The sequence below is a fragment of the Pongo abelii genome, chromosome 6, assembly GCF_028885655.2.
Source record: "Pongo abelii isolate AG06213 chromosome 6, NHGRI_mPonAbe1-v2.0_pri, whole genome shotgun sequence".
NCBI lineage: Eukaryota > Metazoa > Chordata > Mammalia > Primates > Hominidae > Pongo > Pongo abelii.
The window spans coordinates 104019901-104141796 of record NC_071991.2 but is presented as its reverse complement, the minus strand read 5'-3'; the positions used below and the strand labels follow the sequence as shown (position 1 = coordinate 104141796).

General features: G+C 39.1%; 1 protein-coding gene and 1 long non-coding RNA gene across 3 annotated transcripts; one reads left to right on the top strand and one right to left on the bottom strand.

Annotated features, from left to right (window-relative positions):
• Positions 1–1307: 1307 nt before the first annotated feature.
• PRKAR2B (protein kinase cAMP-dependent type II regulatory subunit beta) lies at positions 1308–116985 on the bottom strand. Of its 2 annotated transcripts, XM_024250355.3 has the most exons (11): positions 116441–116985; positions 91276–91311; positions 39068–39120; positions 32803–32886; positions 20334–20440; positions 14843–14996; positions 10190–10291; positions 7966–8040; positions 4151–4216; positions 3876–4014; positions 1308–1770 (listed from the first exon to the last, which is right to left on the bottom strand). In XM_024250355.3, exons 1-11 carry the CDS (start codon positions 116745–116747, stop codon positions 1637–1639), a joined length of 1257 nt encoding a protein of 418 aa, XP_024106123.1. In that variant the 5' UTR covers positions 116748–116985; the 3' UTR covers positions 1308–1636. The 2 variants fall into 2 exon arrangements, with proteins under 2 accessions (XP_024106123.1, XP_054416599.1); XM_054560624.2 differs by lacking the exon at positions 32803–32886 and having other exon boundaries at positions 116441–116831.
• Positions 52275–71064, top strand: LOC129060679 (uncharacterized). Its single transcript, XR_008527584.1, has 2 exons — positions 52275–52364; positions 70841–71064. It is a non-coding gene; the product is annotated as an uncharacterized LOC129060679 (long non-coding RNA).
• Positions 116986–121896: the final 4911 nt, after the last annotated feature.

The following is a 121896-nucleotide window of genomic DNA, read 5'->3' as shown; positions in this document are numbered from 1 at the left end:
CATCTTCATGTAGAGAGCTCTCTTTTCCTACAAGAAGGTTTTGCAAAAATGTTAAACAGTGTTCTAAAAATGTGGCTGAAGTTATACTTTACATACTTTAACTTCTTATATATACATTATCCAATTAACATTCTAACCACATTTTCATATACAAGTGGGACCATAAACATTCTCTAATAAGACTACACTAGCACAGAGTAATTTTACCCATGTATATATATCCATTTGAAGCCTGTTTCCCAAAATGAAATCACTCATTTAAAAGCAAACAACTGGTTAGAATTAATGTCTCTAGACACTGGGTCATGGGGCCTAGAAATCACGTAAGAGTATATTGCTTTGGTTGAATATAATTAAATTCATCTTATGTGGCAGCATACTGAGCATAACAATGAACAATGAAAATCTAGTACATCTGAGTTCATTCTGCACTAATTTCAACTATGAGTCTACATTAAAGCAATGGCAAGGCCTAATGGTATATATGGTAAGGGCAGAAATTCATTTTGTCTTTATATAGGGTTATGCTCATAAAAATTTGTTTCTATTCCTCTAGAGGATGTTTTTAAGAATTAAAAAAAAAAAAACCCATATTGACTGCTGATCAATGAGACTGTATGTTGGCAACCATCCTAAGGAAGAACAGAAACCCAAGGGAACAGATGTCTACATAGGACTGTATTATGCAGGCCTAGTGAAGAACAAAGAAATAAACTGTGGGCATGCTGATAAGGATCCCAAATTATTTTTGGGATAGGAGAGATTTTTTAGGTGTAAAATCTTAAAGAATACAAAAAATGTCGGATCTTAAGTTTAAATCACTTTTTAAAAAAACAAAACTTTGTGACATTAAATGTCAAGATCAAATTTTTAAAGATATAGAATACAGAGAATTACAAAATAAAAGCAGATATATGCTTGATGAGGGAAAAATGCGTTAATGATCTCTCATCTAAAACACTGTTTTCCTTATTATCGTAACGAATAAATTGCCTGTCCATAAAACCACTGGAATATGTAGGTTACTGACATTATGCCAACGAAGTCAAAATGTACTTTATTGCAAAAATATAAAAAGTTTTAAAACTGCATATGATATTTTATACCATTTCACCAATAGGCCAAGGCCAGCACATAACTTATCAAGCTAGAAAACTTTAAAACAAAAATCATTAAAATTTTACTGTGTATAATGAGTTATAAAAAAAAAAAGTGATGCCATGCTGTGTAGCATGTTTAATTGCCAAGTGCCCTCTTACATGGGGATAGTCACTAATATGGTATCAGTCTGAATAAGTAAACACATATAGCCTATGATAACATCCTTTAATTATCTTCTTAAACACAGATACTTTCTATATATTACAATCATTTTAATAAACCTTTCGGTCATAATTTTGTGGAGTACAAAGTCATTTTATCAGTATGTTGATTTTTTTCTGAACTACTCTTTAGAAAGTGATGTTAAAGCCTATTGACTATTAAATCACTACTGTTTATTGATACGTTGTAAATGTAAAAAAAGGAAAAAACCTGAAATCACAGAAAATGCTTGGCATCTACACAAACACATTCTCAGTGGACTAACCACTACTGTGTAATTTTGTCACTACAGGTCTTGCTCCATACTTTTGCTTCATGCAGTGGGTTCAACAATATCCATGTTTGTTCCAAACAGGGCAACTAATTGTTCTTCATAGGTAGCGATGTTCCTTTTCATAATTTCCATGCAAGGTCCCAGAAGCCTTTCAAATGCTTGCACATCCATTGCTAAGAAAAGAGAAGATTTTTTTTAAATAACATTCTTTGCAAATCTGCAGAATTTCTAAGTCATTTACGGTATCGACTCCATATATATCAATAATGCAATGATATTTTAGGTAAATACTATAAAATACAAGAAAAAGCATAATGATAAAAATGTTCCGCTTGAAAAAGGAAGCAGCCAGGGCCACACTCTTGGGCCACACTCTGCAGTCCCTCGGCAATATGATGAGCAATGCTAAGTTGGTGGGAGGTTCCTGGTCCAAGGTGAGAAAAGAATGAGGGACTATCATGGAAAGACCTTAGAATTTTAAAAAATAAATGTGCTGTCTCCACCTTAGCAATGTGAACTCCTCAAAGGTGGCACAAGAGTGTTTTCTATCTTGTGTTCCCTTCTCAGGGTTTAAAATGCCATGTTGTTAAGGCCAAGTGTTAACCTTTTGTAAGTTTTGCTGCCATACTATGTCTATGCAATCCAAAAATGGCAGCTGACATAATGCTTTTGTTTACTTCTATAAGTACATGCTAGAAATCACTTTGCTTGCTTGTCTCCTGGATTTTAAAACTGGATTTATAATATATAGATAGAAAATATGATCATACACTATACATAAAAGTACAAATTAAAATATATCTTCTTTGCCTTTTAAATTAGCAAAGACAAAAAAGGCAATGTTTACAAGAATAGGGTGAATGGGCATTATGGCACTGCTAGTAGCATGTAAATTAGTACAAATAAAAGTAATCTGGCAATATGTGTCAAAAGTTAATTTTTTAAAAACCCACTCCTGAAAACCATTTCTAAGGAAAACTCCTATAATACAGAAAACTCTTCTATGCACAAAAAATTGCTCCCCACCAAAAAGCTGGAGCCAAAACCTTCAAAGTATTTACCACTAAGGAATGATTAATTTATCATGTATATATTTACCGAAAAGAATTTTAAAATTTGGTGTAATAAAATAAGAACATTCCTAAGCTATAATGAACTTTAAAAGTTGTTTGGAAAACTGTTTAACAACTGGAAGCCCACACAAATAAAAAGGACAAGAAGGAATTATAATAGCAGAAATCACTGAGTGGCGGTGGTATGTTTTTTCCTACATTTTCTGTATTTCTCAGGTTTTCTTTGATGTGAGTATAATAATCTATTATTGAAAAAAAATTAACAGACTTTCACTCACCTCACCTTTACTCTTTCATAACAGACTTTCACTCACTCACCTTTACTCTTTCTAATAGACTTTCACTCACTCACCTTTACTCTTTCTAATAGTCCTACTTAGGGAAATTACCTGTCAGTTTCTAATCATCTTCTCTTCCGTCCAAATTTAACACTTGATTAATATTATACTTATTTAAAACCTTTTAAAGAATGACTTCTCTAAGAAGTTAATTCAAAGGATCCTTGCAAATCTTAAAAGCATTAAACTAAGTTTATTCTATTGAATTATGGATGAAAAGCAGAGAGGGTAATAACTGTGGGATCAATTTTCTTAAAATACCCTCCATATTGCCACCTTCTGAACTGTATTTTCTTATCAAAGTAAGTGATTTCTCAGATATACAGTCTCAGATATATACAGATGTCTGCACCTGAAGACGACATTTCCGCCAAGCTACTCTGGTAAAATAGTAATAACAACTGAACAGCAAAGAACATTTGACTGTGCTTTGACAAACCTGAACCTTTGTGTCCCAATACTGTAATGAGTAAGGATTCTCACAACATCTTAGCATTCCCCGCAGATCTTAATAACGGACTTTATAAAAATAGTACACCTTAGCCTTCTCTTTTGAGGAACACAGCACATGTTGCTTATTTGAGAGATTCCATATAAAACGTGGTACTTGGAACTCTTATTTTAATGACTAATATGGGATGTTATTTCATATATACACAAAAGAGCAAAATGTATCTGGATGTAAAAATTTCAAAGAAAAAATGGCTTCCACAAATTGATTTTATGAGGCAATGAGTCCTAATCTTGTTACCTTTTGTGGGGACCACAAAACCTGTGAACCCAATAAAATGATTCACTCAACATGAATACATAAAATGCAGACATAAGTTCAACCAGCAGAAGCACGCCCACTGGTGCAATCCCTACCTAAACATTTGACAGTCCCAATGGCGTGCGCAGAAGCTGCTCGAGGTTTGTTAGTTACCAGGGCAAGCTCTCCAAAGTACTGTCCCCGCGAGCATCGAGCGATTTCTACTGCACCATTCTCTTCCACTTCTGATTTACCCTGACAAGGCAATTAAAAAGATGAGCTTTTCCTCAGCTTATGAAAAATAAAATCAACCTCAGTCTAAACATCAAAAAGTAGATCTGTTGTGTTCCTTGCTAACAGTATGTGGGTTCTGAGGACTTAGAATGCTTACCTTTCTTTTCATAGTAATTTTCACTTCTCCAGATTCTACAATGAAAAAAGAATCAGCCGAATCTCCCTATCAGAACAAATAACAAAAATAGATGGTGAAAATGCAAATTAATTGACAACAATCTTGTTACCTTTCATATCCCTAAAATTGATCCAACCCCAAAGTACAGATATTCACCTGAAAAGTGAAATCCTATGGGAACAAGCTATCTCGGTTTCTAAATCAAGAGGTTTTTTTTTTGAGACGCAGTCTCTCTCTGTTGCCCAGACTGGAATGCAGTGGCGCGATCTCTGCTCACTGCAAGCTCCGCCTCCCGGGTTCACGCCATTCTCCTGCCTCAACCTCCTGAGTGGCTGGGACTACAGGCGTCTGCCACCATGCCCGGCTAATTTATTTGTATTTTTAGTAGAGACGGTGTTTCAACGTGTTAGCCAGGATGGTCTCAATCTCCTGACCTCGTGATCCGCCAGCCTCGGCTTCCCAAAATGCTGGGACTACAGGCATGAGCCACCACACCCAGCCCTAAATCAAGAGGTTCTGATGGACAATTATGTAGTAATGATTTCATTTGTAAAATTATTTGAAATAATACTTTCTTTTTTCCCCCTCAAGATGGAGTCTCGCTCTGTCACCCAGGCTGGAGTACAGTGGTGCAATCTCGGCTCACTGCAGCCTCCACCTCCTGGATTCAGGCGACTCTCCCACCTCACCCTCCCAAGTAGCTGGGATTACAGGCGTGTGCTACCACACCCAGCTAATTTTTTTTCCTTTTTTTAAAATTTTATTTTAAATCAGGGATACATGTGGAGAACATGCAGGTTTGTTACACAGGTATACATGTGCCATGGAGGTTTGCTATACCTATCAACCTGTCATTTGGTTTTAAGCCCGGCATGCATTAGGTTTCTGTCCTAATACTCTCCCTACCTTCACTCCCCACCCCCTGACAGGCCCCGGTGTGTGATGTTCCCCTCCCTGTGTCCATGTGTTCTCATTGTTCAACTCCCACTTATGAGTGAGAACATTCGGTGTTTAGTTTTCTACTCCTGTGTTAGTCTGCTAAGAATGATGGCTTCCAGCTTCATCCATGTCCTGCAAAGGACATTATCTCATTCTTTTATATGGCTGCATAGTACTCCATGGTATATATGTACCACGTTTTCTTTATCCAGTCTATCACTGGTGGGCATTTGGGTTGGTTCCATGTCTTTGTTATTGTAAATAGTGCTGCAGTAAACATATGTGTGCATGTGTCTTTACAGCAGAATGATTTATATTCCTTTGGGTATATACCCAGTAATGGGTTTTCTGGGTCAAATGGTATTTCTGCCATCAAAAAGTGGGCACAGGATATGAACGGACACTTCTCAAAAGAAGATATTTATGCAGCCAAAAAAAAATGAAAAAAAGATCATTACTGATCATTAGAGAAATGCAAATCAAAACCATAATGAGATACCATCTCACGCCAGTCAGAATGGCAATTATTAAAAAGTCAAGCAACGATAGATGCTGGTGAGGCTGTGGAGAAACAGGAATGCTTTTGCACTGTTGGTAGGAATGCAGATTGGTTCAACCATTTTGGAGGACAGTGTGGCAATTCCTCAGGGATCTAGAACCCGTATTTATTTATTTTTTTGTATTTTTATTAGAGATGGGGTTTCACCATGTTGGCCAGGCTGGTCTCGAACTCCTGACCTTGATGTGATCTACCTGCCTCAGCTTCCCAAAGTGCTGGGATTACAGGCGTGAGCCACTGTGCCTGGCCTTGAAATAATATATTCTCTACCACTGTATTTCTGCTAAAAACCAAGAAAATGTGACAACACTGGGGTAAGAATTTCACCCAAATTTCAGCCTAGATAACAGCATACATAGTTGGAAATGGCAATACTGCTGTGTATGCCAGCAGTGTCCCCTTAGTTGGCAGAAACATGTCTGCGGATCCTGTGATCCTGAGGAAGTGCCGAGACGTGCACCCTGCATCATCCTAACATTGCAAGCATTGGTGTGATGACCCAAAATAACCCATCAACTTGAAAGGGCAGAAAGCACCCAGATGGAGCCGGAAGCAGCAGATGTGGGCCTTGACATTTTCACTACAGTCAACTGAGGACCAAACTCTGACATGCTAGCCTACTGACATTCCATTTCAAGGCTTTGGAAGGACTTCTAAAAGAAAAGTGTTGCTATTTCTACCCATATACCTATTCTTTCTTGCTTTTGTTTCTTAATGAACTCTGCCTTGATCTCCAATGATGCAGTCTGAATTAAACAATACAATATGGAAGATAATAATACAGACACTGACTTTTCTAAGCCTCTCAAAGTGATTCTGGAGAAACTTAAAATATTTCAAAACTCCTTAATACAAATTCAAGAAGTTTAGCATCTGATTCTATCACAAAAATAAATGTTGAATTTAGATTTTTAGAATATAGTGCATATATATGTATATTTATAAATGCTTAAAAGACAACAAATATGTAAGAATATCCTTAACAAACCCTAAGTATAGCATATCTCCTTTCCCTTATTCTTGTATCAGGTTTTCATAAAAGCTTCATATTAAGTTTTCGAGTGTTCTGAATCATAATAGGTCTATTAACTGCTGAGTAATTTTTAACTATTTTTAAAGCATGCTCTAAGTGTATGTAAAACTGGTGAAAACTGAATATGGTCTGTGAATTATGCCAACGTCATTTTCCTAGTTTTTATATTGTTATTAATAGTGATGCAAGATGCATTAGGAGAAACTGGGTGAAGAGTACATGGGACCTCTCAAAACTATTTTTGCAACTTCCTGTGAATCTATAATTATTTCAAAATAAAACCTTTAAAAATCATTTAAAACATGCTCTTTGCTTTGTTATTTACCAGTTTATATAGTAGAACTTTAACCCTGCTTGACTCCATTTCTTCCCAATCCCTGAATGCTCTCACACACACATACACACACACACACACACACACACACACACACACACACTCAGCAATGGGAGAGGGGTGTTGATTGAAAGATTTACTTAAGTATTTGTCTTCTAAAACAATTCTTTTTCTCAATCTCAAAGACCTTGAATCTTGTTTCCCATATAAAGGAAGAGACTGCATTTCAGATAAAGAGCACAAAACAGTCTAAGGCTGTGATACAAAAATTACAGAAACTATTAAAAATCCATTTTAATCATTTGCTTAGTGCTTCAAAAATATAACTAGGAAACAAGATACTATCATCTGCATGCCTTACCTGTGAACTTCAACAGTCTTCACAAATTCTACTTTTGGTAGCCCTACTCCAACCCAGGTATCTAATATTATTGGTTCCAGCTGGGATCTTAGAAAAGTATTAGGGATTAAATAACATGTTGACCCACATGTAGTCTTGGAAGCCAAAACAGTATATGTTGCAGTGTGTTCCTTTCTTGGTGAATTTTATCAAGGAGCAGCCTCAGGAATTTTCATCATGAACTGATCATGCAAAACTCTGTAGAATTTTCCAGTGTACTTCCTGGGTCCTCATTAATGTCATGGAACATTCACCTGTTTTTTCCTCTTATAAATGACTACAATGATGCAGAAAACCATTTGATGGTTTAATACATATTCATTAGGAGTTAATTACATAAACAAAAATATTCAATAGAGTAATGACTATAAATGAAACCATTTTTAATAGGTCATTTGGTAGAAGTAATATTTATTTAACCCATCACTGCATACTAATTTTAGAAACATGAAAAGTTTATCAAGATCTACCACTACACGAACCTTTTGGAATATAACCCTAAACTGAATTACATTTCAAAATATCATACCTGAGCAATGATTTGTTCTCCATCGTTGTATACTTTGGTGCCTATCACATCTACTACTTTCAGGCGTTCAGAAAACTACAAAGAAAGAAAGACAATATTAAATAGAAACAAATTAACTGGGTAAGCTTATCTATTTCAGAAGTAAAAAACTGGTAGCCTACAGGCCAAATAAATCGAGCAGTGTGTAGGTTGTATATGTGTTTGTTGCACTAATTACCAGCCAGCATTTTAAAATAATTTTTCATAAAAATTGGATCTCCAGCTTCTCTTGAAAAATCAGCATCACATAGCCCATATTTCCACAGGGCAACAATAAAACTATGGTGGGATAGCAGCTGTTTCTTTAATGAAATACATGTTCTCCAATCTGCCAAAGTCCCTTCCTGGCTTAGTTTTCTTCTCTGTGTTACCTGCCTAGCTCTGAAGGCACCAGATTTCCAATCCCTGACCTACTTTTATTTAAAGAAATAAGCTGCTGGAAAAGATCAGCTGTCTACCACGCACTGTGTGATGTGGACAAAATTTCTACCAGGTGCAAGCTGATAATCCAACAGAGACATTCAAAAGGAGAAGCACTGCTGTTTTGACACTTGCCATTTTATAAGATGTTGTGGGTACATATACATGCCTGTCTTTAATTACTCTCAAAATACTTCAAATATGACAGTGAAGAAATAGAAAAGCATTTAATTTAATGATGAAGTATGGAAAATGAAGTTGAATTTTTAGGGTAACAACAACCTACTCTCTAAGTCTCTACCTTCAAAGATAAAAACCTAAGAGCTGGTCTCATTGAGAAGACATCTGGGCTGAGAAATGAAGGAGCCCTGCAGCTGTGTAGGGAGACATTCCAGACAGACGGCAAGTACGAAGACCCCAAAGTGGGTATGGGACAGGTGTGTTTGAGGAGTGGCAAGAAGCTGATGTGTCAACAGAGAGATGATGAGTGTGGAGCAGTAGGAAATGAGGTTGGGGAAAATGGGTGGGGGAATGGGACAGACTGTGCAGAGCCTTAGAGGCCATGTGAGGAGGAGCTTAAACAGAGCAGTGCCACAACCAGGGATTTTAAAAGATTATTCTGCAATTAACCAGGCAAGAGGTGATAGGTGATGGTGGTTCAGATGAGTCAGTGCTAACTCGAAGGTTTCTGGCCTGAGACACTGGAAGGATATGTTGCCATCTGCGGGGAAAGAGAAAAGGAGTAGATTTGGGACATATTAGGTTTGAGATGTCTATTAGACATCTGAGAGGAGATCTTACATTTGCAGTTGGATAAGTAAGTCTGACCTTCAAGGGAGGGGCCTTGCCCAGTGATATCAATTTTAAGAAGCATCAATATATGGACAGTACAGATGATCCCTGACTTACAATGGCTCGATTAATGATTTTTCAACCTTACAGTTGTTTGAAAGCGACAGAAACTATATTTCAAATTTTGAGTTTCGATCTTCTCCCAGGCTAGCGATATGCAGTACAATGCCAGGCAGAGAGCCATGACACCCAAGCCAGCCTCACCACAATGAGGTGAACAACCCATGCTCTCCAGTGCACTGTGCTGCCAGGTGACTGTTCCCAGCTGTAGGCTGATGTGAGTGTCCTAAGCATGTTTCAGGTAGGCTAGGCTGAGCTAGAATGTTCCGTAGTTTAGGTGTATTAAATACATTTTCTATTTATGATATTTTCAACTCACAATGGGGGTAAGGTAACCCCATAGTAAGTCAAGGGACATCTGTATTTAAAGCTATGGGATTCGACATGTTCACCAAGTGAGTAAGCGTATCCTGAAAAGAGAAGAGGCCAAGGACAGAGGCCTGGAATGCCAGTTTTAAGAGGAGAAGAAAAGAGGAATAAAAAGCAAAGATGACTGAGAAGAAGAGGCCAGAGAGGACATTCTATATCTAGAACGCCTCACTGTAAAGTTACAACTAGTGGCTCTTGTCTACATCTATGTGATTGTAGTAAGTCTGCTATTAGATAAAGACCACATATAAATTTGCTATAGATGCTGGGTAGGAATGTATTACTCTCAAATAACAAAACAAATGAAATTATAGATAGCAGAAGAAACAATGAGTTATAAAAATTAGCACTACCATTTAGTCTTTTCAAATAAAAACATCGATAGATTTTTTTATTCAAAGAAATTTTTCTATAGAACTAAATATTCCTAGCAAAACAGAAACTTTTAAAGCAAAATAAAATAAAAGCATAAACATATACTTACCTCCAAAGATTTAAGGAATGGCAGTGACTCAATAAAGCTTTCATACATTTTTCTCTTTTTGGCATTGTTTTTCACAATTATTCTCCTGAAGGTTACCCTGTCCTACAGGCAGAACAGTTAAAGGATAAATTTTATGGGGGTAAAGCTATACAAATAGTTTTATTTTATTCCCTACGAGAAACAATGATTGAAGACTCTGAAATAAAAGATTAACATCATTATACTTTTAATGCAACTCATTTCATATTTTTATTTCATCAAGCACAAAATATAATACAGAACCACACAAAATACTGTTTTCATTTTTTTTTTTAAAGGAAGCATCTGTTGACTTTTATACATAACAGAAATCTGACCAACATGTTGGGCTCTGCCCACAAGGAGGTGCTGTCACAGCATTTTTAAAAATGTATACTAGCACTCTGTTCTTTTACTCTGTGTTATGTACTCTACGTTCTTTTTCATATCCACATTATGTCAAAATTTTCTTCTTAAAAATGTGGAGGTATGCCCAAAGAAATTATAAATGCTTAAAGTGATGGCTACTCCATTTACCCTGATGTGATCATTATACATTGTATGCTGGTATCAAAATAGCTTATGTACCCTGTAAATATATACACATAATATGTACTCATAAAAAAATTTTTTTTTAATGTGAAGGCACAGAGAAACTACAAGTATGTTTTTGAGTAAGATCTAATTCCAGTGTTTACCATGTTCACAGTCTAAAATGTTCCTGTTTATACTATCATGCCCTCAAAGATACAGAACTCCATTGAAGAACTAGTAAAAATTTTTAGAATACAGCTCAAAAAATTACTTTCCTAAAAATTTTATTTTAAATAATTTCTCATAAAATATTTTAATTCTTTAATAAAAGCCTCAATAATTATGTTAGCTTAGCATTCATTAATAAACAATTATACCATTTTAATAAAGTAAAAATTGGGATATATTATTTAATAAATTACTATGCCAACATTTTAATATGTTTTTACTTTTATTTTTAATTTTTCTGGGTACATAGTAGGTGTATATTTATGGGGAACGTGAGATGTTTTGATACAGGCATGCAACATGAAATATGCACATCATAGAGAATGGGGTATATGCCCCCTCAAGCATCTATCCTTTGAGTTACAAAAAATCCAGTTACATTTATTTTAAAATATACAATTTTATTATTGACTATGGTCACCCTATTGTGCTACCAAATACTAGGTCTTATTCATTCTTTCTTATGCCAACATAATAAGGCTGAATTTAAATGAACTAGTGCAATGGAGACAAATGCCAGTATAGATGAAAGTCGCTAGGTGTGACGGACTGCAACTGAATGTTTCTATCACTCTAAAATCCCTCTGTTGAAATCCTAATCACCCAGGATAGTATTAGGTGGTGGAGCCTTTGGGAAGACGGTTAGGTCATGAGGGTGGAGCCCTCATGAATGGGATTAATGTCCTTATAAAAGAGATCCCAATGAGCTCCCTTGCCCCTTCCACCATGTGAGAACACAAGTAGAAGATGCTGTCTGCTAAACAGGAAAACAACCCCTCACCAGACACCGAATCTTCTGGTGCCTTGATCTTGGACTTCTCAGCGTCCAGATCATGAGAAATAAATGTTTGTTGCTAAAGCCACCCATTCTATAACAGTCTGTCATAGCAGCCCAAAAGGACTAAGACACTAGGAAATTAAACATCTTGTTTCCCAATTTGGTATTGGCTGTAATTTGGACTTGTTTTACTCCTAATACTTTTTTTAAAAGAAAATTTTACAAGATAATTAGCACAAATATTGAAATTATTTCCAAGCCTGGCTCTGCATCAGAATAAGCTATAGTATTAAAAAAGATTTCTCAGACACCAGACCTTAATGACTCAAGATCTCTGCATGTAGGGCTCAATAATCTGTATTTCATAAATGCTCCCAAAGTGATTCTGATATATAATCAGGTTTGCAAATCAGGTATAACACCATTTTATGGACAGCGTTTATTGCAAAACAGAGAAGACTCAAAATAGCTTAATGATTTAGAAACTAATCATAATCAGTTATATCTCTCAGAAAGAATTTTCCATTAGTAACCTCTCTTCACACCCACTGTGACATATAAAGTCCAGAATTTCAAATACTTTCTTCCTGAAGCCATTTCAAAAATCACCTTTCCAAATCATCCGTACAGTCACGTAGATCATGTTAGCCCTAAGGCTAATAGTGACCAAATATTATTTACAGAGTGAGACTACTCTACAATGGACTTTTCTCTCAGGCTTTTTTCGCTTATCTTTACACACCTGTATTTATAAGGCAGACCTCCAGTCTGTTGACCTTAAAAGAAAAATTTATTTTCAACTCGACTCTCCCTGAGAAGGAGTTATTATAGTTAGTCAACTCACCCTTAAAAAGTAAGCTTGAAATACTAAGTAATTATGTTAATTATTCTAACTTTTTTAGAAAGCTATTATATGTCAGGAGGATTATCATAAACTGCCCATTTTTATAAAATTTAATAACATGTATAGACTACTAAAAATCTCTGAAAATGCTTAATCCTATCTTAGGAACTTAAGTAGTATGTGCACTAGGAAATTCTGGGTCTTTTATACCCCATTAAGGTTTCTACAAGGGCTAAAAACTATCAGTATTCAAAGAGGCCAACCTATAAAATAGTTGATCTTATTCTGAAGATGTGCAAGGAGGCAGTTTCCTTACTGTGTGACAATATGACAATCTGAATCTGCATGGCAACCCCACTGGAATGACTACATTTGAAAAGTAAACCTTCCTGAATAAAACAGGTCACGGCAGATGCTAGATTTATCCCACCACTTTAATGACAGGCAAACAAACACTTCTGTGGGTGAAGGACTGTCCTGGTTTGAAGTTTTTTCTTTGCTGGCTTTGGGTATTCAAATCGCTGACAGTTCTTAAAACACTTCAGATGATGAGTTTCCTTTTGTCTGAGACAATTCAGCTTTTCTTCTAAACCTTAAAAAAGTGACTCATCACATTTTTAAATAAGTATATAATAACTGGTTCCAATTAAAAGAAATGTAAAATGTCTTGTCTCTTTGATCAAGAGATTTTTTTATCAGCTGAATTGACTTCAGAGTCAAATGCTGAACTGTGACTAAATAATGTGTGACTTCCATAATGCTATATACAGTAGTCCTTGGAAATGAGACTGTTAACAGACTTCATATTTACTTCAACCTCTTCTCTTTCCACAAAAGGATTTGAGAGAAATAACCCAATAAATGCATGTCAAAACTAGTGGGTGGGCTATTTTCAACAAGTTTAAAAGAAAATACATATACTGTAAACATTTCCCTAAATCGATGCTGTTTGAAGTTTGGCCTGACATCAGGCAGTACTGCCATCTCCTGGGAGCTGATGAGAAATGCAAAAATCACAGGCCTCACCTCAGAACTACTGAATCAGAATCTGCATTTTAACTGGATTCCTAGGTGATTTGTAAGCATATTAAAGTTTGAGAATGACTACCTTAAATACAGTCCTTCAGAAGCAGCTTTAATAGTGCCTAATAATTTGCATCCTATCATATGTGAAAATATTGCCCGAATATATCTTTAAACCAGCTTTTAAGTCTGGCGGGAATACCACATTAAGAAATATATTTAAAAGTACTAATGCTCAGGTCCCAGTGCTGAAGATTCTGATCAATTTGCCTGTGATGAGGTCTAGGTAAGAGGACTTTTTTTTTTTTTTTTTTTTTTGAGACGGAGTCTCACTCTGTCGCCCAGGCTGGAGTGCAGTGGTGCAACCTCAGCTCACCGCAAGCTCTGCCTCCTGGGTTCATGCCATTCTCCTGCCTCAGCCTCCTGAGTAGCTGGGACTACAGGTGCCCGCCACCGCGCCTGGCTAATTTTTTGTATTTTTTAGTAGAGACGGGCTTTCACCGTGGTCTCAATCTCCTGACCTCGTGATCCGCCCGCCTCGGCCTCCCAAAGTGCTGGGATTACAGGCTTGAGCCACCGCATCAGGCTAGGTAAGAGGATTTTTAAAAAATACTCCAGGTAATTCTGATGTGGGGCACATGAGCACAGCCACCAAGCATTTTTTCCCTACACATCTGCTTTTAAATGCAGAGTAGTTACCAATCAATTTATAGCACCAAGAGCATCCTTTTATACTGGTTTCTCAAACTCCAAATTTCTGATGCAGTAGGTCAGAATCAGTGGGTGGGGCCTCAGAATGGGCATTTCTAAAAAGTTCCCAAGTGATACAGCTGCCAGTGTTCAGGGGACCACACTCTGGGAGCCACAACTTTATCAGATTATAATACTTACCTCAGAAAGCTATCTGAGAAAAAGTACCGAAGGCTGTGTTTGTATGGCTGGTTATTTTCTAAGAGTGGGTAAGACAGGAGCATTCTGAATCTGAGTGTCTTTCCTGGGCCACCAGGTCCCAAGCTCCTGACTGGACTGGAGGAGTGGGGGCAATGACATGAGGATCTGACTTAGTGCAGTCTTAGTGCCCTACAGAGTTCAGCATTCAGTGGCTGCTTAATAAATTACCTGATGACTGATGATCTTTAAATTAAAATACTACATGTGGCAATTTGTAACACTGTCATAGCAATTGCTACAAATCATAACATTCAGGTCAAATAAATATTTCACTCACCAAACCCCACAGAGCACCAGGAGAGGTAGCAGTGATTGTAGCTGCTCTGGGTGTATTGTACATTAAGGCCAGTTCGCCGAAACTCCCACGATTATCATAGTTACCAACACATCTTCCAACACCATCACATTTCACATAAATATCAAATGTGCCTCTGTTGGACATATGTATATTGGAGGTTAATTCAAATAAAATCTCATTAAAATAAAACATTATTTCAGAAAAGAGCCCTGTGAAATAAAAATCTTATTTCCAGCCTGTTTATCCCCTCTGATGACAATAAAGGGCAATCGATCTGTGCCATCTGTTCCAGACCATGTGCCTGCTGGGAAAAATGGGACTAAACAATAAAAATTTGGAATAACGAATGATAAAACTATAACTAAAGACTACAACCAAATAGTATATGCGTAAAAAACCATCTGGAGAGGCCGGGCCTCATGCCTGTAATCACAGCACTTTGGGAGGCTGAGGCGGGCGGATCACCTGAGGTTAGGAGTTTGAGACCAGCCTGGCCAACATGGTGAAACCCTGTCTCTACTAAAAACACAAAATATTAGCCGGGTGTGATGGTGGGATCCCATAATCTCAGCTATTCGGGAGGCTGAGGAAGGAGAATCGCTTGAACCTGGGAGACGGAGGTTGCAGTGAGCCAAGATTGTGCCATTGCACTCCAGCCTGGGCGACAAGAGCAAAACTCCATCTCAAAAAACAAACAAACAAACAAACAAATCATCTGAAGAGGCTGGGTGTGGTGGCTTACTTACACCTGTAATTCCAGCAATCTGGAAGTCCAAGGTAGGAGGATCACTTGAGCCTAGGAGTTCAAGACCAGCCTGGGCAACATAGCAAGATCCCATCTCTATAAAAAATTAACCTTAAAAAAAAGAAAGAAAATCATCTGAAGAAACATTTATCAAACCACTGACTGTAGTTACCTAAGAGCATAAGAATAGTGAGGGATTCTAGGCACATTGGCTATCTAATTTAAGAGTTTCTGTTTGTAACATTAACATATTATTACTTTTGTGATCAGAAGAAAATAACTTTTTAAAAAGAATCTAGCTATAGCAATTTGGTTAGCCACTACTCTACAAAACTTACTAGGGTCCTTTATAATCTACGGCAGAGGTTGGCAAACTATAGCCCACAAACTGGCTGCTTTTGTAAATAAAGTTTCACTGCAATATAAACACTCTTGTTTGTTTATGTGTTATCTATGGCTGGTTTTATGCTACAACTGCAGAGTTGAGTAGTTACAACAGAGAACATATTGGCCTGCAAAGCCAAAAATATTTACTCTCTGGCCCTTTACTTTAGATCAACCCCCATTCTAAAGTTAAAAAGTAGAAATTCAGACTAGATATCTAACTCTGGTCTTTTTATAGGTTTTTGGTGCTTATCTTTTAACTGGGGTTCTTTTTCTAGGCAAATAAGGTTCAGTTTGCATGTCACTGCACTTCATATTACCCAGACTCTATATTCACATAAACTGCATTCTTCGTGTGGATGACTGACTTTCCACATACTGTATTTTATCAGAGAACATGCTTTCAAGGCTTGCACCTGTGAAAAAATTCTTTGGCTTTATTCTGTTGACTAAACCCTAACAAGGACAAAGGGTGGGGATGTGCTGCTAAAAAAAAAAAAAAAAAAAAAAAAGTGGCTTTTAACATTAGAAAATTATTATGGGCCAGGCCTGGTACCTCATGCCTGTAATTCCAATGATTTTGGAGGCCAAGGTGGGAGGATCATTTGAAGCCAGGAGTTCAAAACCAGCCTGGGCAACATAGCAAGACTCTGTCTCTACAAAAAACCAAAAAATTAGTCAAGTATGGTGGCACATGCCTGTACTCCTAGCTACTTGGAAGGCTGCAGCAAGAGGATCGCTTGGGCCCAGGAGTTCAAGGCTGCAGTGAGCTGTGACTGCACCACTGCATTCCAGCCTAGGCAAGAAAGTGAGACACTCTCCCTGCCCCTCCAAAAAAGAAAGAAAAGGATTATTAATAATAAAGAAGCAATAACAGCAGAAACATGGTAGACAGTAGATATTATTAATAAGGAAGAAAATAATTGGTTTTCATGGCCAGGCACAGTGGCTCACGCCTGTAATACCAGCACTTTGGGAGGCCGAGGTGGGCAGATCACAAGGTCAGGAGTTTGAGACCAGCTTGGCCAACATGGTGAAACCCGGTCTCTACTAAAAATACAAAAAAATTAGCCGGGTGTGGTGGCAGTCACCTGTAATCCCAGCTACTCGGTCGGGAGGGTGAGGCAGAAGAATCGCTTGAACCCAGGAGGGCAGAGGGTGCAGTGAGCTGAGATGGTGCCACTGCACTCCAGCCTGGGCAACAAGAGCAAGACTCCATCTCAAAAATAAATAAATAAATAAATAAGAAAAGAATTGGTTTTCAATGTAATTCATGGATAGAATGACTGTTTCAAGAGAAACTACTAGAATTTGTCCCATGGATAATCATTTTTCAAGTACAGGTTGAGTTTCCCTCATCCAAAATTCTTGGGAACAGAAGTGTTATAGATTTTAGGTATTTTCAGATTTTAGAATATTTGCATATATAGAATGAGGTATCTTGGGATTGAGACCCAAGTCTAAATAAAAAATTAATTTATGTTTCATATATACCTTATACACACAGCCTGAGGATAATTTTATTTAATATTTTAAGTAATTTTGTGCATGAAACCAAATTTATGTACACTGAACCATCAGAAAGCAAAGGTGTCATTATCTCAGCCACCTATGCGGACAATCTGTGGTTGTTCAGCATTACCATCATTCCTGACTCTGAATTTATATGCTACCAGGAAGCCATCATTTTTTACTTGTATTCACACATAAGTACTTAACAGTAAAAAATACAACATACCATTAATACAGTAAAAACTAATGTGTTTGGGGCAACTAAGCAGCACAGTAGCATCCCCAGAATACCTGCACCGGCTGCCAAACAAGAGCAACCACAAACAATGGCAGGCTTGCAGTCTCCACCTACAATGCTATATTCTGATTAAAGTTACTGTACATCGTACACTAACCTCTTCGGGGATGCTGAATAAGCTGTTGTGTGCCTGCATTTTGACTGTAAACCATCACATGAGGTCAGGTGTGGAATTTCCACTTGTGCCATCATGTTGACTCTCAAAATGCTTTGGAGTTTGGAGCATTTCAGATTTTCAGACTAGCAATGCTGTATAGATTAAACTCATTGATTTACACTATTTATACTTTTGCACCGAAACTGTTCTCTACACTCGCTACTTTGAATAGGGTAAAACAAAGCCAATGTGCTGAGGAGAAGTAAAATGAGCTACCAGTCCAGTTGAAATCACATCAGTCTAAAGTCTGTTAAAATACCGCAGGCTAGGCCAGGCACACTGACTTACACCTGTAATCCCACCACTTTGGGAAGCCAAGGCAGGTGGATCACCTGAATTCAGGAGTTCAAGACCAGCCCGACCAACATGGTGATACCTCGTCTGTACGGAAAATACAAAAATTAGCTAAGTGTGGTGGCGGGTACCTGTAGTCCCAGCTACTCTGCAGGCTGAGACAGGAGAATCGCTCGAAACTGGGAGACAGAGGTTGCAGTGGGCCGAGATCGCACCACTGCACTCCAGCCTGGGCAACACAGAGCAAGACTGTTTAAAAAAAAGAAAAACAAAAACCTTGGACTGTTTTTTCACACAGATTTCTTCTCTGATAATATAAGGCCTCCGGCAGGCAAGAATCCCCAGAAAGAGCATGAACAGGACAGGAGACCTGGCTGTGGAGTTGGCTCTATGCCAGTCATTTGGGTGATCTGAACCAAGTGCTGTCACTTCTGTGTGCCTGCATGTTTTCATCTACCAAATGGGTGACTAGGATCTAACTGAAAAGGGAATAAACTATATACAAATGTAAGGCAGTTTTGAAAGTCAAAAATCCCCACTAAATGATTAAGATCGTAGAGGGTCAGGGTTTCTCATACACCTCTACAATTAAACACACTTAGGTGCATTTCCGAGGTGTTTCACTGATGAAAACTATTAATGATATAAAAATCATTACTTTGATTCACATATAGATAACTGGTTTATTCTATTCTAAAATCCTGGCTAGTGCTTCAGCCACAGGTCACCAGGCATTAGGGATGAGGGAATGGAAGAATCAGTGAAAACTCTTGATTTAAACAGCATGCGTGACTGACGCATGAAAGACACCACCCACAGAGCCAAAATAACAAAATGAGGCTTCAGGAGACCAAAGAGGTCATTTTCACCAAGACCTCTGAGGTGAACACAACCCGGCCCAGAGAGCAAACGTAACCCAGTAAGTCAGGCTGGGAGAGGACATGCGTTCCATACACAAGGGGAGGGGTCAGGGATGCCAATTGTCTCATGAACATTTATCATTGTTTTAGAAAAGTGAAGAAATAAGGACTCAGCTCAGGCTGCTCTGCTGTTAGATTTCAGGATTCATCTATTGCATAAGGCACATTATTCTATGATGAGGTAAAGCACAACTTAGATTTCCTGAAAACAGATTTTCAACATAAATGCAAGACTTCTTTAAATAATTATAGAGTTTTTTTTAAGACAAATATAATAATATACAATTCTTGGAAGGATGCACAAACTACTTACTATACAGACTGGATGATGTTAAAGCAGTAGGAAGAAAGACTTTTCACCTTATGCCCCTGTGAAATATTTGCATTTTCTATTTTTATTTATTTATTATTATTATTATTATTATTTGAGACGGAGTTTCACTCTTGTTGCCCAGGCTGTAGTGCAAATGGCGCAATATCGGCTCACTGCAACCTCCACCTGCCGGATTCAAGCAATTCTCCTGCCTCAGCCTCCCAAGTAGGTGGGATTACAGGTGTGCGCCACCACACCTGGCTAATTTTTCTTGTATTTAGTAGAGACGGGGTTTCACCATGTTGGTCAGGCTGGTCTTGAACTCCTGACCTCAAGTGATCCACTGGCCTCGGCTACCCAAAGTCCTGAGATTGCAGGCCTGAGCCACCACACTCCGCCAATTTTGAATTTTTTAAACCATGAGCATGTTTTACATAGTTTATAAAAAAAACCTTTTAAGAAATACCAATTGAGGTCTACTGTGAATTAACATCTTAGATGCTATATTATACTGCTGTTCTCACTGAATAGGCATCTAGTACATACTAATACTATTACACACTACCTCTCAATTAGAATTTAGCAAATGAAGATGCTCACGTTAAATGACTGACATTTACAGATTAGACTAACCAAAAGTCATCAGTTTCTCTATAAACTATGCCTCTTTTCATGATCCACTGTGGTTTCACTGCATGTACTCACAACAGGTTTACAGTGCCTATTATGTAGTAATAAGAGTAGTGGCAATAACAACTATCCTATAACTGTCAGTTGCCGTAATAATGGTTGAGATTTTACACAAAAGGTTCTTTAAATTTCAGTAACAATGTTGGGCAAAACTTACCTATCAATTACATAAAAGTTGTCACCATCGTCACCTTGATCAATTACATGCTCCCCATCTTTGACCAGTTTTTCAAACATGGCATCTAATACTTGAGACATCTGCTCCTATTTTTAAAAAAGATGGGATATAATCTTTATGTTTATCTAGAACATGTTTTCTTAAGTAACCACAGTTATATTTCTGTGAACAAGTCCAAAGAAATGGAAATATCATAACTACCATTAAATGTTGTCAGAAAAATACACAGTAGTCTTTCTTACCACATACAAATAAGATGATTATATACTCTCATATTCGGTATTTGAATGAAAGTAATTATAATTAGTCTATTTTAGAATATTTGCAACTATCACCACTTTATAAAATGAAAATTTAACCACCAAACCACCATATACCTTGTGAAATATAATCTTAGCAACTAAAAAGGATCAGGTTAGTAAGGAATTATTTCAAATTTCTTTTAAAGATACCCATTTTTAAAAACTTCCTTATTTTAGTCATCACTAAAATTTGTGTACAGATAACCTAAATACTTGGTGAATTTAGATCCTGATTCCAATCTTCTTTTTGGTTTAGCATCAAAATCAAAACAGAACAAAACAGAAAAACAACAAAGTAAACCAAAAATGACTGTGGCAAATATTCTGTCACTATTCACAGTCATTAAGGTTGGCTTCAAGCTGCATCCACTGAGCTCACTAGGGCAGATTTGTCAGAAACATCAAAAATATTATTCAACAACTAATTAAACTACGTAAAATTTTTATTCTGTCAAAATGTGATTGACAAGACACAAGGATAAACTTCAAACTGATGAGAATAAACTAGGAGGTGAAAGAAATCTTTAATCAGAACAAATACAGGAATAATTCAACAAACTTTGAAAAGACAGAATAAATGGATATGAGGAAATAATACAATACAATGGAAAAGTCTAAAGACTTAGAGGGTTATTTGTTCTGCTACTTATTAGCTCTAAGCCCTTGGTCAGGTCACTCCTTATGGGCATACAAAAAAGGTATAATGCTAACTGCCCATGCCAAAATCAATTACTATTATACATAAATTAAGGAGTTGAAGATAGATTCAAAGGGAAAAAAGATGCAAGTGGAAAACACAGGTTGAAGAAACAAGATATTCTGGATAAAGAGGATAACAGACCACATGTGATTCTCTCCCTTTTGAGAGCGCACGAAAATGTTGCAAGGCATATGAAGATATGAATCTACAATAGTATAGAGTACAGGAACGGACAACTGAAGGATGAGGGAGTTTCAGGGCAAAGGTAAGTAACATGTGGCAGAGAGAGCTGCTCCAAGTAGCACAGGTTAGAATGCAGTGTGGAGGGGCCAACATGCCTTGCGGAGCACCAAGAGGCTCCAAAGTGGGTAACATCTGGTTCTGCCAGCATGGGACTGAGACACAAAGCTAAAGACAAGCGGACTGATTTAAAGTCCTGCAGAGATTAGTTGACACCTTCCTTCAAAATCCCTCTACCCTAATACAGAATACCTAGCAGCCAAATGTGGACCCTCAACTCTTCCCAGACAAAAGATTAGAGAGAAACTAAACAATTTAGAACTAGAACAGATACTGTGAACACTGGTGCCCTAGAACAAAAACCTTCATTTGGTAGGACTTAAGGGTTCCCCAATGTAACAGCTGGCTCCCTGTCAGCTCAAGCTAAACAGTGCACTGGTTGACAGGCCTGCCCTACTTACTCAGAGCTCTAAATCAGCTTTATGTTGCTCCCCTGGTAGCCTACAAGACTAAGATAAACAGCAAAATGACAACACATGAGATAGATATTTCAGGAACTGTAGAGAGCTTTTGCAGAGACATTTAAGATGATATTATATCCATGAGACCAAAAAAAAATAGGATAGTTAGGAAAAGAGCAAATCAGAGAAAAATGGGTAGCTTGGAAATTAAAAATATGATTGTCATTTTTTTTCTTTAAAATAGATTCTTTTTGGCAGGGTGCAGTGGCTCATGGCTGTAATCCCAGCACTTTGGGAGGCCAAGGCAGGCAGATTGCTTCAGCCGAGGAGTTTGAGACCAGCCTGGGCAACACAGAAAAACCCCGTTTCTACCAAAAAAAAAAAGCTGGGCATGGTGGTTGCACACTTGTCGTCTCAGCTACTCAGGAAGCTGAGGTCAGAGGACTGCTTGAGCCTGGGAGGTTGAGGCTTCAGTGAGTCGTGATCGCACCACTGCACTCCAGCCTGGGCAACAGAGTGAGACTCTGTCTCAAAAAAAATGAGTAGTCTCAGCTACTCAGGAGAGGCCAAGATTGGAGGATTGCTTGAGCCTGGGAGGTTGAGGCTGCAGTGAGCCATGACTGTTCCACTGCACTCCAGCCTGGGCAACAGAATGAGACTCTGTCTCAAAAATAAAAAATAAAATAGAATTTTTTAGAGCAGTTTTAAGCTTGCAGGAACATTAATCAGAAAGTACAGACATACTCCACATATCCTCCACCCCAACACATGACACAGACTCCCCCACAATAAACATCCTCCACCAGAGTGGCACATTTGTTACAACTGATGAATCTATACTGACATCATTATCATACAAAGTCCATAGTTTATATTAGGGTTTGCTATTGGTGTTGTACATTCTATGGGTTTGACAAATGTATAAAGACATGTATCCACCATTACAATTTTTTTAAAGGTAAATAAAAGAGTAAGAAGATAAATTAAAAACAAACACCTCAAAAAAAGCCAATAAAGAGATGAAAAGAAACAAGTGCCAGAGACAGTAACAGAGAAAACAAAAAGGAGGAAATATAAACAACACAGGATGAATTTTCTAGACCCAAAGGACACAGGTTTTCAGACCAAAAGGGCACACTCAAGTGCCCAGCACAATCAATGACCACAAATCCCCACACTAGGATGAAATAATGTATTTTTAGAACACTAAAGATAAAAGATCTGCAAAGCTTCCAGAAAAGAGAAAGGGGGATTCTTAAAAACATGAAAAGTTACTCAACTTCTCTCAAAATGAAGAGAAATCCAAATTAAAATCAAAATGAGATGCCACTTTTCACTCACCAGATTCAAAAAGATACAAATGTTAGAATATCACACTGTGTTGGAGACCGTGTGGGAAAAGAGGCATTCTCACACAGACTTCCGGTGAGAAGGTAAAATGGAACAAACTCTAAAAAAGCAATTTGTCAAAATTTAATAAAATTTCAGATATGCATAATCTTCCACCTCACTGTTCCTTTTCTAGGAAGTTATTATATAGATATTTATAAAATGCATCACCATTTTTCTTTGCATCACAATAGCAGAAGACTGGAAACAAACTAATAGTTTATCAACAGGGCACTGGATAAATAAGCTGTCATATATCCATTCACCAAATAGCTTTGCTGCTGTAGGCATGTAGGGATTTTCAGACATCTGTCTTTCAAAGGAGTCACTGGCAGTGCGAGAACACTCAAAGAAGGGTAATCAAGAAATGTGAAAACCTGCAATGGGGGAATTTCAGGAAACAAGGCATTTAGGTGACAGAAAAGAAGACCTATATGAGAATACACCAGTTATCTTCTGTTCAAACCATGACATCAGTAGTTCTAGAGGCCATAACTGGGACTGTTGGGTGGAAGTTTCATGGAGGTTTTGGCAGAATATAAAGACCTGCCTAGGAATGAGAGCTGTCTAGCAGGGACAAGGGCTGCCTTGCAAATAATTTTGCCTTTTCCAGAACGTTAAATAGTTGGAATCACGCAGCACATAGCCTTTCCACATGGGCTTCTTTCACTTAGTATTATGCATTTAAGGTTCTTCCATGTCTTTTCATAACTAGATCACTCATTTTGTCCACTGTCTAGATGTACCACAGTTTATTTATCCATTCACATACTGAACAACATCTTGGTTGCTTCCAAGTTTTGGCAGTTTTGAATAAAGCTGCTACAAATACCTGTATACAGGTTTCTGTGTGGACCTAAGTTTTCAACTCCTTTGGGTAAATACCAAGGAGCATGACTACTGGAGAGGATGGTAAGAGTATGTTTAGTTGTAAGAGACACCACTAAACAATCTTCTAAAGTGGCTGTACCATTTTGCATTCTCATCAGCAAGGAGTTCTTGAACCACCTATGTTCACCAGCATTTGGTGTTGTCAGTGTTCCGAATTTTGGCTATTCTAATAGATGTGTAGTAGTATCTCATTGTTGTTTTAAGTTGCATTTCCCTGATGACATGTGATGTGGAGCATCTTTTCATATGCTTGTGTGCCATTTGTATATCTTCTTCAGTGAGGTGTCTGTTAACATCTTTGGTCCGTTTTTTTAATCTGATGGTTTACTACTGTTGAGTTCTTTGTATATTTGGGATAACAGTCCTTTATCAGCTGTGTCTTTTGCAAATATTTCCTCCCAATCTGAGCCTGTCTTTTCATTCTGCTCACAGTGTCTTTTGCAGCAAAGAAATTTTTAATTTTAATGAAGTCCAGCTTATCAATCCTCTCTTTCATGGATGTGCCTTTGGTGTTACATCTAAAAAGTTATCACCAAATCCAAGGTCATCTAGATTTTCTCCCATGCTACCGCCTAGGAATTTTATAGTTTTGTGTTTTACATTTAGATCTGTGATCTATTTTGAGTTAATTTTTGTGAAAAATATAATGTCCATTTCTAGATTCTTTTTCAGATGTCTAGTTTTTCCAGCACCATTTGTTGAAAAGGCTATCTTTACTTCACTGTGTTGCCTTTTCTCCTTTGTCAAAGATCAGTTAACTGCATTTAAGTGGGGCTGTTACTGGATTCTCCGTTCTGTTCCACTGATTAATTTGTACATTCTTTTGCAAACACTATACTGTCTTGATTACTGTCACTTTATACTAAGTCTTGAAGTCAGTTAGTATTAGTACTTTAACTTTGTTCTTTTCCTTCAATATTGTGTTAGCTCTCCTAAGTCTTTTGCCTCTCCAAACTTTAGGATCAGTTTGTTGGGACTGCACTGAATCTACAGATCAACTTGGGAAAAACTGACATCTTGACAATACTGGGTCTTCCTATCCATGAACATGGAAATCTCTTCATTTATTAAATTCTTCCTTGATTTCCTTCATAATTTGATAGTTTTCCTCACATAGATCTTATACACATTTTTGTTAGATTTACATCTAAATATTTCATTTTGGGGGGATGTTACTATAAATGGTATTGTATTTTTAATTTCAAATTCCACTTGTTCACTGCTGATATAAAGGAAAGTGATTAACTTTTGTATATTAACCTTGTATCCTGCAACCTTGTTATAATCACTTACTAGCTCTGGAAGCCTTTCTCATTTTCTACTTAGATAATCATGTCATCTGTGAACAAAGACAGGTATATTTCTTCCTTCTCAATACATTTTACTACACTTTCTTGTCTTATCGCATTAGCCAGGACTTTCAGCACTATGTTGAAAAGGAGTGGTGAGAGGAAACTACAAATTTGTTAAGGTGAAATTCACATAACATAAAATTAACCACTTTATTTTCCTTTTTTAAAATTGTAACTATCCTGGTGGGGAAGAAGTGGTATTTCATTGTGGTTTTGATTTGTATTTCTCTAATGACTAACCATGTTGAGAATTTTTTGATTGCCAGTCATTTGTATATTCAAGCACTTTGCCCATTTCTAAAGTGGAATTTTTGTCTTTTTATTGTTGAGTTGTGTTAATTATATATTTTGGATACTAGATCTTTATTAGATATATGATTGGCAAATAATTTTCTCTTCTGCAGACTGTCTTCACTTTTTAAAATAATGTCCCTTTGATGTACAAAAGTGTTACATCTGTGTGAAGTCCTATTTATCTCTTTTTTCTTTTCTGCTTATGCTTTTGGTGTCTAAGAGTCCAATGCTAAATCTAAGACCATAAAGACTTACTCCCATGTTTTCTTCCAAGAGTTTTATAGTTTAAGCTCTTATATCTTTGGTTTTTGATCCCTTCTGAATTAATTCTTGTATATGCAAAGGAGTCTAGCTTTGTTCTTTTGTGTGTGGATATCCAGTGATTCAGCACCATTTGTTGAAGAAACTATTCTTTTTCTATTGAATGGTCTTAACACTCTTGTGGGAAAATCAATTGGCCATAAGTATATACGTTTATTTCTAGATTCTCAATTCTACTCAATTGTTCTATATGTCTACCCGAGCCCAGTATATTGTTTTGATTACCATAGCTTTTCAGTAAGTTGTAAAATTAGGAAATGTGAATCCTGCAACTTTGTTCTTCTTTTTAAATATTGTTTTGATTACTTGGAATCTGCTGTTCTATGTACAATTATAACATAGTGGCAACAGCAAAACATTAATGTGTTATCATGATTTAGCTTTATAATACATAAAAGCTACTAGTTTAAACTTGTATAAACAACACTGATGAAAATATTTTTTAAAAAGAATATGGAACCTCTATAAATACTGATATATTGTTAAATTTGAAAAGAACAGGGCAGGCCAGGCACGGTGGCTCACACCTATAATCCTAGCACTTTGGGAGGCTGAGGCAGGCAGATCACTTGAGGCCAGAGTTCCAGACCAGCCTGGCTAACATAGTGAAACTCCATGTCTACTAAAAATACAAAAATTAGCTGGCCATGGTGGTGCACACCTGTAGTCCCAGCTACTCGGAAGGCTGAAGTACGAGAATCACTTGAACCCAGGAGGTGGAGGTTGCAGTGAGCCACGATCATGCCACTACACTCCAGCCTGGGCAACAGAGCGAGACTCTTAAAAAAAAAAAAAAAAAAAAAAAAAAAAAAGAACAGGGCATAACAGTGTGTCTATTCTGCTGCCACCAAAATTTGAAAAAGAATATACTTGTATGTGCATTGCATGACCCTGGAAAAATATACAAGATAGTACTAAAAGAACATAGTTCCTGAGAAACTGGGTTTCTGAGAGGCAGAGGTGAAAAGGAGATTTCCTTTCACTGACTACTACTTTTGTTCTTTTTGAATGTTTGTCAATTTTACATGTATACTGTTTTTAATTAACTAAAAAACTCTAATTAAACTGAGAACATAATTTTACATCTTCATATGGGCTAAGAAAAACTTTTGGAAGAATGATGGTGATGGGTTTGCAGGAAGTGGTTTTCATCCCCTCCTTGGGTCCTTGTGTGAGCTCTGGCATCTTTTTGTGGAACAGCAGCCAAGGTTGAAGATGAAGCCAAGGTAGCAGTGAAACAGACCTTTCTTGATGTAGTGCTAATTGGCCCCACAGGGACCATTCTACCCAAATGAGTTCATCAACTCAGGCAACATATGGTCACCTATCAAAATTCTAAAGGTTGATTAAATGATTTACTAATATATTGTTTTGCTTGCTATTTATATTTTGACTTTTTTAAGGCAGGTAGAGGGTGAACATTAGCTTTATTGATCAGTTCTGACTCTAAATGTCAAATGGGGAAAAAAGATGAAATAAATTGCTATAGTAACTATTTTGTGATGCTGGAATTAGCTGCATTTGAAAACATTAAAAAACTGAAGAATTCATACACGGATATATGAAAAAGCAATTCCTGATAAAATACAGACAGGTGTCTGTTCTAGTCAATCAAAATGTAATTTCCCCATAATTATGCACAGAGTGAAAAGAACTTAGGAAATATTTAATACGCAGAGGCTTATCATGACGACTGACAACTACTGTAGGAAATCCACATCTAATTCTCCTACAGAATGCCAATTCAAGACTGAGCTCAGTAAAGGCCTCTGACTCACTTAAGAAATAACAATTTACTCTTCATTAATGAAAGAGCCTATCATATAGCCTTAGAAAATTATTTCAGTTAGCCTCAAATTAGAAATATTTCAGGAGGAAAATGGCCTACTGAGTGGCGCATTAAAATATTCATGAAAAGAATATCTTCAAAGAGATTAATAATTACAAATGCTGTGCTCAACATATGAATATACAGCTCTCCAAGGAAAAATTTTCTGAAGTCTAGGAAGTGCAAGATTTTCAAGCTAAATAATGACTTCGGGAAATTCAAATGAAATAGTAAACACAAAGCCAAGATCATTCTTCTTGCTAATTACTAATTAGTTTCCCCTTCCTCCTTCAAGTTTTCCCATTTCAGGAAAAGGTAGCAACTTCACAGTCACTCAAGCTAGACATTGGGAGCCATCCTAGATTCTTTCCTTCAGTCCCCAACTAAATCAACCACCCAGTACCAAGTTCTGTTAATCCTTTCTTGTGAAACCATTCTTTTCTGTCTGTCCCTTTCCCCCTTCCCTAGAGTTCAGGCCCTTTTCTTTTCCCTAGATCATGACCTCGTTTTCTTACTGGGCTCCACTCTTTTGTTCTTGTCTGCTTCCCCTGTTTTTCTCCCCTCTTAACTCCATCCTCGACATTACCACCAAAATGACCTTAGATAAATCTGATAGTTACATTCTCTGACTAAAACTCTTCAGCTGTGCCCACTGCCTACAAGGCAGTCCAGTGCCACAGCACAGCATTCGAGAAAGAATGGGCCTTCCTGATAACAGCATCCACATCTTAGCTCCATCACTCCCATCACTAGATGGCGGCCATCCATCACTGGACGGTTGCCACTTTAGGCTCTAGTGATAACACTCGGTACTTTTCCTCACCTGGTGATTCCCTCCTCATTTTCAGAGGGCACAGCTCAGTGACCTCTCCAGCTTTCTGAACCGTTAGGGTAAGCTAATAGACAGACATCTTCTCACCGTGCCCTGACCATATTACAGCAATATATCATGTTTTCCCAACACGCTTTGCAGATGTGTTTGTACCCTCATTAAATTATAAATTCCAAAAGGACAACAACCATCTCTAAATATCTTTGTGGCCTCCAACACCTTAAACAGGTCTTGAAACATAGTGAGTAGTCAAGAAATTAAAATGAAAGGAGCTGCATGACAAGCAGATTATATGAACTGAATATGTAATTCCATTAAAACACATTTGGGTTATTGTAAATAATGTGTATCATAAAAAACTAGAAAGCTATTTTACAACACGAGCTTAAACTAAAACCTCCAATCTGCCATGTTTTGGGCTAAATGTCTTATTCCAGGTAGTAATTTGCTGGGAAAAATAAATTTTACTTACTTATATCCTATATCATCTCTGGAAGGATTTAAATAGTAACGGAGTCATTCAAGGTGGTCTGAGCTCAAAATTCAAAAAAAAGGTCTTCTGAAAACTACTATGTATATACATTTGCTTCTTCTCTATAAAACATTCGATCATGACAATTCAGAAACTGTAAAATACATATTGACCTTCAGCAAAGCAGTGAAAAAAAGTCTAAAAAAACTCTTATGTTTACAAAATAATCACACTAAGCAAAGATGCTCCTTGCCAGACTATATTAGCAAAAGCTTTCTTAAATATTAATAATTTTAAATGCAACCAAAATTTTCACAATGCTTTTAAAGAGCTAAAGTTGAAATGGCAAGGAAGATCAATTTAATTTAGAAGACAGAACAGAAGAGACAACATCCCAGGAAAGCATAATTAGCAACGATTTCATTTATGCTTGTGTGTCACTTAACCCTACAGACACCAGAATTTCACGACTTAGTCCCCGCTGAAGCATGAAAATACTGGTTCATCGAATAGGAAAGCATGCAAACATAACACATGTAACAGCAACCAAATACTGAACTTGAACATTTTCACATCTAGCTCTAGTCCTTGGTATTCAAAGTATGTTGTGGGCCAAGAACATCAACATTACCGGGGAGCTTGTGAGAAATGCAGACTTTTCAGGCTCCACTCCAGACCACGAGAATCCAAATCTGCATTTTAACAAGATCCCCTGATGATACATCAGCATATTAAAGCTTGAGAGCACTGTTTTTGGTGACCTCTGAAATTCTCCCATGTAAAGTTCTAGTCAAAAAATACAGAATTCTTGAATAAAGCCTACCTCTAAGTGTAAAACTAAGGATTAATTTTACCACTGCCTTCTGTGTGCCTCTGCAGCAAAAGAGTTAAATACTACATTGGTCCTTGCCTTAGAGAACATTTGATCCACAGGCTAGCTTTGATATTAACTCAGGGTACTGAACCAGGTCTTTGCTTCCTCAGCACTAACTCCCACTGCTGGTAAGTGATGGTACTCAGCAAACGTGGATTGAATAACCCGAGCAAAGAAACTTGAATGGACAAGGATATATCAGGGCCACTCCGAACTACTGAATTCATACCATGAGACTGTAACTACATTCAAGGGTTTGGCATAATTTTTTTTTATTTTTTATTTATTTATTTTTTGAGATGGAGTCTTGCTCTGTCGCCCAGGCTGGAGTGCAGTGGCGTGATCTCAGGTCACTGCAAACTCCGCCTCCTCCCAGGTTCATGCCATTCTCCTGCCTCAGCCTCCCGAGTAGCCGGGACTACAGGCGCCCGCCACCACGCCTGGCTAATTTTTTTGTATTTTTTTAGTAGACACGGTGTTTCACCGTGTTAGCCAGGATGGGCTCGATCTCCTGACCTTGTGATTCACCCACCTTGGCCTCCCAAAGTGCTGGGATTACAGGCGTGAGCCACCACGCCCGGCCTGGCATAACTTTTAACAAGACTTGAGTTAGATATTACTTAAACACCATCATTTTATTACAAATCTATCCAAAACTATTATTTAGGATTAAATATGTATACTTAGATAACTATAAAAGTGTCAGAGGTGCATGAACCCGAGTAACTCCATCTTGAATAGGAGCTGGGTAAAATGAGGCTGAAACCTACTGGGCTGCATTCCCAGATGGTTAAGGCATTCTAAGTCACAGGATGAGAATGAAGGTCAGCACAAGATACAGGCCATAAAGATCTTGCTGATAAAACAGGTTGCAGTCAAGAAGTCGGCCAAAACCCACCAAAACCAAGATGGTGACAAGAGTGACCTCTGGTCATCCTCACTGCCACACTCCCACCAGAACTATGACAGTTTACAAATGCCATGGCAACGTCAGGAAGTTACCCTATATGGTCTAAAAAGGGGAGGCATGAATAATCCACCCCTTGTTTAGCATATTATCAAGAAATAACCATAAAAATGGGCAACCAGCAGCTCTCAGGGCTGCTCTGTCTATGGAGTAGCCATTGTTTTATTCCTTCACTTTCTTAATAAACTTGTTTTCACTTTACAGACTCACCCTGAATTCATTTTTGCACGAGATCCAAGAACCCCCTCTTGGGGTCTGGATGAGGACCTCTTTCCTGTAACAAAAGGATAACTTAAAGCATTCTTGTCTCAGTCCCATGTTTTCTTTTGAGAGCCTAGTGCGCATAGACAGCCATGAGCCATCTGCTACTTACAGAGCGATGCAAAGATACAAAAGACAGTTCCTGCCCTCAGACAATGGACAGATGAAGTGACTGATGGATCCTGGGTCTGGTCAAATTTAGGCCTAACAAAGCCAGTAATGGAGCCTCACAGATGGACATACAAACTTGTAATGTGTGGGCCTAACATAAATCTCCAAAGTCACACAATGTACTGTGTTCTGGAAGACATAATATAAACATAAATTACACTAGAAACAAGAGATTTTTAAAATATTTCAGAGTGTAAATATGACGCAGTATAGAACTGGTATGATGCAGTACATGAATCTTTATAAAAACGTCCTTCTTAAGAAGATCTCATTTTAAAAAGAGCAGGTATTGAGTTAATGCTTCTCCTCTAGGAAATAACCAAAAACTCGAAGATGTTGAGTTTGGCCAAACAAGAAAGTCGAGGTAAGTTACAAAAGTTGACTCTATTTTCACATTTGGAATATGGCAGCAGAGGTTCGCTCCTAAATGACTATATAGCAACGACTAAGTATAATCTGAGATGAAGGAAGCAGAATATGTACATCACAGTGCAAGACAAAGTCTGAACAGCACGCACACTCATACCAAGAGTGGGTATTCTAGAAATACCAAACCCAAAAATTAGAGATTTCCAAATCCTTATAAAGGACCAAAAAAAAAAAAAAACCTCACCTTGAAGCCAAGTGAAATGTTACTTTTAATCTGTATAATACAGAGTTTATACACATTCAAATATAATTACTATTACTGGCTGTAAAGAGAAACAATCCTCCATGGGCCCTGAGCATCCCTGCATATTCCTGATGGGTACGAAGAGGGCAAGTTCCTACCATCTTTTTACCTGGGCCATTTCTCAGGGCTGTTTTTGTAGCCCTGAGATAATATCTTGAGAGATGAGATAATATCTTTCACAGGACAAACACCTCAGGCTTCTTTATTTCTTGCTCCAACAGCAGTATATTCCCCCAAACTCAATATTCCTCTCCTGCAGTTCAACCTACTGTGCGCTCAAGCATCTGCAAGGGGGCCTTTACCATCACCCCAGGGTGATGTCAGCTTACAAAGAGGGCAAAACTCAAGACCCTGCACAGTTCTTGACACTGTCACTGGGGAAAAAAACAAAGCCATTTCTATTATTAAGATTTATCTTACCGGATCCAGATTCTTAAACAGCAGGATGTCTTTGCAAGCCTCTTGCAACCTATTTCTTTGATCATCAGTTTTTGGATGTATAATCTAAAAGGACATCAGATTTAAAAAACAAAGACATTAGCCAATACCATCTCACTCAAAGAGATTTAAAAAACTAACAAAAATCAGAACCAACATTAGAAAGAAGAACTGTTAGCGCTCAAGTTTGCTTCAGGTTGGTGCTGAGATTCACTTTTGGTGACTGGTAACTTATGAGCCTACCAAGTAGGGGAACATAATTCACCTTGTTGGGGGGAGGTTGGTATCCATTCATCAATATAGCACTGAAATGTTTTTCAAAAGCATATTTTCCCCTAGGTTAGCAAGTTCATTATGTACAGAACTGTGACTGGCTAGGAAGACTCCAAAGCTCCCAGCCAGTGGGGACCCATACAAAAGGACAACAGGTGCCAGCAGCTACACTGAAAATTTGGACTGCTGTCATTCTGTTTCTACTGAGTTTAATACTCTTTCAGGATGTAGTTTTCTTCTGAATCTTGATAAGGTCCCTGGAAAGAAGTAAAATGTTTAAATGTATATGGCATTAGATGCCGAATATATTTTTACACATGTGGTATGTACCTGCCCCACAGCGAGCAAGTGATTTTTAGAAGGGAGCAAGCAATCACGCACTGACACTCTAAGAGAATATGTGTTCCAGGGAAAAAGAGTCCAAGGAGGCTGGCTGGTGCACTGATTTCAGAAGGAACTCAAGGAAACTAGTATGCTATATTCTCACTAAACTCATATTCTAGAGTGTGAAGAGTGGCAGAATGCTGTGTGTGTTAAGTGTGGCTTGCCATCTCTCGAGTCCCTTTTCACTAGCAGGAGGCTCAACTGACTTGGACCAAAAGGTCCACTCTTTTGTGAACATGAGCAGTTTGTGACTATAAAATGAGTTAGAGGGGGAAGGGGTAGTTCTAAAAGCAGCAGACATGGAGTTGGTTTCCTGAAGACCTACACACCACCCTTTCGTGTTCCAATGCTCACTCAAAGAGTGACCACGAGAGCTGATGGGCAGGTGCCTTGCCTCTTCAGGCAGCCTGCCCTACCATCAGAGCATCAGAGCTCACAGAATCAGGCAGCAGTGGAGTTTATAGCCACAAACATCAAAACTCACAATGGGAAATTTAAATCAGCATTTCAAACCACATCAGATGGCTAAAAATTAATGAAAATTATAAGCCTGAAAAGAATTGGGGAAACTTATAGTATTGATATACTATTTATATGTAAACTATTGATATGTATACCATTTATTTGCATTATGTATAGACTACGTGAAAGAACTACTAGCTAGTGAGAGAAAGGGTCACTGCACTTTCCCCTCTAAGGGTAAGGTAGATGTAAACCTTTGTTTACTATCTGCCCAATATTCATCTCAAACTAGATTCTAAGATGACACACAAACACAGACAAAGTAGATCCCGGAGACTTCTCATTCACTGCTGCACAAGAAACCTTTAAAATTTAGGTATTAACCAAACCGCACCAACCAAACTTCACTTCCTCCTACTTCAAATAAGGAAGGCTAACACACTAAAACAAAACAGAAAGTCATTTCTCACTTCACAAAATCCATCTAGAACTTCAAACCAAAGCAACCGAGATGTCTGCCTGCTGAGAAGCTCTGTTCTCAGAAAGGAAACGGGGGAGAGTGCATCAGGCATCCGTATCGTGTGCCCGCTTCACTCTGGTCAATTTTAAGTCTTTCTCTCCACCCCATTCAATTCCTATACGCCTTCACACAGAAATCCAGCTTTTTCCTCTTCTCTCTTCTTCCTCCTACCTCTCTTACCAATGATGATTTTTTTTTTTTTTTTTTTGAGACAGAGTCTCGCTCTGCTGCCCAGGCTGGATTGTAGTGGTGCGATCTCAGCTCACTGCAATCTCCGCCTCCTGGGTTCACGCCATTCTCCTGCCTCAGCCTCCTGAGTAGCTAGGACTACAGGCGCCTGCCACCACGCCTGGCTTTTTTTTTTTTTTTTTGTATTTTGTATTTTTAGTAGAGACGGGGTTTCACCGTGTTAGCCAGGATGGTCTTGATCTCCTGACCTCGTGATTTGCCCAGCTCAGCCTCCCAAAGTACTGGGATTACAGGCATGAGCCAGCGCGCCTGGACTCTTTTTTTTTTTTTTTTAAGACAGAGTCTTGCTCTGTCACCCAGGCTAAAGTGCAGTGGTGCACTCGGTTCCCTGCAACCTTTGCCTCCTGGGTTCAAGCGACTCTCCTGCCTCAGCCTCCTGAGTAGCTGGGATTACAAGTGCCTGCCACTGCGCCCAGCTGATTTTTGTATTTTTATTAGAGACAGGGTTTCACCATCTTGGCCAGGCTGGTCTCGAACTCCTGACCTCATGATCCACCCACCCTGGCCTCCCAAAGTGCTAAGATTACAGGCATGAGCCGCTGCACCTGGCCCAATGATCATTTCTAAGTAGTCTTTTTTTTCTCAGCGCCACCTCCATCACTATGGTCTACTGTTCTCCTGTTTCCCTTTTCCCTCACCCTGCCATTACTCCTCAGCACTCAGAGTCCAATCTCTGTAATTAACCTCATCAGTAAAATCCCTCTTCACTGGGGAAAGTAAACAGTAAGAAAGCGGATGTGGTCTCTGACACTCCGGCTCCTCTGTACTGCAGCCACCTGCTCTGAAGATGCTCTCCTACATTTTTCCTCTGGGACTTAGCATGATCCCACCTAAGGGATCTGTCTCTGGATCACTGAGGCCTCAGCAATACACCCAAAGTGTGATTTTATTGTACTAGAGGCCACTTTGGTTTTCATTAAAATTCATTCCTGATTTCAGATAAAAATTTTGTTTGTTAAACAAACATAGCATAAATACATGCCAGGTACTATTTTAAGGGCTTTACTAATATTAACTCATTTTATCCTAGTGACAGATCCCATGCAGCAGGTTAAGAAATTTAGAGTTAAGGAAATCAAGTTGCCCAAATCACTTGTCCAGTGTCATCCAGTCCACAAGGTGCAGAGCCAGGATTCATGCCAGCCAGGCCAGCTACAGTCTATATTCTAAACCAGGGATCAGCAAACTACACCTGCAGGCAAAGCTGTTTTTGTATGTATGGCTTCTAGGCTAAGAATAATTTTACATTTTTTAATGACTGGGGGAAAAAAATCAAACAAATGATAATATTTCCTGGCACATAAAATCTATATTAACTTCAAATTCAAGTGTCATAAAGTTTTAATGTAACACAACAGACATGCCTTTCATGGATGTACTACCTACAGACGCTTTCAAGCTACTATAGCAGAACTGAGTAGTTGCAAAGGAGACCCCATGACTCCCCAAAGCCTAAAATATTTACTCTCTGAAAATAGTGCATTTTTCAGTTAAAAAAAAAACTTTACCAAAAAAAGTCTGCCAACTTCTGCTCTAAATTTCTGCTGCCTTTCCATTAAAAAAAAAAAAAAAGAAAACCAGTTAATAAGTAAGGTTTTAACTTAGACATTTTCTTTAAAGAACACTGTATATGGAGTCGGGCACAGTGGCTCACACCGGTAATCGTAACAGTTTGGGAGGCCAAGGTGGGTGGATCACTTGAGGCCAGGAGTTCAAGACCAGCCTGGCCAACAGGGCGAAACGCCATCTCTACTAAAAATACAAAAATTAGCCAGGTATGTGGTGGTGCATGCCTGTAGCCCCAGCTACTCAGGAGGCTGAGGCATGAGAATCACTTGAACCCAGAGGCCTGGGGGCTGTGTTTTGATTCCTACACTGTTTCACTGTTTCTTTAGCACTTCATGTTTTTTAACTTTTCATTAATTTATTCACTTGTCTGCTTCTGCCACTAGACTGTAAACTCCAAGAGGGCAGAGGCTTGTCCATTTGCTCACCACTTTTACACCTAGCACCAGGTCAGATATACAGGTGGAACTCCAAAAAATTTTTGTGGAGAAACATAAGAAATACTCTACCCTTAAGTTTATTAGCTCTTCTCTACCAGTTTCTACATGCTAGATCTAGACAACCCTTACATTTTCATTTATTAAAGGCATTCCAACTAAAATCTGTTATTTTCCGAAATGAGTCTAAAGTATTTACATTTTCTTTGAATTCATATCAGATGATAAATTTCTGTTTATACTACAGACTTAATGATTCGGCGAGTCTCAGAAGTCATACAAAATGTCCAAATGAAATGTAATTTTATCACAATACAGAATACATTTTCCTCATAAGATATTTCCCAATATCCTTCTAGATCTAAATAATTTTGAAATCTGTAATAATCATTCCCAAGCATGTGGTGTGGTTTGCTTCATAGTTTTTGAGACCAAAATAAGTATAGTTTTTAGTAACACATTTAGAGGAGAGAATACTCAACCTAATTGATAACCTAAAAGTACTTTGCTATAATCAAACATATAACACATTAACAAAAAAACTATTAAATATAACTTTAAAAGGTGTTACAGGGGACAGCTCTTAGGGTAAATACCCAACCCACAAAGATTCCTCCTCCTCTAGTAACTGCCCTTATTTACAGAAGTGGTTCCCAAGTAGGTTGGACTTTTTGACCCTGGCCCTACCCTGGGCCAAAGCTAGGTCCATCAGAAACTCTTGGGAAATTGGAATTTTGAACTGAGAGACACAGTAATAGAGATGGGTAGCTGAACCCGTTTCAAAGACACTATGCTAAGTCTTACACTCTTGCTCTTGATGGACCCCAGAGGTGGGCTGGCTCCTGCCTGCCAGGCCTACAGCTTGGCCTTTGAACACTTTCTGCAGTTCAATATGATCTCCAAGCATTTGTCTGATAATCTCTCCCCAGTGTTTTCTTTTTCACATTTGTCTCAATAGGGTGAGGTTTTACACAGTCAAATGAATCTTAACTGGTATAGCCTCCCCAACAAAACTATTAGAAATTAGCTGGAGTGAACCTGCCAAAACACTTTATTTACCTCATGAATTAAATGGCAGCTAAAATTCAAGGCCTAACAGCTTTTGAATCAATGAGATACTGCATATTGTTTTTAAACTGTATTGCAAATGTTCATTAATTTAGGTTTTTATTAATTTAAACCAGCTCATCTCGATTGCTCTGATCTCAATTACTAAATTTTATCATACTCATTTATACACACAAATAAAGAAGCATGTTGTCTTCATTGCCGCCTGGTATTGTTTCTGCTAGATACATAAAGTATACGGTAGGCAAGATCTCGTTTTTCAGACTATACAGAGGGGTAACAGCACATCACAGATTAGTAAAAATACCTTAATCCTAAAACAACATCATTTCCAGGCTAGGATTTATAAACTTCATGAAAATAACTGAAGTTCTAATAGTGAGAAATGAGCTTCCACAACCCTGGTAGTGGGAATCCCCATGGGTCCAGGAATAAAATGGGATTTCAAGATCTTCCACGTTGTAAGCCTCCTGATACCACTGGATTTTACGTAAGTTTCAAGGAGCTTAATGATGTAATGACTTAGGGACGTAGTATCTGCTTCTCCACATGAAACCTCAATCTTACTTAAGTACTTTTCAGAGCTACAAAAATAAGTTTTTGTTTATACTGTTTAAGGCCAAAGAAACAAGAGGCACTTTTGCAACATACGTACTCAAAAAAAGGGGAGGAGGGTGGTGCAGAAATTATTACTTTCCATTTCCAGGCATAGTCATCTCTTAGTTTACTTTTTACTAAATAAATAATAGAACTGAGCTGAAAGACATAGCTTAAAAACTGCTGAAATCACAGCGGACAAATTCTTACAAAAACATTAGGGCCTGCAAGAAGTCAGCTGCTGAGCAAACTATGAAGACTCACAGATTTAAAAAATAATCCTAACTGCTGTATTGACACACTGGATGTGATTTTCCCGTGATTTGTTTGTTTCAGAGTAAGTTTCTGTTGTTATAAATTAATAGGAGTAGAAGGTCTTTCCCAGTATTTTTGTTTACTAGAAACACTGTCTAAGAAAAATAATATTATCACTATGAGAAAGACAGCTGAAAACATTTTTCATCACCAGGATATATTTTGTAAAGAGAAATACTCTTTGGATAAAAATAATTCTGCAAGACTCACAGCAGGAGTAGGCTATTGGAAATGAGACTAGGAAAAGAAATAGTCAAAATAATTCCATTATGTCTCCTGTTAAACTTACATGCCTGTTAAATCTTTTCTATGATTATTTTCCTTATATATGACAAGGGCATCAATTTAAAATTCATTCATTCAGTAAATTACATACCCTGGACTCTGCATCATCTTCTTCTTCATCAGGATTATAAGCTTCCGCACATACTATAAAAACAAAAATGAACATCTTAAAGATTGTTTCATCAAAAACCATACTACAATGAGTACATCATTAACACTTAATGAACAAAAGAGTACCACGGTATAAAAAACCATTAATTCACCTCAACCAGGGGAAGCAGTCTACCCCCCAAAACTGATTTCATATTGCAATTTATAATTTACTTAAAAATAAAGCTGTATTTTATTTAGGGCACTGACACTTTCTTTTTTATTTCTCTTATTTAGAGAAACATAGCTTAAACCCTTTCATTTTCATTTCCAAGGCATAATATCTAAACATTACCTAAAGGAACAGAAACAAAAGAAAAGGCTGTCTGCCATGAAATGATGAATTTAATCATATAGTTGTGACTAACTTTCACAAATTATCCATAATCTAAATGTTATGGAACAAATATTAACATTTTGCGTATTTCAGGGACAAATATTAACATTTTGGATATTTCCTTCCAGTCTTTTTTCTGGGTTGAGTTTACATTGCATACGCAACTTAAAAACCTACTTTTTTCATTTAACACTATAAGAATTTTGCATGTCATTAGAAACACTGTGTAAATACTGCATTTAAGGATTGCAGATTATCATACGTTGTAAATAACTACTTCTCTAATACTGAACTTTAGCTGGCTTATATTAAAACAACTTTGCAATAAACACCTTCATGCATCAATATTTGTCTACATTTCAGATTATGCTGTAGGCATTATTCCCAAAGTTATTTGTGGGGGCTAAATGGTATGACTATTTTTAGGGCACATTTATCACCATGTTTCTTTCTATAAGGATTGTACCTATCGATTGTCCTACAAAAAATATGTAATAAGACTCCCCTAACTGTACAACAGAATTGGATGCTACTGCTTAAAATCTTTGTCAATTTAAATAAATAATTTAAAAATTTTAAAAAAATTATTAAATAGTTCGAATTTAATAATTTTTTAAAAATTTTTAAATTATTTCAATTGACAAAGATTTTAAGCAATAGCAAATGTTTATAGGATGATTGTATTTCCTCCTTTGTCCTTATCTATAGGAAATATTTGGTTTTCTTTTTGACTTAAATTAGTTTTTTCATACCACTTTATCTGTCATATTACTCACAATCATTTTATCCAATTTGCTTTTCAATTGTAACTACAAAGCTTTTATAGATTATGCATATTTATTTTTAATGTCATGACATCTATGAGGAAAGAAAATTCCCCAATGTGTTTTAAACCCAACATTAAACATCACAGAAGTATCACTGCTTTTGACCTTGAAAACCCTTTCCTTATTTGCAAATCTAAAGATTTACTTCTTTTTTCATTCAGTTGTTTAAAGGTAGAGCTTTTTACATGTACTATTTAATCTACATGGAGTTTATTCTGGCATAGACATAAAAATTTAAGGACAAAGAATAAATGAAAGGCTGACAAATGTCTTCCTAGGTCCCTCAGGGTGGCATCAAAAGTAGTATCATCTTTGGTACCACTATTCCCATTATTTTTATATCATAAAACATTTTCTTTCCCTCAGGCACTACTCTAAGCACCTGGACCAGTGACTCTTAACCAAGTCCTACTGTGCTCTCCACAGAGGTGATTCCATCTCTGTGACATTTTAATTGTCACAACTATAGGGGGTTAGAGGGATGCCACTAGCAACTACTGGGTACAGGCCAGGGATGCTGGAAGCATTCTATGATGCACTGAACACCCCGCCCTGAACAGAAAGAATTACCTGGCCCAAAATGTCAACAGTACCAAGGCTGAGATACCCTGATCTAAAGTACATCATCTCATTCAACCTCACAACAACCTTAAGGTAGGTGTTAATGTCATCACTTGACAGATGAAAGACTAGGGCACAGGAAAGCCAAGATCATACATCCTAGTAAGTGACAGGACCCACATTTTATCCAGGATTGTGTGTCTTGACTCCAAAGCTCTTGCTCTTAACCACTATTCTACACATGACTGCTTTGGTGAATTTACCAGCGTAATTCCTGGACTTCAGCCTTCAGTCTCAGAAACATAACAGAAATGGACCACTCATGCAGAAGCAGGCTCACATTAAAGAACCTCACTAATATATGAAACCAGAATGCCAATTTAGTAACTACCTTCCTGAATGAAGGATGGGACCAGCACAACTAGCTAGATCTCGCCCTGCTGGAAAACCAAAGCAGCAGCCAAGTCACTACTGAAAGATTGCCTGGTGAGCAGGAAATGGGAAGTAAGAAACTTTGTTAAATAAATTGAATGTTTCATGGAATCAGGCTAGACAGCCTGAGGCACTCAATAGGGATGGCCCTGCCAACGTGTCTGGGACACTTTAACTGGGTTGGCTGCAACTCTCCAGAGAGCACAAGGACATCTACTTCTAAAGCTTGGCTCTCTAACTTTCTGTCCCCAGAGATGGCCAACTTCATAGGTGGGACTGTTACATAATTTGTATGGCCCAGTGCAAAAACAAAACAAAACAAAACACCATATATGGGCCCCATCTTCAAAAATTAAGACTTTCCAAAGGACAACAAGAGCAGAGCATTAAACCAAATGCACGGCCCTCGTGAGTGCAGGGCCCATGAAGCTGGCCATGTTCATAGGATTGACACATTCAACGAGGTGGTGCAGTAGGCAGTAGGCAAGATATTTGGTTAAGATTAACTTGTTTTACACATCCACACACCCCCACCCTCTGATCCATTATTGTTGATCTTAAATTTTAATTCACAGAAAGCAATCCTAATTCTCAAATTTCTAAGTGCCTAGCCCCTAAGTCCTAATTAAAAATCATCTGGAGTAAGAATCTACTATTTTTCCAAATAGTTTATCAATTGTCTCAATATTACTACTTAACACCCTGTTGATCTGTGATACCCACTTTATCACATAGTGTGTCTGTTTCTGGGCTGTTTCACTGAACTATACATTGTGCCAACACTACAAGGACTTAGTTCTTGGCATTCCTGTTGCAATTGTTTCACTACATTAGGATTCATCTACCCCCACCGTCTGCAGCCAAATCAAAATAAAGTATTTGCAGTTTTGTAAAGCTGTCTTCGTGCCTTATAAAGCTCCTTATCATCACTTAAACTGTTTCTTCTGATTGAACTCCCTCCAATCTCCTTTCCAAGCCAACCCTTCTCTCCAGCCTCAACTAAAAAGTCAGATGGAGAGTCACATCCTGACCTTTCACCCACACAGAACTAATTCTGGAAACTCCACTTCTGTGCTCATCCTTTGCACTCTCGCAATACAGTGGGACGAGCTCATTATTGTCATTTACCACACTGTATGCTTCCAAAGATGTTAAAAGCTGTTTGCCTCTCCAGGCTGAGACGCAGCCCTCCAGGGACTGACTGTGTGCTCTTATTCATCTCTGTATTTCCCTAGCACTGACCTGGCACATTGCCTACTGGCTCAATGCACTTTTTTTTTTTTTTTAATAAATGACTGGTTGATGAACAAACAAGCTTGCAAGGTCCTTGAGGGCAGAGATGTCTTTTTTAAATATCTCACTATAATGTACTTGTATTATACACACTCAAACACACATTGAATGAATAAATGAATGAATGAATGAAAACTTGCTCAATGTTAAAATGTCCTACACAATTTGTCCAAGAAATGGGGACAGAGAGGATGAGTGAAAATGAGAGCCTTTTGTCTTACTCACCAAAAGTCCTGGCACAAAGATTAGGAGGTCAGTAAATATTTCTGTAACAAATAAATGAATGAATGGCTCTATCTCTGGATGGGCACTCAAACCAAAGCCTCCAGATAACTTGTACTGCCTTGTATTCTTTCTGAAACATATCTGCCCCATGCCTCCTACGCAATCTGAAATTTAGCTTGAAACTATATACTTCATCCTTTTTGTTTGGCAATTAAGCAGTGGTGAGAACCAGAACCTTATTCTTTAAGTGAATCTTATATTGTGGTTTCCCTGTTTTGTTGTGCATATATGTATATACTACACTGGTTATACAGAATGGCCCAAGAATTTAAGCAGATTCCCACATTGCAGACAGAGTAATGTGCACTGGTGTAGCCAGACAATGGTCACAACTTGCAGGACAGAACAGGAAAACACAAACTATACTGACTTCGCATATTGTGGGACTTGGCCCTCAACCTTTTCATGTGCTATACATAGAGAATGATACATGAGGGATTATTCAACTCCCAGGGTTTTTCACTAAAAGCCCATAACATTTTGTTGTTGATGTTTTAAAAATCAGTATGGTCAAAACAACTCTGCACTAGACAAGTACACATGACCCATATTTGCATCCTGGCTAGCAATGAGTTAAAGGAAGCAGACTGAATTCCACAATTCACTGGATCCTCAGCTCTGGCAGAGTCTTGCACACTCTAGACGCTCAGTAAGTATATGCTGAAGGAATAAAAGGCAAATACGGTTTGCACAGAATGTGTGGTTTAGAGGCCTTCAATCTAGAAAAATTGACTTCTATAAAATATATAAAAGTTAATTTGCCAATGTTCTCAATAAACTAAGATTTTAGCATACTTATTTAAATAATAATTAGCTTAAAATAAAGCTGTTACAAAAGCACAGGTGTATTAAATAACAGAGTTGTGACTCAATAGAGTTAAACTTAGCTTATTGAAGGGGAAACGCCCTCCTACAAAGGAAAAAAAATTACCTCTTTCAAATATTAGTTGAAGGCATGCATCAACCAAGAAAACTAGTTCTTAGGGGGCAAAAAGACTTACTGTATTTTTTTATAAAGCACAGATATACATTCAATATATAAACAGATATACGGTATTTCTGTGGCAGTAAAATCTCATTGCGGGCATTTAGGGGGAAACAGCCCAAAAAGACTGGGGGTAGGGGATGATAATGGAAAAAAGATTGAGAAACACTGGTAAAAGGCTATAACAATTATATATATACATATATATATACACACACACACACATATATACACACACATATACACATATATATACACACATACACACACACACACACACACATACATATATATATATATATATATATATATAGCTAAGTAAAGGGAAGAGGCACAATGACAAGTTAATAGGCTTCCCCCTTCCCTGTTCATTCACATTTCTGCCCAGGTAATTTGGTATAGACCTGTTCTCATCCATTAGTAATGCTCTTAAATTTGAATTTACAGAGCAAAGGCATTGGAAGAACATGCCCAAAATATAGAAGTTCACATTTTGTTCCCAAATCACATTCAGGCAAAAGGCCCATAGGAAGCCTTATTTATTCACTCAAAAAATATTTTTTTGAAATGTCGGGGATGACATAAAGGGAATAAAGGGATAATGCAAAGCATCTATGTGTATGTATACATATTCTTTTGTTATACATTTTATATAATGTGTAACTTGTTTTGCCTACACATTTTATATTACTTTCAATATTATATATGTACTATGTTTAAAACATTTATAGAAACAGTCTAGAAATCAAGACAGAAATAGAATGATCATGATAACACCAGTGCCACAATGACGATATCTACAAAGTGCTGGAGGAACACAGATGAGAAAGGAGCAACCAGCAGCTCAGAGGGCAGGGGAAGGCTTCACAGCAAAGGAGGTTCCCTAAAGAATTAACAAAGAGTGGGAAGAAGAGATTGCTTTGTTCTGTTCCCTCTATTTTCCTAGCACCTAGAACAGTGACTGGCACACAGTAAATGTTAACAAAAATGACCGAAGAAATAAATGGTCATTTTAGTTGGTGAGAAACATTATTATCTTCTTCCTTATCCTTAGGCATAAAGAAACTGCATACTGCATATGTCAGATTAGACTAGCTTACACAACAGTTACAAACACTGCCATAATCTCAGTGACTCAAAATAACATAAGTGTATTTCTTGGGCACACAGTATGTCTACCTCAGGAGAGTGAGTACTTGGTTCCACTTCCTTACTGAAGGCTGCAGGCTAATGGAGCCTCTGCCTTTGGAAGACCACCAGTCCCTAAAGCTTCTGCCTGGAAGTGACAGATGTCTCTTCTGCCAATAAGGAATATATATAACATTGCATTCGACAAGTTATATAGTCAGTCCTAACTTCAGCAAGATGGGGAAGTGCAAGTGCTACTACAACCTCAGAAGGCAAGAAAACCAGAATTTTGTGAATACCACTGATGACTATCAAAAAAAAAATTTGATGGCCCCAACACAAGGTGTTTCTCTCTCACTTTTTTTCTCTCTCTCTCCCTCTCTCTCTCTGGCTTAAGGCAAATGGAGGAAGGGCTGAAATTGACATCACCATTTACATAAAAATAGGAGAGAAGTTCATAATTTAAAAATCTACAGAATAAAGCTGTCTCATAAACTCTGAACAGAACCATTACAATTTCCTTAAAACCACCTTTCAATTTTTAATATTTTCCTACTTCCTGCATCAAAATATTAAAAGTTACTATAATCCACTCGGTTACAGGCTAAATTTCAGCTACAAAAATGCAATATAAATATATCTTTTACCTTTCTGGCAGAAATTTTGGCACTGTTCATGAAATAGTACTTAAGTGAATATTTAATTCCCAGACCAGCGATGTTCATGTCAGCAAAATTTTACTATAAAGATTTTAGCCAAGATACTTAACTGTATAAACCTGTCTTGATGAAATAACAGAAATACAATCTCTATTTAATTTAGGATGTTCTGCCTCTCCCCAAGGTTATCAATGGAGCTTTAAGAATTAGCCATTCACAAACCACTTTCTAGTTCTCTATAAAATTGTATTTTTTACCTTTATTTAGGTAGGTTCTAAACCATCCCGGACATGTAATTACTATTCCTAAAAAATTTCTATAAAACTTTTTTCCTACTACTTCTACTATAAAATATTCTGCTGCCTCATAAACATTTTAGATATTTTAAATATTTGACTAAATTGCCATGATTCATCATAAGCCCATTATTTTTTGTAGCCCTTTAACAGCAGTATTTAGAATAAAACTCCAAATTTACTAATTCCTTTTTATGTTTTTATGTTTCTAAAAAGATTTTCTTTACATGTATACCACTACTCTTTAAGGGACTGTATAATTAATTAAGAAACATTCACACCCCACAAGTAAACATCAAGTTCAGGACACTATTGGGAAGGGTATTGCCGAAATACATAAATAAGCAGCAATTGAGAGCTTCAAACAAATAAAAATTTGCTCATCATTTGCTATTTTCCCCTTATTAAAACTGTACATGCTGGCCAGGCATGGTGGCTCACGTCTGTAATCCCAGCACTTTAGGAGGCCAAGGCAGGTGTATCACCTAAAGTCAGGAGTTCAAGACCAGCCTGGCCAATATGGCAAAATCCCCTCTCCACGAAAAAAAAATATATATATATATATTAACCAGGCATGGTGGTGCGCACCTGTAATCCCAGCTACTTAGGAGGCTAAGGCACGAGAATCGCTTGAACCCAGGAAGCAGAGGTTGCAGTGAGCCAAGATGGTGCCACTGCACTCCAGCCTGGGCAACAGAGCAAGACTTCATCTCCAAACACACACACACACACACACACACACACAACTGTACATGCCAAAATCTTTAATCTGGTTTTTTAACGTGTAATTTTTTTTCTTCAAAAATGCCTCCAAAGGAAAAACAATACCCTATGTCAGAACCCACATACGTTTTGTAAATAATTTTTTATTCTACTCTTGGGCTCCAAAGAGTTAAAAACTTTAGTATGTGTACTCAATCACTGGAACTATCCTCAATAAAGTATCTTTCTACTACATGCTCTACAAGTATGTATTCAGTCTATAAAACATCAACCATTTCTTTTAATAACTGACTTATTTATAGCATGGCACAATTAAGAGGACACAGCATTCAATCGGTTTATAAAAGGAATCCTATCAACACGGAACGTTTCTAAGAGGATGAGTCCAGAATAGGATAGGCTCAAATATTCTACTTAATTCCACTGTTCATACATCATGAGTAGCCCGTGGGATTCTGAGAATAGAGGAAACACCATACAAACCTTCACTCTTTCACAATGGAACAGTGGTCCCCTCTAGCTCCCAGTGTTCCTTAGATAAAGATACAAGACTAACCCAAGAAAAGACAGATGCATGTAATCCATGGTATTTTACAAATTCTCTATTTAAAGTAAATTTTCTTTAAGACAAAAAATAAAACCTCACAAATGACCAAAAATAAGATAAACAGATACAATAAAAAGGGCGAGAAGAATAATTCGGAGGTGAATATGTTTGGGAAACTATCCATTTTTTTAAAGTCAATGTTGTTTGCGACTAATCATCAGAATTCCTCAATGCTGTTCTCTAGAACTATTAAGCAGCAGAGAGTAAGTGGATCAACTTGTACTAGAGGACAGAACTGTAATAGAAACTGTATTTGTACTTTGCTGAAAATGGTCTGATAAGGATTTCTGAGCATTGCAGTTGATGAATATTATGAATTTTAAGAAATTAAAATGCCAAGGTGAAATAAAAACAGAAGCCTAACTCTTTGGTTAAAAAGTCAACAAACAACTTCCCAAGAATTTGTGCCAATGCTCTAATTGCTTAGATAATACGATCATCTCTTGGCATTTATTTTGGCCTGAGACCTTGAATCACATTAATCTAAATATAAATACTAACTGACGATGAATGACATAGCTACATTTATCAGAATACAATTTTGTCTTTCAGATATAGTAAAGCTAGAGGTACTTAAAGCTTCTGAGTAGTTTTATTTACTGTTTTTGAGATGAATGCTGCCTAGCATACACATATCAGAGAATTATAGGAACAGAAACATTACAGAATCCTTCCCAATTTATTAATATATTTTCAGAACAAGTATCATTTGACCTGATGGCTTTAGGATGAGAAATTTGAACTAAAATATAGCCATAAGAAAATAGTTTAATTACTGGCTTCTAAATCAAATATGGGCTTTAGGGGAACATATTTCAATCAAGCCTCTCTACTGATTATCAGAAGTCTAAAAAAATCTTGATGCTATTAAATATAAGCAAATTGTGATAGTGCAATGCAAATCAATATCCAAAGATTCAAAATATAGAACACATATTTACAAAACAATACAATTCAGACTGGATTTTTCATTATTTAAAGGCAAAAGAAATAAATCCATGTAAATAATGTAATAAGCATTTCTTCTTGAAAAGTTCCATTTCCATTTTGCAAAGGGGAACTCATGAGCCTTTTTTTCACGCGTTTTCTGTGAGTTCAAACTACACATTTGTCTTATAAAGTCTGCTTTAAAAAGATAAAAAATAAGATTTAGTAAACATTTTCCTATATTATTAGGTAGTCCTGTAAAACAATTTTTAAGTAGCTGCATAGGAATCAGTAATACATATGGATATTTATTTTAATTTTTACATTGGAAATTTAGATTTCTTCTTTTTTAACTTTCATTTCTTCAGCTCAATACTTAAATCAAGATTTGTGAGAAGATAAATGATAAATTTAAATGAACTTTTAAATTAAAAGGAAAAATGATGTGATATAAAGAAAATAACAGACAAGAAATATAAACTAATAATTAAGCATTTTAAGTCTATTAAATTAGCAAACTTACTTGTTTCTTGATAAAAGTCAGTATTAATTAGAGAGGATGCCTAGTTTGGTTTTTGGTTTTTTTTTTTTAGAGACACAGTCTTGTTCTGTCACCCAAGATGGAGTGCAATGGTGCAATCATACCTCACTGCAGCCTCAAACTCCTGGGCTCAGGCTGTCCTCCTGCCTTAGCCTCCCAAGTAGCTAGGACTACAGGGGCACACCACTGTTCCTGGCTTTTTTTTTTTTTTTGGTAGAGGAGGCTCTTGCTATATTGCTTAGGCTGGTCATGAATTCCTCGGCTCAAGCAATCCTCCTGCCTTGACCTCCGAACATACTAGGATTACTGGCATGAGCCACCTCACCTGTCCAGGATGCAGAGATTAGAAAAGACTTTTTTTACATACTGCTGGTGAAATTCTAAATTGGGGGTGGAAGTGGGAACGGAGGGGTCAGTTTAGAAATATTATTAAAAGTCTTGAAATTCTTCATGCCCAATTCTGTAAGTGCTCATCAAGTAATTTGATCTGAATAAATGACAGTTAAAAAAGAGAGATCTAAATTCCCAACAAGAAATTAAAATAAATATTCATATATACTACTGATATCTATGTAGTCATTTAAAAATCATGTTTTAGATAAGATCTGGAAGAATTATCTGGATTACCAGGCAGAGACTCTTGTTCTCTTCCCTTATTTTCTCCCAAACAAACACAAACAGAGCCTCTCTCTGTGTTTTGAGCTGCCTGGAGATGTGACCACCACCACTGGGACTGCACTTGGTCAGACCAGAAGCTGGCACTGGGATCTCACCCAAGGCCTGCTGTGACTACCACCTGGCTATGGCCTATGTTCACTCAAGGCCCTGGGGCTCTACAATCAGCAGGAAGTGAAGTCAGCCAGGCTTGTTTCCTTCCCTTCATGGTGGCAAGCTCCCAAATCCCAGGCAGATCCAGAGGTGCCATCAGCAAGCCAGGGACTACAGTCAAAAATCTTAGAAGTCTACTTGGTATTCTACTGTACTGTGGCTGAGCTGGCACTGAGACAGTCCTTCCCACTCTTCCCTCCCCTTTCCATAAGCAGAGGAACCTCACCCCGTGGCCACCACCACTATAGACCTATGGGACGTACTGCCAGGCTATTGCTGATGTTCCCTTAGGGAGGGCTCTTCAGTCGCTTATGATGAAGGGTGCCTAGCCTGGGACTCTCCCTTTGGGCAGTGGGCTCCCCTCTGGCCTAGGGCAAGTCCAGAAGTGTCATCAATGAGTCAAGTCCTAGAATTGGGGACCCCAAAAGCCCACTTAGTCCTCTACCCCTCTGTGGCTGAGCTAGTATCTAAGGTGCAAGATCCAGTTCCCTTTACTTTTCCCTCTGCTTTTCACAAGCAAAAGGAAGTCTCTCCCTGTAGCCACCACAGCTGGTAATGTGTAAAGTCTCACCTGAAGCCAGCAGGTCTCAAAGACTCACCCAAGGTCCACAGCATACTACCTGGGTATTGCTGCTGGTTTTTCAGGGCCCAGGGCTCTTTAGTCAGCAGGTGATGGGTCCTGCCAGGACTGGGTCCTTCCCTTCAAGGCAGTAGGTTCCCTTCTGGCCTTGGGCATGTCTAGAAATATCGTCCAGGAATGAGGGCCCGGGAAGAGGGCCTCGTGGCTCTAATGGGTATCCCATCCTACTGTGGCTGAGCTGGTATCAAAGATGCAAGACAAAGTCCTCTTTACTTTTCCCTCTCCTCTCTTCAAGCGGAAGAAAAGGGTCTCAATTGGAGCTGCAAGCTATGCAGCCTGGGGTTGTGGAAGGGGTGATGCCAGCATTCCCTTAGCCACCCCAGTGTCTCAGTAAGTCGCGTGCCTCTCCAGTCCAATGGCTCTGAGCCCACTTCAGCACTAGAATTTGCCTAGGAGTTCAAGTCTTTGTGGCCTAGACTGTTTTTCAAGTTTATTTACGGCCCCAGAGCACTTTAGCCCAAGGTGGTGAGGCTTGCCGGAACTTTCCAACTGTTGGGATGGGCGATTCTCCTCTAGCTAGAGCTGGTTTAAATATTCCTTCTGTGGGCAGGCATCAGCTGAGTTAGTTTGCTTTTGCTTTTTGCTGTGACAGGGCATTACTGAGTGCAATACAATGTCCCACAACTGCTACACTCTCTCTCTCCCAAGCACATGGATTATCTCTCTGCACCACGCCGCCACTGCTGGCAGATGGTGGAGGGGTGGTGCTGGTAACCCAAGACTGTCTCCTACCCTCCTCAGTGCCCATTTCAGTTCTGTGGAGTTAAAACAGGTACTGTGAGTGCTCACCCGATTTTGGTTCTTATGAAGGTGCTTCTTTTGGATAGTTCAATTAATGTCCTTGCGTGGGGTGGGGGAGGAACAACTGGTTGAGGCTTCTATTCAGTCATCTTGCTCTGCCCCTCCTAAAAATTATGTTTTACCGGAGTATTTAATGACATTGGAAATTGTTCACCAACTTTTACTATTTTTTTAAGAGAGTTTCAATATAGATGCATAGTTTGAACCTACAGAAAATATCCATGAAAAAATTCTGGTAGGATAAACACCAAAGTTTGTATGGTAGCTATTCCTCGGTAGTATGATTATGATATTCTTATTTTTCTATTTCTTCACCTTCCTAGTAAGATAGGAGATTAACAGGACTTGTTTTCATGACCCTGCTGATAAAAACAGAATGTAGGCCAAGCACAGTGGCTCATGTCTGTAGTTCCACACTTTAGGAGGCTAAGGTGGAAGGATTGCTTGAGTCCAGGTGCTTGAGACCAGTCTAGGCAACATAGTGAGACCTCATCTCTTAAAAAAAATAAAAAAAATTAGCCGAGTGTGGTGGTGCCTGCCTGTAGTCCCGGCTACTTGGGAGCCTGAGGTGGGAAGATTGCTTGAGCCCAGGAGGTCAAGGCTGCAGCAAGCCAAGATCATGTCACTGCACACCAGCCTGGGCAACAAAGTGAAAACCTGTCCCTTAAAAAAACAAAATGAAAACAAAAACAAAAACTAGGATGCAGTAAAGAGACCAGCCCAAACCAGCTAGGACTAGGAATTATAGTTCATTTGCATAAGACATTCCCACCAGCACCACAACAGTTTTCAAATGATGCCACAGCAATGACCTGGAGGTTACCTTACATAGTTCTGGGAACTCCTCACCCCTTTTCTAGAAAGTTCATGAATAACTCACCCCTTATTTAGCATGTAATTAAAAGTGGGTATAAATATAGCTAGCCAGCAATCCACAAGGGCTGCTATGAGCCACTCTGTCCACTCTGCTCTGGGATAGCTCTGCTCTGTCTATGGAGCAGTCATTCGGCTGGACGCTGTTGCTGTAAGAAACTTGCTTTTCTTGAATTGTTTCTTGAGCAAAGCCAAGAACTCTCCCAGGGTGAGCCCCAATTCTGGGGTTCGCCTATATCAGCCTGGCAACCATGAAGGAAGAAACAACACTGAACAAGATGAACATGACAAAGGGGCTCAGTAAAAATTGGGGCTCTGGAGCTATAACACTATGGAGCTCTAACTCTATCAGGCTGTAGAGCTGTACGTGAGCCAAAGGCTCTTTTTAGAGCCAATCATCATTCCTGGCGACTAATAATCTAAGGGAACCTGAGGGAAACCTTCACTCAGACACCAAATTAAGACCAGTCAACACCATATGACTTCCAAGGACAGGTGAGTCTCCCCTCTGTTCCCCCTTGACATTGATCTTTTTGGGTGAACCAAGAAGAGGGAACAAGGCCTCTGGCTTGGTAGTTCATCATCCCCTATCATTTGGGCGCCCCAGACAGGAGCACGCCTGCCATATCCTTGTCACCCTTTCTCTCAAGTCTTTTTGTCTCTTTAGTCTCTAATAAATGGCTGTTTTACTCTAATGCTTATTTTGTTTTCTTTCACATCTGTAGTCTTTGCTTTGGCTATCTGAGCAATTGTTTCTATTCTATGTAAGTCGGGACACTTTCTTAGTCTGTTTTGAATCCTCTTTTGGTAATTTTCAGAAGTCCCCTGTTGTGCTAACTTTGGGATGCCAGAGTCATGTTGTCCAGTGGCCCCAACTGTGTTAGGTCTTATGCCTTTGGGGTTCCTGATGGGCCAACTCCTGGATGCTCTGGGTTTTTTGGCATTTCATGTTCCAGGTTTTTCAGCATTTGGCACCCTGTTAGGGTTGTTGGTCTTTGTCATACTGATCATTTTCAGCCTCCTCTTTCTGTGTCTTTTTTGGAATTCAAACTATGAGAATCCTGTCACTCTATTTTACCTATCCTTCTACACTTTGCTTATTAAAACACCTCTTGGCCGGGCACAGCAGCTCACGCCTGTAATCCAAACACTTTGGGAGGCCGAGGCAGGCAGATCCCGAGGTCAAGAGATGGAGACCATCCTGGCCAACGTGGTAAAACCCCGTCTCTACTAAGAATACAAAAATTAGCTGGGCATGGTGGCGCGCACCTATAGTCCCAGCTACTCGGGAGTCTGAGGCCGGAGAATCGCTTGAACCCAGGAGGCAGAGGCTACAGTGAGCCAAGATCACGCCACTGCACTCCAGCCTGGTGACAAAGTGAGACTCTGTCTTAAAAAAACACCTCTTTTGTCATATTCTGCTTGCCGGTGGATGCAGTGATCACTTCACTACCCATTCATACCTCATAATTCACTTTCGTCACACCCTAACTGTACTCAGGCTCTCAGGAATTGATGGCATTTGTACTACTGTCTAGCAGAGATCCCTGTTAGGGGGACAACGGCAAGCATCCCAGAGGACTCATTGCTAGGGTGCTTTTTAGGCAACTGAAGCAAATTCAAATTAAATGGCTTAAAAAGAAACTAACTTTCTTTAGTTTAGCAATACCACTTGGGTCCAATACAAATTGGAAAACCAAGAAATTTGGCCTAAAAATGGCTTTTTTTATTTTTATTTTTTGAGATGGAGTCTCACTCTGTCGCCCAGGCTGGAGCGCAATGGCGCCATCTTGGCTCACTGCAACCTCCGCCTCCCGGGTTCAAGTGAGTCTCCTGCCTCAGCCTCCCGAGTAGCTGGGATTACAGGCACCCGCCACCATGCCCGGCTAATTTTTGTAATTTTAGTAGAGACAGGGTTTCACCATGTCGGCGAGGCTGGTCTCGAACTCCTGACCTCAGGTGATCCACCCACCTCAGCCTCCCAAAACGCTGGGATTACAGGCATGAGCCACCGCACCCAACCTATAAATGGTTCTTTACATTGTGATACTATTTTACAATTGGACTTACTCTGTAAAAAAGAGGAAAAATGAGGAGAGGCCCCTTATGTACAGGCTTTTATGGCATTTTATCAGGATCTTGACTTAAGTGACAACTGTAGGATGTGTCTAGCTCATGTTACTTCCAGGCACCAAGAAGCCACACCAGAGATCCTAGATTATCTCCTTCTAGCCACTCCACCTAGAAGGGCCACACTCTCTCTCCTGGGAGCCCCCTCAGTCCCTTGATTCTGAGGCCCCCCTGCCAGTTCTCCAGTGCAAGATTCTACCCCCAAAGTCATCAAACACCCCTCCGGCTTTTACAGCTAGCCTCAGCCTATACCCCCGACTGCCCAAGGAAGTGCATCCAACCAGTGCCACCAGGAGTGGGGCCTCATATCAGCCCCCAAAATCAAACCTGCATCCCTTGCAGGAGGTAGCTGACGGAGATGGAGGGACAGTCTACAAACATGTACCTTTTTCTATGTGTGATTTGGCTTTATGCAAGGAGAAATTTGGTCAGTTTTTGGAGGATCCAGAGAAGTTTATAGAGGAGTTTATTAAGTTGGCCAAGTCTTTCGACTTAAATTGACATGAGTTGCAAATATTATTGTCCATCTGATGTACGGTAGAGGATAAACAAAGGATTCTGGGTACTGTCCATGAATATGCAGATGGAGTGGCCACTTATAACCAAGGCCATGCCATTTTTCTTGTGGGGTGAGATGCAGTTCCAGATCCAGACCTTTAGTGGGACTACCAGAGGGGTTCCCAAGACCTTAAATGCAGAAATCACATGGCAACTTGTTTAACAAAAGGTATGGAGAAGTGTGTGGTTAGGCTAGTTAATTATGAGAAGGTTAGAGAAGTAACTCAGGAGAAGAATAAAATCCCTCTCTGTTCCAGGGCTGTTTAGTTGAGGCACTCAGGAAATACACTAATGTAGACCCAGATTCCCCGAAAGGGTGAGCTATCCTTGGTATGCATTTTATCACTCAATCTGCCCCTGACATTAGGAGGAAGCTACAATAGGCAGAAATAGGACCTCAACCCCCCATGAGCTAACTCTTAAACATGGCCTTTGGAGTTTACAAAAATAGGGACAGTCAAAGCAGGCAGAAAAAAAAACAAAAGAAATGGCCAAAAAGTACAATCGTTCACAACTGCCTTAAGCACTCTTCTGCCTCAGGGTTATCCATCTCAAGGAAGTGTTGCAAGATCAGTGTCTGGAATGCCCAGACAAGAGCCCCTGACTTGCTGGTCCTGTAGCCAGAATCAGTGTGCCTACTGTCACTAAGAGGGTCACTGGAAAAAGGACTACCCCAGGCTCCAAAGGCCACCCAAACCCATAATGGCTAAGAGAATAGAGGACTGACAGGCCCCAAGGTTCCCCACAGTTCCCAGGGACACCTTACCATCTCCACAGAGGAGCCTCAGATAGCCCTTGATGTAGCAGGCAAGGATACTGAGTTCTTACTAGACAAGGGAGCAGCCTTCTCAGTGCTGACCCATTTCTCAGTACCATAACTGGGATTCATGACCAGCCAAAAATTAGGAGATTCACACACTCCTTTGGTTGTACCATGTGGGACCATACATTTTCCCACAGGTTCTTGCTTATGCCTAAGTGTCTTATTCCTTTACTGGGAAGAGACTTAGGTTCCCACTTACAGGCCACAGTTCAATTAGGAGAGCCTCATAAAAATGCAATAGGCCAGGCAGGAATACTACTTCTAGCTCTAAGCGCTTGCCTTCATACAGGGAAAGAAAAGACCTCCTTCCACTGCATATCACTTCTCAAGTAGTCCTCTGTTTCAGACATGGAAGTTCCCGGTAGAGCTGCTAATGTACCCCCACTCCAGTTTTCTTTAAAACTCAATGTTGGTTACCACGGAAAAAAACAATAATTTTTGAGACCAGAAACACAATGGGGCACACAACCCCCGACAGTAAAGCTTTTAAAGTATAGACTTTAAAGTACTGACTGGCCCTGTCAGTACCCATGTAACATCCCTATTTTGCCCGTAAGTAAGTCAAATGAGGAAAAGAGATTAATTTAGTATCTGAGGGCAGTTAATGAAGCAGTACTCCCAGTCCTTACACAAGGACTCCTACTAGTTTCTAATAGCTCCAATAGCTCCTAATCCTTACACAATATTGACCACTGAAAATGCTAACTGATTCATGGTATTAGACTTAAGGAGTGCTTTCTTCAGTACACATTTGCACCCAGACTCCCACTATATTTCCAGTGTATTTTTGCTTTTGAATAGACTAATGCAGACACTCATGCTACATTTCAGTTTACCTGGACTGTCCTCCCTCAAGGTTTTAGGGATAATCCTCATTTCTTTGAAAATGCATTGGCAAAAAAAATAAGGTAACTACAGCTTAATAAATGGATCCCTCCTACAACATGTGAATGACCGTATTAATTTTCAGCCTTACTAGGGAGGACTCTGAAAAAAATACAATACAGGTCCTTAATTTTGTGGGGAAATGAGAGTATTGAGTATGCCCCCCCCCAACAAGGCCCAAATTTCTGTCCAAAAAGTTAAATACATGGGATACATTCTCACCCTTGGGACAAGGACTCAGCCCAGGAATGAAAAGAATTCAATCTGGCACTCCAGCCCCGCGAAACTAAGAAACAATTAGGAATTTTTTTGAGGCGGGGAGGGCAGGCATAGTGGCTCATGCCTGTAATCCCAACACTTTGGGAGGCAGAGGCGGGCGAACTGCCTGAGCTCAGGAGTTCGAGGCCAGCCTGGGCAACACAGTGAAACCCCATCTCTACTAAAATACAAAAAAAAATTAGCCAGGCATGGCGGCATGCACCTGTAGTCCTAGCTACTTGGGAGGCTGAGGCAGGAGAACTGCTTGAGCCCAGGAGGCGGAGGTTGCAGTGAGCCGAGATCGTGCCACTGCACTCCAGCCTGGACCAACAGTGTGAGATTCCGTCTCAAAAAAGGAGAAGAAAAAAAAATTGTGGGGAGAATGGCTGGATTCTGTCAGATTTGGATGCCCAGGTTTGGGTTCATAGCAAAACCACTCTATGAAGCTCTAAAAGGGAATAATCAGGAGCCTTTAAATTGAGACAGAACCTGCTAACAGGCATTCCTAATGGATTGATCCAGCAATCTTTATGTGGCTGAAAAACAAGGAACAGCTTTGGGTGTTCCAACTGAAAGATTCAGGAATAATCCTAGACCACTGGCTTACTACTTTAAACAGCTAGACCAGGTGGCAGCTGGGAGGCCAGGATGCTTGCAACCTATGGCCACCACCACTCTACCGATAGAAAAAGCCAGTAACTCTACCTTGGGACAATTACATGTCATAACAATTATACGTCATGGATGCTTGTAGAGTTTATCAAGTGCCTCTGTGACTGTCTCATTTCTTGTTAAATTTCTGGTTAGTTTGCTTGTCTGTTTGCGGCAGCCAGGACCCAGCCTCAGGCTATCTGAGCTTCTAGACTTCCTGCATGTCTGTCACCCAGGTCACTGTAACCAATGGTGCTGCTGGGCAGGGGCTGTATTTGTGTGTATGTGTGTGCTTTTCTTGTGTTCTCTCAATCAAATCAGCTTCCTCTTGCAGCCAAACTGGTAGAACCCTGGGGTTTGCCTGCATCAAAGGTACAGAGGAAACTATATTATTACAAGAGTGAGGTAGACGCTGGCTCAATATTTCTTTTTAAGTGAATGTTTTAATTTTTATTAGAAATAAAGTTCTCAGTTTTACTATAACATTGTTAATGAAATTTTTTCCTATTTCCCAAGAAATTTTAGTGCCTTGATTCTGATAATTACAGAAGTTGTATATTTTTAGAAAGTATTAAATTTTAAAAGTAATTTTGAAAAGCGATTAGATACATTTAAAAGAAAGACTATTAGCAAGAAAACATTTTTGTTTTAATCCCTTCTTATGTTTGAGATATGAACGTTTCAGAGAATTTTATAATTATCTTTTTTGAGATATGAATGTTTAAGGGAGTTGTGCAGTAATATATTTTGAAAAAATATTTCTTTCAGCCGAGCATGGTGGCTCACACCTGTAATCCCAACACTTTGGGAGGCCGAGGCGGGCAGATCACCTGAGGTCAGAAGTTCAAGACCCACCTGGGCAACATGGTGAAACCCTGTCTCCACTAAAAATACAAAAATTAGCTAGGCATGGTGGTGGGTGCCTGTAATCCCAGCTACTCAGGAGGCTGAGGCCGGAGAATCACCTGAACCCCGGAGGCAGAGGTTGCAATGAGCTGAGATGGCGCCACTGCATTCCAGCCTGGGTGACAGAGTGAGGCTCTGTCTCAAACAAACAAACAAACAAAAAAATCTTTTCTTCCTGATTATAAATATATTCTTGATGAAAATGAGGAAAACCTAATAATGCTGGTGAACCGCAAAATTGGGGCTCACTCTGGCAGGGCTCTTGGCTTTGCTCAAGAAACAATTCAAGAGCAAGCTGACAATGAAAGAAACCAAATTTATTAGAGCAACAGCGTATAGCCGAATGGCTGCTCCATAGACAGAGCAGGGCTATCCCACAGGCAGAGTGGCCCAGAGCAACCTGCAAGGATAGCTGTATTTATACCCATTCTTAATTATACGCTAAATAAACGGTGGGTTATTCACAAACTTTCTAGAAAAGGGGTGGGGAGTTCCCAGAACCATATAAGGTAACTTCCAGGTCATTGCCATGGCACATTTGTAAACTGTCTTGGTGCTGGTTGGAGTGTCTTATGCAAATATATTATAATTCCTAGTTCTAGTTGTTTTTTTTTTTTTTGAGACGAAGTCTTGCTCTGTTACCCAGGCTGGAGTACAGTGGCGCAATCTCGGCTCACTGCAACCTCTGCCCCTCCAGGTTTAAGCAATTCTCTGCCTCAGGCTCCGGAGTAGCTGGGATTACAGGCGTGTGCCACCACGCCCAGCTAATTTTTTGTATTTTTAGTAGAGACGGGGTTTCACCGTCTTGGCCAGGCTGATCTTGAACTCCTGACCTCATGATCCACCTGCCTTAGCCTCCCAAAGTGCGGGGATAACAGGCGTGAGCCACCGTGCCCAACTTGGTTTTTTTTTTGTTTTTTTTTTTTTTTTTTTTTACTATATCGTGTTCTGATCAGCAGACTGGTGAAAATAAGTCTTGTTGATCTCCTGTCTCACCTTGGTTACTTGAAACTATCTTTAGAAGTACAATATAGCAGAATGAGGAGCATGGTCAGTCCTCATCTCAAAAGGCAATGAGGAAACTAAATAAAACTGTAAAAAAAAAAAAGAAAAGAAAAAAGAAAAAGAATCAGGGATCTGGAAATCAACCAAAAGCATACAACAAATTAAGCATTTATTCATAAAAATAACTACTGATTTTGAGTTAGGACAGTGGTAGCCCATGGCATTCTTGCCTCGGGCTGCAATCCCTCACCCGCCAGGTTGGTCAGCATGGTGGTTCTACCAGCTTTGCAGGAAGAGGCTAACTTGATTGAGAGAACACAAGAAAAGCAAAAACGAAACAAAACCAAAAAACCAACAAACAAGCAGGAAGCCTAGAGAATTAGATAGCCTGACGCTTGGTCCTGGCTGCAGTGAACTACCCAGAAATTTAACAGAAAATGAGGCAGACACGGAGGCACTTGATAAATTCTCCAAGCATCCATGGCTGCCTGGAAGGCTGTGTGGGTAGGAAGGAGAAACTGGGCAATGCCCTCGCCCTCTACATATCTCTAGGCTGTCCAGGTGGCTACAGCGCACTTAGAGGAGGTATGAGTTAGCTTGGCAGAAAGTAAAAGCTAGTATACTTGAAAACTGCCTAAAATTTGAATATGCCCCCAAACTCACACAAGTCCCATTGCCCTTACAACCTGACCAATCACTGGTCACTGCATCACGAAGACACAGGGGCTAACCTTGAGAGGCCAGGGTTAAAAATAAAAACAAACAAACAAAAAGCAGAAACATTAGCAGCCACATACCATGGCAAAGACAGAGCATACAGATTTAGTACAGACAAGTTACAAAAAAAAAAAAAAAAAAAAAAAAGCAACAACCTGAAGAGAGAGGAAATCAGAATCCAGAACTGCTACAATATATAATCTAAAATGTCCAGTCCTCAGCAAACTTGTAAGACATGCAGAGAAACAGGAAGTGTGATACATATTCCAGAAAAAAGCAGTCAACAGATATGATCTACAATTGGGCCCAGTCGTTAGACTTAGCAAAGATTTCAATTTCAAGTCAGCTATTATAAATATGTTCACAGAGCTAAAGGAAATCAGGTTTAATCAATCAAAGAGTAACAACAATGACTCAATACAGAACCTCAATAAAGAGAGAAATTCTAAAAAAAAAAGGAAGTTCTGGAGTTGAAAAGCGCAATAACAGAGATGAAAAACTCATTAGGTGGGCTCAAGAGATTTGAAGTGGCAAAAGAAAGAATCAGGAACCTGATGATAGATTAAGGGAAACTATTCAATTTGAAAAACGGAAAAAAAGAATGAATAAAAATGGACAGTCTTAGATATCTGTGAGACATCAAGTATACTAGCCTAAGTATAATAGAAGTTCCATAAAAAATGGAAACAGAGAAAGAAGCAAAGAAAAATGTTAGAATAAAATGGCCAACAACTTTCCAAATTTTACAAAAACATTTATGTACAGATTCCAGAAGTTCAATGAACCTCAGCATAGAATAAACACAATGAAATCCACACCCACACACATTTTAATCAAACTGTTAAACTCAAAACCAGAGAAAATTGTCAAAGCAGTAAGAGAAAAATGATTTATTTCATACAGCGGAACAACAAAACAATTACTAACTGCTCATCAGAAACAATGGAAGTCAGAGGGTAGTGAGATGGTATATTCAAAGTGCTAACTGAAAAAACTATTGCCCAAGAATTCTCTATCTAGCCAAACTATCTTTTAACAAGGACAGTGAAATAAACTCATGCCCAGATAGAAAATTCAAAGTGCTAATAGAAAAAACTATTCCCCAAGAATTCTCTAACTAGCAAAACTATCTTTTAACAAGGACAGTGAAATGAACTCATGTCCAGATAGATAACACTGACTAGGAGTATTTGCAGCTAGCAAATGCACCTAACAAGAAATTAAAGGAACTCTTTCAGGCTAAAAGGAAATGATACTAGATAGTAACTCAAATCTACAGGAAGAAATAAACAGCACCAGAAAGGGTAAATATCTGACCCACAGAATGATATAAAATATTTAGAAACCATGTATCTGACAAGGGATTAATATCTAGACTATATAAAGAACTCCTACAACTCAACAACAACAACAACAACAAAAACAAGCAACCCAATTTAAAAGTGGGCACAGGACTGGCTGGGCACGGTGGCTCATGCCTGTAATCCCAACACTTAGGGAGGCCAAGGCAGGCGGATCATGAGGTCAGGAGATTGAGACCATCCTGGCTAACATGGTGAAACCCCATCTCTACTAAAAATACAAAAAATTAGCCAGGCATGGTGGCGAGCGCCTGTAGTCCCAGCTACTCAGGAGGCTGAGGCAGGAGAATGGCATGAACCCAGGAGGCGGAGGTTGGAGTGAGCCGAGATGGTGCCACTGCACTCCAGCCTGGGCAACAGAGCGAGACTCCATCTCAAAAAAAAAAAAAAAAAAAAAAAAAAAAAGATTTTTCATGCAAGATGGCCGAATAGGAACAGCTCCAGTCTACAGCTCCCAGGGTGAGCGATGCAGAAGATGGGTGATTTCTGCATTTCCAACTGAGGTACAGGGTTCATCTCACTTGGGCTTGTTGGACAGTGGGTGCAGCCCACGGAGCAGGGTGGGGCATCGCCTCAACTGGGAAGCACAAGGGGTCAGGGAATTCCCTTTCCTAGCCAAGGGAAGCCGTGACAGACAGTAGCTGGAAAATCAGGACACTCCCACTCTAATACTGCGCTTTTCCAACAGTCTTAGCAAACGGCATACCAGGACATTATACCCCGTGCCAGGTTCGGAGGGTCCAACACCCACAGAGCCTCGATCACTGCCAGCACAGCAGTCTGAGATCAAACTGCAAGGTGGCAGCGAGGCTGGGGGAGGGGCATCCGCCATTACTGACGCTTGAGTAGGTAACAAAGCTCAAACTGGGTGGAGCCCACCGCAACTCAAGGAGGCCTGCCTGCCTCTGTAGACCTCACCTCTTGCAGCAGGGCATAGCTGAACAAAAGGCAGCAAAAACTTCTGCAGACTTAAACGTCCCTGTCTGACAGCTTTGAAGAGAGTAGTGGTTCTCTGGGCACGGAGTTTAAGATCTGAGAATGGACAGACTGCCTCCTCAAGTGGGTTCCTGAACCCCGAGTAGCCTAACTGGGAGACATCTCCCAGTAGGGGCCAACTGACACCTCATACAGCCGGGTGCCCCTATGAGACGAAGCTTCCAGAGGAAGGATCAGGCAGCAACATGTGCCATTCTGCAATATTTGCGTTCTGCAGCCTCCGCTGGTGATACCCAGGCAAACAGGGTCTGGAGTGGACCTCCAGCAAACTCCAACAGACCTGCAGCTGAGGGTCCTGACTGTTAGAAGGAAAACTAACAAACAGAAAGGACACCCACACCAAAACCCCATCTGTATGTCACCATCATCAAAGACCAAAGGTAGATAAAACCACAAAGATGGGGAGAAACCAGAGCAGAAAAGCTAAAAATTCTAAAAATCAGAGCGCCTCTTCTCCTCCAAAAGAATGCAGCTCCTCGCCAGCAATGGAACAAAGCAGGAAAGAGAATGCCTTTGATGAGTTGCGAGAAGAAGGCTTCAGAGGATCAGTAATAACAAACTTCTCCAAGCTAAAGGAGGATGTTCAAACCCAATGCAAAGAAGCTAAAAACCTTGAAAAAAGATTAGATGAATGGCTAACTAGAATAAACAGTGCAGAGAAGACCTTAAATGACCTGATGGAGCTGAAAACCATGGCACGGGAACGACGTGACGCATGCACAAGCTTCAGTAGCCAATTTGATCAAGTGGAAGAAAGGGTATCAGTGATTGAAGATCAAATGAATGAAATGAAGCAAGAAGACAAGTTTAGAGAAAAAAGAGTAAAAAGAAATGAACAAAGCCTCCAAGAAATATGGGACTATGTGAAAAGACCAAATCTACGTCTGATTGTTGTACCTGAAAGTGACAGGGAGAATGGAACCAAGTTAGAAAACACTCTTCAGGATATTATCCAGGAGAACTTCCCCAACTTAGCAATGCAGGCCAACATTCAAATTCAGGAAATACAGACAACGCCACAAAGATACTCCTCGAGAAGAGCAACTTCAAGACACATAATTGTCAGATTCACCAAAGTTGAAATGAAGGAAAAAATGTTAAGGGCAGCCAGAGAGAAAGGTCGGGTTACCCACAAAGGGAAGCCCATCAGACTAACAGCAGATCTCTTGGCAGAAACTCTAGAAGCCAGAAGAGAATGAGGGCCAATATTCAACATTCTTAAAGAAAAGATTTTTCAACCCAGAATTTCATGTCCAGCCAAACTAAGCTTCGTAAGTGAAGGAGAAATAAAATCCTTTACAGACAAACAAATGCTGAGAGATTTTGTCACCACCAGGCCTGCCTTATAAGAGCTCCTGAAGGAAGCACTAAACATGGAAAGGAACAACCGGTACCAGCCACTGCAAAAACATGCCAAATTGTAAAGACCATCCATGTTAGGAAGAAACTACATCAACTAACAAGCAAAATAACCAGCTAACATCATAATGACAGGATCAAATTCACACATAACAATATTAACCTTCAATGTAAATGGGCTAAATGCTCCAATTAAAAGACACAGACTGGTAAAGTGGATAAAGAGTCAAGACCCATCAGTGTGCTGTATTCAGGAGACCCATCTGACATGCAGAGACACACATAGCTTCATAATAAAGGGATGGAGGAAGATCTACCAAGCAAATGGAAAACAAAAAAAAGCTGGGGTTGCAAACCTAGTGTCTGACAAAACAGACTTTAAACCAACAAAGATCAAAAGAGACAAAGAAGGCCATTACTTAATGGTAAAGGGATCAATTCAACAAGAGCTAACTATCCTAAATGTATATGCACCCAATACAGGAGCACCCAGATTCATAAAGCAAGCCCTTAAAGACCTACAAAGAGACTTAGACTCCCACACAATAATAATGGGAGACTTTAACACCCCACTGTCAACATTAGACAGATCAATGAGACAGAAAGCTAACAAGGATATCCAGGAATTGAACTCAGCTCTGCACCAAGCAGACCTAATAGACATCAACAGAACTCTCCACCCAAATCAACAGAATATACATTCTTCTCAGCACCACATCATACTTAATGCAAAATTGACCACATAGTTGGAAGTAAAGCACCCCTCAACAAGTGTAAAAGAACAGAAATTATAACAAACTGTCTCTCAGACCACAGTGCAATCAAACTAGAACTCAGGATTAAGAAACTCACTCAAAACCGCTCAACTACATGGAAACCGAACAACCTGCTCCAGAATGACTACTGGGTACATAACGAAATGAAGGCAGAAATAAAGATGTTCTTTGAAACCAACGAGAACAAAGACACAACATACCAGAATCTCTGGGACACATTTAAAGCAGTGTGTAGAGGGAAATTTATAGCACTAAATGCCCACAAGAGAAAGCAGGAAAGATCTAAAATTGACACCCTAACATCACAATTAAAAGAACTAGAGAAGCAAGAGCAAACACATTCAAAAGCTAGCAGAAGGCAAGAAATAACTAAGATCAGAGCAGAACTGAAGGAGATAGAGACACAAAAAAACTCTTAAAAAAAAATCAATGAATCCAGGAGCTGGTTTTTTGAAAAGATCAACAAAACTGACAGACCGCTAGCAAGACTAATAAAGAATAAAAGAGAGAAGAATCAAATAGATGCAATAAAAAATGATAAAGGGGATATCACCACCAATCCCACAGAAATACAAACTACCATCAGAGAATACTACAAACACCTCTAGGCAAATAAACTAAAAAACCTAGAAGAAATGGACAAATTCCTGGACACATACACCCTCCCAAGGCTAAATGAAGAAAAAGTTGAATCCCTGAAAAGACTAATAACAGGCTCTGAAAATGAGGCAATAATTAATAGCCTAACAACCAAAAAGAGTCCAGGACCAGATGGATTCACAGTCAAATTCTACCAGAGGTACAAAGAGAAGCTGGCACCGTTCCTTCTGAAACTATTCCAATCAATAGAAAAAGAGGGAATCCTCCCTAACTCATTTTAAGAGGCCAGCATCATCCTCATACCAAAGCCTGGCAGATACACAACAAAAAAAGAGAATTTTAGACCAATATCCCTGATGAACATCGATGGAAAAATCCTCAACGAAATACTCACAAACTGAATCCAGCAGCACATCAAAAAGCTTATCCACCAAGATCAAGTGGGCTTCATCCCTGGGATGCAAGGCTGGTTCAACATATGCAAATCAATAAACATAATCCATCATATAAACAGAACCAAAGACAAAAACCACATGATTATCTCAATAGATGCAGAAAAAGCCTTTGACAAAATTCAACAGTCCTTCATGCTAAAAACTCTCAATAAACTAGGTATTGATGGAACGTATCTCAAAATAATAAGAGCTATTTATGACAAACCCACAGCCAATATCATACTGAATGGGCAAAAACGGGAAGCATTCCCTTTGAAAACTGGCACAAGACAGGGATGCCCTCTCACCACTCTTATTGAACATAGTGTTGGAAGTTCTGGCCAGGGCAACCAGGCAGGAGAAAGAAATAAAGGGTATTCGACTAGGAAAAGAGGAAGTCAAATTGTCCCTATGTGCAGATGACATGACTGTATATTTAGAAAACCCCATCATCTCAGCCCAAAATCTCCTTAAGCTGATAAGCAACTTCAGCAAACTCTCAGGATACAAAATCAATGTGCAAAATCACAAGCATTCTTATACACCCATAACATAGAAACAGAGAGCCAAATCATGAGTGAACTCCCATTCACAACTGCTTCAAAGAGAATAAAATACCTAGGAATCCAACTTACAAGGGACATGAAGGACCTCTTCAAGGAGAACTACAAACCACTGCTCAATGAAATAAAAGAGGACACAAGCAAATGGAAGAACATTCCATGCTCATGGATAGGAAGAATCAATATCATGAAAATGGCCATACTGCCCAAGGTAATTCACAGATTCAATGCCATCCCAATCAAGCTACCAGTGACTTCCTTCAAAAACTGGAAAAAACTACTTTAAAGTTCAGGTGGAGCCAAAAAACAGCCTGCATTGCCAAGACAATCCTAAGTCAAAAGAACCAAGCTGGAGGCATCACGCTACCTGACTTCAAACTATACTACAAGGCTACAGTAACCAAAACAGCATGGGACTGGTACCAAAACAGAGATACAGACCAATGGAACAGAACAGAGCCCTCCGAAATAATACCACACATCTACAACCATCTGATCTTTGACAAACCTGACAAAAACAAGCAATGGGGAAAGGATCCCCTATTTAATAAATGGTGCTGGGAAAACTGGTTAGCCATATGTAGAAAGCTGATACTGGATCCCTTCCTTACACCTTATACAAAAATTAATTCAAGATGGATTAAAGACTTAAATGTTAGACCTAAAACCATAAAAAATCTAGAAGAAAACCTAGCCAATACCATTCAGGACATAGGCATGGGCAAATATTTCATGACTAAAACAGCAAAAGCATGGCAACAAAAGCCAAAATAGACAAATGCAATCTAAGTAAACTAAAGAGCTTCTGCACAGCAAAAGAAACTGTCATCAGAGTGAACAGGCAACCTACAGAACGGGAGAAAATTTTTACAACCTGCCCATCTGACAAAGGGCTAATATCCAGAATCTACAAAGAACTTAAACAAATTTACAAGAAAAAAATTCAAACAACCCCATCAAAAAGTGGGCAAAGAACATGAACAGACACTTCTCAAAAGAAGACATTTATGCAGCCAACAGACATGAAAAAATGCTCATCATCACTGGCCATCAGAGAAATGCAAATCAAAACCATAATGAGATACCATCTCACACCAGTTAGAATGGCGATCATTAAAAAGTCAGGAAACAACAGGTGCTGCAGAGGATGTGGAGAAATGAGAACACTTTTACACTGTTGGTGGGACTGTAAACTAGTTCAACCATTGTGGAAGACAGTGTGGCGATTCCTCAAGGATCTAGAACTAGAAATACCATTTGACCCAGCCATGCCATTACTGGGTATTTACCCAAAGGATTATAAAACACGCTGCTATAAAGACACATGCACACATATGTTTACTGCGGCACTATTCACAACAGCAAAGACTTGGAACCAACCCAAATGTCCATCAGTGATAGACTGGATTAAGAAAATGTGGCACAGATACACCATGGAATACTATGCAGCTATAAAAAATGATGAGTTCATGCCCTTTGTAGGAACATGGATGAAGATGGAATCCATCATTCTGAGCAAACTATCACAAGGACAGAAAACCAAACACCGTTATGTTCTCACTCATAGGTGGGAACTGAACAACGAAAACACTTGGACACAGAGTGCGGAACATCACACACCGGGGCCTGTCGTGGGGTGGGGGGAGGGAGGAGGGATAGCATTACGAGATATACCTCATGTAAATAACGAGTTAATGGGTGCAGCACACCAACATGGCACAGGTATACGTATGTAACAAACCTGCACGTTGTGCACATGTACCCTAGAACTTAAAGTATAATTTAAAAAAAAAAAGAAAAAAAAAGTGGGCACTGGACTTAAGTAGACATTTCTCCAATATCACAAAGTCATTAGAAAAAGACAAGTAAAAATCACAGTAAGATACTTCATACCCATTAGGTTGGCTATTATCAAAAAATCAAAATAACAAGTATTGGTAAAGAGGTGGAGAAACTGGAACCCTTGTGCACTGTTAGTGGGAATGTAAAATGGTGCAGCACCGTGGAAAACAGCACAGCAGTTCCTCAAAAAAATAAACAGAATCACCACATGATTCAACAAGTCCACTTCTGGGTATATACCTAAAAGAACTGAAAGCAGAGACTCAAACAGATATCTGTACATCCATATTCACATCAGCATTACTCACAATAGCCAAAGGCAGAAGCAACCCAAGTGTCCATCAACACATGAATGAATAAACAAATGTGATATTTACATATAATAGAAAATTATATCATCTTAAAAAGGAAGGAAATTCTCACCCATGCTACAACATGAATGAACCTTGAAAACATTACACAAAGTGAAAGAAGCCAGTCACCAAAGGATAAATATTGCATGAGTCCTAGTCTATGAGGTGCCTAGAGTACTGAAATTCAAAGAGACAGAAAGAATGTTGGCTGCCAGGGCTGGGAACAGAACGGAATGAAGAGTTAAGTATTTAACAGGTACAGAGTTTCAGTTTGTGAAGATTAAACAGTTCTGTGGATAGATGGTGATAATGGGTGCACAGCAATGTGAATGTACTTAATACCACGGAACCATACACCTAAGAATGGTAAAAATCGTGTATTTTATGTTATGTTTAAAATTGTAATAAAAATACATAGACAAATATTTTTTAATTTTAAATAAGTATGTGAGTAAACAGAAAAGACTAAACATAAATTTTTGCTCTTCTCTTAATTTCCTTAAGACATCACATTTCATAAAGCAACAACTATAACACTGAATTGTTAGGTTTATAACTATATAATATATAGGCAATAGCAGCACAATGGGCTGATAGTCTATGTCCCTCATTTCCTCTTAGTCCACACACACTTCAATAAGAGTGTTTAATCCTTAAATGCCGCTATCCCCTGAAAGAGATCATCTCCTTTCAGCTGCTTCCTGGATAATGACCACCATGAAAGGAATAGGGAGGACTATAAAGACCCATTTTAAAACTTCAGGATTCTATCCTGACCATTTCTGGTAATGATACATCTGCTAATTTCATTCTCTGACACACACACACACACACATACACACACACACTCTTAATGGTTCCCCACCACATACAGAATAAAATCCAAACTCTTACAGTGACAGTGGCTTTCAAGGCTACCCTCCCCCACAATCTGATCCAAACCTATATTTAGGGCCTCTTCCTATAATAAAGCCCACATATTCCAAACCTTATTATTCACTATTCCCTGAACATCATATTAATTTACATGGTTTGCTCAATTGGAAATTTATTCCTTCCACTACCCATTCCCACCTATAAAAATACTTCTCTTCCCTCAAATCTCTGCTCAAATGCCACATCCTCCCTGACACTTTTCCCCAAAATAAATACATGAGTTAGGATTAAATACTCTCTTCTATGTAGAAACACAGAACACACCTTATTTATGTTTCTCTCTCAGTAGATTCTCATCTTACATGGGGGATAAATTCTAAACAACATATGAGGCAAAAATCTTCTATCGTCCAGGTTATTCTTGAAAATCCCATAGGAAGCCACTGCTGGAGACTGTCATATAGTCCCACAGGAAGTCCAAAATAGTGGCATTTCCACCATTAAAACTGATTGCCTTTTCCTTCTAAGCACTAGAAGTTACTGCTGACTTGTATTTAGACGCCATGTTATATGGAAAATGGATACCTTTAAGCCCTAGAAATGTTCACACTCTGGGAGGCATGCAGGAACCAAGTGAGCCGCAGGAACAGCAGATTCACATTCACAGGCTCTCACTGTCCACCTACTGCAGGGCACAGACTCACTGAGTGGAATGTGCATGCAGCTCCTTTGTGCTTGTGCTCTCTGTGGGATATGTTTAGTAGAATCAGGGTAGGTGACATTTGTCATGATGCACTCTCCTCCCAGAGGAGAGTGCATCATACCCATTTAGCTCCTCTAGGACTCGGGCACAAACTATACCTTACTTACCTTTAGCAATCTCATAGAATGCACATATGAATGTCTTGCAAAGGGTGAATAATTATAAATGCTTTTGAATGTAACTAAAGTGACAGCACAACCAACCACATATAAAACTATCTCTTCTACAGTTATTACAGTATAATCATTCCAAAAACGATCCTTTTTGCACCAAAAAAACCAGTGCTCTTACAAATTAGAAATGCTTACAGTCCTAGAAATAACATCCAATCTGCTCTTTAAATGCAATAATTTTGCATAATGAGGGAACCAGGTGGTTGGCTGCTCTTAATGTTCTGAAGAAAATAACATCAAAAAACAGTTCATAAGATGAAAGATGACAGTGACCTTTAGCCTCCCAATTTATCTCTTTGAAAAACTTGTGGTGTAAATGTAAAGTATTATTTCTTTTTTGGGACCTTTTCCTTTAGTAGCTAGAAGAACTGATATGCAACATAGTGGTCCCATTCTTTTAAAGAGAAACATTTGTCTAGTATTGTTATTTCCTGTCATTCTAAGTATTATTCTGTTATAAACAGTAATATTTCTCAACAGAAAAAGACACATCCAAATGGGTCACCTGCAGTTGCACAGCAGGTGGTGAAACAGGTGACTTGAGCTTCCCTCACACAAGAAGCTCAGGGATTGTCAGTTTTCTCAGATTTGCAAATTTGCTGAGTAAACTGCAGATGTCCCCTTAGGCTGGAAAGGAAGCTCAGCGAACCAACAGAGACACTGCCTTTGGCAAAGAAAGACAGAGGGCTTCTTCAGGGCAGCCAGTCTAAACTAAAAATCAGCTGGCAGATAACGGTTCTCATAAGCTGACATGGGTCAGTCAAAATTAGCTCCAGGTGAGGTCAGGGTTTCTGAGCCCTGTGCCATAGCAGACCCCATATGGGCAAATGAGACAATTTCCAGGTCAATCCAGGATGGCTGGGCTAATTAGAATGCTTTCCTGGGATTTTGGGGAAGCCTTGAATGAGAAGGGATGTCAGGTCCACCTCTTTTTTGCTGCAGCTGTAAAACGTGGAACTGCAGTGGCGATGCTCCTCACCATATGGAACAAGTAGCTGACGGCAAGAGAGAATCAGAGGCAAGAGATGGAGAGATTCCTAACAGGGTTCAAAACCACGTTCCAGTTGCTTCTGAAGTCCAACTGCACTCCGACCCTTGCTGTGACTTGGTGATTCTGTGAACCACGCCCCTGCCATCTCAACAAACCCCCTTTTCACTTGATTGAATTCAAGGTGTTTGCACATTGCAGTCACTTGCAACCAAAGAGAATTCAGATGTTAAGAATACGTGTTCAAAAAGATCATGACAAGGAAAACAAGACAATCCAACCAGTTACCAAAAGTAACTAAGAATAAAACCATAGGGCAGTCATTGATAAGAAAGTAGTATTTGCAAGATGACAGATTCAAATGCTAGTGACTAGTCAATAGAATTATAGCCACAAAATGGGTGACACATAACTCAGGTATCACGTGTGGTTCTGAAAGGAGTGTCCATGACTGTTTTATCTGCTTATCTGTGCTAGTAGAGAATGTAAATGATAGTCTGCAAAACTGAAATTATTCTCTTCCAACAAATTTTGCTGAGCAAATGAATAATCTGCAAAACAAGTAAGGTTGGCCTTAGATCTTTAATTTAGTTTTTATGTTCCATGAATTTCAGAACCACTGCCTGGTACTTCTTTATAAATAGCTTTATTGTTTTTAGAAAAATGATGCATGTACCCTGCAAATAACTTTTTAACTATCAAAATTTTATTTTACCATAGGAAAAATGGTCTGAAATGCCTCTGGCTTTAGCAAAACTGATACATGGAAACAACTTTTATTTACTGACCATTTATATATAACGCAGTAGTTGGTGTTTATGAGGGAGACAAGTACTAAACAGGGTCCCTAAACTCTACTAATGTAGAACCTGGTTAGGAAGATAAATCCATCTGTTATGGGAGGAGTATAAATTATTATCCATGGTTACATCTAGAATGACTGATCAACAGTATGAGGAAAGAGTGCAGAATTCAGAGAGACTGAAGCATAATCCCATCTCTGCCATTTTTTTCCTGTCACTTATTATATGACCTTTACACATTGCTAAGTATTATGTCTCAATTTTTCTCATGTGTAAAATGTGACTATTTTTTTGTTTTTGAGATGGAGTCTCGCTCTGTTTCCCAGGCTGGAGTGCAGTGGCACAATCTTGGCTCACTGAAACCTCCACCTCCCAGGTTCAAGCAATTCTCCTGCCTCAGCCTCCCGAGTAGAAGAGATTACAGGCACAGGCCACCGTGCCCAGGTAATTTTTCTATTTTTAGTAGAGATGGGGTTTTACCATGTTGGCCAGGCTAGTCTCGCACTCCTGACCTTAGGCGATCCACCCACCTCGGCCTCCCAAAATATGATTATTAAAACCTACCTCCGGCTGGGTGCAGTGGCTCATGCCTGTAATCTCAGCACTTTGGGAGGCCAACGCAGGCTGAACACTTGAGGCCAGGAGTTCAAGACCAGCCTGGCCAACATGGCAAAATCCTGGGTCTACTAAAATTACAAAAATTAGCCGGGCGTGGTAACACACGCCTGTAGCCCCAACTCCTCAGGAGGCTGAGGCAGGAGGATCATCTGAACCCAAGAAGAGGAGACGGCAATGAGCCAAGATCACACCACTGCACTCCAGCCTGGGCAACAGAGCAAGAGTGTCTCGAAATAAAATAAAATATAAAATAAAATAAAAGCCAACTGAGAATCACATGAGGAGTAAATCTCAAAAAATAGATTGATATATTTGGCTTAAGCTGCCAAAAGACGTAAGAATGATGTCAAAAAGATAAACATTCACACTGCTGACAAATGAGGGAATAAGCTCCAGACCTTTGCACACAACATCTCCTTTCCCTGGAATGCTCTCCTCTCCCCTCACCCTCCACCTGGTGCTTCCCAGGCCTTGGCTGAAATGTCAGCTCCTGAGAGAGGCATTCTCTGACCATGTAAATAGGTGCTAGGCATCACTCACTAGATAAATAAATCACCTCACAGATTCTGATTCAAGATAACTGCATAGGATACCTGAACGAGGTTTCCGCCCCTATGAAAGACCATGCTGAAGAACCCACGTCCAACGAGTGGCTCACTGGATTCAAACTCTGACTGCTCTCTTGATAAGCTGTGGGTTCCTTCGACCAGTTACTTAACTTCTCTGTGCCTCAGTTTTTGTTTCTTTAAAATGGAAATAATAATAGTATCTAAAAGCTGATGAGAGAATTACATGACATACTGTGAATCAATGAATGTTTAGTATACAGTAGGCAGCCACAGCTTGGTTATATGAGAGGGTTTGTGGCTGGTATAATAGAAAATGGGGTTAACAGAGTACCTGAGACTGTAGGTTCTTGAGGCCCCTGAGTTAAAATGTATAAATTAAATTAAAATGTATAAACTTTATCATATGTGGGATGTTAGGGCAGAGATGTACCAGGTGAGTGAGAAAAGAATAGGAAGGCTAATTCGAGAGAGATAAGTAATCTAAGTGTGTGATAACTGGAGTGGTGGCAACACAAATAGAAAGTAAGGAAAAGAAACAGGGTTTCACCAGGTTGCCCAGGCTGCTCTCAAACTCCTGAGCTCATGCGATCCGCCTGCCTCAGCCTCCCAAAGTACTGGGATTACAGAGAGAATGCCTGAATTTGAATCCAGTCTCTGCCCATCAGTCACTGTGTAAGCCTGGGAAAGGACTTAACCTCTCTGGATTAGTTTCCTTACTGGTAACATCAGAACAATAACAGTGCCTGTCATATAGAGCTGCACTTAAATAATAAAATGATTTAATACATGTAAAGCACTTAGAAAAGCTCCTGGCTCACAGTAAGCTCTAAATAAATGGTAGCTATTATGATTATTTAAAGTGGTTCTTACTGGAATTCCAGGTTCTATTTATATTAAAGTTTGTATGCAAAATGGAACCCAAGTTCTTTTTCAAAATGAAATATCTTTATCCTATGCAGCACCATGTTTCTAACGCCCTTAATATAGTACTTTTCAAGTTTAAAAAGAGGAAATAAGAAAAAAGTCCATATTTGATGGATGAAAATGCTTTTAGAAAAAAAAAACACTAAATGTGAACTACATAAATGTTCTCTATGTATTTATTTCACTTTTCTGCTAGATTCTCAATCTAAAATCAATCTTAAGTAAGAGGACTTAGACTGTCAAAATAATATACTATTTCAGAGAGGCATATGTTCTTAAAAGGCACATAATAGAACATATAACATTTTCCTACGTGTGAAAAAGTTTCATTGCAATTTTATAAAACTATTCTGTAATTATTTTAAAGCCATGAAATATACATAATCTTAAAAATGTGTTTTAATTTGTGTTAAACAATAGTTGTTATATGTTAGTTATATTTTAAGAACATAATCAATATGCTATGACCAAGCAGAGTTCATTCCAGGAATATAAGGATAGTTCGATATTAGATAATCTATTGAAACTTACCATATCATTATGTTTACAAAGTAAACCAAATGATCATATGGATGCTATAAAGACATTTTCGGGTCTGGTGAGTTGGCACATGCCTAATCCCAGCACTCTGGGAGGCCGAGCTTGGCAGATCACTTGAGCTCCAGGAGTTCAAGACCAGCCTGGGCAATGTGGCAAAGCCCCATATCTACAAAAAAATGCAAAAATGACCCTGGCATGGTGGCGCACACCTGTAGTCCCAGCTTGTGGGAGGCTGAGGTGGGAGCACCACTTGAGCCTAGGGGTGAGCTGAGATCATGCCACTGCACTCCAGCCTCAGCAACACAAAAAAAAACAAAAAAAAGACATTTCTGAAAATTTCTACTTTTAATTAAAAAAAAAAACCCTACTAGTATTAGTAATGCTACTAGCAAGCATCTATTCTCACTATACTTTAAGAAATTGGCTAAGTATGTTGTATTCATTATCTCATTAACCATACCTTATGAGCTAGGCACTCTTACTACCACATTTTATGGATAATGAACTGAAGTTCAGACTAAACAACCCTCTCAAGGTCAATCAACTAGTTAGTAGTAAAGCCCAAATCTGAACTCAAAGCCATTGAACCTCAGATCTGTACACTTACAAATCAGAGAAAAAAAAATTTAACAGGAAATTCACACAAGAAAATATAAATGGTCAACAATTAAAAGGAGCTATGTTTCACTCATAAATAAGGAAATGCCAAATGAAATATAACTGACCTAGCAAATTAACAGACATTTCAAAACTCTGTAATATCAAGTGTTTTACACTGTGTTGAACCTAAGATGGGAGTATGAATCAGTATACTGTTTTAGAGGGCAATTTGACAATGCCTATACAAATTTCACATGCTCAAATTTCATGCTGCTTTGATTAAGCAATTCCACTTCTAAAAAATACATCCTGTAGATGTACTTGCAAAATTATGCAGGTATTTGCACCTAAATTATGCAGGTATTTGTACCTAAAACCTAAATACCCTTGTTATACCCTTGTTGTATACATTTCAATACACACATATAATGGGACACCATTAAGAAGTATTAAGAAGCAAGAGGTGGCTTTATGTGATTAAAAAGCAAGAGGTAGCTTTAGAGGTAAGGTCATGGAAAATGGAACACAATACACTGTTAAGTGAAAAAGACAATGTTCAAAAAATTGGATATAAGTTTAATTTCAACTAAATATGTATGTGCATAAAAACATCCAGGAAATACACAACAAACTATTAGGTATGGCTATTTTTTAGGACTGGGACTGGGAACACTGTAGAGACACAACCCTTTGTTTTCATTTTATACTCTTCTGTACTACTTGACTTTCTTACCATAAGCATTTATCAATTTTACAATAAAAGTTTTTTAATGATGTAACATATATGCATACACTAATCACAACTATAAAAAAAGATTGATTCATAAATATTACATTTTGGAAAAATTTTGGTAATTGAACCTTACAGTGAGAAACATGACCTTACCATCAAAAAGGCCAAAAAAGTATTCTGACTTACTCTTGCTGAATATATGGAAGTTGGAGATGATTTCAAATTAAAACACAGAAAATTAGTACAATCATCACCTCCCACCCTTCACTCCATCCATGCCCACCTCCCTTGTATATTCCTCCCTCTCCTCACCTTCTTCCAAATCATCATAGAGCATCTAACATTATTGCTTTTAGATGGCTGAGAGGACAGGTCTCATCCATTCCAAGTTACACAAACAGAGACAAGTAGATCTTTTATTTTTCATAGGATCCATAATTACAAACGAATATGGTATTTAATAATCACAATTCTGCGAACCAAGCAAACATGACTTCCTCAGTTGTTAGCACCTCCCTTACGTATACCTGTACTATTAATCTTCTGTTTGATTTGCAGATACTTCAAAAGTACATAGGCCGGGCGCTGTGGCTCACACCTGTAATCCCCAGCACTTTGGGAGGCCAAGGCGGGCGGATCACCAGGTCAGGAGATCGAGACCATCCTGGCTAACACGGTGAAATCCCGTCTCTACTAAAAAAATACAAAAAAATTAGCCAGGCGTGGTGGCAGGCGCCTGTAGTCCCCAGCTACTGGGGAGGCTGAGGCAGGAGAATGGCGTGAACCTGGGAGGCGGAGCTTGCAGTGAGCCGCGATCATGCCACTGCACTCCAGCATGGGTGACAGAGTGAGACTCCGTCTCAAAAAAAAAAAAAGTATATAGATGGTAGTTATTATAATAGGAGTTAAATTGATTTTCCCAGTATTAAGGGTTTTCTCCCTGATCCAGGGAGAAACAAAGAGCAATAATAAACCAGACTAAACTGTAAGCAAATCACTCCTAAAAATGTACAAGTTTCCTATTTGTATAAATGAATACTATGCTTTACATATTTCTAGATATACATCCACTAATTTGGTTGGCAACAAGATATCTTCAGATTTCTAGCTGAAAAGATAATAACATAACATTTAAATTTAGATCAAAACTAATCTGAATCACTCAAATTGACTGCTAAAAGCATTAAAATGTGAACTATTTTGTAATTTGGGGCACAGAACTTTGAATGATGAATTGATTAAAATATAAAGAACAACTTTAAAATGTAAAAAAACTTGTTACCAAAAAAACACAATAATTTAAATGCTTCACCTATAACAGTATGTATAGAAAAACAATGCTGGAACTACAAATTACCTAACAATTGCCTTTTCTCTGTTTTATTGGAATTTAGTGCAAAAAAAAATTTAACATAATTTCCAGACTCAGGATAAAAACTGTAACAGGAGAAAATAGGTAGAAGTGGTTTGATTTCATTTCCTGCAGAATAGTCAAAAACACTTGCATGATCTGGTGTTAAAGTAATCAAGACTGTGACAGTCCTACAAGTCTATAATTCCATTTAATAAAATAGTTAAAAACTAGGTTTGGCCAGACGCGGTGGCTCACGCCTTTAATCCCAGCACTTTGGGAGGCTGAGACAGGTGGATCACAAGGTCAGGAGTTCGAGATCAGCCTGGCCAATATGGCGAAACTCCATTTCCACTAAACATACAAAAATTAGCCGGGCATGGTTGCGGGCGCCTGTAACCCCAGCTACTTGGGACGCTTAGGCAGGACAGTCGCTTGAACCCAGAAGGCGGAGGTTGCAGTGAGCTGAGATCATGCCACTGCACTCCAGCCTGGGTGACAGAGCAAGATTCCATCTCAAAACAACAACAACAACAAAAAACTAGGATTGACTCAGTATTAAGGAATAAATTAATAATATTAAAAATAAAAAGTAAACTCTTTGTGCCTCAGTTTCCACACCTATAAAATGGAGATAATAAGAAAACTCCCTTCAAATATTGCACTAGTGATTCTCGCAGGTCATCTCAGGGAAAGCAAAGTTGAGAAAACAGCACTTGACACACAGTTGACGGTGCATACATTTTAATTAGTATTGTTATCATCATCATCATCATCATCTACTTTTGCAAATTAGACTACTAAGACTCATAATCAAAATAATCTTTATTCAAAAATTTGAGCTACTTCCCTTATTAGAGAAATGTATTCTTTGATAAAATTCCGTCAGAGGGGAGGGAAGGCTTTGGGAACTATAAACTCTATTTTTTTTTTTTTTTTTTTTTTGAGACAGAGTCTCGCTCTGTTGCCCAGGCTGGAGTGTAGCGGCACGATCCCCTCAAGGGATCTTCTCGCCTCAGCCTCCCAAAGTGCTGGGATTACAAGCATGAGCCACCATACCCAGCCTCGGAATTATAAATTCATAAAAAACATTTTGAGACTCACAGGCTACCTTCAAAACTTATAATGACCTCTGCCTCAGAATCTCTGTTATAGATGAGACACACATTGCAACTCTCCTGCAGGTACAACCTCCATCTAAGACACTTCAGTCTCACCAACTATACAGTCTAACACCAAGATCCCTTCTAAAAGAATCATTAGGCCAGGCACGGTGGCTCACAGCTGTAATCCAACACTTTGGGAGACCAAGGCGGGCAATGGATTCTTTGAGCTCAGGAGTTCAAGACCAACCTCGACAACATGGTCAAACTCTGTCTCTACCAAAAATACAAAAAAAATTAGCTGAGCTTGGTGGCACGCATCTGTGGTCCCAACTACTCAAGAGGCTGCAGAGGGAGGATCGCTCGAGCCTGGGAGGCGGAGGTTGCAGTGAGCCAAATGCACCGCTGCACTCCAGCCTGGGTGACAGAGCAAGACTCCATCTCAAAAAAATAAAAATAAAAATAATTTAACTAAAGGAAAATTTTAACTTCTAATTAATTGTCTATGTAATATAACATGAATGCTTATTTTTTAGTCAAAATATAATTCTGAATTACAAATTTTTTCATTATTCTAAAAAGAGCTTTCAATTCTAAGAATTGTATTTAAAATACATTAAATAGCTATCTTCATATAAATGTACTTAACAAAAGCAGAGCAATTAAAACAAACATTTCTAAGGACACAAATGGGGGAATGATAAATATAAGCAAGTAAGAAGCAATATCATTTTTAAAGTAACATGAAAATAAAATACATTATTTTTATGGTACAGAATTCAGAGGTAAATTGTAAGCAATAATGTATCAACGTTATAAAAAGAAAATTTTGAGATCCACAAAATCTAAATAAAGTGAAAATACCAAATAGGTAACTTGAAAGTAGCAGTTTATTTTTAGAAAGGCACAAGAGTAGTTACGGCAAACCTAAGTTTTCCATTTCTACTGCAGAGTACCACTCAGCATCCTGCTAAAACTCAGCACATCTGGTAAGCTGCTGTTCAAAAACTGAATAAAAGCTATGTATATTTGCTGTATTTGTAGCCTATATACTCTGTTAGGCAATGCATATATTAAAGTATCCATACCTGTTTTTAAAGGGGAGCTATAACTTGGAATTCTGTTTAAAATATCTAAGGAAAAGGTCAGCTCTACCTTTTTTGATGGTCAATAAACACAACATTTTGTAATTCCTTGAAACACGTCTAACAACACTATCATTTAAGCTGTTCCGTCTTTCAAGTGAAAGGCCCCTTCTTTCCACTATTCTGAAAACAATATACTGTATCATTAATGTATATTTTAATTTGTTGTCAATTTTATGGTACTGTCTTCTGTAAAACAACATTAAAATCAGTGTTCTCTGGTTTTAGTAACTCATGAGAAAGCAGAAAAACTAATTCGGGGAGGGGCAGGGAGGGGGAAGACCCTGATTCTTACTGGTAAAGGGAAGACAAGACCTGAATACATATTTTGGTTTTTAGTTGCAATATTAATTTTTAAAATATTAGAAAACATTATCAAATGATTAGCTAGTATAAAATATATTGCTGGGCTCTCAGAGATGAGACTTACAACCCAATGATTGTAACATTCTCTAGTAGTCAGCTCCAAAGAAGCAGATGGTTCAAGATGCTGATGGGGTGGGGGTGGGGGGGACTGCATTTGCACACACCTGTTTAAAATATCAGTTTAGATTTTTAAAAGGTGGATCAATTTGTTTTCAAAACTACAGTCTACAAATACTGTTTATGATGAGAGACTGAAGTTGCTTTTCTGTTTTCATCTAAAAAGCTAAAGGATGTTACATTTCAGAGAAATCTTTGCTCTTCCCCACAAATAACAATACAATGTTAAGTTAACCCAAATTTGGGGTAGGGGAGTTAGTTGTAATACATACACAAAATTATGCACTTTGGCCAATTAATATTAGGTGTGATAAGTTACAAGAGGAAAGAAGAGACACTAAAATTATGGTGTTTTTATCAGGTTAAAATTAGAAAAATCCAGTCTAATAATATATAAAAGTTTATTTCGCACTCAAAATGTGTCAGACACTATGCTAAAAGCTTTGCCTGCATTCTCTTCCAGAATAACCACAATCTGGTTTTACAGAAGGTCATTTAAGTAAGTTGCCCAAGGTCACACAGCTTATAAATGATGTACCTAAGATCCTAAACTGTATCTGCCTGCCCTGGGCCCAGCCCAGTGCCCAACACATTGTAGGCCCTCATTGAATATTCGACTGTTAAATGTAAAAACAGCTCCAAATCCAGCCTCTTTACTTCTACATCATATTGCTTTCTGTACCTAAGATAAGTATCAGAAAGTTACAGTGCTCTCATTGGGAAGCTAACAGAGTTAGCCTTAAGGGAAGTTTAGTTAAACAAGTATTTACAGTGAATAAATTATAACCTAAAAACTATCAATCCAACTATGTCCTCTTTGCTCTGTCACCCTTGGTCATCCACAAGATGTAAGACCCTCCAGACCACCATCTTTTCCCTAATTTCATCTCCCTATGCCTTAAGCTTCCCTAGACTGCAAGTACTTCAAGGGCACAATGTGTTTACTGCTGTGCCTAGTGTAGTCCCTGGCAATGGTAATTGCTCGGAAATATTTCCTCAAATGAATTGCTGCCCTGTGGCTTCCTTCTGTCCATTACTACCCTCCTTCCCAACACATTCCCCACACCCTCACATTCTTTTATAAAACATTACTGACTTTTCTCTGCCTTGGTTGAAACTTGATTCTTCTCCAAGAACACTCCTTCTCTTAGAGGGTACCACTCCCTGCACACAGTGGGATCTGAAAGATAGTGAGGGCACGCTGTGGCTCCCCACACTGGCATCTGGACCACTCCATGGTGCTCCCACTGAAACCTCTGTGCTCCTCCGAGAGCCACGGCATACAGATGCCCCTTCCTGACTGGTACCTGGCTCACAGTTTTCATTTCACTCCAATGTGCCACCATCGCAGGCAGTCAATGTCCAAGTTGACAACCCATTTGAGAGCCCATCCTCAACTTATTTTGGCTTCCTTAATTCCAATAAAATGTCACTCAATCTGCCCTTTATAGCAGGCTCACCCTGTAACTATATTCACACTGGTCCTTACCCCAGCACACGCTACCTCAGGAATCTCACACCGCTCTACACACATGCCTGGCGAAATCTTCCCATCCTCCTTGCATTCTCATTTCCTTACTTCACATTCCATTTTTTCTTTGACCTCATCCAGAGTGTCCTTGTTTCTCAGTCCATTAATTATGAACCTCACTGTTCAGCATAGGGAAAAAGACATGTGAACAAGCAACTGCAACATCAAACGATGTGTAATAGTAACGGTATCGGAAGGAAGGAAGGGAGGGAGGGAGGGAGGGAGGAAGCTGATAGGGAATGTGGTGAGCTATAGCAAGGCCTAGGTAAGAGAACCCATGGCATGCTCTGAATATGAGCAGGCATACATGGAGGCAGAACGCAGGCACGCCACAGTCCTGGAGCAGGGCTGCCACACGCCACCATTCAACAACTCAAGGGCACCATTCATTCATGCAGGCTGTCCTGACAAAACGCCAAGTTAGCAAAATAAGGTATGTGTGTTTGTTTTTTTAAATAATCACTTCTTTTAGATAAATGTGCAATCTTCCTTTATAAAAGATTTTTGTGAGAACTTTCATATCTCATGTAGCACACACCATGGTTGTATCACCTAAGCCATGGCAATCTGCAACAAGTACAGAGAGTAAAACAGTGTTTAGATACAATTATAGCAATTTGATATTGCTGTGGCAAATTTATATTTCTCAAAAGTGCTGGTCTGCAGTGCACTGGGAAAACAAAAACGAAAAACTGGTCCTTCACACAGAGCTGGTGAAGTAGTGACCTAAACTCTGCTTGTAATTAAAGAATGGTTGCACTACATCTAAATGTCTATTCTATCTACTCATACCTATTTTATAGATCTAACTCCCCGACCCCTTTCCCCAGCAGTGGCAGTGTTCCTGTAGCTAAGGCACACGGGGTTTGGTGGGTTACATAAGTCCCATGTTATCTTCCAAGCCCTTCCACATCTACTGGCAAAACCACCCGTGTGAAGAGTCTGAGGACACTATAGGCACAAAAGGATCCTCCCTTCCCACCATGCCCCAACCTGAACAGCTGCTTTCACTATCTTCCTTTCTCCTTTCCCTGGGGGGCTCTAAGAGAACTCTGGGAAAATGCAATTAAGTTCAAGAGATAATCTAATTTCTCATTAGCCTTGAGGTAGCTTATCAGCATTCCAGGGCCTAACAAAAAAGAACCGAGACTCAACATTGCCACAGATTCCACTGGGTTCCAATTCCCAAGGTTGCTTAAGTATCAGTAAACAAGCACTGCTAGAGTGTGGAGCAAGAGGAGCAAGAGGAGCAAGTGGCTGGAAATGAGCCAGGAGCAGCACTTGCTCTGTTCACTTGGATTATTCATAATGAATCACAGGGGAGAACCCATTTTACTATAATACTAGTGTGGGCACTGAGAGATAACAGGTGCATGAAGTGACTTGGAGGCCTCCTAAATGGCTTCCATTCCACCCAAGGAACAAGCCTGGACAAAAGCCCCCAGGCCTGTGCCCTGGCATCTCAGAGAACCTCCTTAGGTCCCAGTCCCACCCTCCATCCTGTCTTCCCACCTCCCTTGCTCAAGACTGACACCTCACGTTTCATCCTGTTGCCTCAGTCAAATTGTCTTTCTGACCCTTGATTTCAGCCTCACCCTGGGTGTCATCCTTCTAAGTCTTCATGTCAAGCTCTGCAGTCCTGAAGCCATTTCTTTTCTTTTCTTTTTTCTTTTTCTTTTTCTTTTTTTTTTTTTTTTTTTTTGATGTAGTATCACTCTGTCATCCAGGCTTGGAGTGTACAGTGGTGCAATCTTGGCTCACTGCAATCTTTGTGTCCCTGGTTCAAGCGATTCCTGTGCCTCGGCCTCCCAAGTAGCTGAGACTACAGGCACGTGCCACCATGCCCAGCTAATTTTTATATTTTTAGCAGAGATGGGGTTTTGTCATGTTGGCCAGGCTGGTCTTGAACTCCTGACCTCAGGTGATCCACCTGCCTTGGCCTCACAAAGTGCTGGGATTACAGGCATGAGCCACCATGCCCGGCCTCAAGAATCTGTTTTTCATGGGTTATCTACTGTTTCATTACAACAATCATCTTGTGAGTTAGGTATTATCCCCATTTTACACCCAGAGAAACTAAGCCTTAGAAAGGTTACTAAGGATACACACACACACACACAGAGACACTTTTAATATGTAGACAGGTGAGTAGCAGAGCTAGTACTCTAACCCTGGTCTGATTCCAGAGCCTATACAGCCTCTTCTGGTAAGGCAGATGTTAACATTTTGAAGCAACGGTAAATTAAAGGATGAAATAACTCCTGGCCTTAAGTCCCTGCTATCCATAGCCAATGGGCATCTGCTCACTCCATGCCATAGGTGCTTGATGGCAGAGGCAAACTGCATAGCAACATATGGTGAAAATGGACTTTTTACAGTAATACTGAATAGAAATACCTAGAATAGTCTCTCTCCTTATAGTCCTGGTAAAACCTATGTTATAAACCTTAAAGACAGCACAAATAGTACCCTTTCTGTGAGGCAGGCCCTGGAAGAACTGTATGTTTTCTCCTTTTCACTTTGAGGATATTATGGCATTTACTACACTATAAGTCATCATCAGCTTCCCTGCTAGACTGCGCACTTCGTAAGAACTGTATCTTATTATTTGTGGCATCCCCAGCACTGTACCTGACACACAATAGGGACTCAGTAAATATTTGCTGAATAAACCAGTATATTAATTAAAGTAGTATTCTCCCAATATGTATTCCCAAGTATTGGTGATTACCAGGCTTATTAAAATGAAGCTAATTTCAAAAAACAAAATATGAATGTAACTATAATTATACCAGCAAATTGGTTTGACAATATAGAAATGACCTCTGGAAAAAAATAATTTGGGGGTTAAAAGCTGTTATCGTCAAATAACCTTAAAGTAGAAACAATGAACACCAAGGCTACAAGATATTTCCCAAACAAAACAAAAGGAAGCATATATTCCGTGAAATCAAGGAAGCATATGTCCCCTGAATCAGATTCAAGACAAGATCTGAACTTCTGCTATTTCACTAATTTCTTGGGGACTAATCATTTCTGTTGAGGGTGATTTCACTGAGATTTGTAATATCACATTTTACACAGTAGGTGTGTGAGATTGAAATTTAAAGATTAATTTCATCTGTGAATTATTCTACATCATAGTTTAGAGAAAATTATAAAATTTTAGTTCTGTTAAAAATATACTACAAAATTCAATGTTCACACTATGGCAAAAAATTAAAGAGTGGTTAACTATATGAGAAAAGAAAATCCTTCTATTATAAGAAATAATTACTTACTAGAACAAGTAATTGCTTTCAAGTAGTCCTTGAGACAAAAAATCAAACACCGCATGTTCTCACTCATAGATGGGAATTGAACAATGAGAACACACGGACACAGGAAGGGGAACACCACACTCTGGGGACGGTTGTGGGGTGGGGGAAGCGGGGAGGGATAGCATTAGGAGATATACCTAATGCTAAATGACAAGTTAATGGGTGCAGCACACCAGCATGGCACATGTATACATATGTAACTAACCTGCACATTGTGCACACGTACCCTAAAACTTAAAGTATAATAATAATAATTTAAAAAAAGAAAAAAAAAAGTAGTCCTTGAAAGCAATAGTAAATGTCAATGCAAAGATTTCATGGACGTCAGTGGGGCATACTGACCAAACAGCAGTTGTGCTAATGCCATCTATGAATGCATAACAGGCGGTATAGGGAACTGTCTTATGGTTAGGAATAACCTTCAAAACTCTCAAAAAGCAAATTTCAAAAACTTCAGGGAATCAATTTATGAAAGGCAAGAAAAACTGAGTCATGACAATTAAATGCAATAAAAAAATCCTTCAATTAGCTTGAATTTAAAAGAGAGAAAAAACATGACAGGACAACAGAGGAAATCTGACTCTAAACTCTGTATGAGATAATAGTATTGTATCAATGTTAAATTCCTTCATTGTTATAGTACCTAGAAGAATGTCCTTTTTCTTAGGAGATACAGGCTGAAGTATTTAGGATTCCTAAAAGTTTCAATAAAAAAGAGTGTGTGTCTGTCTAAAGATGGAGAGGAGAGAGCATGCAAATGTGGCAAAATATCAACATCTGGGGAGCTTAGATAAAGGCACTCACTGAACTCTTTAAACTGCTCTAGAAGGGTAACTTTTTCAAAACAGTATCTTAGGATTAAAAAAAAATTCAGAGTTCCAACCTCATGATGCAATGCACTGTCTCAAGATTAACTGGACATTTCTAGCCCCTCCCCAATTCAGAGACAAAACCACAGAGGAAAACCATTACAATTTTTTTAAAAACCTATAATGTACAAACAATAAAAAGATGCCCATATTAAAGGATTACTATCAAACAGTATTATGACTCTCTAAGGCTTTATTCTGACAAGCTAGGGGAAAAAGCTGAGGGGTTTATTGCTTTGTTTTAAACCACGTTCATAAGAAGAAGGCTGAGAGCGAACGTTTTGAAAAGCCTAGACTCTCTGCTGGGGGCTTCATTAAACTCATCCAACACCTATAGTCACAGCACTTTGGGAGGCTGAGGCAGGTGGATCCCTAGAGCTCAAGAGTTCAAGACGAGCCTGGGCAACATGGCGACACCCTGTCTCTATAAAACATACAAAAATTAGCTAGGCATTGTGGTGCACACCTGTTCTCCCAGTTACTAGGGAGGCTGAGGTGGGAGGACCACTTCAACCTGGAAGGTGGAGGCTGCAGTGAGTCAAGATCATGCCACTGGACTACAGCCTGGGTGAGTGAAATCCTGTCTAAAAAAAAAAAAAAAAAAAAAAAATTGCCAGGTGTGGTGACTCACGCCTGTAATCCCAGCACTTTGGGAGGCCAAGATGGGCAGATCACGAGGTCAGGAGATTGAGACCATCCTGGCCAACATGGTGAAACCCTGTCTCTACTAAAATACAAAAAATTAGCCAGGCGTGGTGGTGTGCAGCTGTAGTCCCAGCTACTCAGGAGGCTGAGGCAGGAGAATCGCTTGAACCCGAGAGGCAGAGGTTGCGGTGAGCCAAGATCCTGCCATTGCACTCCGGCCTGGCGACAGAGCGAGACTCCATCTCAAAAAAAAAAAACTTAAAAATAATAAAAATCATCCAATTTAACCCTCACAAGCTTGAATACAGCTGTTAAGATCCCAAGCTGAAAGAAAAGAAAATAAATAAAGTTAAACTCAAAGAAGTAAACAACTTACATGCAAATTCACAGAGAAAATGGGAAAACTATAGTCAGTACAACTTCAAACCCTAGGATCTTTTCTATATATTAGGTGAACAGTGAAGCAACAGGATTAATTCTTGATTAAAGCTTTACCTTGAAATATTTACTGAGCTACTACTTCTACTACCACCACTAAATTTTTATTTATTCATTCATTTATTTTAAACGGAGTCTCCCCCTCTGTCGCTCAGGCTGGAGTACAGTGGCGCAATCTCAGCTCACTGCAACCTCTGTCTCCCAGGTTCAAGCTATTCTCCCACCTCAGCTTCCCAAGTAGGTGGATTACAGGCGCCCGCCACCAAACCCAGCTAATTTTTGTATTTTTAGTAGAGTCAGGGTTTCGCCATGTTGGCCAGGCTGGTGTGGAACTCCCAATCTCAGGTGATCCACTCACCTCAGCCTCCCAAAGTGACAAAATTAGAGGTGTGTACCACAGCGCCCAGCCACCACCACTAATTTTTAATACTCACAACAACAAATGATATATTATTTTTATTTTCCACCAAAAAGAATAATCTTCCAAAAAACAAAAAGCCCATACATAATGTAAAATGGTTTATGTGGCCGGGCACAGTGGCTCACACCTATAATCCCAGCACTTTGGGAGGCCAAGGCGGGCAGATCACCTGAGGTCAGGAGTTGGAGACCAGCCTGGCCAACATGGTGAAACTCGTCTCTACTAAAAATACAAAAATTAGCCGGGCATGGCGGCGTACGCCTGTAGTCCCAGCTACTTGAGAGAATCGCTTGAACTTGGGAGGGCGGAGGTTGCAGTGAGCCAAGATCGTGCCACTGCACTCCAGCCTGGGCAACAGAGCAAGGCTCCATCTCAAATACAAATAAAATAAAATGGATTATGGACAATGATTTCTCTGTTATTTTATTTTATTTATTTTTTGAGACAATGTCTCACTCTGTTGCCCAGGTTGGAGTGAGTGGCACAGTCTCAGCTCACTGTAACCTCCACCTCCAGGGTTCAAGTGAATCTCCTGCCTCAGCCTCCCGAGTAACTGGGACTATAGGCACGCGCCACCATGCCCGACTAATTTTTGTATTTTTTGGTAGAGAAGGGATTTCACCAAGTTGGCCAGGCTGGTCTCGAACTCCTGACCTCTAGTGATCTGCCCACCACGGCCTCCCAAAGTGCTGGGATTACAGGTGTGAGCCACCACACCAGGCCTCTCTGTCTTAAGGTTGTACTGAAAAGAAGGGATTATTAAGAGCTGAAGAGCATTTTAAGAGACCAAAAGCAGTATTTCTTTTCGTTTTGTTTAAAAATGGGACCATGAGGTACTGTTTAAAAATAAGGTTATGGGGTGCTGTCAGGATGATATCGGAGATATATCTGGACTTCAGAAGACATCTGACAGTTTTTCATCATGTTTTATGGAACTTACCCAATCTAATCAGTAAAGTTGGGTCTTATTCTTCTGGTGCTCATCTACACTTCTCTCCTTTAGTCATGCTTTCTACATGCCTTCCACTCCCGTACCAAGTAGGATGCTGGCTTATACAACCCTGAAGCCTCTATAAACTCTTAAGATGCTAGGAATTCTGTTTGAAAATACTGAGTGAAACTGATTCCTTTCACTTACAAAAACAAAAACTGACACGTTTGTGGGCCAGCACTGAACACATGAAGAAGACAAGAGACTATAGCACAAATAGTGTTCTTAAAAGTGTAAAAATAATCCTAAAGAATGTATTTGTTAAGCATAAATATTCCTCTCATCTTCATAACAAAAGAAAAAGGTATCCAAAGGGGAAATGTTTTGTTTAAATTATTCAGGTTTGAAATATTTATGTTTGATAGATGCAGTATGAATATCAAAAGCCAAAAACTCAAAAGATTTAGGAAAGTCAGTTAATGAGTTATTAATTATAATTCATAGTAATTTTTTCTTTTCAATCAACAATGATAGAACACCTAGCACTACACATTTTGTATTTATTGTTGTAATATATACATATAGCATTTACTGTTGTAACTTTAATTTAAAAACAGATGAATAAAAAACAAACTCTTACGTCATACAGACTTCCAGTTGATTTTACCTGACTTACTTTCTTCCCCTAAATTACCATTCTTACATTAAAGTTTTATGGGTTATGAAAAGAAAAAGTATCTCTGAAATAAAACTCAATCAGAAAAGGTATCATAAGAAATCTTTTTAATTATCAAATACAATTGACTGCATTTTGAGAAAATAATCATTTCTTTTTTATTTTCAGGAAATGTTACTTTTTTAAAAAGTTAATGTACATCTCTACTACTAAACTTCATGTTAGCCACTAAATTAACAAAAAAATTGTAGCATTTCCTCCTCAGGATGTCTTAAGACTGTTTCTATATTCTTTGCCAAAAACATTTTAGACAAGCTTTTATAAGAAATAAGAAAGTCTCGAATAAAATACAGACAAGTAGATGATTAAATAAATCCTCTTCCCTTTTTTCTTATACCACTTTTTTTATCCAAAGTATTAAATAATTTTATTTTCCTTGCCTGAAAGACTAAAAGTATATATAAAATGCTTAGTACAGTGCCTGATCTATCAGTGGTACTCCATAAACTAGTTCTCTTTTCTTCCTTATAATTAATGTCAAGATTCATTCTCCTAATGGTTTCCAGCGTATTATATTACTGGGATAACAATTTTACTCCTTTTAAGGCTTACTGCTATATACAGCGTGACTCCTGAACTTGGTATCATCTTATTTATACCAAATTGTTTCCTGTTGTTTTCACTGACATTTCTTATTACCTGTCATTCTGGGAATAAACGCAACATTTGATTTTAATGTGTATTTCTTTGTGTCATTACATCATCTCTACAATTTTGGCCAAGTCTTGCTAAAATGTACTGGACACACATGGGGGTGGGGTATAAAATAATGGCATTTCAAAACTAACCTATACCCTGGAGCCCCTGATCTATCAATTAAAATGTGTGTGTGTGTGTGTGTGTATATATACTTTTTTTTTTTTTTTTTTGAGATGGGGTCTCGCCCTGTCTCCCAGGCTGGAGTGCAGTGGTGCGATCTTGGCTCACTGCAAGCTCTGCCTCCCGGGTTCACGCCATTCTCCCGCCTCAGCCTCCAGAGTAGCTGGGACTACAAGCACCCGCCACCACGCCCAGCTAATTTTGTTTTTGTATTTTTAGTAGAGACGGGGTTTCACCATGTTAGCCAGGATGGCCTTGATCTCCTGACCTCGTGATCCGCCCGCCTCAGCCTCCCAAAGTGCTGGGCTTACAGGTGTGAGCCACCGCGCCCGGCCGATGATACGTATATTGCACAACAAATACCAATGGAACGTGCCCAGAAATAAATGTCACATGTCATACGGTTTGAGGTAGAAAGGGTGATTATTTATTCTATGACTCTTAACTGTGTTTCTATTGAAAGAATTTCACCTCATGAAGACAAGGCATCACAATACTGATTCTCTCGTCTTCCTCCCCTATTCCCACCACTGCTCACAAAGGACAACTACACTAGAGTATGATCACACTTGATAGTTCTTCTTTGGGATAAAATTTGATGCCTTACTGACATAAACATAACCTCTCATTTCACAAAAGGCATTACAATCTACACTTGTTTTCACCATTTAAAATAAATATGCCTTGAGATTACAAAAAGCTCAGAATGATAAAGCAGATGTTATTCCAACGTAGCACATTATCCTTATAGACCTGGTCACTACATAACAAGAGTAAATTATACCAGTAACTGCTGACAAATCAAAAATAAAATTCAACATTAAAATGTCTTTAATATTATAGCACAGGTGGAAATAAGGTAATTTTGTGAAATAAATGACTCATTTGTATTATATAAACTCCAAAGATGAGCTGTGTGAAATGTTTATCTTGGGTTTAACAAAAAATTTCCAGGTATACTTAAAGAGTAATTTTCTCAAATCAAATATTACCCCTCACTTCATTTGTCCTCTTATTCAGAGAAGGTATGCCATATGGTGAATTTTCTAAATAATAGTTTATCTCAATGCCCAAACTCATTTTACTTAAGCCATTTTGGATAGAAATGCTCTTAATTCTGTCTCATACTTCCCCAGCAGTTTAAATAGTACACAGTATACTGAATCTAATGTACGCCCTTGTTAATGGCTAAGGCCTATCATGCTGACTACATTAGGGTACTGTGGTATATTTAAACCAGCAATAGCCTCAGGGGCACAAACAAATGTAAAGCAATTTGATCCTATTCTAAATGGCCCCATAATGACAAGTTCTTATATCTGCATTTTAAGAGTTCTCCTGTCCCTTATTAAAAACCCTCTTATGAAAACAAACAAACAAAGAAACAAAAAAAACAAACACTCACTCATCACTGTTTCTAAGGTGTCCCCTTTACCCATCTGCTAAATCACTGCTTCTACATTATGGCTGGTAAATCAGACAACCATACAGGTAGTAATTCTATCAAGAGCAAGAATAACACCCTGGGCTGAGAGCCTCCATTTTAAAAGGCCCACCAGTTTAGTACGCAGTGTGACTTTCAGTGTAGCCACTCACATTTTCAATTGCATTTGAAATTGCTTCCTAGATAGGGCATTTTCAATTGCTTCCTAGATAGTGATTGTATCAGATAGTTGTGTTTTCTGGGAAAAAAAAACTGACAAATAAAGGTTTACTACACAGCAATTATTATTCGTACCTTCTTGTCCAATATTATCATTTTTTAAATGTCACCATTAGTATACAAAATCCATAACATAATCAGACTTACCTGAGGCACGCCTTGTGAATCGGTTTATTACTGGAGCTAAAAGAAAAAGCAGAATAATATGATTAGATTAAAAGTCTAATTTTCCCCAAACCCTGAAAAGGCTCAAATTGGTAAACGATCTTATAATTTAACTAAAGAAAAAGATGAATAAATAAGAGGAAATACTATAAATATACAAAAATTAAATGCTGAAATTCATTAATAATCAAATAAATATAAATTGAAATCAATATTTTACCTATTAAATTAGCACTTTAAATTAAAAGAAAAATCCCTAGTTACAGACAGCTAAAACTACTTAACTGGGAACCATATAAAGCAACACAACACCTTTAAACAACAATTTGGCAATTACATCAAGTACTATAAAAGATTTGTGTCACTTAATAGGGTAAATCTACTAGAGATTTAACCTAAAGAAGTACTACTAGTGAAAGGAAAGAGCAATGTATGAATAAATCTATTCAGCAGCATCATTTTTTAAATGATAAAATTAGAAAACACAACTGAAATTGCTCATGTATGTTGAAATCATCTTTAGCTGAAGGATAGTATATCCTTAAAGTCTCAGATTTATAGTTCTGACAGTTTTTATGCAATCTAAATGTCCATAACGTGCAAATCTGTCCACTGAAAGCTGCAATCTCATCCTGTGTGCGCACCACTCAGCTGGCAAGCCTACCATCTGCCCACTCCTCCGACTCAACTCAGCTCTGTATCTTCTTGGTTTTGATGACATCGTTATCTCAAGAACTGAGGTTTTTAAAAACATTTCTTTCTCAAGAGAAGCAGGTACATTTCTGGTTCATCTTATATAAAGAAAGGACACAATGTACTATGCAGTATTTTGGTAACAGAATGTCATGAGTCTACTTCCATACTTTTAGAAGAGTAATTATGAAATTTGTTTACACTATGGAAACACTAGGTCAAGTAAAAAGAGAAGACAAAATTTTTATCAGCAGTATGATTGCACTGCATGAAAAATATGTATGCACAGGAACAAGTACTATAATAAAACTATGTCAGATGTGTAGTGCATTAATCCTTACAATCATGCTATCAAATATCAGCATCTTCGGCCAGGCATGGTGGTTCACGCCTGTAATTCCAACACTTTGGGAGGCCAAGGTGGGCAGATCACCTGAGGTCAGGAGTTTGAGACCAGCCTGGCCAACGTGAGGAAACCCCATTTCTACTAAAAACTACAGAAATTAGCCGGGCATGGTGACAGGTGCCTCTAATCCCAGCTACTTGGGAGGCTGTGGCAGGAGAATCACTTGAACCCAGGAGGCGGAGGTTGCAGTGAGCCAAGATCGCACCACTGCACTCCAGCCTGGGTGACACAATGAAACTCAGTCTCAAACAAACAAAAAAAAAATCAGCATCTTCAAACAACTGATAAGTACATTTTACAGTAAGTCTCAGAGAAATTTATTAATTTGTTTTAGATCACACAGTCACTCTGCATCACAGCTGGAGACTCTGAATTTACAAGTATCTTGCATCAAAACGCTGCCTCAGAGAGAACAGAAAATGAAAATACAGATTCCTGAAATCATACAATAAGAGGTGAATATTATCTTCCGTCGTGATATTCATTATGATTAAAGATTAACTTTGTGAAATAATTCATAAACCCAATTATCAAGATATTATCATTTATAACAAAATTATATCCTCCAAAGTGAAAGACATACAATATTTACTATTTATATACCACAATACTTTAGTCATATATTTGCACAGTCACAAATTACTTATATTAAAAACTTGCATCAGGTAAATTGTGTTTTATATATTTTACTACACATACACACAAAGGCCCATCAGTTTTCAAACCCCTTTTTTGCAACTATTAAAGTTAGTCTAAAGAGTGCCTCCCGAGCAAGCTACAAGGACAGTGAATGGAAACAAAATGCAAAAAAATGCAACCACAGGAATGCAGAACAGAGAATGCAAGCAGATACAGGCAAGATGAAGGTTAAAAACTTCTCTCAGCCTTGGGGCAAAAATATAGTAGACATTCTCTGCCGCCCTGCCCCCTCCAGCCTCTTTAGATGATGAAGCCACAGGACCATGAGCTCCTGGTTTGAAAGGTTGGGAAGTCTTTGTTTTCCTGGGGTCCTTAGGTTTCTGTGTCTTTCTGAAGTGTTTAAGGCAGAGGTTTTCCACAAAGGTGGCATCGCTATCTAGAAGATGTTTTCTAAATTTGTGGGGGCAATTTTGATTGTCACAGTAATTCAGAGGACACCCTTCCTTGGCTTTTGTCAGGCAAACTCCACAACAATCCTGCACAACAAAGAACTGTCCTGCAACCTTCAACTTTTGTCCTGCATGACTTTTAAAACATCCCACTGGGCATTCACACTGGCAAAAAAAAGTCCATTTATAACCATCTGGGCCTAAATCCTAATACAGCTCTTTACATACACATGATTCATTTATGCAGTTTTAATATACATCAAATTTTCTACAACACAATGACAACATAAATCAAATTTGGGATTTTTGTGTGTTTTGTTTCTTGCTTTGTTTGGTATTTTACTAATAGATGTTCATCATTTCAGAAAACCATGCGACTACTACAATGCTCCTTATGGTATCTGGATTGCTAGTAAAATGCTTTTTGATCAGACTCTGTTTGCCGCTTTTATATTCATAGAGCCTCTACATCTAGGTGGGACAATCTAACTACATTGTCTTCTTGAGTACATGCTGAAGCACATACCTACTGAAATACATTTTACTTGCTATAAATTATTTAACTTTATTTCTCCTTGATATTTTTGCTAGACATTCTATCAATTTCTAAATTGTGGGTAGACAGGTTTTAAGTCTGTGATTTTCATTTCCCGACAGCAAATGGGGCATAGGATTGGACAGTTAAGAAGATGGGTGCACCAAGCAAGTGGTATGCAGTAGTTAAGGTAAATACTGGGTTTTGAGAACAATCACCAAAAATCCAGGCTCTCATACCCATATCCCTCCATTTCCACTTGCAGGGATGAAACACAAATGTTTCCTGTACAAACTTTCAGCAAGTTAACGGTTACCTTCACCATTTTTCTAAGTTTTTTAGTCTAATTACCAAAATAGAGAAGAAGGCTGGGATTCAGGGTGGAGGCCTTGCTGGAAATAAAGAAATGTGCATCTGGCCGAGCTATGCCTAGTCCTCTCTCTCAGGAACATAAGTCAGGTGAGGATGGGCACCGGCAACATCCCGACCTTCCACATCACTGGCAGGGAGGGGGTAAGGCGCAGGGCATGGACAGACCACCCAACTGGCAGACAGGAGCCTTGGGCTCTAATACTGGCCACGTTGCCTTCCGATGGCATAGATGAACCATGTAACCTTGACTTAAATTTTCAACTTGTGATATATGGAGAGTAAGATCTGCCCTCCTTCTTTCAGGGGGTTTTTCTGAAGAGAAAAACCTGGCCAGGCACGGTGGCCCATGCCTGTAATCCCAGCACTTAGGGAGGCCAAGGTGGGCAGATCACCTGAAGTAGGAGTTCAAGACCAGCCGGGCCAACACGGAGAAACCCCATCTCTATACTAAAAATTAAAAAAAAAAAAAATTAGCCGGGCGTGGTGGTGAGCACCTGTAATCCCAGCTACTCGGAAGGCTGAGGCAAGAGTATTGCTTGAACCCAGAAGTCAGAGGTTGCAGTGAGTGAAAATCGTGCCACTGCACTCCAGCCTGGGCAACAGAGTGGTACTCCATCTCAAAAACAAAAAAAACCTAAATATCTTTGGATGTACCTGTCAACTATAAATTCCTATTCAAATGTAAGAGACTGACGCTTATTTACTGTAAACTAATATTACCACTTTTTAAATATAAAAAATACACAGCAATACAAATTCCCAAAAAATGTTAACAGATGAAGGTGTTTTAAAATGTGACAAGTCAAATTAAATTTTCTCAGACTTTTGGTTTTTACCTTTAGATTTTCTTATTCTGTGAATATTTGGTGAATACACACACACACACACACACACACACACACACACACACAGAGAAAACTAGAGACTAGGATAGAACGAAAAAACAGGAAACATATTGTATGCCTGGAGAAACAAACAATATGATTTAAGAATAGAGTAAAATCCTAGCATTTTTAAGAGAATATAACCTAAGATCTTAGTGAATCCCCAAGGAAAAAAGACAAAAATATTTATATAAGGTTTGACTTTCTCCCCAACACTACTGCAGTGGAACACTGAGTCCTATGTTCCTATGAATATCTTCGTGCTTGTATAACCAGAGATCCCTTCAGTTGCCAAACTATATTCCACTAGATTCGTTTAGTTCCTACGCTCCCAGGAGACACAGAAGTGTAACTGATTCAAGTCTTCTTTAATCCTTCCGTGTCCTTACAAGAAAAATCCTCCATTACTTTGGATAAACCGAAGAAGTCTCTCTATCTCAGTAGTGAAAACAGCCTCCCACACCTGCTGGACTGAGTTCTGCACCAGGACAGCAGGAACTGCTTATCTGCTCACCTCTTCATGCCCAAAGCCTATCACAGTGCCTGGCAGATAAAGGTGCTGAGTAAATACCTGCAGAATCCATCAATAAACTCTGCAAGGAAACAGAGCAAGTCTCCCTGACCCCACAAATTTTGTTGCTGTATTGAGTGTGGATGCTGGGCAATGGAATTTTAACAGAGTCCCTGCCCTTGAAGAGCTTATTAAGTCTAGTTGTACTTTCAAATACAATGGCTTCAAAGACTTACACCCTGCAAATAGCTACCTAATTTAGAAAAATGTAGGTGAAGGAGAAATCCAGTAGAAGACTAAAAAACCTAAGATAATCTATGAAACTAAAAGGTTGATAGCAGTACACACAGTTTGCATCTCTGAGCATACTCCTGGGAGAGAAACTCCAAGTTAAAGAAACAAGAGCCCTGAGCTGTGATCTGCAGTCATAAACACACACACACACACACAGACACACACACACACACACCGAGCAAACAAAAATAAAAAACAAACTACCCTATCCACACTGAAGCTGTGTTAGTTAAATTAGCCTTTTACAGGAAAGTGTTTATATACCCTAAGTGAAATATACACAATAATCTTGGATTCAGCTGAATAATTTTAGCATCCTTATCCTCCCATTAGTCACCTTTTCTAGCAATAAATCTGTTAACTTCTGAATCTGTTAACTGTGTAAATAAAATATTCTAGAAACTGTGTAAATCGAAACCATGTAAGATAATTAACAGAGTAAATATTTAGTGCAGACTAAATTAATTTCTCTTATGCCTGTGCTTCAAAAATTAAAGTGAAGTAAGGCTCACCCTTGAACCAAAGAATAATTAACTTTTTTAAAAGGTCAACAGCAAACAGGCAAATAAACAACAAAACTTGAAAATTTTTCTAATTAACCTAACACACACAACTTGCAAACTTTTAATACATACATAATTTCTGGTATTGAAAAGGACCACTTATTTTCTACATTTTTGTTAAAAGGTACTGAACCTTGACCACAATTATTAATACTCAGAGATACTTTACTCATCACTGTCTTGTAAGCCCTTGAAATTGTATGTATTTCTAGATACACAGTGCCTAGGAATTTGTTGAGATTCAGCCTGTGGAGGGGCTCAAAGGCACAAGGACAGAATAATAGTTGGCGGGTACCCTCCAAGGCTTCACGGTCTTGGTCTCAAGGAGACACAGATTATGAACCATTTATCTCAAAGCACTTCTTATGAGACATAATGGGAGCTGTTTGAGAAGCCAGCATTTGGGAGACCACTTTTCTTCTTCCGTTTTGATTATACAGCAAGAAGCACAGAGATCAGGTGTCCAACCCACTCAGACACGTGGATTACGGCTGGAGGTGGGGAAGAGTAAGACGAAATATCGATGCTCCTTCTGCTTTTACAAAGTGCCAACTTCAAAGACTTTCTTTATATTTACTAACCGAATTCCTCAAAATATAACTGACATTTTAGAATATGAAGGTAATAAAATAGAATGATTAAATTAGAAAAAAACATATTTTTGCTTGTGAATGAACATGAGTCTCCACTTCTTAATTCATGAGGATTTTACCACCAATGCCCTCTTAGAAAAAGACAGAAAAATACAGTTTCAGCTAGAAGACTCCTAAAATGACTTAAGTTTTTATAAAACTACACAGAGAGTTGAGGCAGTAACAATGTCAAGAAAAACGTTCCCAAATACTTTCAGGGTTTTAAATGTGGGCTCAGAGTAAGTAGAAAGGGGTGGGAAAAGCCACTGTCAAGACGATATAAATTCACTTTCTGCTTCTCCATACACAAAACTGTCTCTTGTAAGTCTGTATAGTCAGATTCATGTAAAGAGCAGATTTATGGAGACCAGTGTTCTGCTTGTAAGAGTAAACAATCCAAACTAGGCTAAGAATACCGGAAAAGCTGGAAGTTGCAAAGAGTTCAAATTGCTACATGTCTATAAAGTCACAACAAAACAGCTCCAGAGAAGGGTAATTTGGGAGAAACAAAAAGGAAAAGACAGGAGGGAGACTTTGAAATGAAGAGCAACTGAGACAACAATCAGGGATGTGATTAAGGTTGGCCTACTAATAAGAGTACGGTTATAGAAAATACCCATATTCAGAGCCTTCCCCATACACCTCCCAGAATGAAGATATTCCTGCCATTCCAGTCTCAGCTCAAATGACCCCCTCTCAGGAAGCTTTTCCCTGAACACCCAGTTTAAAGTTGCCCCTCTTGTTCCTTTCCATGGTATCATCCTGTTTCCTTTTCTCCAGAGCTGGCGAAAGAGACCTACTGTTTTATGTTTATTGTCTGTCTCCTCCTTCGCTACATTATAAGCTCCATGAGGGCAGGGTCTTTCCTTGTCTGTCTGCTTCATTACTGTATCCCCAAGGCTTAGAACACTGCTAGCTATAATATACATTAGGTTCAAAAATGCTGAAGGAATAGTGCTAATGAAAAATAATATAATAGGGGTGGCACCTAAAGATTATTTGGCCAGGTATGGAGGCTCATGCCTGTAATCCCGGCACTTTGGGAGGCCCAGGTGGGCGGATCACATGATGCCAGGAGTTCAAGACCAGCCTGGCCAACATGGTAAAACCCGTCTCTATTAAAAATACAAAAATTAGCCAGGCATGGTGGTGCACACCTGTAGTACCAGATACTTGGGAGGCTGAGGCATGAGAATCGCTCAAACCTGGGAGGCAGAAGTTGCAGTGAGCTCAGATCGTATCGCTGCACTCCAGTCTTGGTGACAGAGTGAGATATGGTTTCAAAAAAAACAGCAAATGTTATGTATAAAAGTATTAAGTTTCTGAAACCCATAAATTAAAATATAGTGTATAGTATTGGCTAAAAACATAAAATAGACTTTCAACACTAGAGCTTGACTAGTCTTTGGCTTTTTTTCAAGTAGTATTATTAAAAGCAGTACCATTTATAACCCACAATTATGAAAATGTAATCTGGTTTTAGTCTCTAACAAGAATAATGAAAGATTTCACAAGATAATCAGAGCAGAAGGCAATGGCATTTCTCAATTAAAATGTGGAAAAAAAAGATTTCAAGAGTGTCCACATGTCCAATTTTTTTTTAAAAAAAGATGTGAAATTGACATACTATAAAATGTACAATTCAATGAGTTTTGATAAACATATACATCCACAACCAACACTCCAATCAAGATATAAAACATTTTCAACACCTTGGAAAGTTTCCTTGAACCCCCTTACAGTCAATTCCCACTATCTCATAGGTAATTACTTGTTAGGATTTCTACCACCGTAGTTTAGCTTTGCCTGTCTTTGAACTTCATGCAAACATAAGATTAACTCCTGCTGTTCTTTTTTATTGATGAGTAGTATTCCCTTATATGAATATACCACAATATATATATCTCCATTCTCCTGTTGATGGGCATTTCAGTTTCCAGTTTGAGCTATTTTGAATAAAGCTTGTATAAATATTCTTTAATATTCTTCTAAATATTCAACCCTTTGTTGGTAATATTCACTGAAAAAACTTCCAGTCTTGTGCTTGTCTTTTCATTTTGTTTACAATAACTTTGGTTGTATAAAAGCATATGTTTACAACCATTTTGTAAATGTTACTTTTATTTCTCTTAAATACCTAGGAGTGGGATTGCTTGGTCATAGGTGGGTGAATGCTTAACTTTATAATATGCCCACAGTTTTCCTAAGTGTTCATATCACTTTATGCCCTCAAAGACCATACAGGAGTTCCAGCCAACATAAGATATGTCTTATTTTAGCCATTCTTGTGTGTGTTTAATGATGTGTGTGTTTAATGGTGTCTTACAGTGGTTTTAATTTTCACTATCCTAATAACTAAAAATATTGAGCACTATTCCACATGCTTATTGGCCATTCTTATGTCTTCTTTTTTTTCCAGACAAGAGTCTCACTCTGTCACCCAGGTTGGAGTGCAGTGGCACAGTCTTGGTTCACTGCAACCTTCGCCATCCCGGTTCAACCGATTCTCCTACCTCAGCCTCCCAAGTAGCTGGGATTAAAGGCATGTGCCACCACTAATTTCTGTATTTTTAGTGGAGACAGGGTTTCATCATGTTGGCCAGACTGGTCTCAAACTGCTGACTTCAAGTGATCTGCCTGCCTAGGCCTCCCAAAGTGCTGGGATTACAGGCATGAGCCACGACACCCAGCCATTCTTAGGTCCTCTTTATTGACGTGTTCAAGTCTTTGCTCAGTTTGATTAGGGTCTTCTTATTATTGAACTTTACCAGTTCCTGTTATATATTCTCAGCAACAGCAAATTAAAATGTATAATTTTTAAAATCCCAGTTGTGATAAGTTACATAGGAATAAACCTAAGAAAAGATAGCAAAATCTTTATGGAGAAAATTATAAAACATTATTGAAGAATATGAAAGGAAGACTGAATAAAGGGAGATATATCATGTTCATGGATAGGAAGACTCAGTATCATTAAAATGTCTGCCATCTCCAACTTTGTTTATAAATTCAAGCAATTCCAATAAAACAACCAATAAAGATTTTCTACAAAACTGAAGAAGCATATCCTAAAAGTTTTATGGAATAATAAAAGCCTACAAATAGTTAAATCATTTTAAAGCAAAAAAAAAGAGTTACCATACCATATATCAAGCCCATTTTAAAGTCACATTAATTAAGGGAAAGAGGCATTGAGGAAAGGACAGCAAACCCAATAGAACAGAACAGAAGCTTGAAGTACATTCACATGTATGTGGAAATTTGTACATTCACATATAAATGGAATTTAACATTTAACAATCAGTGGGGGAAAAAATGAGTCAATACATGATGCATACTAAAATAATGAAATGAGATTCCCCAATTCATACCATATATAAGAATAAATTATAGATTAAAGCCTTAAAGATGAAACTCAAGACTTACAAATTTTTACAGGAAAATAAAGAGATTACCTTTTTAATTTGGGTTAGTGATGAAATCCTTAAACAAGGCAAAAAAAATCACAAGCAAAAGGAATGATTAATATTAGCCTACATTAAAATTAAAAATTATGTTCAAAGTTATTGTAAACAAAATGAAAAGACAAACCTAAGATTGGGAGATTTTTTTCAATGACTATTGCCAACATAGGGTTGGTAGCCAGAACATTAAAGGAAGGAAGGAAGGAAGGGAGGAAGGGAGGAAGGGAGGAAGGGAGGGCGGGAGGGAGGGAGGGAAATCCTTCTACAAATCAGTAAGAAAAACACAATCAGCCAGATGGGAAAAATGGCAAAAAATTTTCAAAGCAAATAAACTACAAATACAGTCAATGAACAGGAAAAGATGTTCAATGTCACTAGCAATAAGAGGAAAAAAAATGCAATTCACAGTAAGATGCTATCTGACATCCATCCTACTGTCAAAGCTTGTTGAAATCTGACAATATTGAATGTTAGCTTCAATGTGAAAATCAGGGACTGATACTGCTGATGAGAGTGCAAACTGGTACAACACCTTTACAAAGCAGATATGACAATGTGAGGTAAAGTCAAAGCTGTGCACCCCTACAACCAACCTTCCCACACTTAGGTACACACCCTACAGCAGCAGTCCACAAACTTTTCGATCTCAAAACCTCTATATACTCTCAAAAATTATTTGTGTATATGGTTATATCCATTGATATTTATTGTATTATAAATTAAAACTGATAAATATTTAAAATATGAATTTAAAAGAACTTACACGTTACTAATAACATATTTTGATTAAAAAAACTATATTTTCCAAAACAAAACTTAGTAAAATTTAGAATGACTTTTTACATTTTTGCAAATCTGGTATGATAGAAGATGGCTGGGTTCTCATATTTGCTTCTGCATTCAATCTGTCGCAATATCATACATCATGTACCCTCTGGAAAACTCTACCGTAAGCTATCGTGCTGAGAGCATGAGAGAAAAAAAGGCAAAGAAAATCTTAGAAGTATTATTATAATTTTCATCCTATGGACTCTTGCAAGGTCTGGGAAGAGAGGGAAATGGTCCCCCAGAGGTATCCAGACCACACACTGAAAACTATCTTTAAAAACTACATTTGCCTAACACACATACATACATACACACACACACACACACACACACACACACACACATTCACTACAGCACTATAACAACAAATTGGGAACAATCAAAATATTTACCAAAGAATGGACAAAGTGTATATTTATACAAGGGTATACTACATAGAAGGTTAAAATAAATGAACTAGAGAACTAGAACTACATGAATCAATATAACATCTCAAATGCCGTTCTCAAAAACAAGTTGATGCATAATAATTTACATAAAAGAAACTTTTATAAGTGCAAAATTTATACAAATTTCTAACCTAATGCCTATGTAGTAATACTACAAAACCACATACCAGAAACATAAACACTAAATGCATCACGGTGGTGGTTATCTCTGGAGAGAGAAGCTGGAGATGGAATGGGACAGGAGAGAGTACACAAGGGGTCTCCTCCTACTGCACATGTGGTATATTTTAAAAGAAAAAAAAAACAACTTTTTTTCTTTTTTTGAGACAGAGTCTTACTCTGTCACCCACGCTGGAGTTCACTGCAATCTTGGCCTCCTAGGTTCAAGCGATTCTCCTGCCTCAGCCTCCCAAGAAGCTGGGATTACAGGCATGTGCCACTACACCTGGCTGATTTTTGTATTTTTAGTAGAGATGGGGTTTCATCATGTTGGCCAGGATGGTCTCGAACTCCTGACCTCAGGTGATCCGCCCATCTTGGTCTCCCCCAAAGGGCTGGGATTACAGGCGTGAGCCACCGTGCCCAGCCAGAAAAAAAAAATAAAAAACCTTGAAGGGTGCCAAAATGTTAAAATCTGTCAGAGCTAGAGGACTGCTTATATGAGTGTTCCTTATTTATCTGTGTCTTTCTGTATATTGAAAATACGTCACAACAAGTAAAAGAGAAAAAAAATTCTGCTCTACTCAGTTTTGGCAGATAAAAATCTCTCACTATGCTCCGATACTATCAGCCCAACCAAATTAGTTAAAAATGTACTTTAATGTAAAATGTGCTCCTAAAATATTTTTCATAAAATATTCTTTTTACAAATGGGTTTTTGTTAAAATTCACATTTTAGATTCCATTTAAGGAATTACTTTTGGATTCCATTTAAGGAATCACAAGAAACGTATTTCAAGGAATTATTATGCATCAAAAGTCCTAATATTGCTTGGCTGGTAAACTGATGTTAACAGTCAAATAAACAAATCAAAGACGTATGAACAAACTCCATGTAAAAACAAAGATCTCAAAAGATTGTCTTTATTTTCTTCTAAAAATAAATTATTAGCAATTTGTAGTTGAATAAGTACAGAATTATAAGTTTTCAGAATAAAAACACATACTAATGTAAGACTTGGAGAGGTATTAATGTGTCCCACCATGAGCTTACTTTTATAAATATTATGACATGAGGAAAGGGCAACAAGCTGTCAATTTAATGCCAACTAATTGTTTGCCAATTAATTTGTATTTCAGGCACACAGTTATGTTTTTCTACAAGCATCTGCCTCATTTAAATAAAGTAACAATTTTCAATACTTCTACCTACACGTTCCTAAGTTGTTCAAAAATTACCTGCTAAACCTTAAATTTAAGATCATAAACTTGGAGACTGTGTACACACACATCTATTTACTCTATCAGTTAAACACTGTTTCTCAGGGGAAAGGATGGTATGAAAACAAAGCAAAGCTTTATCCCATCTTTTTTTTTTTTTTTACTTTTTTTTCCAAGTCGACTATTTGCCTCAAATTTCAAATGGAATTAAAGGAGGACACAAGATTTAAAGAAGTGCAAGTTTTTAAAAATTAGAAACACTTAACTAAAAGATTTAAAGACTTTACTTTCATGTTTTTCATTAATAACTTTTTTAAAGTACTATTACTATACTGGCTTGAGAGCAATCTCTAGCTTATATTTCTAATCAAATTTCATTTTTTTAAACTGTCATGTTCTCATTGAATTCTAAAACTTGTATTTGTTTGTTTCCTTTTGGTTTTGTTGTGTTTTGTTTTTTTAACACACATTAATGCTTAGTGTATGCCAGGTACTGTTAATTCATTTAATTCTCAAAACATCCCTCTGAGATAGGTACTATCTTTATTCCCGTTTCATAGATGAGGAAAATGAGGCACTGATCATAAAATACGTAACTTATTCAAGGTCCCAAAAGTTATAAATGGCAGAGTCAGGCTTCAAATCTAGAGTCTATACCAAAATAAAATCACACTCTTAAAAAAGCTTCCACTATTTCAGATGTTTCACATAATTACTCTTAAATTTTTGGCAACTAAAAGCAATCTGGTTTATTTTTGCTTTTTTCCATAAAAGCAAATTGCCAGGTTTAAAAAGTATGAGGCAAAGGAAAAGGAGCTCTAGTGACCACGTTTATGAAAATTAGTGGAGTGGGAAAAAAAAAAGAATGACATCAGAGTACAGGAGAGAAGAACTGAGGAAGGAGAGAACACATTCAGTTTAGGATAAAATTGTTTGGAGGTGGCTGAAGAACATGCAAGCAAAGGTATTTGGTAAGCAGGTGGATATGTCCATTTCAATCTTAAAGAGACAGGTCTGTGCTGGAGCTAGAGGAAAAACTGGAGGAGTCCAAACAGCAAGTGAGTCTTGAGGGGTCAGCAGAATTCAAGCAACAGAGGGAGGAAGGCAGCTTGCCTTGCAAAGTGGCAGGAAAGATGAGGAAAGGCAAAAAGATGGAAATGGACAAAGCAGGTTCAGGGCAATAGATCAGTTTTAGATTAAGCACAGGGTTCACATAAGCAGATTCAATGACATACAGCATTAGTCATTTGTGGGGGGTCAGAATGTCACCTCAATTACAATATGAAATCCTACAGGCAAAAGAAGCCTGTGCATGTGCGTTCTGTGCATTTTGTAGTGTTCAAATGTCAGGCCCAAGCCTCACATTGTATTTTTAATACAACGAAGTCCAAATCTATGAGACTGAACTGAAGATAGGCTAAAGCTTTTATATTTTATGAAAACATCTTAAAATACATTAATGTAAAACATTACTAGGAGACTATTATTAAAAGTCTATTTAACATCGTCTCAGCCCAAAATCTCCTTAAGCTGATAGGCAACTTCAGCAAAGTCTCAGGATACAAAATCAATGTACAAAAATCACAAGCATTCTTATACATCAATAACAGACAAACAGAGAGCCAAATCATGAGTGAACTCCCATTCACAATTGCTTCAAAGAGAATAAAATACCTAAGAATCCAACTTACAAGGGATGTGAAGGACCTCTTCAAGGAGAACTACAAACCACTGCTCAATGAAATAAAAGAGGATACAAACAAATGGAAGAACATTCCATGCTTATGGATAGGAAGAATCAATATCGTGAAACTGGCCATACTGCCCAAGGTAATTTATAGATTCAATGCCATCCCCATCAAGCTACCAATGACTTTCTTCACAGAATGGGAAAAAACTACTTTAAAGTTCATATGGAACCAAAAAAGAGCCCGCATTGCCAAGTCAATCCTAAGAAAAGAACAAAGCTGGAGGCATCACGCTACCTGACTTCAAACTATACTACAAGGCTACAGTAACCAAAACAGCATGGTACTGGTACCGAAACAGAGATATAGACCAATGGAACAGAACAGAGCCCTCAGAAATAATGCCGCATATCTACAACTATCTGATCTTTGACAAACCTGACAAAAACAAGAAATGGGGAAAGGATTCCCTATTTAATAAATGGTGCTGGGAAAACTGGCTAGCCATATGTAGAAAGCTGAAACTGGATCCCTTCCTTACACCTTACAGAAAAGTTAATTCAAGATGGATTAAAGACTTAAATGTTAGACCTAAAACCATAAAAACCCTAGAAGAAAACCTAGGCATTACCATTCAGGACATAGGCATGGGCAAGGACTTCATGTCTAAAACACCAAAAGCAATGGCAACAAAAGCCAAAATTGACAAATGGGATCTAATTAAACTAAAGAGCTTCTGCACAGCAAAAGAAACTACCATCAAAGTGAACAGGCAACCTACAGAATGGGAGAAAATTTTTGCAATCTACTCATCTGACAAACGGCTACAACGAACTCAAACAAATTTACAAGAATCTACAATGAACTCAAACAAATTTACAAGAAAAAATCAACCCCATCAAAAAGTGGGCAAAGGATATGAACAGACACTTCTCAAAAGAAGACATTTATGCAGCCAAAAGACACATGAAAAAATGCTCATCATCACTGGCCATCAGAGAAATGCAAATCAAAACCACAATGAGATATCATCTCACACCAGTTAGAATGGCAATCATTAAAAAGTCAGGAAACAACAGGTACTGGAGAGGATGTGGAGAAACAGGAACACTTTTACACTGTTGGTGGGACTGTAACCTAGTGTAACCATTGTGGAAGTCAGTGTGGAGATTCCTCAGGGATCTAGAACTAGAAATACCATTTGACCCAGCCTTTGGGTATATACCCAAAGGATTATAAAACACACTGCTATAAAGACATATGCACACGTATGTTTACTGCAGCACTATTCACAATAGCAAAGACTTGGAACCAACCCAAATGTCCAACAATGATAGACTGGATTAAGAAAATGTGGAACATATACACCATGGAATACTATGCAGCCATAAAAAAGGATGAGTTCATGTCCTTTGTAGGGACATGGATGAAGCTGGAAACCATCATTCTCAGCAAACTATCACAAGGACAAAAAACCAAACACCACATGTTCTCACTCATAGGTGGGAATTGAACAATGAGAACACATGGACACAGGAAGGGGAACATCACACACCAGGGCCTGTTGTGGGTTGGGGGAGGGGGGAGGGATAGCATTAGGAGATACACCTAATGTTAAATGAAGAGTTAATGGGTGCAGCACACCAACATGGCACATGTATACATATGTAACAAACCTGCACGTTGTGCACATGTACCCTAAAATTTAAAGTATAATAAAAAAAAAAGTCTATTTAAAATATTTACATGCCTAAGAAGTTTTCAATCATTTTACATTCATACACATTTACCATTAAACAGTGTTCAATATTTAAAAAAACATTTGCACACCTACTGTGAGCAAAGCACAACACATACAGCAAAGACTTAGAAAGAGAGGGTATATTCCTGCACATTCTTGCCTACCTATACTGAGGACCCTTGACATCTGCAAAGCTGACTGATGGAGGCCATATTCATCCTACCATATTGATACCATTAACGTCAAGGAGGGAAACCTGCAAAAATATTTGGTAGGGTGAAATATAAGTTAAACCTTTGGGAAAATGAGATTTAGCAGAAAGATAGGGAGAGGGGAGTGGGAATTCAGGACCAAGAGAATGACTTAAGACAAGAATATTTGGCTATATCAATTTAGAATCATGTCATGTGCCACTATATACTGTGGTTTTTGTTTGTTTTGTTGTTTTGTTTTGTTTTGAGATGGAGTCTCACTCTGTCAAGCAGTGGCGCGATCTCGGCTCACTGCAAGCTCTGCCTCTCGGGTTCATGCCATTCTCCTGCCTCAGCCTCCCAAGTAGCTGGGACTACAGGCAACTGCCACCACACCCGGCTAATTTTTTTGTGTGTATTTTTAGTAGAGATGGGCTTTTACCAAGTTAGTCAGGATGGTCTCGATCTCCTGACCTCATGATCCGCCCGCCTCGGCCTCCCAAAGTGCTGGGATTACAGGCTGTGAGCCACCACGCCCGGCCTACTGTGTTTTATTTACTACTTAATGGATATTTACAAAAGAATTGCCTTTCTTTCATGTATTTTTACACTTATTTAATAGGTAATCCAAGCACATGCTAAACATTTTTTCAAAAGTTACAAGAAAACAAATAGTGAACGATCTCTCTCCTAACCAAATAACCTAAAATATTCTACAAAATTGCATTTCTTTTCAACTATTTTAAACTTTAGACTTTCTTCTAATTCTGACCGGTATTTTCATGATTTACTGATTCCTAACCAGAAAACTATAATATGATTCTCTTTGTCCCAACCACAAATGTTGCACCAAAAACATTACTACTATACAATTGGAATTCAAGGTATATACAGGAAAACAGGTTTTAAAAGAAAAAGCCTGGATTTTCCCCTTCAGGTAAGTTAGTTTTATTTCCTTTTTATAAGATAGAATTTTCCTCTGTATTCTGCCAACTTCTATTGAGTCAATTAACTTACCGAGTGACTGTCTTTTAAAAAAGACACACATACAAACACACACACACGCAGGCTCTTTATAATCTAGAAGCTCGAATCAGGGAACCAAAATTGATCATGGCTACTTTATATATTACTTGAGTATCAATTTAAGTGGTATTGTTTAGAGCTGTAGTCTCCAAAATGGGGTTCATGTATGCCAAAACAGTGTATAAGGCTATATGTTGGGATGTAGGAGAAAATTACAACTTGCTTAGAATTGCTTTCTACTTCCTCCTTTCAAAATTTATATTGTAGGAAGCTTTATCATACATATAAGTCAATATATTGCCACATATATAAAATTTATCAACATATATTGGGGGTGTACACTCAAATATATTTTGCTAATAAAGGTATATAATAAAATAAATTTAGAGAATTAAGCAGCTCAGTACATGAGGTGATTATTTCTAAAATAAATAAATGTAAGGCTGGGTGTGGCGGCTCATGCCTATAATCCCAGCACTTTGGGAGGCTGAGGCAGGTGGGATCACTTGAGGCCAGGAGTTCCAGACCAGCCTTGCCAACATGGAAAAACCTCGTCTCTACCAAAAATACAAAAATTAGGCAGACATGGTGGCACACACCTGTAATCCCGGCTACTCAGGAAGCTGAGGCAGGAGAATCACTTGAACTCAGAGGCAGAGGTTGCAGTGAGCCAAGATGGCACCACTGCACTCCAGTCTGGGCAACAGAGCAAGACTCTGTCAAAAGCAAAATAAAATAAAATAAACAAATGTACTGAGTTTCTAAAGTACATGAAATGCTAATTTGGGTTGAATAGACGGAGAATGCAAATTGTAAAAGGGAGAGATCAATGCAGGGCTAGCCAGCAAACTTTTAGAGGGAAAAGTAGGTAGCTTATTTTTTGATATGTGGTTATTTTCAATCACGTTACTGCTAAAAGAATTACTGAAATGAAGTGCATAAACTGTGGCTGATGAAGAAGAGCCTGAAGTCAGATTACCAGGTTCAAACCTTGATTCCACCAATTACTTTGGGGAAGACTAAATCACGTATGTGTAAAGCATCTGTTCAGATGACAATGTGTAAAGCACTGTTCCGCATCTGATACATCAGTAGTCAAAAATGTTAATAATAACTAGTATTAAATAAAAAGGACACCATTTATTTATTTTTTTGAGACAGAGTATACCTCTGTCGCCCAGGCGGAGTACAGTGGCGCAATCTCGGCTCACTGCAACCTCCGCCTCCGGGGTTCAAGCGATTCTTCTGCCTCAGCCTCCCAAGCAGCTGGGATTAAGGCGCCCGCCACCACGCCCGGCTAAGTTTCGTATTTTTAGTAGAGATGGGGTTTCACCATGTTGGCCAGGCTGGTCTCATACTCCTGACCTCAGGTGATCTGCCCGCCTCGGCCTCCCAGAGTGCTGGGAATTATAGGCATGAGTTATAGTGCATGCCTATAATTATATGCACTATAGGAATTATAGTGCATGGGAATTATAGTCCTACAGTGGTAGGACACCATTTTAAAGACATTAGTTTTCTATAATAATGAGAACGAAACAGCCGAATCATGTTTTAATTCAACATGATCTTTGAAAAAGATGCTTTTTGGGTGTAACTGAAATATATTAGAACAAATGGAACTAACGGCTTTTTTCCTTCTTTTTTTTACCCCCCAAATTCCCCTCAACATCACTCCCATGGACTATTTTGTCTTGGAACAGCTAATGTAAATTAAACAATGTCATCCTTAGTCAAACAGATACAGGAATAACTGTATACAGTATATCTACTTGGCTTCACTTTTATGTGGAACATGTGTTTACATTTTGACCTTTTGTCTTTTTTTTTAATTAAGAAACATTTTTAAACAGCAGCAACTGGAAAGACTTTTTTTTTAGTTTCCAAACATATTAAGCTACACATGGCAGAGCCTATTGCTGAAACATTTATAAATGTTACACCAACTGTTTATAGTTCTGATTTTCTTATTTGATTGTTTTGTTGTCATGTAAGCCATGACCTGAAAATTTTAGCTCAAATTCTTTCCATAAAATAATTACATAATGAAACAGTCTGAGTCATTTTGAATTTGTGAAGCACAAAATTCGCTCCCATAAAATAATGATAAGCATCATAGTGAGGTTTTTAGAACAGGATTTTGTGACTGTCCCAACCACAACTAGATGATATAGATAAGACAGGAAGGACAAGAACAGGATCAAGAACACAGTAACAATTCATCCATCTCAGAAAAATCACTGCATTCTTGTTTCTTTTCCATTGTCTCTTCTTAAGCAAGTGATAGGAAAATACAGTCTAATATTAGATTTCACTTCATTGAAAAAGAATCAAAGAACAAAAAACCTGGAAATTCTGAAGACAAAAGTACTTTTCTTTAGCCCATCCTTTTAAACCTTATCTATCAACTTGATGGAAGACAGAAAAAATTCATATGACATAAGTTAATATAAATAGCACACAAAATGTTGGCAACAGTTCTATGAACAAAATCAAATTTATAAGGCCAAAACCTACCAAATTTGGATAAGGAACTTCTCTGTCTCTCACCTGCCCCATCTATTAACAAAATTGATCACACATACTATCTATGAGGCCATCTCTGACAAAAGGATGGTGTCTTAAGTCTAGGCAGGGAGCAGTGTCTCACGCCTCTAATTCCAACACTTTCGGAGGCTGAAGCAAAAGGACTGCTTGAAGCCAGGAGTTCAAGACCACCATGGGCAAGAAAGGAAGACCCATCTCCACCAAAAAACAAACAAAAACAGAAAAAAATGAAGTCTAAAGAGAGTAAATGTAAGACTAATCACTTATTTTTTCTTAAGATAAGAAATATCCTACCTTCCAACTTCACACATTCTTTCTAATAGGCCATCCCAGATCTCAGCACTTTCTGTTATTCTCCACACTTCTAAAGTAGATCCTGCAGTTAGTCACTTCAGTCTTCTTCACTGAATTTCTCACCTTAAAATATTCCATCATTCCCCAACCTCCACTGTAGGACTTTATTACTATGACTACTGACAAACGATTTTCTTAATGGGTCAAAAATAAACCCCAAATTGATGGATTCATAGGTCCCCTGTTTGTATTTGCACAACTGAAAAAGAAACACAATTGTTTTTCAACATAGCTGTTAACAAAATCTTGTTGGCTGGAAATTTACTGGAATCCATGGAATGAGATTTGCAATAATAAAATAACCATTCAACATTCACTCCTGTTCTACCCAGACACAGCACATCAATTTATGTGCATCCACAAAAAAAAAAAAAAAAAAAAAAAAAGCTGGTAACTGTCTTATCTAAAATAATAGCTAAATGATTTGGTTTTTGATAGATAGAAAAACTAAAGTACTAATGCTTCAATTTCTGTTTAGGTGTTTCCATTGTATGTCTTCAAAGTATAAGTTACTCAAGCAAGGCTTCACAACTGGTTTTACTTCTCTCTTGCTCTCTCCCTCTCCCTTTCCCTCCTGACTTCATTATCTTTCTCCCTCTACCGCCCTTCTTCCAAAGCCCAAAGTAATAGATGGTAAGAGAAGAAAGGACACTACTTCAAGTTTTTTAGTTTCCCAATTTAAACCCCTAAAGCAATCCACTTACTATTACTAGTAAAATGAATAATGTTCTTAACTTCTGCTTTGAAAATCACAATCACCATCTCTAACTCAAAATAATTTTTATTATCTTTTCTGACACTATTGTTTTATGCTCATAACTAAAATAATGGCTTCAATATTTTAGCCATTGTCATGAACGATTTAATCCATTTCAGGAGGATTTAAAATCACCATGTAAATCTCTAATAGCCAAAAACTATAAAGTCTCATTAATTACAAAATTCTGGAGCTCTTAGCTACAAATTATGAGCTGAAAGGATATGGATTTTATTACCGTATAACATTAAATAAATAAAGTAAAACTGCCACATAAGCTCATTCCCTACTTCATCTCGCCAAGAAGTGCAATACTGGATTCATTTCCATAAAACACAATGAAATTGCTATTCTGCAAAAAAAAAAAAGGATATAACTCTGTAAGATTTTATATCAATGATATAAACTTTACAATATTTTGTTTGACCTTAAGGATGTTTTGCAAATTCTCCAAATTCCCTTTGAATTGTAAAAACCAAAAAGGTAGGTAAGATTCCAACAAGACTGGACATGGGACAGAGTTAAGAGGATTAAGCCATAGTTATTACATGGTAAATTTCTATTTATTACCTTTGATATGCTTGTCTTATGGGGTATGAGTCTATATTTTTGGTATGTGTATCTACTTTGAATTCTAGATCTTTTTCTTTTATAATATAGAAAATCAGCTCTTTATTTTCTATCACAGTAGTTATTTTTTCTCCCAGGTTGACTGCTCCGCATGTGCCCATGTGTAGTTAATTTTGTTTCTGACCACTTGTCCATTTATCACAGTAATCTGAATGGTATTTACTTCATTTTTTGTTTCAGCAATTCCACTGAAGAAATTATTGGGCAATACAAGATCTCTTGATGATGCCTATATAAAATCATGAATTACCACAGACTTTACTCCAAACTAGTACTGATGCAATGCTATAGCCTACCGTAAACCTTCTAAGAAATTCAAGGCCTAGGGACGCTACCCTTTCAGACATGTCATGTCAAACTGTATTTGCTTTCTCTAGGACAGGGAAGAGGGAAACAGAGTAGATGCCAAGAGGTTTCCATTATGGCTTCTTTCTGGCCTTTGAGAGTTTCCCTAGAAAGGGTCACCATAAGCCACTATCATTCTAACACCTAAAGCTTGCTCTTTCGACCAGAATTGATAGCAAATGGAAAGTAACAATTAGAACTGATAAGACTGGAAGAGAATAGGAGAGGGAAAGGAAAGCTATTAGACGAGGAAGGGATCCTTTGGAAAGGTAGGAAAGAAGATGACCTTCACCTATCTGACTGTTTGCTCTAGCGCCACCTACGGCCATGCCACCTGACCCTCAAAAATCACCGACTCCTGGCCAGACAACATTTTTCCAGCTAACTGCAGGTGCCTGGCTTATTTGATTAAACCACCACATTATGAGGTCAAGGTCATATGCTTGATTCCTTCGTTCGTCCTACGTTCATCAATGGGCACAAGTTGCATGGTCAAAAATTTGCCTTTTAACTCAACCTCTCATAAATACCATCACTTACGTTAAAGACATTCACAAGAGAGGATATGAACCAACAATGCAAATCCATCACTATTACTAAAAAATAACCAGGAAAACCTGACTTGTGAGTCAGCCCACAGAACAAATTCCATTTAAGAACTTCCTGATCATCCTGGGCTTCAAGGTTAGATACATAAGAGTAAGAAATCAGGCTTCACTACTTACTCATTTTATGTGTGACCTTAGACAAGTTAATTTTTCAGAGCTTTAACAATAAATACATTAAGGGTCCCAAATAGAGCCTGACATATAACGGATACTCAGGTTATGCTAACCCCAGCCCCATCTGGAGATAGAATCTGGCAGTCAAGAGCACAGGGATGAAGCCAGGTTCACCTGTATCCCAATCTTGATTTTGCAGCTCACGTGAAACACTGGGCAAGTGATGGCCTTATCATTCTCATAAAGCTGAGACAAAAAAAATAAAGCATTTAGACAGCACACAGCAATTGTCAACTAATGGCAATTATGCTTTAATTGTTAAGAAGAAGATAGTATTATCACTATCTGTTAATGTTTTCCAAAATACAGTCATGGAACTACTGATATCAGAATGACCTGGGTGGATGTCTACTGAGGGGGAAGAAAAGGATATCATGTCCCATCTCAATCTATTAAAAAAAGCTCTCCAAAAATGGTACAGGGTAATGGTCAAACTTCCTTGAGATATCTATGAAAATTTCAGAATTATTGACCCAGCAGGTCTTGTGCTGTGTCATAGTAAATTAAGACTTGTTTTCCAATCCTTATTCTTTACTATGCCAGAATTGCCCAGTATCTGGGGTTCTTTTCTAGTGAGACACATTTCTGGACATAGATGTCAAACTGATAGGCTCATACTTTTTAGGATCACTCCTGTTTTTTCCCCCAGTGGTACTATTTTGACTTTTTTTTTCTTCTAACCAGGGGTCAGCAAGCTATGGCCTTGATCTGCAGCTAATTTTGTACAACCCCAACCCTCAGAAGGTGTATGTGTTTAAAAAAAAAAAAATGAAGAAGAAGTGATCAAGACCACATGTTGCCCTAAGTCTAAAACATTTACTATCCGGCCCTTTACAAGAAACCTTGCCAATCACTTTGTAGCCTATAATGAAATGTTTTTCAACTGCAGGTCTCAATACAATTTAAAATAGGGAGAAATAATTGATTCGAATAGGAAGTATCAAAAAGCACTGCATCTGACAGAAGGAAGTACCTGTACTATTGCCAAAGTTTCTGTTATACACATGTATGTGCCTCCTGGATAATGATCAAATTGTATTTGGTTGCAGTCAAAAAGTTTTAAAGTCCTTGGGAGTGAGGCTAGGGAGTAAATAGTGCAATTGTTTAACAAGTTTAACTTGTTTAAGTCACACTGAGCAATTTTTACAGCAAAGGTGCCTTGGAGAATATAAAGCCATATAAAATGACCCCTGCTGTTCAGAAGTTAACGGCTTATTTCTTCACTACAAAATGAAAATGGAATCTTTTCTGTGCGCAATATATTGTTATAAGGAGAAAATTGAATCATCAATGCAAAGTACTTCAACAAATGCATTATACAAACAAAATATTTTGATTATATTAACAACATTTCATACAGAATATATATATGGTCTTTACCAAGCCCCTTAGTTCCTAGTTTTCTCCAACCTGGGAAAAGAGTCCTTTTTCTCCCCTTTGTGTGTGTGCATGAACATGTCAGGAGCATAAAAGAAGTATTAGATATCTCTGCCCTTTCTGTCATCCGTTACTGGCTGCTGCTTCTTACCTATTTAAAACGTGCATTCTTTTCTCTTTCTCGTTTCTGGTAGGAAAAGCTTTTGATTCGATTCTTGTGCAAAAAGAATTATTAAGACTATGTTTATCCTCTTGGGGAAACATTTAAAAGTCCAGAATTAAAATTGTAAGTAACAAGCTTCACTTTTATCTTCACAGAGCACTAATTTCCAGGGTTTCTGGGATTGTTTTGGACAAACTAAAAATACATTAATTTTATAATCCATTTCAACATGTAATCCTGCAAAGAAAAGAAACATCTTCCTAGGAGCATACACAAGGAAATGAAATGACACTTTTAAATGTTTTCATTTTATGAAATACACTGCGGACACACAAACCACAAGCAGTGTAAATAAATAAAAGCTGGTGCAATGCTGCATGCATGTTTGCCTTACACCACAAAGAGAAAACACTTGCACATTGCACTCCATGGTATTTCAGCTTGGGTTGCCATAAAAATGAGATTTGGGCATGTTGTGTAATACAGGGGGCTGTAAATGAAGGTGTGTGTCTGGGTGTGTTAGGGAAAGAGGGTTGTAAGCAGAAGGGGTGGGACTTGCCAGGAGCAGCTATTTGAGAAAATTCCTTTTTCTTTCCCATTCATTCTTTCTAGCTCTACTGTCTGGCACAATCCTTACAATTACTCACTGGCTTTTCATTCTAAAGACAACTAACAAGCTTTCAGAACTTCCTACAGTGTTTTTCTCACACACTTTTAAAAAAATAAAGCACCAAATAATTCAATATGTCTTTTATATAAAATGCAAACCATTAACCCATTTCCTCGTTCCAAAGACCCCCGTGGGTTTCAGACTAAATAGAATCCTTTGTTACGTGTCCAAAAATAACACAACACGGTATTGGCAAATTGGAAAATAATAGATAACTCTTATTTCCAAGAATGTCTGAGCTACTGGCCCTAAATTTTTTTCTGCCCCAGTGAGTCCAATTTCATGCTTCTTTTAGCGAATCTACCGTCCTAACAACAGTAAAGGCAATCACATTAAACACCGTTCTCCTTTTCTCTTTCGACATTCCATTAATAAATACAAGGGCTGAAAGAAGACGCCAAGCGGGCCAGTTTCTTTATGCACAATGGTATCCTCCAAGCGAAATACCTCCAACCACAGCAAAAGTTGTCTTTCTAGCAGATGCCCACCCCAACCGGCCCAGGCAGAGGGGGCAAAGGGGAAGAAGGAAGCGTAACATCCCAGCTCTCCCACCTCCAGAGGAAGGGAAGAGGGTATGACAGAGAGCGGAGTAGGCAGGTGGGCGAGTGGGAGAGACAGAAATGGATGCTGAGGGGGTGGGCGAGATGGGAAGGTAGGGAAAGGTGGAGAATGCGGGGAGAGGTGGGTGCGCAAAGCGGCAGGATCCGAGAGCACAGCGGGGAGCGGTGGGAGGCAGCGAGGGGATCCGGGGGCGCGAGGTGGGGGTCTGGGCCTCACCATTGAACGCCCCTGCGTCTGCGGGCGCCGCCTCCTCCTCCTCCCCGTCCTCGGAGTCGGAGTGCATGGGCTCCTCGGCGAAGTTGACCCCCTTGCTGGGGGTGCCGCCCCCGGCAGCGGCGCCCACGTCCCCCCAGATCCTGCCCTCATGGCCGAAGCGCGCGGTGCCTTTGCGCTCGTTCTCCTGCTGCAGGCGGGTGAAGTGCTGCAGCGCGAACTCCAGCAGGTCCGCGGGCTGGTGCCTCAGCACCTCCACCGTGAAGCCCTGCAGCAGCTCCGTCAGTCCCGCCGGGATCTCGATGCTCATCCTGCCCCCGGGGCGGCAGGCGCTTGGGCGCCGCCCTCGCCCCCTCCCCGGCACGGCCTAGGGCCCCGCGGCTGCCGAGCGAGCGCCGACGGCGCTGGCGGCGCTACCGGCTGCGAGCGCGGCGCACTGGGCCCCGGCGGCCCGGCTGGCCCGGCCCGCGGCTCCCGGCGCGCGTCTGCTCTGTGTGGTGGCGGCGGCTGAGCGAGCGCGGCCCCGGGAGGGCTGGCAGCATCTCCTGCTCCTCCCGCTCCCGCCGCGGCCGCGCCTCTCCCCCGCCCGGGCGCCCCGCCCCCGCCCCGCCGCGGTGCGCGGGAGGGGGCGCAGAAGAGCGCGCCCACGTGACCCCCGGAAACCATGGCAACCTCCGCTGGCTGGCGCCGCGCACCCGCCAGTCAGACCACCGCAGGGTGGAATGCGCTGGCGGGCTGCGCGCCCGGGCCGGGTGAAGCGGAGGGAGGCCCAGCGAGGCCGCCTTCGTGTCCACCTGTCCGCGCGTCCAGGAGCGGGCTGGCCACTCGCCCCGCTTCCCAGGCGTCATTCGCCATGGTGAACCCCTGCAGAGGTGGTGCCACGCGATTTGTCCTGAAACTTCAGCCTCCACCTTAGTAGTGGCATTTTATTTTCCTTCTAGAATCTAGTTGCATGATAAGTGTTGTTAATGTCCTTTGTTTAAAGTCTTATGGTGGTACTGGTTCTCTTTTGGACAAAGAAATGCTACCCCATCTTTGTGACGTCTTTCTTTTTCTTCCCCACATTTTATCCAGCGTTTCCCGATCCATCTGTTTATTGTGTTTCGTCTTACTGATGCTATTCCGTTGTGCACTCCACGCATTAACTATTTATTGAGACAAAGGCACCATTTATTGTGAGGCACCTATCAAAGTTAGTTGATCTCCTTCAAATAGGATAGCGCAGGATGAGGCGCTTATTATTTTGAAACTTTCCTTTATGCTTTGAATGATTTTTGACTTGTATCTCCAAAAATTGAAATACTTCAGTATAAAGAAAAATAGAATTACTAATGTGTGCTTTTAAAGTAGAAGGCTTTGACTTTGAAATGAGGCTTACTTTGCAAATGTTTACAATTTTGAAGTAGAGAAAATTGTCTTTTGTCAATTAAATGCTATTTAAGTACGCATACTTCATTTTCTACAATTATCATATCATTGTAAATAAAATATTTCAAGAGCAAGCTCACTCGGTTATTCTGATTTATCTTCCCACCCACGGAAGAGTAAACATATGACTAGGGAAACTCCAAGACTAGAAATCAGAGATGTAACAAACTAGTCCCTTTTGTAAAAATGGATCTTGATGTTAACCCTTTGTTAATGATGCATCTTGTATTGACTCCATAAGCCAATGTATTTCTCTATTTTCATTTCTTAACAACTTTATAGTAATAATGTTACGTTGTTTTTAAATATACAATAGTTAAGTGCTTCTAATTGTGTCAAGCATTTTAAGAATTAAACTTTTGGCCGGACGCAGTGGCTCATGCCTGTAATCCCAACACTTTGGGAGGCTGAGGTGGGCGGATCACCTGAGGTCAGGAGTTCAAGACCAGCCTGGCCAACATGGTGAAACCCCATCTCTACTAAAAATACAAAAATTAGGCGGGCATGGTGGCAGGCACCTGTAATCCCAGCTACTCAGGAGGCCGAGGCAGGAGAATCGCTTGAACCCGGGAGGCGGAGGTTGCAGTGAACCGAGATCGTGCCATTGCACTCCAGGCTGGGGGACAAGAGTGAGACTTCGTCTCAAAAAAAAAAAAAAAAAGAATTAAACTTTTATAAAATATGGTGAGCCTCACATGTCACCGGTTGGAGCACAATGTTAGTACTACTCTCTACCGTGTAAGCATTATTATTTTTATGGATCTGGTAATCTAAGATGCATGTGTATCACCTGTCTAAATTTGTGATAATATTTGTATTAATTATGATTAACAGCTCACATGTGGCAGAAAATGCAAAATACAATAGCTTAAGATTTATTTCTCTGGAATCTAAATGTGGGCAGTTCAGAGTTGGTATTGAGAGGTGACAGCGTGCTGGCAGTCCTCACAGCCCTCGCTCGCTCTTGGCGCCTCCTCTGCCTGGGCTCCCACTTTGGCAGCGCTTGAGGAGGCCTTCAGCCCGCCGCTGCACTGTGGGAGCCCCTTTCTGGCGGCCAAGGCCTGAGCCTTGCCTCAGCTTGCGGGGAGGTGTGGAGGGAGAGGCGCGGACGGGAACTGGGGCTGCGCGTGGTGCTTGCCAGCCAGCGAGAGTTCCGGGTGGGCGTGGGCTCCGCGGACCCCGCACTCGGAGCTGCCGGCCGGACCCACCGGCCCCGGACAGTGAGGGGCTTAGCACCTGGGCCAGCAGCTGCTGTGCTCAAATTTCTCGCGGGCCTTAGCTGCCTTCCCGCGGGGCAGGGCTCAGGACCTGCAGCCCGCCATGCGTGAGCCTCCCCCCCACTCCGTGGGCTCCTGTGCGGCCGGAGCCTCCCCGACGAGCGCCGTCCCCTGCTCCAGGGCGCCCAGTCCCATCGACGACCACCGCAGGGCTGAGGAGTGCAGGCACACGTTGTGGGACTGGCAGGCAGCTCCACCTGCAGCCCCAGTGCGGGATCCACTGGGTGAAGCCAGCTGGGCTCCCGAGTCTGGTGGGGACGTGGAGAACCTTTATGTCTAGCTAGGGGATTGTAAATACACCAATCGGCACTCTGTATCTAGCTCAAGGTTTGTAAACACACCGATCAGCACCCTGTGTCTAGCTCAGGGTTTGTGAATGCACCCATTGACACTCTGTATCTAGCTACTCTGGTGGGGACCTGGAGAACCTTTGTGTGGACACTATGCATCTAGCTAATCTGGTGGGGAAGTGGAGAACTTTTGTGTCTAGCTCAGGGATTGTAAATACACCAATGGGCACTTTGTATCTAAGTCAAGGTTTGTGAACTCACCAATCAGCACCCTGTGTCTAGCTCAGAGTTTGTGAATGCACCAATTGACACTCTGTATCTAGCTACTCTGGTGGGGACTTGGAGAACCTTTGTGTCCACACTGTATCTAGCTAATCTGGTGGGGAGGTGGAGAACCTTTGTGTCTAGCTCAAGGATTGTAAACACACCAATCAGCGACCTGTCAAAACAGACCACTTGGCTCTACCAATCAGCAGGATGGGGTGGGGCCAGATAAGAGAATAAAGGCAGGCTGCCTGAGCCAGTGGTGGCAACCAGCTCCGGTCCCCTTCCGCACTGTGGAAGCTTTGTTTTTTTGCTCTTTGCAATAAATTTTGCTACTGCTCACTATTTGGGTCCACACTGCCTTTATGAACTGTAACACTCACCGCAAAGGTCTGCAGCTTCACTCTTAAAGCCAGCGAGACCACGAGCCCACCGGGAGGAATGAACAACTCCAGACGTGCCGCCTTAAGAGCTGTAACACTCACCACGAAGGTCCGCAGCTTCACTCCTGAGCCCGTGAGACCACGAACCCACCAGAAGGAAGAAACTCCGAACACATCCAAACATCAGAAGGAACAAACTCCGGACACGCCACTTTTAAGAACCGTGATACTCACCGCGAGGGTCCGTGGCTTCATTCTTGAAGTCAGTGAGACCAAGAAGCCACCAATTCTGGACACAGTGTGGTGCTCCATGATCATCAGGGACCCAGGCTCCCTCCAGCTCCTTGCTCTGTGATCCTGTTTGTGGTCCAAAATGGCTGCTCCAGGGCCAGTCGTATTTTAGCTAAGAGGAAAGTGAAAAAGAGAAGGGGGAGCTCCCCTCCCCTCCCTGAAACACATACCCTTTAAGGACACTTCTAGGAAGTTAAACACAATTCCTCTACTATCCTCTTGGCTAGAACGTAGTCAACATGGCCACACCTTTGGTGTGGCAGATTGCATTTTCCAAAGATGACTACAACAATATCTCCTACAGTGTGGCGTGGCCACTACCCACTAATGAATTGAAGTCTTATTTCCCCTCCCCTTGAATCTGAATGTGCTTGTGATTTCTTTGACCAATAGAGCATTATAAAAGTCAAGTCAGCGTGACAGAAGAAGCCAGCCCTGTGCTGGATGCCCTGGCTGAAGCCTTGTTCCACAGAATCTGTGAGCATAATAAAAAGGTTATTGTAGGCCTCTAGGTTTTGAGAAAATCTGTTACACGGCAATAGCAACTGAAACCCATGGCTATTAGGAAAGTTTGGCAATGTAATATTTATTTTGAGCAGTCACGTGCCAAGTAAACATTTGGGGATTAAAAAGAACCAAGTCTGGATGAGCACAGTGGCTCACTCCTGTAATCCCAACACTTTCGAGGGCAAAAGAGGGTGGATCGCTTGAGCCCAGGGGTTCGAGACCAGCCTGGGCAACATAGGGAGACTCCATCTCTACAAAAAAATACAAAAATTGGCCCGGCTTGGTGGTACACATGTGGTTGTAACTGTTCGGGAGGCTGAGGTGGGATGAGCGCCTGAGCCCAGGGAGGTCAAGGCTGTAGTGAGCTGTGGTTGTGCCGCTGTACTCCGGCCTGGGTGTTAGAGTAAGACCTTGTCTCAAAAAAAAAAAGTCTGGAGATAATTATCAATCTCTGCAACAATGTCTAACACCTTTTCCCCAGGAATGACAAAATAAAAAAAGCACTACTTTTCCAAACATTAATAAGACCCATATCTTGTTAATGCCATTTTGTGTTTCCAAATTCATTTATTTCTTTTTGTAGATGTATTATATGAAGCATGGTAGACAGCTCTCTGTCATCAACCACAATGCCAAGGTTGTGTGGTTCTCATTTCTTTAAGAATATAGAAATGATTTCAAGCATGAAATGCGTAATTGGATTAGATGACCTATATAGTCTCTTTCATCCTGAGAGATTTACAATAGTATGATACTAAAACAAGACTTATTGGACTTGAAACATCTTTGCAAACAGCTCTTTGGTAATTTTCATTTGCATCAGTTCTTAAATCAATAACCATGACCTGAAAAAGTAAAGCTTGGTCCTGATATTCCCATTAAGTTAGCATTGTTCTCAGAACAAATGTTCACTTCTCAAATCATATTCTGGCTTTTATTCACTACCACATAACCTTTTTGGTAATATTGTATGATTTCTTTTGCTTTCATTTTCAGAATATTTCATTTTGAGCCTTTTG

Bases quoted from the DNA above. Each gene is read 5' to 3' on its own strand.
- PRKAR2B (XM_024250355.3), bottom strand. From the start codon at position 116,747: ATGAGCATCGAGATCCCGGCGGGACTGACGGAGCTGCTGCAGGGCTTC. The intron at 91,312-116,440 runs GTGAGGCCCAGA...TTTTTCTTTTAG, and splicing joins AGACGCAGGGGCGTTCAATG to CTCCAGTAATAAACCGATTC. The intron at 39,121-91,275 runs GTAAGTCTGATT...TTGTTTTTATAG, and splicing joins ATTCACAAGGCGTGCCTCAG to TATGTGCGGAAGCTTATAAT.